We start from the raw sequence: 144,179 nt of genomic DNA, 5'->3' as shown, positions 1-144,179 counted from the left end.
CAATATATTACACCATGTTTGTGGCCCCTCAGTTTCTGGAGTTGGCTGTGCTGATCCCTGGCTTCCCATAACAACCATTGGGGGCCAAAGACAGCCAGTGTAGATAATAGCACCTTCTATTCCTAGCTGCTGCAGGGGCTCATAGGTGGCTGTGGCAGGCACCCCTTAGGGATGCTTTAATTAATGCCAGGGACCAGAAGAGGCATAGGGATACCCCAGCCAACCCACTTTTCCCTGGTTATGGCCCCTGTAGCAGCAGGGAATCCTGTAGTGGCCAGGTAAAGTGAATTTAAAGCTGCTGTTTGCTACCAGATCAATGAGAACCAAGCCTAATATTCTGATGCACTGAGCCTACTATAGTGCAATTTGCATGCTGAGGGGCCAAAGGAAGGTATAAATTACATTCAATTAAATGCACTTAAACTCATTTTGATTTGCCTTTGATTCATCATCTAGACTTTCTGCTTCCCATAGGGATAATATCATAATTCTTGCCTACCTTACAGGAGTGTTGTGAGAATTGACTAGTTTATGTTGTGACAAAGTTCCTGCTCTACCTTGGTGATTCTTGCGCTTATTGGCAGATTTGCTTGCCTTGGAGCTTCACGGCAGCCCTCAGCTTGGCCGTTTTTCTGAATTCACAGTCCAGGTTGACTCCTTCTGGGTCTGACCAGCAGTTGGAAGGATTTGGGGGGAAACCGGGCCCGCCCTCTACTCCAGGTTCCAGCCCAGGGCCCTGTGGAATGCAGCTGTCTAGAGTGCCTCCTGGAACAGCTGTGTGACGGCTACAACTCGCTGGGCTACTTCCCCATGGCCTCCTCCCAACACCTACTTTATCCTCACCATAGAACCTTCCTCCTGGTGTCTGATAATGCTTGTACACCTCAATCCTCCAACAGTCCACATTCTCACTCTCAGCTCCTAATGCCTCTTGCTCCCAGCTCCTCACACACATACCACAAACTGAAGTGAGCTCCGTTTTAAAACCCAGCTGCCCTGATTAGCCTGACTTAATTGATTCTAGCAGCTTCTTGATTGGCTGCAGGTGTTCTAATCAGCCTGTCTTAATTGTCTCCAGAAGGTTCCTGATTGTTCTGGAACCGCCCCTGTTAGGAAACGGAACGTCTTTTGCTTGCTCCTCAGCTATTTGCTTTCTGTTCTTTCCTAAAGCCCCCTGGCCCGGATTTTTCTTACTTTTTGCACCTGCCTTAGTCCCCCCCCCGACAGGGCCAGATGCTTTTTTGTTTTTTCTTTTCATTTTTTGTGGTTTTTTTCCGTCTACGTCCTTCGCCAGCCACCCCCCCCACGCCTGCTTTCGGGCGCAGCTATTTGCCTCAGCTGAGCCCCCGGAGGAGGGGGGGGAAGATTGCCGATTTTGCTGTCCGGAGGGGGGAGTGGAAACCCCCAGACCCAGCCGTTTCGCCAGCAGCTCGGACCTTATAGCATTCTTAACATACCGGAGGACTTGGAACACAGCCAACACGGCCGGAGACAGAGATTTCATCGGACAGAAGAAATAATATAAATCATCGTGACGGAGGCCGTAAGACTGAGTAACTTTCTGAATTATACTCTCGTGGGGGGGAGTTTGACTGTGATTACTTGCGTTTGTGGCGACACAGGGGGTGTGGCGTGGAGACCCCCACCCCCGATTCATCGGTGCCCCTACCCCCCCATCGTTATTACAACTGTCACGGCCCCCCCGCAGTCTGTCCCTGCTGGCAATCTGCCATCTCCCTTCGGATCCAGCTGTTTGCTTTGAACTTTGCCTTCCGGACCGGACCTAACAACCGACCAACCGAGACTCTTTGGACAAACGTGTGTGGGTCTGCACCCCCCCCCCCGGATTGCTTATCCTACAATTTGCCCCTTTTACTGGACCCCGATTTTGTTCCCTCCTTCCTCCCAGCCCCCCTCCCTCGGCATTTTTTCCCTTCCCGTCCGCAGCCAGCGGAGGGAGGGGCTATTCTGCCTTCTCCCCTCCCCCCTTCTCCTTCCGGTGTCTCCCTGTCTCTCCCTGCTCACAATGGCGGGGAACGAGAGGGGCGAGACTGCTTTATTAAAATTAGTTGTCCCTTCCCCACCACCACCCCTGCCCAACCCCCAAGGTCCCCCCCCTACTACTATTGTTAAGGTACTTGCCACCCCCCCTGCTGGGGCACCGGTAGCAGGAGGCACCAGGGTGATTGCTGCTGCTGCTGCTGCACCCACCACCCCCCCAGATTCTAGGAAACCCCCCCCAGTTCGCAAGAAGGGCCAGGGCGGGTGGAAGGGAAAGGGCCCCGCTAAAACCACTGAGCCCTCCATGGCGGGAGCTGCCCCCACCGCTGCGGCCTCGTCATCAACCGTGGCGCCCCTCCCAGCGTTTCCCTCCACCAGCTCTGCGATTGTCCCTCCCCCGGCCCCCAGGACGTATGCCCGGGCGGCAGCGGGCTCCCCGCTGCCTGCCGCCTCGTCATCTCGCCCCCCCCCCTGCCTCCGCCACCATCACCAGCGGCCGAGGCCCTTTCCCCGCCTTGACCAGGAAGCACGGCGTCCGTTGCCTCCTGATGCCCGCCTCGCCCCACGTGGAGACATACGTGCAGGCATTGGCGAAGGTGGTAGGACCCACGGCTATTGTGGCGGCCTCCAAGATGTATGGGAAGGTCGTTTTCTTCTTAGCCTCGGAGGATGCCGCCCAGGAGGCGGTGGAGAGGGGCCTGACGGTAGGGGGGGTGTTTGTCCCCCTAGAACCGTTAGAAGACCTGGGCGTTCGCCTCGTCCTTACCTCCGTTCCTCCCTTCTTACCCAATGCTGCCCTGTTACCCGCTCTTTCCACCCTGGGGAAACTTGTTTCTGTCATCAGCCCTCTCCCGTTGGGCTGCAAGGACCCCACCCTCCGTCACATTTTTTCGTTCCGCCAGCAAGTGCAGCTTCTACCACCGGCAGGGGCGCGTGACAGAGAGGCGCTTGAGGGGTCCTTTCTAGTCCCCTATGAGGGAGCCCGCTATCGGGTCTTTTATTCTACCGGAGAGGCCCGGTGCTACCTCTGCCGCTCAGCGGGGCATGTCCGCAGAGACTGCCCTTTGGCTCGGGGGGGAGGGGCACCCGAAACCCCCGAGACCCGGCAGGACATCGGCCCCATTGCTGCCGACGCCCCTGGCTGCCCAGTACCTGAAACCAACCCTCCTCCTACTCGACCCATCGCTGCTCCCGTCCGGGCCCAAGAGATATCTTCCCTACAATGCCCGGGCGAGCAAGGGGTTTCCACCCTTGCTAGTACCAACCCAATAGAGCCCATGGAGGAGGGTGTGGCAAGGATATTATCGGGTATAAGAGAGGGCCCTCCCCAAGGAGAAGCCCCCGCCCCTTATGTTGCCCCACCGCTACCTCCCCGAACCCCTAAACCATCGCCTCCGCCCCCCGACACGACCCCTGCTAACCAACCCCCAGATGATGCTATGGAGGGCTGGACCCTAGTCCAGGGGAAGCGAGGCAAGCGGAAGGCTCGAGCTCTGCTGCATCCACCCGACGCGGAAGCCCACCGGAAGACCAGGAAAGGAGGCACTGCTATCGAGCCTCCCGCCACGGCCGCGAGCGAGATCCATCCGCCGGTGTCGGGAGGGGAAGACGGACTGGCATTGGAGAGCAGAATCCCCCCTCCACGGGAAACCCTCCCCTCCGAGACTTCTGAGGACACCCCTTCTGCCTGGATGCTACCCGAACCCCCCGCAGACCCCGAGGCGGCCGTTGAGGCGGGCCCTAGAGGAGAGGCCCCCGGGGTGGCAGGAGTTGGCCTCTCCTCCGTGTATGCGGAGATTGAGGCCCTAGATTTGACCCCGGTCACCCAGGGAGGGTATGATTTGCTGCCGGCTGGCCTCGAGCTGGGCAGCCTTACCCCAGCCTCCCTTTCCCCATGCTCCCTCCCCCTTTTTGCCTTTCCGGGTGAGCACCCTGCAGAAGGCGGTCCACCACCTGATGCCGTGACCGCTAAAACCACCATGGAGCCAGCACCTAGCATTCTTGGGAGCCCCTCCCCTTCCCCCTTAACCCTTGACTCTGCTCAGGAGGCACTTTCCTTTAGCTGCTCGCCTCCTGCACCCCAGAGCCTTACCCCTGCCCCTGCCCCCACCCCTGCCCCTGCCCAAGGTCCCTCCTCCTGCAATGTTAATGCCGCCCCTGGGGTTATTTCCTTTCCGCCTTTTGCAGACTCCCCCCAGGGAGCAGTCTTTGCACTTTCTAGTCGCGACCCGTTAGGAGTGGCAATTTTTCCCCTGCCATCCCCCTCCACCCCAAGGCGTGAAGTGAATTTAATAACCCCAGCCTGTCAGACGCCCCGTCGGTGGTCCGCACCCTGTCTACCTGCCTTAGCGGACCACGAGGCTGTATTAAGAGGCCCATCAGGGAATACCTTGGGAATTGTAACCCCACCCCCCCATGAGCTGCGGCATGCGCTACGGAAGTTCCTAGAGCACTCCCGTGGCGCCCGCGATAGGGCACAGCTGGCTCTTCGGCTATGGGGGGACTTTGATCAACTCCTCCAGGCCACAAAGGCCCTTATAAAGGAGGGCAGGGGGCAAGGAAAGCGCGGTGCTGCGGCCTACGAGCGAGCCCGCAGCTTCCGCAGCGATCTACTCACCTACGGGATGGGTCATGGGTTGCTGTGCAACCCGCCGGGGGCCCTGAACCCCCCCGCCAATACGAGACCCCCACCCCCCCAGCCCTCCGTATGACGCCTCTTATTATTGCGACCCTGAATACCAGGGGCTGTAGGATGGCTCTCCGCAGGTCCCAGGTGCTCTCTTACCTTCGGGAGGGGAGGTACTCTGTAGTTTTCCTGCAGGAGACCCATACAGACCCGGCCGCCGAGGACAGGTGGCGGCTGGAGTGGGGGGACGGGGTATACTTTAGCCACTTTGCGACCTGGCAGGCTGGAGTGGCAACCCTATTCTCCCCCAACCTACGGCCTGAGGTGCTAGGGGTCAATGAGGCCGTGCCGGGCCACGTGCTGCACCTTCGAGTCCGTATGGAGGGGCTCGTGGTTAATTTTGTTAACATCTATGCCCCGCAAATGAGCTCCAGGCGGCCACAATTTTATCAGCAGGTGTCCGACTTTCTCGGCACCCTGGATTCGCACGAGTGCCTGGTCCTGGGAGGGGACTTTAACACCACCCTCGAGGAACGGGACCGCTCAGGGGCCGAACCGAGTCCAGCCGCTGCGAATATTCTCCAAGGGATAGTTGACCATCATTCCCTAGTGGACATCTGGCGTGACCATCACCCAGATGACACCTCCACGTTTACCTTCGTCCGGGTGGAGGCCCATTGGTCACACCACTCTCGGTTGGACCGTATTTACTTATCCCGTTTCCATCTTTCACAGGCCCACTCCTCCGCCATTCGGCCGGCCCCATTCTCCGATCATCATTTAGTCGCTGTAACGGTTTCCCTCCGTGCAGAGAGACCGGGGCCGGCCTATTGGCACTTTAATAACAGCCTGTTGGAGGACGAGAGCTTTGTGATGTCCTTCCGGGAGTTTTGGTTGGCCTGGCGAGAGCAGTGGCGTGCCTTTCCCTCGGTGCGGCGATGGTGGGATCTCGGGAAGGTGCGCGCCAAGCTCTTCTGCCGTGACTACACTCGGGGCACCAGCCGACGGCGAAATGCGGCGATAGAGCAGCTGGAACGGGAGGTCTTAGAGATGGAGAGGCACCTGGCCGCCGATCCCGAGGACCCGTCCCTCTGCGGAGCGTGCCGGGAGAAGCGGGAGGAGCTCCGGGCCCTTGAGGACCACCGGGCCCGAGGTGCCTTCGTTCGATCCCGCATCCGCCTCCTTCGGGAGATGGACCGCGGCTCCCGCTTCTTCTATGCCCTGGAGAAAACGAGGGGGGCCAAGAAACACGTCACCTGCCTTCTTGCGGAAGACGGCACCCCCCTCACGGGTCCGGAGGAGATGTGTGGGAGGGCCCGTGACTTCTACACAAGCCTTTTCTCCCCGGACCCGACCGATCCTGACGCTTGCGAGGTGTTCTGGGAGGAACTCCCCACGGTCAGCGTGGGCGACCGAGACCGACTAGAGCTGCCTCTCACCCTGGCCGAGTTCTCGGAAGCCCTCCGTCGCATGCCCACCAATAAATCTCCGGGCATGGACGGGCTGACCGTGGAGTTTTACCGCGCGTTCTGGGACATTCTCGGCCCAGACCTAGTCACCGTCTGGGCTGAGTCCTTGCAGAGCGGGGTCCTCCCTCTGTCATGCAGGCGAGCGGTGCTCGCTTTGCTGCCGAAGAAGGGGGACCTCCGCGATTTACGAAATTGGCGTCCCGTCTCACTCCTTAGCACGGATTACAAAATCGTAGCGAAAGCAATCTCGCTGCGGCTAGGGTCCGTGATGGCGGACGTGGTCCACCCAGACCAGACCTATACTGTCCCGGGTCGCAGCATTTTTGACAACCTCTTTCTCGTCCGAGACCTTTTGAAACTCGGGCGGAGAGATGGTCTATCGTTCGCCCTCCTGTCTCTTGATCAGGAGAAGGCGTTTGATAGAGTAGACCATGGGTACCTCCTGAGCACTCTGCAGGCGTTTGGATTTGGACCTCAGTTTGTGAGTTTTCTCCGGGTGCTGTGTGCCTCCGCGGAGTGTTTGGTTAGGCTCAACTGGACCCTGACTGAACCGGTCAGCTTCGGGCGAGGAGTGCGGCAGGGGTGCCCCCTCTCGGGCCAGTTGTATGCTCTGGCGATCGAGCCTTTCCTCTGTCTCCTCCGCAGGAGGATGACAGGGTTGGTGCTGCGGGAGCCGGAGCTGCGGCTGGTCCTGTCGGCGTACGCCGATGACGTACTTCTCGTGGTCCAGGACCCGGGCGACTTGGCGCGAGTGGAGGCATGCCAAGCCATCTATTCGGCAGCCTCCTCCGCCCGAGTCAACTGGGTCAAGAGCTCTGGCTTGGCGGTGGGGGACTGGCGGCAGGTGAGCTCCCTCCCACCCGCACTTCAGACCATCCGGTGGAGTGCGGGTCCACTGCTCTATCTCGGCGTTTACCTTTCCGCCACGCATCCTTCCCCGCCGGAGAACTGGCAAAATTTAGGGGGCGGGGTGATAGAGCGGATCTGGAGATGGACGAGGCTTCTTCGATGTCTCTCCCTCCGAGGGAGAGCACTGGTGCTTAACCAACTAGTCCTGTCCACGCTCTGGTACCGGCTCAACACCCTGGCCCCGGCCCCGGGTTTCCTGACCCATCTCCGGAGATTGATTCTAGAGTTCTTTTGGTCAGGAATGCACTGGGCCCCTGTTGGAGTTCTTCATCTACCCCTGAAGGAAGGAGGGCAGGGCCTGAAGTGTCTGTACACTCAGGTCCGCGTCTTCCGCCTCCAGGCCCTGCAGAGGCTCTTTTATAGTGCAAGTAGTTCGGCGTGGAGCATACTGGCGCACGCCTTCCTGCGCCATTTCCAAGGGTTTCGATATGACCGGCAGCTCTTTTATCTTTCTCCGAGGGGTTTTCCGCGAGACCTCTCCGGGCTGCCGGTCTTCTACCAGGACCTCCTCCGGACCTGGAAATTGTTTCTAACAACCAGGTCCGTGGCGGCCACCGTGGGGGCAGATCTCCTCACGGAGTCCCTGCTACACAACCCCCAGCTCCGTGTGCAGGTGGCGGAGTCCCGCTCGGTGCGCCATAGGTTGGTTCTGGCGGAAGTCACGAGGGTCGGAGACCTCCTGAACTACGGCCGGAGAGACTGGCTGGATCCCCTGATGCTCGCTCGGCGCATGGGGCTCTCCAGCCTTCGTACCCCCCGGCGCGTGCTTCAGGAGGTGAAGGCCGCCTTGACCCCCGCTGCTCGGGCTTATGTTAGCCGAGCCTTGTGCGAGGGCGCACCCCGCCCATCCCTTACCCCGGGCCCGCCGGACCTTTCCATCGGGCCCCCACCCCGTAGATCCCAACAAACCCCTCACCCTTTCACTGCAAGCCGGCTGCACGAACTGCAGCCGGTTAGCTTTCAAATTGCTCCACGGAAATACTTATATACACTTACGCTTCACACCCTTCACGCCCACACCCTGGTGTCCCGCCCCGATACAAAGTGGCGGGATCTCCTGCCACCTTTGGAGGGTGAGCAACCTCGGTGGGCCAGCCTGTATTCCACCCTGGTCCCAAGGCCCGTCGGGGACATCAGTTGGCGGCTCCTTCACGGAGCTGTGAGCACGGGCGTGTTTTTGACACGGTTTACCCCCATTCCGGACACTTGTCCTTTTTGTAATGTGAGGGAAACCCTGGCGCTCGTGTATTTAGAGTGTGCCAGATTGCAGCCCCTTTTTCGGCTCCTCACAAATATTTTATTACGCTTCTGGCTTCATTTTTCCCCCCACCTTTTTATCTATACACTTCCCATTCGTGGCCCCACAAAGTCGCGGGATCTTCTGGTCAACCTCCTCCTAGCTTTGGCTAAAACAGCCATTTATAAAACCAGAGAGAGGAGGTTGGCCCATGAAGCGTCCTGCGATTGTGGGGCCGTTTTTCGATCCTCAGTACACTCACGTATCCGGGCGGAGTTCCTCTGGGCGGCGTCCACCGACTCCCTTGAAGCCTTCGAGGAGCGGTGGGCGCTGTCTGGGGTTCTCTGCTCGGTGACCCCGTCCGGTTCCCTCCGCCTGACCCTTTGACTGAGGGGCAGAGCGAGAGACGCCAGCCCCAGCCGTTGCCGCTGTGGATACCATCATTCCTGTCATCTAGGAGGGGTCTTATAATACATGGGTGTCTACCCCCCCCTCCCTAACCTGCCCACCCCGCAGCCGTGCCCATCTTACCGGGCACTCTCAGGAGGGGGAGGATCGGTGACACTGGGCGTGGCACTGGGTAACTCGAGGGGGTGGAAGACCACGAGTGTCGAGGAAGCCCCCCCGCTCTAGGCCACCAGGTAACTCAGGAGGGTGGAAGACCACGAGTGTCGAGGAAGCCCCCCCGCTCTGGGCCCAGGCTAGCCTGAACACTTCTCCCTCCTGAAAGCTGCTGTGTTATACCTTCTGATTGCGTTGTTTTGTTGCATAGTTGTTTTGTTTCCTTTGGTAATTCTGTAAGCGTTACCAATAAATTTTCTTTCTGTTTCAAATAAAAAAAAAAAAAAAAAAAAAACCGCCCCTGTTGGGAAACGGGACGGCCCTCACTTGCTCCTCAGCTATTTGCTTTCTATTCTTTCCTAAAGCCCCCTGGCCCGGATTTTTCTTACTTTTTGCACCTGCCTTAGTTCCCCCCCGACCGGGCCAGACGCTTTTTTGTTTTTTCTTTTCATTTTTTGTGTTTTTTTTCCATCTATGTCCTTCGCCAGCCATCCCCCCCCCCCCCCACGCCTGCTTTCGGGTGCAGCTATTTGCCTCAGCTGAAACCCCCGGAGGAGGGGGAGAAGATTGCCGACCCACTATCCGGAGGGGGGAGTGGAAGCCCCCAGACCCAGCCGTTTTGCTGGCAGCTCGGAATTTACTTCTTATCTCTGCAACATTCTCAGCATGCCGGAAGCCTTGGTACAAAGCCAGCAGAGCTGGAGAAGAAGAAGATAGCAGACAGAAGAAATCACCCAGGGAAGCTACAAATCATCGTGGAGGGGGCCGTAAGACTGAGTAATTTTTTGAATTATACTCTCGTGGGGGGGAGTTTGACTGTGGCTTAATTGCGTTTGTGGCGGCACAGGGGGTGTGGCACGGAGTTGCCCCCCGATCCATCGGTGCCCCCCCCAACATTATTACAACTGTCATGGCCCCCCCGCCATCCGTCCCTGCTGGCAACCTGCCATCTGCCTCGGATCCAGCTGTTTGCTTTGAACTTTGCCTTTCGGACCGGACATAACAGCCGACCAAACAAAACTCTTTGGACAAACGTGCGTGGGTCCACCCCCCCCCACCCCCCAGACTGTTTATCCCACAGCTTGCCCCTATCACCGGACCCCGATTCCTGTTTTCCCCCCTTTCCAGTCCAACCCATTTGGTACCCCCCCGCCGCCTGCAGCCCAGCAGGGAGGAGCGGTTAATCTGCTTCCCCCTCCCTCCTCCTCCTTCCGGTGTCTCCCCGTCTCTCCCTGCTCACAATGGCGGGGAATGAGAGGGGCGAGGCCCCTCTACCAATATCAGTTGTTCCTCCCCAACCTCCCCCCCACCCAACCCCCGAGCCTTCCCCACCACCACCACTGTCAAAACACCTGCCACCGCCCCCACTGGGGCACCGGCAGCAGGAGGCACCGGGGCAATTACTGCCACTGCTATGTCCACCGCCCCCCCAGATTCTAGGAACCCCCCCCCAGCTGGCCGAAAAGGCCAGGGCGGGAAGAAAGGAAAGGGCCCCGCTAAAACCACTAGGCCCTCCAATGCAGGGGCTGCCCCCACCGCTGTGGCCTCGTCATCGACTGTGACATCCCCCCCTGCTGGTCCCTCCACCAGCTCTGCGAACGTCCCTCCCCCGGCTCCCAGGACGTATGCCCGGGCAGTGGCAGGCTCCCCCCGCCTGCCGCCTCGTCATCTTGCCCACTCACTGCCTCCGCTACCATCACCAGCGGCCGGGGCCCCTTCCCCACCTTGACCAGGAGGCACAGTGTCCGTTGCCTCCTGGTGCCCGCCTCGCCCCACGTGGAGACATATGTGCAGGCGCTGGTAAGGTGGTAGGACCCACGGCTATTGTGGCGGCCTCCAAAATGTATGGCAAAGTCGTTTTTTTCTTAGCTTCGGTGGCTGCCGCCCAGGAGGCGGTGGAGAGGAGCCTGGCGGTGGGGGGGGTGTTTGTCCCTCTAGAGCCGCTAGAAGACCTGGGCATTCGCCTCGTCCTCACCTCCATTCCTCCCTTTTTACCCACTGTTACCTGCTCTCTCCACCCTGGGGAAACTTGTCTCTGTCATCAGCCCTCTCCCGTTGGGCTGCAAGGACCCCACCCTCCGTCACGTCCTTTCGTTCTGCCGGCAAGTGCAGCTTCTACCGCCGGCGGCGGCGCGTGACGGAGAGGCAATCGAGGGGTCCTTCTTAGTCCCCTACCAAGGAGCCCGCTATCGGGTCTTTTACTCCACCGGAGAGGCCCGGTGCTACCTCTGCCGCTCAGCGGGGCATGTCCGCAGAGACTGCCCTTTGGCCCGGGGGGAGGGGCACCCGAGACCCCCGAGACCTGGCAGGACATCGGCCCTGTCGTTGCCGACGCCCCTAGCCGCCCGGCACCTGAAACCAACCCCCCTCCTACTCGATCCACCGCTGCTCCCGTCCGGGCCCAAGAAACACCTCCCCTACAACGCCCAGGCGAGCAAGGGAGTCCCACCCTTGCTATTACCAATCTGGTAGAGCCTATGGAGGAGGGTGTGGCCAACATATTACCGGGTATAGGAGAGGGCCCGCCCCAAGGAGAACCCCCCGCCCCTCATGCTGCCTCACCGTCACCCCCCTGAACCCCTGAACCATCACCTCCGCCCCCCGACACGACCCCTGCCAACCAACCCACCAACGACACTATGGAGGGCTGGACCCTAGTCCAGGGGAAGCGAGGCAAGCGGAAGGCTCGAGCTCTGCTGCACCCATCCGATGCGGAAGACCAGGAAGGGAAGCACTGATATCGAGCCTTCCACTATGGCCACGAGTGAGATCCATCCGCTGGTGTTGGGAGGGGAAGACAGACTGGCATTGGAGGGCAGAATCCCCCCTCCATGAGAGACCCTCCCCTCCGAGACCCCTGAGGAAGCTCCTTCTGCCCGGATACCACCCAAACCCCCCGTGAACCCCGAGGCGACCGTTGAGGTGGGCCCTAGAGGAGAGGCCCCCGGGGTAGCAGAAGTTGGCCTCTCCTCCATGTATGCGGAGATTGAGGCCCTAGATTTGACCCCGGTCACCCAGGGAGAGGATGATCTACTGCCGGCTGGCCTCGATCTGGGTAACCTCACCCCAGCCCGCCTTTCCCCATGCTCCCTCCCCCTAATTACGTTCCCGGGCGAGCGCCCCGCAGAAGGTGGTCCACCACCTGATGCCATGGCCGCCAAGCCACCACGGAACCAGCGCCTAGCGTCACTGGGAGCCCCCTCCCTTACCCCTTAACCCTCGACTCTGCTCAGGAGGCACCTTCTTTTAGCTGCTCGCCTCATGAAGTCCAGAGCCTTACCTCTGCCCCTGCCCCCACCCCTGTCCCTGCCCAATTCACCTCCTCCTGCAATGCTAATGCCACCCCTGGGGTTATTTCTTTCCTGCCTTTTGCAGATTCCCCTCAGGGAGCACTTTCTAGTCGCAACCCATTAGGAGTTGCACTTTTTTCCCTGCCATCCTCTTCCACTCCAAGGCGTGAAATGGATTTAATAACCCCAGCCTGTCAGATGCCCCGTCGGTGGTCCGCACCCTGTCTACCCGCCTTAGCGGACCACGAGGCTGCATTAAGAGCCCCACTAGGGAATACCCCGGAAATTGCAACCCCACCCCCCCATGAGCTGCGGCATGCACGATGGAAGTTCCTAGAACACACCCATGGCGCCCGCAATAGGGTACAGCTGGCTCTTCAGCTATGGGGGGACTTTGATCAAATTCTCCAGGCCACAAGGGCCCTTATACAGGAGGGAGAGGGCAAGGAAAGCGTGGTGCTGCGGCCTATGAGCGGGCCCGTGGCTTCTGAAAAGATCTACTCATCCACGGGATGGGTCACGGGTTGCTGCGCAACCCGCCGGGGGCCACGAACACCCCCACCAATAAGAACCACCCACCCCCCCCAGCCCTCCGCATGACGCCTCTCATTATTGCAACCCTGAACACCAGGGGCTGTAGGATGGCTCTCCCCAGGTCCCAGGTGCTCTCTTACCTTCGGGAAGGGGGGTACTCTGTAGCTTTCCTGCAGGAGACCCATATGGACCCGACCGTCAAGGCCAGGTGGCGGCTGGAGTGGGGGGACGGGGTATACTTTAACCACTTCACGACTTGGCAAGCTGGAGTGGTGAACCTGTTCTCCCCCACCCTACAGCCGGAGTTGCTAGGGGTCACTGAGGCCATGCCGGGCCACCTGCTGCACCTTTGAGTCCGTATGGAGGGGCTCGTGGTTAACCTTGTTAACATCTATGCCCCGCAAACGAGCCCAAAGCGGCCACAATTCTATCAGCGGGTGTCCAACTTTCTCGGCACCCTAGATTCGCACAAGTGCCTGGTCCTGGGAGGGGACTTTAATACCACCCTCGAGGAACGGGACCGCTCAGGGGCCGAGCCGAGCCCAGCCGCCGCGAACATTCTTCGGGGAATAGTCGAACGTCATTCCCTAGTGGACGTCTGGCGTGACCATCACCCAGATGACACTTCCACATTCACCTTTGTCCGGGTGGAGGCCCTTCGGTCACACCACTCTCAGTTGGACCGTATTTACTTATCCCGTTTCCATCTTTCACAGGCCCACTCCTCCGCCATTCGGCCGGCCCCATTCTCCGACCATCATTTAGTCACCATAACGGTCTCCCTCCGTGCAGAGAGACCGGGGCCGGCCTATTGGCACTTTAACAACAGCCTGTTGAAGGACGAGAGCTTCGTGACGTCCTTCCGGGAGTTTTGGCTGGCCTGGCGAGAGCAGTGGCGTGCCTTTCCCTCGGTGCGGCGATGGTGGGATCTCGGGACGGTGCGTACCAAGCTCTTCTGCCGTGACTACACTCGGGGCACCAGCCCACGGAGAAATGCGGCGATAGAGCAGTTGGAACAGGAGGTCTTAGAGATGGAGAGGCGCCTGGCCACCAACCCCGAGGACCCGTCCCTCTGCGGAGCGTGCCGGGAGAAGCGGGAGGAGCTACGGGCCCTCGATGACCACCGGGCCCGAGGTGCCTTCGTTCGGTCCCGCATCCGCCTCCTTCGGGAGATGGACCGCAGCTCCTGCTTCTTCTATGCCCTGGAGAAAATGAGGGGGGCCAAGAAACACGTCACCTGCCTTCTTGCGGAAGACGGCACCCCCCTCACGGATCTGGAGGAGATGTGTGGGAGGGCCCGTGACTTCTACACAAGCCTTTTCTCCCCGGACCCGACCGATCCTGGCGCTTGCGGGGTGCTCTGGGAGGAACTCCCCACGGTCAGCGTGGGCGACCGAGACCGACTAGAGCTGCCTCTCACCCTGGCCGAGTTCTCGGAAGCCCTCCGTCGCATGCCCACCAATAAATCTCCGGGCATGGACGGGCTGACCGTGGAGTTTTACCGCGCGTTCTGGGACATCGTCGGCCCAGACCTAGTCACTGTCTGGGCTGAGTCCTTGCAGAGCGGGGTTCTTCCTCTGTCATGCAGGCGAGCGGTGCTCGCCTTGTTGCCGAAGAAGGGGGACCTCCGCAATTTACGAAACTGGCATCCCGTCTCACTCCTTAGCACGGATTACAAAATCGTAGCAAAAGCAATCTTGCTGCGGCTAGGGTCTGTGATGGCGGATGTGATCCACCCAGACCGGATCTATACTGTCCCGGGTTGCAGCATTTTTGACAACCTCTTTCTAGTCCAAGACCTTTTGGAACTCGGGCGGAGAGATGGTCTGTCGTTCGCCCTCCTGTCTCTTGATCAGGAGAAGGCGTTCGACACAGTAGACCATGGGTACCTCCTGAGCACTCTGCAGGCGTTTGGATTCGGACCTCAGTTTGTGAGTTTTCTCCGGGTGCTGTATGCCTCCGCGGAGTGTTTGGTTAGGCTCAACTGGACCCTGACTGAACCGGTCAGCTTCGGGCGAGGAGTGCGGCAGGGGTGCCCCCTCTCGGGCCAGTTGTACGCTCTGGCGATCGAGCCTTTCCTCTGTCTCCTCCGCAGAAGGATGACAGGGTTGGTGCTGCGGGAGCCGGAGTTGCGGCTGGTCCTGTCGGCGTACGCCAATGACGTACTCCTCGTGGTCCAGGACCCGGGCGACTTGGCGCGAGTGGAGGCATGCCAGGCCATCTATTCGGCAGCCTCCTCCGCCCGAGTCAACTGTGTCAAGAGCTCTGGCTTGGCGGTGGGGGACTGGCGGCAGGTAAGCTCCCTCCCACCCGTGCTTCAGACCATCCGGTGGAGTGCGGGTCCACTGCTCTATCTCGGCGTTTACCTTTCCGCCATGCATCCTTCCCCGCCGGAGAACTGGCAAAATTTAGAGGGCGGGGTGATAGAGCGGATCCGGAAATGGACGAGGCTACTCTGATGTCTCTCCCTCCGAGGGAGAGCACTGGTGCTTAACCAACTAGTTCTGTCCACGCTCTGGTACCGGCTCAACACCCTGGCCCCAGCCCCGGGTTTCCTGACCAACCTCCGGAGATTGATTCTAGAGTTCTTTTGGTCGGAAATGCACTGGGTCCCTGTTGGAGTTCTTCATTTACCCCTGAAGGAAGGAGGGCAGGGCCTGAAGTGTCTGTACACTCAGGTCCGCGTTTTCCGCCTCCAGGCCCTGCAGAGGCTCTTTTATAGTGCAAGTAGTTCGGCATGGAGCATACTGGCGCACGCCTTCCTGCGCCGTTTCCAAGGGCTCCGATACGAGTGGCAGCTCTTTTATCTTTGTCCGAGAGGTTTTCCGCGAGACCTCTCCGGGGCTGCCGGTCTTCTACCAGGACCTCCTCCGGACCTGAAAACTGTTTCTAACGACCAGGTCCGTGGCGGCCACCGTGGGAGCAGATCTCCTCACGAAGCCCCTGCTACACAATCCCCAACTCCATGTGCAGGTGGCGGAGTCCCGTTCGGTGCGCCAGAGGTTGGTCCTGGTGGAAGTCACGAGGGTCGGAGACCTCCTGGACTACGACCGGAGAGACTGGCTGGATCCCCTGACGCTCGCTCGGCGCATGGGGCTCTCCAGGCCTCGTACCCCCCCGGCGCATACTTCAGGAGGTGAAGACCGCCTTGACCCCCGCTGCTCGGGCCTATGTCAACCGAGCCTTGCGCGAGGGCGCACCCCGCCCATCCTCTACCCCAGGCCCGCCGGACGTTTCCATTGGGCCCCTACCGTGCCGATCCCAACAAACCCCTCACCCTTTCACTGCAAGCCGGCTGCATGAACTGCAGCCGGTCAGTTTTCAAATCGCACCTCGGAATTATTTATACACACTCACGCTTCACACCCTTCACGCCCACATCCTGGTGTCCCGCCCCGATACAAAGTGGCGGGACCTCCTGCCACTCTTGGAGGGTGAGCAACCTCGGTGGGCCAGCCTGTATTCCACCTTGGTCCCGAGGCCCATCGGGGACATCAGTTGGCGGCTCCTTCACGGAGCTGTGAGCACGGGCGTGTTTCTGACACGGTTTACCCCCATCCCGGATAATTGCCCTTTTTGTAATGTGAGGGAAACCCTGGCGCATGTATATTTAGAGTGTGCCAGATTGCAGCCCCTTTTCCAGCTCCTCATAAATATTCTTTTGCTCTTTTGACTTCATTTTTCCCCTCACCTTTTTATCTATACACTCCCCATTCATGACCCCACAAAATCGCGAGACCTCCTGGTTAACCTCTCCTAGCCTTGGCTAAAACAACCATTTATAAAACCAGAGAGGGGAAGTTGGCCCATGAAGTGTCCTGCGATTGTAGGGCCTTTTTCTGATCCTCAGTACATTCATGTATCCGGGCGTAGTTCCTCTGGGCGGCATCCACCGACTCCCTTGACGCCTTTGAGGAGCGGTGGGCGCTGTCAGGGGTTCTCTGCTCCGTGACCCCGTCCGATTCCCTCCGTCTGACCCTTTGATTGAGAGGAAGAGCGAGAGACACCAGCCCTAGCCGTTGCTGCTGTGGATACCATCATTACTGTCATCTAGGAGGGGTCCTATAATACCGCCCACCCCGCAGCCATGCCCATCTTGCCGGGCACTCTCAGGAGAGGGATAATCGGTGACACTGGGTGCGGCACTAGGTAACTCGAGGGGGTGGAAGACCACGAGTGTCAAGGAAGCCCCCCCGCTCTAGGCCACCAGGTAACTCAGGAGGGTGGAAGACCACGAGTGTCAAGGAAGCCCCCCAGCTCTGGGCCCAGGCTAGCCTGAACACTTCTCCCTCCTGAAAGCTGCTGTGTTATACCTTCTGTTTGCGTTGTTTTGTTGCACAGTTTGTTTTGTTTCCTTTGGTAATTCTTTGTAAGTGTTACAAATAAACTTTTTTTCTGTTTCAAAAAAAAAAAAAACCCTTCCCTGTTACCTTACCCAGGGAAAACGGACCTACTTAGCCTGCTCTCCTGCTGCTGCCCTCTGGTCTTGGCTTTCCTTGCTTTTTGCCCCTGCTTTCAGCTTCCCCCCCGACCGGGCCAGATGCTCTCCCCCCTTTTTTTTCTTTTTGTTGTTTTTTTTCTTTCTCTGCTGTTGCTAGAGTGCTGGCCAGCTGCCAGCTGGCTGTTAGCCCCCCTCCGCCCGCCCTTGGACGCTGCTGCCGCTCCAGCTGAAACCCCACCCCCTGAGAGAGGAGGGGCCTGCCGGCCCTGCTCCCTGGAGCGGGGTGGGAGTGGAAGGACCCAGCCCTCAGATCCAGCTGCTTGCCGTTTGTTTGTGGACCCATATTTGGCCGAGAGGACTTTTATCATCTGCTCCGGCATCCCTGGAATGTTGCAGTTGCAAAAAAGAAAGCCTGGAACAAAGGAGGAAAAAGCTGTCTACCAGAGGAACACTGCCTGGGGAATCTACAAATCGCCGTAGAGTGGGCCTAAGACTGAGTAACTTTGGAACTGTGCTCTCATGTGGGGGGAGGCCTTGACTGTGTCTTAACTGTGTTTGTAGGGACACAGGGGGTGTGGCACGGAGCTGCCCCCTGATCCATCTGTGTCCTCCCAACCCCCACACTATGATCTTCACCCCCACCACTCCACCATCTTTGCTGGCTGTCTAACATCTGCCTCTGGACTCAGCTGCTCACCCTGATTCCACCGCGTGGGCCAGAAGCACCAGCCAACCAAACAGGACTCTCTGGACAAGCGTACAGTGGTTCATGTACCCCCGCCCCCTGAATTGTCCACCCCACAATTTGTCCCTTTCTACCTGACCCCAACTCCTGTTAATCACCTGCCACCGCCCCCGCTGGGGCATCGGCAATGGAGGACACCGGGGTGACCTCCGCCACTGCCATGCCCATCGCCTCCCCAGACTCTAGGGAAGCCCCCCCCCCGAGCCGGCAGGAAAGGCCAGGGCAAGAAGAAGGGGAAGGGCCCCGCTAAAACCACCAGGCCCTCTATGGCAGGGGCCACCCCCCACCGACCATGGCGTCCTTCCCCCCTGCCCCCTCCACCAGCTCTGCGGGTGTCCCTCCCTCAGCCCCCAGGACGTACGCCTGGGTGGCAGCAGCCCCCCCACCTGCCACCTCGTCATCTCTCCCGCCCATCACCTCCGCCACCATCAATAGCGGCCAGGGCCCCTTTCCCACCATGACAAGGAAGCACGGTGTCCGATGCCTCCTGGTGTCCGCCTTGCCCCATGTGAAGACCTATGTGCGGGCGTTGGCAAGGATGGTGGGGCCCTCGGCCATTGTGGCGGCCTCCAAAATGTACGGGAAGGTCATCTTCTTCTTAGCATCGGAGGCTGCTCCCCAGGAAGCGGTGGAGAGGGGCCTGGTGGTTGAGGGGGTGTTTGTCCCCCTAGAGCCGCTGGAGGACCTGGGCGTCCGCCTGGTCCTGACCTCTGTCCCTCCTTTTCTCCCCTGCTACCTGCCCTTTCCACCCTGGGGAAACCTGTTTCTGTTATCAGCCCTCTCCTGTTGGGCTGCAAGGACCCCACCCTCCATCACATCTTTTCTATCCACCGGCAAGTGCAAATTTTACTGCCGTTGGTGGCATGTGACGGAGTGGCGCTCGAAGGGTCCTTCCTAGTCCCCCTCCAGGGGGTCCGTTACCGGGTGTACTTCTCCACGGGGGAAGCCCAGTGCTACCTCTGCCGGGCGTCGGGGCATGTCCGGAGGGACTGCCCCTTAGCCCAGCAAGGAGTGGCACCTGGGATCCCCGAGACCCGGCAAGACATTGGCCCCATCATTGCCGATGCCCCTGGCCGCCCGTTACCCGAACCCACCCCCCCCTCCTCTTCGGACCACCGCTACTCCCGCTCAGGCCCAAAGGGCACCTCCCCTACAATGCCCAGACGAGCTGGAGAGCCCTGCCCCCACTGCTGACAATCTGGCGTGGCCTATGGAGGAGGGTGTGACAGAGATACCACCAGGCATGGGAGAGAGCCTGCCCCAGGGAGAATCCTCCCTCCCTTATGCTACCCCACCATTCCTCCCCAAGTCCCTGAACCATCGCCTTTACCCCCTGACATGACCCTTGCTAACCAGCCCCCAGATGATGCCATGGAGGGCTGGGCCCTAGTCCAGGGGAAGCAAGGCAAGTGGAAGGCTTGAGCTCCGCCTCATCTACCGAGGCGGAGGCCCCCCGGAAGATCAGGAAGGGGGGCACCGATGCCGAGCCTTCCGCTTTGCCCACAAGTGCGTCCCACCCACCGGTGTCAGCCGGGAAAGACATGGCAGCACTGGAAGGTAGTGTCTCCCCTCCAAGACCCTCAAGGAAGCCCCTTCTGTCCTGACGCTACCCGAAACCCCCATAAACCCCGAGGCAACCGTCGTGGCGGGTGCTGGCGGGGAGAACCCCAGGGCGGTGGAAAATGTCCTCTCCTCCATGTTTGAGGAGATCGAGGCCTTAGATCTGACCCCAGTCGCCCAGGGGGAGGACGACCTTTTGCCAGCAAATCTCGATCTGGGTGACCTCACTCCACTCCTCTTTTCCCCATGCTCCCACCCCTTAACTGCTGCTTCCGCTCCCACCTCCAAGGAGCCCCTGGACTCCTCCACCGACCCGGCCGCTGATGGCACCCCACTGACGACCACCGAGCCTGCTCAGGTGATAGCCGACGCCACGCGGCCGGGACATGAGTCGCCAGGGGCACCCCCCGTTGTTGCAGAGCAATCAACTTCCTTCCCAGGTGGGGGCCCTACAGAAGATAATCCACCTCCTGATGCTGTGGCCGCTAACTCCACCATACAGCCTACGCCCGGTATCACTGAGAGCTCCCTCCCAAGCCCCTTAACCCTCGAGCTTGATCAGGAGGTGCCACCATCCAGCTGCTTGCCTCCCGAAACCCAGAACCTCGCCTCTGCCCCTGCCCCTACCCCTATCCAATTTAACTCCTGCAATGTCATTGCCCCCCCGCAGGGCTGTTTCCTTCGCATTCCCAACTGATGACCCCCAGGGAGCGGCCTTTGTGTTCTCCTGCCCGACCCATTAGGAGCTGCTATTTTCCCTCCACCGCCCCGTATCGCCCCAGAGCTTGAGGCGGGCCTAGAAGCTCCAGCCCATCAGACACCTCATCGGGGGTCGGCACCCCGTCGGAGGTCCGCACCCTGCTTGTCCGTTTTAGTGGACCACAGGGCTGCACCAAGGGCCCCGCCAGGGAACAACTGGGAAACCATAACCCCACCCCCCCATGAGATGCAAGGAGAGCTGCGGAAGTTTTTAGAGGATGTCCGTGGCTCCCGCAACAAGGTACAACTTGCTCTCCAGCGATGGGGGGGACTTTTCTCAAATACTCCGGGCCACAAGGGCCCTCATGGGGGAAGGTAAAGGGATGGGGAAGCAGGATGCCGTGGCCTACTGGCGGGTCCGCGTCTTCCGTGAACAATTACTCACCTACGGGATGGGTCATGGACTGTTGCACGGCCCACTGGGAGATGCGAGCATCCCTGCCAGTGAGGATCCCCCCTGGCCCTCCCCATGACACCTCTCACCATCGCAACGTTGAACACCTGGGGTTGTAGGATGGCTCTCCGCAGGTTCCAGGTGCTCTCCTACCTTTGGGAGAGAGGGTACTCTGTGGTTTTCCTGCAGGAGACCCATACGGATCCGACTGCCGAAGACAGTTGGTGGCTGGAGTGGGGGGACAGGGTCTACTTTAGCCATGCCACGGTTCGACAAGCTGGAGTGGCGACCCTGTTCTCCCCCGACCTACGGCCCGAGGTGCTAGGGGTCGCCGAGGCCGTACCGGGTCACCTGCTGCATCTCCGGGTCCATATGGAGGGTCTCGTGGTTAACCTCGTTAATGTCTATGCCCCAACATCGGGCCCAGAGCAGCTGCAATTCTACCAGCAGGCATCCACCTTCCTCGGCACGATTCTCAAGAGTGCCTGGTCCTGGGAGGAGATTTTAATACCACCCTCGAGAAGCAGGACAGCTCAGGGACCAAGCAGAGCCCGGCCGCCGCGGACACCCTCCGGGAGATAGTTGAACATCACTCCCTAGTGGACATCTGGCGCGACCACCACCCGGATGACACTTCCACGTTCACCTTTGTCCGGGTGGAGGTCCATCAGTCGAGCCACTCCCGGTTGGACCGCACTTATTTATCACGCTTCCATCTCTCACGAGCCCAGTCCTCCAGCATTCGGCTGGCCCCATTTTCTGACCATCACCTAGCCACTGTGACAGCCTCCCTCTGTGCAGAGAGGCCGGGGCCGGCCTATTGGAATTTTAATAACAGCCTGTTGGAGGATGAGGGCTTTGTGACGTCCTTCCGGAAATTCTGGCTGGCCTGGCAAGCGCAGCAGCATGCCTTTCCCTTGGCACGGCGATGGTGGGACCTGGGGAAGGTGCGCGTCTGGCTTTTCTGCCGTGACTACACCTGGGGCACCAGCCAACAGAGAAATGTGGCGATAGAGCAGTTGGAACGGGAGTTCTTAGAGCTGGAGGGGCATCTGGCTGCCAGCCCCGAGGACCCGCTCCTCTGCGGAGTGTGCCGGAGAAGCAGGAGGAGCTCCGGGCCCTTGAGGACCATCAGGCCCAGGGCACCTTTGTTCGATCCCGCATCTGCCTCCTTCGGGAGATGGATCGCGGCTCCCGCTTCTATGCCCTGGAGAAAATGAGGGGGGCCAAGAAACACGTCACCTGCCTCCTGGCAGAAGACGACACCCCCCTCACGGAACCGGTGGAGATGTGCAGGAGGGCCCGAGCCTTCTACGCAAGTCTTTTCTCCCCAGATCCAACCAACCCTGGCGCTTGCAGAGTGCTCTGGGAGGAGCTCCCTACAGTCAGTGCGAGCGACCGAGACTGGCTAGAGTTGCCTCTCACTCTGGCCGAGTTCTCGGAAGCCCTTCGTCGTTTGCCCACTAATAAATCTCCAGGCACGGACGGGCTGACCGTGGAGTTCTACCGCGTGTTTTGGGACGTCCTCGGCCCAGACCTAGTCACCGTCTTGGCCGAGTCTTTGCAGAGCGGGGTCCTCCCTCTTTCATGCAGGCGAGTCATGCTCACCTTATTGCCGAAGAAGGGGGACCGCCACGATTTACGAAATTGGCGTCCCGTCTCGCTCCTCAGCACGGACTACAAAATCGTAGCGAAATCAATCTCGCTGTGGCTAGGGTCTGTGCTGGTGGACGTTATCCACCCAGACCAGACCTACACCGTCCCGGACCACAGTATCTATTTCTGGTTCAGGACCTTTTGGAACTCGGGCGTAGCGACGGTCTGTCGTTCGCCCTCCTGTCCCTAGATCAGGAGAAGGCATTCAATAGGGTGGACCACGGGTACCTCCTAAACACTCTGCGAGCGTTTGGCTTTGGACCCCAATTTGTGGTTTTTTTCTGGGTGCTGTACGCCTCCGCAGAGTGTCTGGTTAAGCTCAACTGGACCCTGACCGAACCGGTCAACTTCGGGCGAGGAGTACAGCAGGGGTGCCCCCTCTTGGGCCAGCTGTATGCTCTGGCGATCGAGCCCTTCCTCTGCCTCTGCTGCAGGATCCGGAACCGCGGCTGGTCCTGTCGGCGTACGCTGATGACGTGCTCCTCGTGGTCGAGGACTCGGGCAACTTGGCGCTGGTGGAGGCTTGCCAGGCCATCTATTCGGCAGCCTCCTCTGCCCGGGTCAACTGGGTCAAGAGCTCTGGCTTGGCGGTAGGAGACTGGCGGCAGGCAAGCTCCCTCCCACCCGCGCTTCAGACCATCCGGTGGAGTGCAGGTCCGCTGCTCTACCTTGGCGTTTACCTTTCTGCCATGCATCCCTCTCCGCCAGAGAACTGGGAAAATTTAGAGGGCGGGGTGATAGAGCGGCTCTGGAAATGGACAGGACTACTCCGATGTCTCTCCCTTCATGGGAGAGCACTAGTGCTTAATCAACTAGTCCTGTCCAAGCTCTGTTACCAGCTCAACACCCTGGTCCCAGCCCCGGGTTTCCTGACCAACCTCCGGACATCTATTCTGGGGTTCTTTTGGTCAGGAATGCACTGGGCCCCTGTAGGGGTTCTTCATCTACCCCTGAAGGAAGGAGGACAGGGCCTGAAGTGTCTGCACACTCAGGACTGCGTCTTCTGCCTCCAGGCCCTACAGAGGCTCCTTTATGGTGCAGGCAGTTCGGTGTGAAGCATACTGGCATACGCCATCCTGCACCGCATCCGAGGGCTCCGATATGACCGGCAGCTCTTTTATCTCTGTCCGGGAGGTCTTCCACGAGACCTCTCCAGGCTGCCGGTCTTCTACCAGGACCTCCTCCGGACTTGGAAACGGTTTTTAATGACCAGGTCCGTGACAGCCACCGAGGGGGCAGATCTCCTCGCAGAGCCCCTGCTACACAACCCCCAGCTCCGTGTGCAGGTGGCGGAGTCCCGCTCAGTGCACGAGAGCTTGATCCTGGCAGAAGTCACGAGAGTCGGAGACCTCCTGGACTACGACCGGGGAGACTGGCTGGATCCCCTGATGCTCGTCCGGCGCATGGAGCTCTCCAGCCCTCATACCTCCCGGCGCGTACTTCAGGAGGCGAAGGCCGCTTTGCCGCCCGCTGCTAGAGCTTACCTCAATCAGGTCCTGCTCGAGGGCACGTCCCGCCCACCCTCTACCCCAGGCCCGCCGGACCTTTTTAATTGGACCCCTGCCCCGTAGACCCAATTGACCCACTCACTCCTTTACGGCGAGCCAGCTGCATGAACTGCAGCTGGTATGATTCCAAACCACGCCAAGGAAACATCTATACATGCTCGTGCTCCACACCCGTCACGCCCTCACCCTAGTGTCCCACCCCGACACAAAGTGGCGAGACCTGCTGCCACCTTTGGAGGGTGAGCAGCCCCGGTGGGCCAGCCTATATTCCACCTTGGTTCCGAGGCCCGGCGGGGACATCAGTTGGCGGCTCCTTCACGGAGCTGTGAGCACAGGCACGTACTTGGCGCAGTTCAACCCCATCCCAGATACTTGTCCCTTTTGCGGTGTGAGGGAAACCCTGGTGCACGTATATTTGGAGTGCGCCAGGCTGCAGCCCCTGTTCCGGCTCCTCACAAATCTCCTATTACGTTTTTGGTTGCATTTTCCCCCTCACCTTTATTTATGCACTCCCCATCCGTGGCCTCGCAAAGTCGCGGGATCTCCTAGTTAACCTCCTCCTGGCCCTGGTTAAAACGGCCATCTATAAAACCAGAGAGAGGAGGTTGGCCGATGGAGTTTCCTGTGACTATGGGGCCGTTTTCCGATCCTCGGTCCATTCACGTATCAAGGCGGAGTTCCTCTGGGCGGCGTCCACCGACTCCCTTGATGCTTTTCAGGAGCAGTGGGCGCTGTCCAAGGCTCTCTGCTCGGTGTCGCCGTCCAGCTCCCTTTGTTTTGACCCTTTGATTGGGGGAGAGAGTAAGGGATCCCAGCCCCAGCCATTGCTGCTGTGGACACCACCACCTTTCACATGTGGGTGCACGTGCACCCCCCCCCGGGTTGTCCACCCCACAGCCTGCCTCTTTTGTTGGGTGCTTTCAGAGGAGGGAATTGTTGGTGACACTCGAGCGTGGCGCCAGGTAACTTGAAGGGGTGGCAGACCTTGAGAGTCGATGAAGTCCCCTCGCTCTGGACCACCAGGTAACTCGGAAGGGTGGAAGACCATGAGAGTCAAGGAAGCCCCCTGCTCTGGGCCCAGGCAAGCTTGAACACTTCCCTCCCCTGAAGCTAATGAGAAAACAATTGAGATTGGTTGCTGTGTTACACATTGCATATGCTGTTTTGTTTTGTAAGTGTGTTATGCAAATAAAAAAACACCTTTTTTTTTGCTTCAAAAAAAAATTACTCTCCTATAGCCATCTGGCCCGACCCTATCACAATGTTTATAGAGCACTTTAATGTTACAGTATCTAAGTGCTTAGTATTAAAGACACCTGCCAGGCTTCCTTCCCCACTCTGAACTCTAGGGTAGAGATGGAGGGACCCGCGTGAAAGACCCCCTAAGCTTATTCTTACCAGCTTAGGTTAAAAACTTGTAAAGGTACAAACTTTGCCTTGGCCTTGAACAGTATGCTGCTACCACCAAGTGTTTTAAACAAAGAACAGGGAAAGAGACCACTCGGAGACGTCTTTCCCCAAAATATCCCCCCAAGCCCTATACCCCCTTTCCTGGGGAAGGCTTGATAATAATCCTCACCAATTTGTACAGGTGAACACAGACCCAAACCCTTGGATCTTAAGAACAATGAAAAAGCAATCAGGTTCTTAAAAGAAGAATTTTAATTGAAGAAAAAGTAAAAGAATCACCTCTGTAAAATCAGGATGGAAAATATTTTACAGGGTATTCAGATTTAAAACACAGAGGATCCCCCTCTGGGCAAAACCTTAAAGTTACAGAAAACAGGAATAAACCTCCCTCTTAACACAGGGAAAATTCACATAAAACAAAAGATAAACTAATCCGCCTTGCCTGGTTTACCTATACTGGTTGCAATATTGGAGACTTGGATTAGGATGGGTTGGCGAAGATGGATTTCTGTCTAGCCTCTCTCAGTCCCAAGAGAGAACAAACACATAAACAAAGAACACAAACAAAAGCCTTCCCCTGCCCTCCCAAGACTTGAAAGTATCTTGTTCCCTTATTGGTCCTTTGGGTCAGGTGCCAGCCAGGTTAGCTGAGCTTCTTAACCCTTTACAGGTGAAAGGATTTTGCCTCTGGCCAGGAGGGATTTTATAGCACCATATGCAGAAAGGTGGTTACCCTTCCCTTTATATTTATGACAACACCTATGTGCATTACCACCTATCACAGTTGCAGGGTCCATCACTTCTCTTTGAGTGGAGACCCTTGTCGCCCTCATGACCAGGAGTTTTTAAGGTTGAACAGTTTCTTGCCTTATGCTGTGAGATTTTCAGCAAGCCAGACAGCCTAAAATAGGCCAACATCAGCCTCTCTCCAAAGGCTATGAACAGTGTAATTGACTACAATTACAAGTTACCACACAGATCTTTCTAAGCAAGCACACTTAACCTAAAAACATTCTGAAAACAATAAAAGAATGTACACACATGTTAATAAGCTTACCAGAGATCACCCCAACTCCAACCTTGGACTCTGGTAAGTGTCAGTCCTTCAAAACCCACAGCTGGGTTTTCTCCATGGTTACAAGTTCATCACTATCTGAGATTCAAAACCAGTCCCCACACTGGGCAGTTCAGCTTTGGCCTTTGATCTCAGCCTCTGGGAACAGATAATCAGCAGACAATGACCCTCTCCTCAGGGTCTAGCTTCAAAAGGCTGGGTTTTTGCAAAACTGGAGATAGGGAATTTACATTAGCCTCTCCTGGAGATAATCCCCAGGAAATCCACTTCACATTTATTGCTCCAAAAATCCATTCTTGCCTGGCACATTTTCAATATAGTCCTTTGAACTCCCAGGCCTCACATCACATCTCCCCACCCCCAGAGAGGCCACATGTAATCCCAGCCCACAAAAATATATAAACTTTGCATTTAATACAATGCACCCCAAAGATACTTAAACTTAATTCCGTAGGCTCTACCAAGGATGTGTAGGAAATTGCTATATCTGTCACGCTTCCCAGTAGCTTTGAAAGTCTTTTCAGTGTGCTCAGGTTCTCACAATCACCTGATTTTTCCCTCATCATCATTTTCATCATTCTCTAACTAAAAAACCTAGATAAGTTAGGATTTGAATCTAGATTTAGATCAAACTTGTGTGTCTCAGACCCTTATAATAACAATGAGAATTGCATTTTCCAGATTCCTCCAACTCTGACCCCTGAACGAGGCCTAGTTAGAACGTACAGCTCCGTGGCTGAACAGCCTACTCAACCTGCTCCACCCAGCCGAGGGAGGCTAGTTTGGAAACATGGAAAGCTATTTTAATAAATCCACATGAAAATGGAAACTTCCAGAGACAATGAGAGAACAGAAATAAATATACTTTATTTGAAACATTAGACATGCACGGTTTATATAATCCAAGTTTTCAGGGTTGTATAGTTCATAGTGCTGCAGTAAAACTTGTGCTATACTGATTGATAGGAACAGTAAAGTTTCATAAGTGAGCACGGTCTAGTGATCTGAACACTGTATTAGGAACCTTAAACTTCTGAGTTCTTCTGCTGTGGCCTTGGACAAGTAATTTAGGAATAAATTACACCTCCTATGGTTCAATTGTGCAAGAGAAGCACCACATTTTGGATACCAGTATAATCTAGTTTTCAGTTTGGGGCAGTACAGAGGGTCAGCTCTGTAGTGATCTAAGTGGCACTAGTGACTCTAGAAGGGCATTTTTAGGTGGCATAAGTGTACAAGCCCATGGCCATGCATGCCCTTGCATCTGGTATATTGGAAGCCTATCACTTTAAAGAAAGGCTTCACTAAGGGGACCACTGGATAACTGTTGTACATACAGTATTTTGCAAAGCACCTGACACAGAAGAGCCGTAACTGAGCAATTAGTCAAGCTGTGTTTCCCCATCTCTACAATGGGGAAAATGATATTTACCAACCTGAGAGGAGAGCTGTGAGGATTAACTCTGAAATGTTCATAAAGCACTATGAGCTGCTAAGTATTTGTCCAGTTTTTACAAGGAAAGGAAGTTTTAAAATACTAATGGGCAGCATTGCAGTGAATAGTTATGAGTTGAATAGCATGAAAGACAGAAAACAGAAAACTAATCTTTCTCAATGACAGTCTGAAGTATTACAAAGCAGAGGGGAACTACACTGTAATTGGTTTCAAAGTGTGAAATTCATATACAGGTTTCAGAGTAACAGCCGTGTTAGTGTGTATTCGCAAAAAGAAAAGGAGTACTATTGGCACCTTAGAGACTAACCAATTTATTTGAGCATAAGCTTTCGTGAGCTACAGCTCATTTCATCGGATGCATACGGTGGAAAATACAACAGATGTTTTTATACACACAAACCATGAAAAAATGGGTGTTTATCACTACGAAAGGTTTTCTCTCCCCCCACCCCACTCTCCTGCTGGTAATAGCTTATCTAAAGTGATCACTCTCCTTACAATGTGTATGATAATCAAGGTGGGCCATTTCCAGCGCAAATCCAGGTTGAAACTGTGATTCTCAAGCAGCAGAGGGCACCATTCATCCAGAAATGAATTTTAGGAGCCAGAACATTATGTAGATGTCTAACTACAATATAGATAGCAACACCTTGTTAAAGATCAACAGAATTGTAGCTAATACAAGCTATTTTCTTCCACAACTATTAAAAGAGAGGGTAACAGGTATAAAAGCCAATGGAACACAGGAGTGCTCTGGCGGTACAGGTTATGAGTTATGGCAAATATAATTTTAAAAAGCAATGAGATATTTTTGAACCCTCAGACTATCAAAGCAACAGAAAGAAAACAAATGTATGTTTCAATATATAATGGTTTAAGGGAAAAATTCTTATTGTCTCCGATAATCATATGCCTTATTTAGTTCTCAGAATCATCCTATCATTCAAGCTGACATTTGATCTCAAAATAAGATTTAAGGATTTGTGGTGGCTCAGGAAGCTTTGAAAAACAAACAGTCCTAATACAAAGTACTAAATTCCCAAAGGATTAAAGGCGAATGGTCAAAGACTGACATGCGTGATGCTGGCAAACCAGGTGCCAGCTCATGTAGGGCCCGTAGGCTTCAACTGAACACAAACAAATACATAGCTGGGGCCAGTCTGGCTCACCTGCATCTTAGTATTGTTAAAATAGGTATAAAATGTATTCAGTGTCTAGACTTATGGAATGCTTGTAAACTGCTGCATGTATTAATTTCACTTACAAGATTTGTACCCCAATTGGCCTGTACATACCAGGGCTGGTTTGCAGCTTACCAGGTTTCACTGGGACTACAACTACATGTTTTCACTCCGTTGGTAGCTCACCTTTTCCCCATATACTGTTGTTCAGTTTTAGCAGTATTTTCAGACTCTCTTTATCTAGGTGTTTTAGCATTTTGTTACATATGTCATCCTTGATTGGTGCAGAGTTTTCGGTTTTAGATATAGCTTTTTGAAGCTTCCTCATACAGAATTTTTAATTTAATATTGTATCCTCATCTTCCTCCCACCTCTTCCAGGTCTCATGATTCCCTCTAATGATTTTTTCTTCCTCATGAGGATTTCTATGCTCTGATTTTCACCATTACTAATGTCATGGAATATTTCTGCTAGGGCTTCTGCTTTTTCTTCAATGGATTAATAACTCTAATGGCCTTCTACAATGAGGCCTGGTATAGAATTGCTCTTCCTCTGTATTCGATTAATCGTCCTGAACTACCTATATACTGCCCATGTTTTAGTATCTTTATTTTTTCACAAGACTTTCTCCAGCTTTCTTTTTTCCTTTTTAATAGCCCTTTGCATAACTGACTTGTTTATTTTATATTTCATTAAGTCCTCACTATTAATTATATTTTTTGGTTTCTTATATGTGTTGTTCCTTTCCATAATTGCTTTTTTACACTCCTCATTCCACCATAGTACATGGTTTCTACCTTTAGGGTAACTTGATATCTTAGGTATAGTTAACTCTGCTATCATCATGACTCCCTTAGTCATATTGCTACTAAATTCCTCAGTGTCACCACTTATACATTATTCATTCATATTTTATTACCTTTGTTTCTAAATAGTTCCCAGTTTGCTTTTGTTATTTTCCAAGTAGGGGGCCTTCTGCCTTCCTTAACATTGCTTTTACCTTGATATACTATAAGTACAAGGAAGTGATCACTTCCCATTCCCTCCTCTTTATGGACTTCCTAGCTGCATTTGCTCGCTATACTACTTGACACAATTCCCAGGTCTTGACAGGAAAGATTTCCATCAGCTGCATTAAACCTAGTGGGTGTATAGTCATTCAGTATTACAAAATTGTTTTCATGAGTTAATTGTTCTAGATACTTGCTTTTCTTTTATAACTTTTTTTCACTTCCCCACAATATCTTATGGCCATTTAAGGAATGGAGTTAGGGATGAAGACCTTGTTATAAGGGCACTGGACTGTTTATTTGTGGGACTTTGATATGCTGGAAGAGGAGAAACTTTTAAGTGACCTGGCTGGAGGGCAAAGTCACAAGTAGAGAGGCCACCACAGAGCCAGAGCTGCTATTCGGGGGAAAGGAAGCACCAGTTGACTAATGGGCTGCTATGCCAAACTCAGTCACAAGCAGTGTACCTGTGGTGAGTCTACTCATAGTTACATGAACAGGAGTTTTCTCATCTATTATTTAATTCCTGATTCACCAATTTTATTTAAAACCATATAGGTCACAGAACTAGATAATACACTGTAGTGCATAATCCTGCACCAGCAGGGTGATGACCTGACAGATCTTTTCCATATTTCAATTTCTATGATAACAAAATATAATCAGGTTTCTGAGTAGCAGCCGTGTTCGTCTCTATCCACAAAAAGAACAGGAGTACTTGTGGCACCTTAGAGACTAACAAATTTAGGAGAGCATAAGCTTTCGTGGGCTAAAACCCACTTCATCCGATGCATGTAGTGGAAAATACAGTAGTACGACTTTATATGCACAGAGAACATGAAACAATGAGTGTTACCATACACACTGTAACCAGAGTGATCAGTTAAGGTGAGCTATTACCAGCAGGAGAGAGGAAAAGAAAACCTTTTGTGTGATAATCAACACGTTATAATATAATATATGATATAATCAGTGTTAGAAAAGAAGTGATCAGGTGCTGCAGAATATCAGATCTGGTCATGAACTTTTTACTCCCTACAACTTAAATACACTGACTAGCAAAAGTTGTCTATTCATTTACTTATAAATACCAATGACAGACATTTCAACTGACAAACGTTCAAGCTGTCAAATTGCAATGATAAAGCTATGTAAGAAACTGCTTTTTTGTTAAGCACAATTCAATCTATACCAACTACTTAGACACAGCTTGTCATAAATAGAAGGCTACTGGTGTTACAGCATAGTGACTAATGGCCGATTTTGTATTCTGTTTGACTGCACAACTTTATCTAGATATGTTCTTGGCAGTCCATATGACAGTGAAAACACCAAGTACTTCACATAGTCTAATTGTGTGAGACACACAGATGCACAGTTTTGTGATGTGATAAATGGAAGAGGCAACAAAAAATGCTAAGTCTCATAGCCATACAACACACTAACAGCATAATAGTATTCACTCATTCTACATTCAAAGTGCTCTCCCATGCCTCCCAGCACTGAAGAAGGCACTGTGGCCGCCGCTTTTCTATGTCCTGGCCCTTTTGGCACTCATCCAGGTTATGATCCTATATCTGGATATTTTCTCTTCACTCTGTATTCAAGACTCTGTCTCCTGACACCCCACCAAGTCACTCCAGTCTATCCCCTTCCTCATTCACTCACCCTCATATTTCTGCACTTACATCTGTGGTTAGCAAAAAAGGCCAGAGGCCACTGATGAAGTGACACTGCTCCTATCTTCTACCTCTTTCTGAAAAGTGTTATGCGGCTTGCTGGCAAATGACTTTAAAAGGAGCATATAATACAGACACTTTTTCCTGCTCCTCAGCACCAGCAGGAGATTCTTATGATGATGTCAGGGATTCACAGCTTTTCTTATGCTGATAGTCCACAGCTCTCCCTTCATTGCCCCTTGCTGTTTTTCTCAGCCCTTTCCTACAAAGGCCAATCATAGGAGGAAGAGCAGACTTTGAAGACTTGCCTCCTGAACTTTGCCCCTTGGGGCACCTCATGAGAGCTGTTGGACTTTATTTCCACTGGTCACACAAGACATTTTCAAAAGGTTCTACTGGTGAACTGTGAATTTCTCCCACATGATGATTCTGAAAACTTTGGCCTAAGTGACTCTGCCAAGGTAGCACAAAAAGTCTGTAGCAGAGCCAGGAACTGAACCCACAGCTCTTAAAATCCCACTCAAGTGTCTTAATCTCGAGACCAACCTTCCTCTCCTTTTCACTCCTCTCTAGAATTACTGCAGGGTACAGAATCTCATTTAACTAGCTGTTGTGTGTCTAATGCCTAAATTTCAGACTGCCTGAATTTTGGACAGAATGCTTCCACAAGGCAAGAGATCAATATTGGTACCTATGGTGGTGTGAAGGTGAGAGTCAGCCTTGTTATAAAATAGATTGGATAGGCAGTGTGGGCAGGGTTGCTGGAACAGAGAGTGTCAGAGGCTATGGCTCTCTTACTTTTTACCAGCCAAAAGGGCGAGCAACGGGGCTCCGGAGAGGAGCGAGGCAAGGGGGTGGGGTTCTGGGGGGAAGAGGTGGCGCAGAAGTAGGGCCTCAGGGGGAAAGAGCAGTGTGAGGGCAGGGGCTTGGGTAGAAGAGGCGACGTGAGGGCAAGCCCTGAGAGGAAGGAGCAGCACGAGGGTGGGGGCTCTTGGAGAAGGAGCAGTGTGAGGGTGGGGACTCACTGAGAATGGGCAGCGGGAAGGCAGGGACTCAGGGAGAAGGGGTGGTGCAGGGGCTGTGCCTTGGGGGCGGGGTAGCATGGCATGGAGAGGGGTGGAGCCATGGTTTGAGCACCTGTGGCCCCCCCACTTTTAGGGTGCTTCTGCCACTCCTGAGTGTGGGGCTAAATTGTACAGGACTTTGAAAGTTTGCAGAGGACTTTGAAAGTAAGACACTTGTGTTGGAAGTGGGGAACTAGTGAAAGGACTTAAATAGGCCGTGATATAGTCAGAAGAATAGGCCATGAAGATGACTTTAGAAGCCAGTGGAGCCTGCAGCCCTATGCACATTCCGCATGGTGTATGAAATAGGCAGGTCCAGATTAAAGTATAGGCAACCTAGGCCTACACCTAACGTCTGGTTCAGGAAGGACTTTGGGTGAGCATTGTTCTACAAGACATGAAAATATCTCATTAAGTAAGTCTAGGTTCTAGTATATGTGTTATGGTTTTATTTTATATGTAATCATTTGTTTCCAATATTTCTACTTGTCATTACTTGAATCTCTATAATTTGTTAAATAAATGTTCACTTGTTTTTACTATAAACACATCTAAGTGCTGTGTGTCCAGTGGACCAGTGATCTGAGGTGTAACCGGTAAGGTGGATTGTACTGCTTCTCTGGAAGCAGTGAATTTGTGAATATTGTGTGTGTGTGTGAGGATCTGGACACTCCAGGAAGACACTTGGAGGTCTCAGGGGTTGAAGTGTGCCTATCTCTAACCTGTAGAGAGAGAGAAAGATGGGCCTATGTAGGCCTACAGGGCAGTGCTTGTGTTGCCCATGGCTGATGAAGTTGGAGAGCTGACCCATAGCAGGCAGAGACAAGGCTGCCTCACATAAAGGGCGGTAGTAGTAAGGTGTCTCAGAACTCTATGCACACCTGGGAAGCATCACAGAGTGCCATCAACTTTTTCCATTTATTATTACCTGTGTGAGGAAGTGTTCCTCATTTCATTTCACAACAACATTCAGTTGTTACTTTCCTGCAGAGCAGAATCCTGACTCCATGGAATAATTTTTCAATACATGCAAGAAGAATTTGGTACACAGTGCCTCTTATGAGCTATGGGTCTTACTTATTAACTTGATACTCAATTCTATGTGCATTTGCACACCCAATTTTATGTAATAAATAAATTGCCACAATTATATCTATATATGCAAATGGCCAGTTACGTGTCTAGCCAGAAAACTGAATCCACAAATACTCAGTTTGGTAATTGCACACAAATTAGGTGTACAATCGTGCACACATTTTTGTATAGGAAACTGTGTGCAAGCCATTTATAAAATCTGGCCCACAGAACCTGGTTTTCAAAAGGTATTTAGGTGCCTTAAGACACAGACAGCCAACTAATTGGATTTTTGTAAGTGTGTAAGCAGGTTAGTTGCCTAATTCCTATTGAAACAAATGGGATTTTCACATTTAACCTGCTTATTGTGATTTTCCACATTGCCTGTGCCCCTAGTGACAATTAATGGAGATTCTCTCTTAGCTCATAAGGCCTGCATTTTAAAAAAACAAAGGCCCTGGGTCCTAAACTGCTGTTGCTAAGACTGCTGCTGTATGTCTTCAATTTAACTGTTGACCATGATATCTACATCTAGATTGATATACCACTAATTTCTAAAATATGGACTGCATACTCTGTTTTATGTTATTCTCTATTTTTATATTTATACTACTGTTAGCTATCGCTCCTGCAAATAGATGCATGGAACAGTCAGTAGCAATTAACAAGTCAGTAACTGTTTCAATTATTAAGTAAGTTTCAATTATTTAAAATTTCAAAGTAGCCAACATATCATGTCAAACCGGTAGCTGACCTCAAACTCTCTTAGCAATATCCAATAGTAATTTAAATGCTCTTTTTCTTTCAATAGAGCCAAATTTAGTCCTAGCATAAACTGGTTCCCGCTCACTTCATAGCTGAATTGGACCCATTATTTCTGCACTAGAATCCAAGACTTCACATCTGCATAGTACCTTTTCTATGTAGCTTGAGAGCTTAATTTTTGTTGAAAGGGCAAACACTTTCAAAATGGCTGTGGATGACTTTCTGTACAACAAGCAAGCTGACATCATACCATTGGACAAGGAACATTAGCCAGTATGCCTGCTTATGTCTCAAGAGAATCCCAGAGTTTAATCCCACATCTCCAGTTTGCCAGATTCATATATTTTTTTAAAATACAATTGCTTCTCAGCGTCACTAAATTATTTCACTTTTTTTTTCTGATCAGAATTCCAGAGTAGATCTACACCAATATATCTACATCAACTTTCTACTGCTCTTAAATATGTATTTATGGAGTAGTGGCTAAAGGAAAAGTAGCAGGGGAAGAAATTTTGCCAGCTTTGGCATAGTATGTTCTGGGAAGTGAGGAAATAGTCTGTTTCTTCCTTTGAACCAACTGTACAGCACTTCTTTACTCCAATGGAAATATGTGGGTGTCATCCAAAAACTTATTTCCTACAACTGAAATCAGCATGCAGATGTGCACACTAAATAAAAGAACTGACATCACTGTGAAATGCAGTCACTTCACTTCATGGCCAATTAAAAATTTACACCAGTAGGCTGTTTCCTTTGCAGGGGCCTTAACCTCTTCCAGGGGTAGCTCAGACAAACCAAAGGAAAATGAAGAAAATAAATGTATCTGTTTAAAGGCCAAAGTAAAAGTTACTATTCAATAAAATGGCCCTTGTTTATGACACCCAAAGTAGAAAAGTTCCAGCAAAAAAGAGAGATGGTCAGGCTACAGTCCATGTTTATGTCATTTTTCTTTTTCCCCTCAGTAAAGGCCTTTTGCAGACTTCTCCTGCACCATATTTATAAACTGTTTATATTCAGGCAAACAAATATTTGGTCTATGTTTAGAGCACAATGCTGTGGCAAAGTTTCTGAAACAAATATTTTTCAGATTTTGAAGGATGTTTTGGAGACCCACACCCTTAAAGTCTTCTAATTGCTCCCTCTGCAAAACGCAAATACTTTTTATTTATTAAATATCCATTTTAGTGCCTTACAAAGGTAGAAAAGGTCTGAACATATGAGTGCTGTCATGCTAAATCTGCCTTGGTTATAAATCCCAGATAGTGACTGTCTTCTTGGTTTTAGAGTATGAGTGGAGTATCAGGAACCACACCTAACTAAAGAAATGACTCACAACTTAGCTGCGACAGGTTTATAACATTTCTTCTGCCCTGGAAAAGACACGCATTGCATTTAGAATCTAGGTAGGGCTGGGCAAACCCAAAAATGTTTGGAATTTTTCTGAAGTTTTAATTAGGCTCCACAGAATGAAGGAGCTGTAGTTGGGTGGATATGTAACTGTGACATGTAGCAAAGTATCACAGAATAGAAATCTTATTACAATAATTATTACAATTATGACTAATTCACTAATATGTCTCTTTTGTCTTCTAAGAGAATTGTGAAATCAAGCACATTTATACTTCAGTCATGGAAGCATCACAGGGATGAGTAATTCCCTTCAAACTAAAGACTATCCCCTTCTATGGCATCTTGATTATGAAATGTCATAGACAGATGTTCCTTATATATCAACTGTGTGTTAAAATTACTTCACAGAAGTTCTCACTATTGTAGGTCTTAAAATGGCATAATGGAGAATCCCCTCCAATATGGTGCATTACAGATGGAGAGGTGTTCCTCCCTCACCCCCAAATACAAAGAAAAGTTTTCTGTACAAATCAGAACTTTAAATTCAGGGGATCTGAATTCTACAACATTATAAGACATAATAAAATAGAAAAAATATGAGTTTCTATTAAGTTAATTAATATTTCATCTCTGCTTTAAGTGGAAAGGTAATATTGGGTGTGTCCATCTGCGGCAGCAAATCTCAGATTCTGGGTCAACTGACTCAGGCTCACACTATGGGGCTAAAAATAACAGTGTAGACATTCCTGCTGGGGCTGGAGTCCGGGCTCTGACACCAATTACGCTTGCCTGGTATCAGAGCTCGGGCTCCAGCCTGAGCAGGAATATCTACATTGTTATTTTTATCCCCATAGCGTGAGCCTGGCCAGCCCAAGGCCGTTCTGAGACTCTCTGGAGCAGGTACTTTTTGTTCTGTTTTGAAGTGTAAACATACCCCCGTGATTCACCTGGGTACTCTTGCTTGCTATTTCCACTGAATAAAAAAAAAAAAAAAAATGTGTAGCACGTTTACATAGCAACTGACTCAGCAACTGGCTGAGTATTGCCCCTGCAGCATGCAGGCAGGGAAAAGCAAAGAACCAATTGTGGAAAATGAAATAACTTTCAAGTGAACTGAGGGAAATTTAATTTGATTCTAGAGTTGACATGAGATATATGTCTGAAATTCTAGTGGTGATGCAAGCAGTATGCCTCATATGACTGGATCTGTGCCTGTCCTGGCTGATGAAATTGGGTCATTTATTAGAAGACATGTCAGAGCAAATAGCTGGCAAACCTCAAAAAAGGTGCGGTCAACCCTCTGCTAAAGAAAACAACTTTGGATACCAATATCCTTCACACCTGTCTTCCAGGGTCAAACTTCACTTACCTAGGAAAGAGTTAAGAAGATGTCAGGACAAACTCTTTCAACAAGTCATATCCAGAAGTTTCATGGACATCATTATGAGGAAAATAGCCTTATGTGAGTGAGGACTAATATATAAACTTCAATTTTCTTTATAATGTATAAACTAGTTATTTTTAGTTTAAGTGGAACTTCTAGTAACAGGATCTCAGACAGCTCTGTCAACTTTGCAAAAAGGTGAACCTTTATCTGGTGAAGCTACAAACTGTTGCCCCAGTTGTCAGTAAAAAGCTCAGAATACGTTAGGAAATTAAGAGAGAATGAAATATTGACAAGTGTGAGGTATTGTACTCAAATAGTTCTCATTAGGTCATTAATCACATCCAGAATATGTAGGACACTTGAGGAACTTGGCACCATCTGCACACACCTATTGAACTCTGAGAAGATGTGTGTGGGGCAAACGGGAGCCTGAAATCATGTCTATGAAGTCATCTACCATTAAATCCCATGCTTTTTACACTTTTTGGAAGTACTGTACATCTGGTTTGCAGTACGGTGATGGATACTGTCAAAGAACTGCCAGTAAAATGAGAGGATTTTCCAAACTGACAAATTCAAGCTTGCCCATCATTAACACTGATTCAAAAACATTACTGGGATGAGATCTGTGATCCCTTGACTTGCTCAGATCTCCAGGAAGGTGCCATGAGAATGGAGCAAGTAAGAATTGCAACCTTTAAGTACCAGGTAAATATAGAAGAGGGTATGATCCTCCTGGGCCACCCCAATATCAAGGAAAGCCAATATCTCTGCTTTCCCGAGGCAAGTTCAAAGGAAACAGGATGCCAAGATTCCACAGGCCATGCCAGCCTGACCAGCCAAGCGCCCAGAGAAAGCCAGCCAGCATGACATACCAAACACATCACCATGTCCCCTGAACTCCAGTCCTGACTTTGATGCTCCAAAGACTATGAAAGCTAGAGAATTCTTTCTCTAAGTAACCTTTTTTCTTTTTGTATTTTGTGATCATGGGGATTTGTGATCACTGTATTCCTGATTTTCCCTCTAACACTTTTTAAGATGTGAAGGTGTGTGCATAAAGTAATAGCAAGTGTGTATCCAAGTCCTAAGCAAGTTCTACCTCAAATCACCTTGTGCTGCCCTGGATTGTAAAAGCATTCCTGCATTTACCACTGTGCCCAAAAGGGAAGATTAAGAGTTGCTGACTACTCTATTACAGTGGGTAAGGTAGGAAAGTCTTTCAATATATGGCAACCTAGATATGGCTTCAAAGGGATGAAAAGTAAATTATTCCTCCTTAAGTTTCCAGGGTTAGTATTTGAAACCTAAGGAGGCAAACTTCAAGATCTGATGCTTGACTGTGTTCATCTAATGATCTGATTGTGATTCCATTCCATATCATTGTTAATTTATAGACTTATTGATTCAATTCCTATTGTAACTTTGATTTGATAACTGTGTGTTTAATTCCTGCTTAGTTTAGTAAGAAGGTACAGTAATTAGTCTTTTGCTGAAAGTTTAATTTTAAGTTTCTTTAATGTATAATAAAATCCATAAAAAAGCATATAGAACTGTTTTGTTTTCTTTTTTTCCCACAATTACAACAAGGGTCATGAATCCTGAAGGCAAAGGTAATTTAAATGAGACATTTGCGAGCTATAGTTCTTCCCTTAAATTAATACCTACGTACGGCATATAATCCAATTAGACTTCAGATAGGACCTGGTACTAATTTGGGTGGTCAAGAATCTCCCTAGGATATTGGAGAGAGGAAAAATGCACTGCCTGACACTTCAGTGGCCTTTGATATTGCTGGTCACAGGATGTTGCTCAAATCATGGCAGGACTTGGCCTGGGTGAACAGAACCTGCACCTGCTCATTCTGTTCTGAGTGATCCTTCACAATGGTTTGGGGCAACCGCTCTCAGCTGTGCAGGACCTGGGCTCAATCCTAACATCTTTTCAGTTCAACATCAATATGAAGTCCCTCTAGGAGATCATCCAAAAGGGCTGCGGTGTCCTCAGTATGCTTATGATACCCAGTTTTATATCTCCCTTTTATTCACTCCAGGCTGGCACATCATCCGATGTCTGCCAGTAACTGGAATCTGAATGAAAACCAACTAGCTGAAGCTCAGTCTGGACAAGACAAGTGTGATGGTCAACAGCAGGAAGAAGGGGAAAGTCCTTAACCACTCTATCAACTGGGGGCAGCTGCCTGACCATTAGTAAAGTGAGCCTATATCTCAGGGTCTTATTAGTGTAAGGAAGACTTGTCTGTGCCTGCTGTGGCTCAGCTCCCTGATTCCATCTGCCACAGGCAACACACTCACTCTCCTCTAAGCCTACACAGACCCACACTCTCTCTCCAGGTTAGTGGTAAGCACACACCAATCCCTGTGCTCTCTTAGCATCGCCCTGTAGTGCCTAGCCTGTCCAAAGGACACTCACAGAACTCATACATTCGCTGCTTCCAAAGGAAAAGTATACCACAGCTTACCAGTCATACCTCAGATCACCACTCCACTTAACATATAGCAGGTAAATAGGTTTATAATGAAAACAAGTAAAAGTTTATTTAACAAAGTATAGATTCAAGTAGCAGAAACAAGTAGTTACATATAAAATAAAAATCATCTCATACATTATAGAACCTAGAGTTAATTAGATACTTAAATTAGACACTTAATTCGATACTTTAATATCTAACAGAGCAGCGCTCACCAAAATCCTTCTAACATTTTACAGCCACGCTTGGCTGTGACCCTCCAATCACGAGACAAGTCACACTGTCAGCTTTCCTCCTCAGTTCATCCTGGGATATATCCCAACAATCCACTGTCTTTATGGGATCCCTTCTTGCTGTGTATTTCCTCCTATAAATTTCTTCTCTTGCAGATTTCACAATCTCTTAATTAACATTTGGCTCAATATGTGAATAGGTATCCGTTGTGAGACAAACAATGTCCAATACACACATCACACATGAAGAGACAGAGAGAAAAGTGGCTGTTACCTCTTGCTTGAAAGAACCTGTACAAGATGCGTCACTTCCTGGTTACTTGCCTTAAGAACAAAATTCTCTGTCCAGACACACACCTCCTTAAATACGGTATTATCCATCCATACATTTCACAATGATTATGCTGACCAAGGGGCTACTGGCTCTTGGTAGAGATCTCACATGCCACCTTAGTGAATTCTTATGAACACATCTGACCCAAAGGATCTCTCTGCTAGCTGGCATCAAGACCTTAATGGATCATACCATCCTCTTGCCCCCCTTTTTTTTGCATCATGCCAACTGCTCACCAGTTCTCAGTCCAGTGCTGGGGTAGAGAGAGGCAGCTACTAAAAGCACTTTTTTTTGCATTACAATGAGTACAGATGCTGAATGCTAGGTCTGTGTCTCTCTGGACACTGCTAAGCAACCTATGGCATCAAACCCTAACGCTTCTCTCATCTGGTAATTAATACTATATTGTTTTATATATGAAAAAAATTCCACTGGCATATTGGTAAAAATAACTTCACAGCCATGAGGAAGTGAGCAGAGTGCAATATTTCACAGATGTAAGCAAAACCCAGCAACCTTTGCAGCATTTTAAACAGGTTTATAGCATACAAATGAATACAAGTATGATGATTAAGTTATTTCTTATCAGTATTTATTATTATTATTCATTTGTATTATGGCGCTTAGGAGCCTCAGTCATGAACCAGGACAAAATTGTGCTAGGTGCTGTACAAACACAGAAGACGACAGTCCCTGCCCCAAAGAGCTTACAATCTAAATATCTGATCATGCCCTCTCACTTTCCACCATACCACTCTTCAGAATTGTCTTGAAATCAAGCTGTAAGTTGAGAAAGTTTACATAACAACAGGAAAATAGTCCAAGTTAGTGTAACATTCTAACAAAGTAAATAAATAAATAGGTCACGCAGACCAATTCTGTGCATATGTATTCATGGATGCTGGAACAATTTTTATAGTGGGGGTACTGAGAGCCATTGAACCAAACTGTAAACCCTGTATATAATGGAAACCACTTCTAGCCAGGGGATGCAACAGCACTCCTGGCACCCTTAGCTCCAGCACCTATGTATGTATTTAATAAAAACATTTTTCTACTAAAATTGTGTGAAATTTTTCAAATATATAAAAGCCATAATTGGAATACTGAATGTGTCTACACACATCCTCAGGGCCCTAAGTTTTGGACTTGTGGTTCCCATGCTGCTGCCAGAACATGCTTACTTGTGTAAATATTCATATCTTCTCAACTGAAACCTAGAGACTCATATGCTATTATACAATATGTGTAAAGCAGCTAGCTTACTCCATAGATATACTGACACACAAAAATGCTATGTTGCAAGTTATTGTTACATATGTAACATATTAACATATAACCACAAAAGGTAAGGCATCTAACAGTACATGTCTTTTCCTGTCTCACCCAGAGAGACACAGCTCACCATTAGAACCACCACACTACAACACAGACAAAACATCAAAACCTAGACCAATAAGCATATCAGGCTTCCCGCATCCCCTGTTCCAAACTTCCCACCACCATGAACCAACCAGAGTTCTCCTAAACTTTCTGCCCTACTATCTGTTCTGCACATTTCTGGAAAAGTCACATTCACATATATCCTCCATTGGGTACCTGTGGCACATAAAGATTGTTCTTTTTCATTGTATATTTAATCAAACAAACCAATCTACAGGAAAACTAGATAAATGAGACCACAGGAGAAGCAATAAATAAAATGTGGTCTGTGACCCACATGTGTACGTCCTACTCCTAAGAAGTATTCATTGGTTTTATACTAGTTTAAAAACATGTTATTCCTATTAATATGAATTGGCATCACATTAGTACATTTGTCCCACATTTATAATGTCAATATAACTTTGTCAGAATTAAATGGCAATTTGGGCCTCTAGAAGATACATCTGTGGCCCACATCCTGCAGGATGATATGCCTGGGTGGACTCCTCTGCTCATGTGGAGCCCACAGTAGCACCTGCATGGATTAGTTTTCAAGATTGGGGTTCATATTATTACTTCATGTTGTATCATTCCAGGATGAAGTTTTAAAAAAAGAACATTTTAAAATAGGAAATCCAATTGGCATTAATGAATAACATGCAACTTCAGTGGTATGCTGCATTTAATTAATTAAGGCCTAAAGGATTTTTATGGGATTCTAGTATACACTGACATCATTTTCCTTTTTAAAATGAAAGATTCAGGGCATTTTTCCATGAAAGTACCATTTGTGTATAAAGTTGTATAAATTAAACACGTTGGGTGGCTCATACTATAGATTAGTTGTGCAAGGCATTAGCTAGAAAAAAATTAAAAGTTATTACTGCACTTTTCATATACCCCGGTTTTGAACGGACATAGAAACTAAAACTTTTCTAAGAGTGGTCTCTCTAAAATAGATCATGGTTGATGTACACTGGCAGGGCAGCAGACAGAAGTTTGCAGATGCCATTGTCTATAATGTCCCTGCACATAAATAAACAAAGGACTTCAAAAATACATTTTGTGAGTATTAAATTTATCAAGAGGAAAAAAATCACCTGGGAAGAAAGGTGGACAGAATACTGTTGTTTTGTCCAATCTGTTCTTAAAAACTTCCAATTCTGGGAATATGTACTGCTCACATTTCTTACTTGGAACAGGGTTCTCTTTCACATACAACTGTCAGAGATAGTCTAGGTTTACTTGGTCCTGCCACAGAACAGGGGGCTGGACTTGATGACTTCTCGAGGTCCCTTTAACTCCTACATTTCTATAATACTATTTAGTACCATACCAGAATGGCATGGTTTAAGAAGGAATGATAAATTAACTCTGAATTCTCCTTGTTATTTTGTATTTAAATCAGATCCTTAAACCTATAAAGACATACAGCTGTTTAAAGAAATACGTCAATGGTATTAGCTCAGAGAGAGTGCAGGATTCCGAACAGAGGACTAAAGAAAGAGGAACAAAAAAGGGATGCCTACCATTAATGGGGGATTTAAAAGCAAAAATATGTCCCACATACTAAATGGAACTCTGTTTAAAAATACACTCAGAAGCCAGATATCTTCCTGATAGTGTTACACCTTTTTGTGGCCTTTGATACTGTTGATTATGGTGTTGCTGAAATGACTGCATAAACTGGCATGGGGAATGGAAACACCAGAGATCTACTCTCTCTGTCCTGATTGATCTCACAGGATGATGCTGAGCAACTGCTCTCAGCTGTACAACCACCAGGGCTCAGTCTTGTCAATGCTGGCTCTGAATGCCCAGATGTGTGGAAATGATGTCTGCCTAACCTTCCCAGTTCCAATCCTTTTGCCTCTCACCTGATACCAACTTGGTGTCTCCATCACCTCTGAATTTGGCCTTAATTTCAGTTTATCCAACATGAGCTGCACCGACCAGCCAAACTGAAATAGAAACAAGGTTAGCTGGTGTTGTGTTTATACACAACAATAGTGACACCCTTTCACCCCACCAGCTCCTCTCTCACTGCCTTGTACCATAGATGACTCGTGTCTCCCCATACTGGCGGGGATGGGTGGGGGGAGAGGGTGGCAGACCCACATCCTAAAGGGGAAGACCATGTGTCTCCTCTGTCCAGCAATCCCACCCCTGCCATTCACCCAACCAGAGTTACCACCAGAGTGGGCTCTGTCCATCTCCTGCTGTGTGTTCCCCCACCCCCACCAGGCCGCTCTCCCTGCGTTTCTCATGCGGCTCAAGCTGGCCACTCCAGGTCGCTGATCTGTGCAGCAGCTGCCTGAGAGAGCCTGGCTGGGGCGGCAGCGGGCCACTCCCCACCCAGGCCCGGCTGCTGGGGACAGGAGCCGAGCAAGCCAGAAGCATGCCTCTCTCCCCAGCAGCCGGGCCCAGGCAGGGAGTAGCCCAGCCAGGCTCTCAGGCAGCTGCTACACTGCAGTGACCTAGAGTGGCTGGCGTGAGAAGCTGCTGGTCCCACCCCTTCCAGTCCCTGCTCGGACCTGGCTGCCAGGGACAGGGGCCACGCTTGCTGGGGGGCAGGCACAGCGGAAGGACAGAATCCCTCTGCCCTGGCAGGCCAATCTAGGGGGACACTGAACCCCACATGCTCCCCTACGTGTCACCTCTGCCTTGTACCACCTCTCTGCCTCTTTGGTCTCAGCCTGAAGGAAGTGTTTTCCCCCGGCCTGGCATTAGCAGTGCTTAATTGGTAATGAAAGAGGTACTGGGGCTCAAGCAGCATCTTTACTTTCGTAACTGACACAGTAAGACCAGAGGTGCCCGGGGTCAGGCCTGTCGGGGCTCAGAACAAGCACAAATTAAGCAGTGGATGATAGCCTAGCTGCCACCCACTCCAGCCGACTAGAGGCCACCAGCCTGTCCCCCTCCCGTTTCAGGATCCCCCAGTCCCAGCTAACCGGGTTTCTATTTGGCCGACTACTACAGCCCAAGCTGGATAAACTGCCCCTCCTCAAGCAGTGTCCCTGGGTGCACCCACCTCAACCAGCCCCAGGCCAGCCTATGTCGTCTAGGTCCCACCACGCCCCCGTCAGAGCCTCCTCCCCCATGTACCCCCCCGCATCATCACTGCTCGGGCCCGGCTCCGCCCGCTTCCTTCGCCGCCTGGCGCTCCCCGCTCCCCCGCCCGGAGGGAGGCAGACGGATGACGTCACCGGATCAGGCCGACCGGCAATGGGCGCCATTTTGAAACCCCAAAACCTCCAGCGGCTGCAGCTGTGTGCGGCGGCGGCGGCTCTGACCCGGTCCCGGCCGGCGCCTCCCCGTCGTGGGCCCCGCAGCCCCCCGCCCCACACACACTGCGCGACATGGCAGGTGAGAGAGACGCACGCCGCGCCGCGGCCGTCAGCTGGGGAGGCCTGGGCCTGGCCTAGGGTAGGGGCCGGGTGGAGGGCGCTCTGCCTTCCGAGCAGGGGCGGGCAGCGAGTCAGGCCTGGGCGGGCAGCGCGGATCCGGGCATGGGAGACCGAGCTGGCTCGGCGGGGCCAGAGGGCTGGCCGGGTTCGGGGTCGAGCCGGACCGCGTGTGGGCCTCGGGTAGAGGGGCAGGGCCGAGCCGGTGCTGGGTGGGGGTTGAGCCGGGCTGGGTACTGAGGAGCCTGGCCAGGGCTGGGTAGGGGGAGCTGGGGCCGGGTTAGGGGTCAGCTCGGCCTCCTGGGGGTTAGGTGCCCGGGGCCGAGTTGGGGTTGCCCGCGCCGCTCGCCCTCACCGCGCTCTGTCTCCGCAGGGGTGGCAGGAGGTGGCGGAGGAGGAGGTGGTAACGACTTCCAGTGGTGCTTCTCCCAGGTGAAGGGGGCTATCGACGAGGACGTGGCGGAAGGTAAGACGGGGGACCTGGCGCTGCGGCCCGCGGTCGAGCAGGAATCACCGTGTCAGAGGGGTCCCCAGTCGGGGGTGTCAGTGTCTCCCAGTCCCGCGCTCCGTTTAATCCACCCCGGCCTCCGCCTTAGACCCAGACACCAACACCTATTTTTGTCCAACGCGTCGCGCCTAACGACTCGTGCGGGGAGTCGGTGCTGGTGCTGCAATTCTCCTGCCCCAGTGTGAATCCCGGAGGATGGGGTGTGTGTAGGGGGGTGGTGCGATGACTAAGCTAGTGCCTGTGTTTTTCAGAACGGCTTGCTCTCACAAGATAGCATAACAGAGAAGGTGGCTTCCTCCTCTTCTTCATTTATAATCACTAGGGAGATGGGAGATTGACAGTGGTAAATTTTTTTTAAAAAGAAAGGTAGTCAGACATGTCAAGTTTATGCCTTATGCGGAGAGGAAGGCTCCTTCATTAGGGATACATGTCAAAAGCAGTGTTTAGAATTTCCCTGTGGCAATGAAGGATTTATTCATACCTGCTGACATTTGAAAGCTATAAATAAGGACATTTGGGTAGGAAATAAGTACCTTTTTAAGCACAATTGAAATATGTTAGACTTGTAGAGTATTTTGGAATAAGAATAGTAAAATGATAAATATATTTTGCTTTAACAAGTCCATCCCTTCTAAATAATCAAGATTGACGTGTATAGTGTTGCTATATGAGTTTCAATGAGTTACAGTCTCTGTTTTTAAAAGATCTCCCATATTCAGATTGTCCCAGTTTGAGTTTCATGCTTGTAAAGAGGATGTCATATGGCTGCATACATCTGCCTCATGTATTTGAGTTTCTACTACATGAACTTAAAAAAATAAATAAATAAAACACACATACTTTAGCTACTTATGTGGATTGTTCTGGAATTACTTTTGAATGTATTTTTCCAGAGCGTAGTTAATTTTATCCATATTATTTTCCACTGCAAAAATATTATGAGTATGTTTTAGTTTTGTTTTGGGCAACACCATTTTGTCCAAATACCTGGCATGGGAAGACACTCAATTTATTGGAGCAGATAATATTCAGACTAGAGATGGGTGTATGTATCAGCTGTTTATTTCTATACTTGTAACACCCTGCAAAGTTGTGAATTTATGCAAATTAATTATATTAATAGGTTTTCAGGAATTCCTGAAACACTGTCTTTGTTTCTTTAAACCACTTGTCAGTGAAAAAGCTTAAAGAGCCACCGCTGCTTATATTTTAAGAAACAATCCAGTTTGGGCAAAATATTTACTATGATAAAATTACCTTTCAGTCACTGTTGATTACCAGGATATTTGTATATAATCAGAAGCTCTCTCCTTTCTAAATAGCCAGTAAGTTTTACTACCTCATGCAGTGATTTTGTAACATCAGAATTCAATGTGCGAGAAATGTATATTATCAAAGAGCCAATGCACATCATTACAGGATGTATTGGCAAGTTAGAAAGACTTAAGCTCCATCCCTTGGCATAGTCAGTGATAGGAAAAACTGTATAGCTATAATTTATAAAACTCTTAACAATGTACTTTCCAACTATGGGCCTGATTTTAAGTACCTATTAAATCAACAGGAGTTCTGCCTAAGTGAAACAGAAGCACCTGTTGTGGCCTCATTCACTTTAGCATCATAAACTACATTTAATCTGGCAGCGATCTTGGCTCAAGGTGGCAGAAAGTCCACCCAAAAATGGCCTCTAGTATTGCAAGGCTCACATAACTGCTGGCCAGTGCAAATTGAAAGTAGACAGTACTTCCATCAGAAGGGGGACAGCCAGGGTTACTAGGTAATGTGCTGATTCAGCTTATTTCTAAGCAACCTCCACCAACAGATCTCCTATTTAACACATGAGCATACTAAAATTGCCCTTCTGTTGTGGATCCCCCAGAGGATGATGGTGGTGTTTCCTACCCTATAAGATGAGTGAATCCCCCTTGTGTGCAGTGGGCCTCTTTGTTGGCATGGGGAGTGAGGTCCGTGCTCGACTTAATCTCATTCCTTCAAGTGTGCACTGAGCCCAATATTTTTAAAAGTTTACCAGTGTGGTGGTGTGGCTCTTAGCATTCCTCTTCAGTCTTTTGTCTGAGATTTCAAGTGTAATCCATTTGTTCATAAAATTTGAGTAAACTAAAGGCATTAGCTGGATCTTTTATTTCTAAGTAAAAAGAAAAGGAGTACTTGTGGCACCTTAGAGACTAACCAATTTATTTGAGCATAAGCTTTCGTGAGCTACAGCTCACTTCAGCTTATGCTCAAATAAATTGGTTAGTCTCTAAGGTGCCACAAGTACTCCTTTTCTTTTTGCGAATACAGACTAACACGGCTGTTACTCTGAAACCTGTCATTATTCCTAAGTGTTTTTGAAGAGTGTCTTAAATAATTTTTATATGAAAAGCATGGACTTCAGATGAGGGGCGTTTCATTAGCTCTATATCAAAGTACATTTTAAAAATAATTTTTTATTTTTTAGCTTTGTTTTTTCCCCTATTATAAATCAAAATCTTGTAGTCTCATTTGCTCATAATACTGCTTAATGCTTTACCTTATGCTTAACTTTACACCTGTAAGTAGTCCCATTGATATGAAAGCGCATGTGTTTTACAGGATTGAGACCTTATTTATAATTTGCTACACTTGAAATACTGTTAGCCTTTGGCATTTGTTAGGGTTCTTTCTCTCACTGTTTGTCTTTAAACAGGAATATTTATAATCACATAAAAAAATAACTGGTCTCCCAGTCCTTCATTGGGCTCTGCTAGTGTGCATCAGTTTGTTCTTGTAGCATTCACTGAAGTCTGAGAGTCTGCACCAGTAGTGAGCATTGCAGTATTTGACCCTAGGTGTTGGGGTTGGGCCTTGATTACTGAACTGTCATCTAATCTCAGTCTTTTTTATCAAGCTGTCCATATAAACTAACTTGATGGGGCACTATCAGCTTACAATGTAGTCATGATAGTATAGACCAGTGGTCCCCAAACTTTTTGTCACACCTCCCTGGGAGCTGAGAGCAGGTGCCAGGTCTGTGAGCGGAGTTGAGGGGTGCTCCCTTCCTGCCCCCCTTGGGGGCTGGCCTGGGCCCTGCCGCACCCTCTCCGAAAGTTCCTCTGCGCCCTGCCCCAACCCCCAGGAGGGCATGCTCCACAGTTTGCGAACCACTGGTATAGACTATACTAACTGCAAATCTCCTGTCACTTTTTGTGGTCTTATAAATAAATTTTTTTTAATTGTCTTTATCTTTTGCTCTGTGGAAAAAGAGATGTAAGTGGGGGAACTGACTCTACAAAGAAATCTGCAAATGACAACACACAAAGTGCTGTCCAATCCATAAAATACACAAATGGAGAGTTTTTTCTATAAATTTATTAAGTACCTCATGTTTAGTTAAGTGTGCTTTCAGTTTTAAAGTTAGAGGTATTTCTTTAATGTACAAGATCATGTTCAGCATCTGTTTCTGGTATGATGCTGTTTTAATTAAAATACTGTTCTGAGTAGTGTGAGATTGTGTGCTGATACAGGTAAGTTCTACCTGAAATATACATTTTCAAAACTTCTTTTCACCTCTTTGATTACTATAGAAAACAGAAGTTTGCTTTCTTTCTGATGCTATCCCTGTGCTGAAACAGCTTTTATAAATTTATAGTTAATCATTTTTGCTGAGATTGATACAGAATTGTTTTTTTATATGTATATCTTTAAACAAATGGAAGTGCACTCTTTCGGGATATCCGTGATGGCTCCAAACTGGTGACATAAAATGATGATAGATGTTAGATTTATTGGATATAGAAGGATGTAGTTTTCAAAGTAGGAGAGTCTGAGAACTGCTAAAGAATGATATTGAGGAAAGAAATTTGATAATATCAAACAAGTGTTTCAGTTACTAAGTGTAACAAAGATAGACTTCTTAAAAGGTGGATTGCTTAAATCTCAATTGTAGTTTCCTTATTTCAGGGAAATATTTTGCCTAAAGCCTCCGTGTTGATAACCCCAGATTTCACAGATTTCACGGGCAAGGATAGCTCTGGGATTGCCTAACTTTGTTTAAAGTAACTTTCTAAATGTAGGCTTCAGTTTTGATGCTTTGTGAGCACCAATTAGATCTGTGATTGATCTTACTACTTTCTCTAATTTGTCCTATCTGATCAATAGAAGATAGCTGTTTTTCAGCAGACTTACTACTAAATTAATTCTTTAAAACAAACCACAAAGCAACAAAAGTGGTCTAATCACAGTAATTTCCCTTCAAATAAATTTGTCCAGTACTCTTGGAAGTGTCTTATCACGTTGTGTATATCAGCATACTGATATGCTTGGATCCTTGAGGTCAAAAGGTATAACCATATTCCTTAGAGCTTGTCTACACTACAAAATTAAGTGACTTTAAGTTGGCATACAACCACCACAATAATTAAAGCGGCGGTTCATGTCCACACTTGCTCCTTCTGTGGGTGGTGCTCTTCCACCTACTGAAGTGGGGCATTGTGGGACACTGACAGCTGGAGCCTGGCAGCCCTGGAGGGTTGGCAGGGGGCTCAGAGTTGCCTCCCCTGTACACAGCTGTCAGGCAGATGCTGGCCTCACAGTTGTGAGCCAGGAGGGGGCTCAATTTCACAGCAGGGAGCCTACCAGCAATTAAATTAACATTCTTGTCAGTTTCATGGCTGCTATTAGTTCACATTTGGGCTCTGGCTATCCCCTTACAGCCTGAGCTGGAGACAAAATGAGAAGAAATAATAGCCGTGAAACTGACAAGACTGTCAATTTCACTGCTGGTGTGCTCTGTGCTGTGAAATTGAGCTCTGGCGACTTGGTCAGCTCTGGGGCTCCCACTGTGGGCCCTGCTTGGAGGGTTGTCCTCCTGCCACCTCCTGGTGAGGGATTTGGCGGAAAAGGAAAGTCTAACCCTGGCCAGGCTCTCCTTCCCACTCAGTCCCTCCCCAGGAGGCGACAGCAAGGCTCTGGGATGTCAGTGCCAGGCGGGGGAAGGCTGTGAGCCCACACCCAGCTGTCAGCACTGGTATGCATACGGGCGAGGGTTCACAGTGGGAGCCAACAACTAATGTAAGTAATGCACTGTGTACACAGAAACTGCATCGCTCTAACTACACGACATAAGCACTATGCCTCCTGGTGGAGTTACTATGTTGCTATAGTGGGCCACTTACTTCAGCGGAAGCACCATTGTAGTGTAGACACTGACATAATTAGGTCGACATAAGGCAATTTATGTTGACCTAACTCTGTAGTGTAGACCAAACATTAGTCACTCTCAAATCTGGTTGGTGGAGTACTATGGATAACTTTAAAATCTATCTGGCCATCACTACAGACTTTTTTCCTGTTTTAATTTCAGGAGTAACAAGTCAGGGAACTGCCTAAACATTGGAAGGAACCTAAGACCCTTATCAGACTGTCATCTTGAGGGTTTTTTAGGCTTTCCAAGGTTAACAACAATGTCAAAATGTGTTTCTCTTTAAAGCATTGTGTGTTAAAGATGCTGTCTTCTGTAATCAAGTATTAACTATATATATTTTGCTATTTATATCTGAAGTGCTTTCTAACAGTGTGACTACTTCACAAAACAAGTGCTACTTTTAAGAATTTATGTAGCTTGAATTTCTATCGTATTTTTAGCTTTATTTGGACTTCGGTGTATCTTGATCTGTCTTTGAAATAAAAGGATGAGTTTAGGCCCCAGTCCTGCAGATGTCTGCATGTTTGTGTCGCACGTTCTAGCAAGTGTCCCATTTTGGCTACCTATTTGGATAGCCCTGAGGGGAATCCAACCCCCTGTCTGCTGGATCCCTGGAGTGTTTAAAGCTCCTGCAGGCTGAGTGGAGTCCAGCCACTGCCCTAATCTTGGGGTCCCTGGGCAAACTTTCAGGGTGAAGACTTTCTGTGTGGCATGTACTCTCTCTTTTCCCTCATGCCCCCTGAATTTTGGAACCCAGTGTCTAGCCACCTAGCCCCTCTGGGCGCAGCACTGACCCTGCAGACTCCCCGCTACTTAAACACATTCCACTCCCAGAATTCCACCCGAAAGTGTGAAGTTTTTGGTTTACAATTTAACTCTGTGGCATGCACTAGTTGTGAAGCATATACCCACACATACACACTCTGTATAGCATTACATTTTTATGCTTTCTTACCTTGAATCATGTCAAGCACAGGAGAGTACAAAATAAACATCCTAAATGTAGTGTTCCTCAGTAGCTCACCCTTCCCTTGGGAGTACTCGGGGTCATCTGTGTTCTGTCAGGACAGGCAGGTGCAGTCCTCTGCTGCTTTACCAAACCTCTCCCTTGAGCAGTCTCTCTCATCTTAATCTGATCAAAATGGCTCTGCTTCCCTCTGTTCCCCTTGTGAATTCATGTATTGGGGCCGCTGGCTTCTTTTGTTCTGCTCCAGGTAACTTACCATTACATTCCAAAGCTGTTGTTGCCCCTCCTCACTTGCCCATAGACAAGAGGAGGAAGTGCCCAGCTAGAGCAAACACATTGTCCTAAGGTGTCATACTTTTTGAATACACCATCCTTCAGTGCCCATCACTCAGTTGTCTCTGGCGGGGCAGAGACAACTGACACAACCTGCTAACTCACGATGGATCCACATACATATAGGCTTTCTGTGCCACTGAAATTTCATGATGCAATTTCATATCATCATCCACAGTTCAGAACTGGTTCAGACAGAAGCCCCAGCTCGTCACAGTAGGTGCTCACCCATTGAAATTGATGGAGTTCCACATGTATGAAGCTGCGGCTGTGCTTTAGGTACAGACTCATTCTTAGAAGCAATGTCACATTGATACTGTTTTGTCAGACTTAAAATCTCTTGAATGTGTATGTCCACATATTGTGGTGATAGTCCTATAATAACTGCATTTATGTGCTCCTTCACTCTCTGCTCACTAATCCATTTCCACCAGGTCTATTGTGAACATTCCAAACAGTAACCACTTCTTTTTTAAAAAAAGCTGGCCGGAGAAGTTTCATTCCCTTTCTGTCCCAAAATGTGTAATGTCCCCAAAATACACTGTCCTGAGGAGCAAGGCAGTTAACATTAAATCCTATAACTTGTCTTTTTAAAATCTGAAAAAAACAACAAGGAATCTGGTGGCACCTTAAAGACTAACAGTTTAATTTGGGCATAAGCTTTCGTGGGTAAAACACCACATACATCTGAAGAAGTGGTGTTTTACCCAAGCAAGCTTATGCCCAAATAAAACTGTTAGTCTTTAAGGTGCCACCAGATTCCTTGTTGTTTTTGTGGATACAGACTAACACGGCTACCCCCGATACTTTTAAAATTTGAGTATCTTGTAACCTAATAAGGCTAGAAACAGGATTTTGAGCCATTGGAAAAGGAAGAGCCCCACCTCAATAGTGGACATGTGGAGCATGTTCTTCTCACTGCTAAGATAGGAGACCTTAAAATCAGGTTGTCATATTCTAACAATTGAAGGACTCTATACAATTTTTGTAGTCTCTGAGATTATGAACATTCTGTATGTGTCTTTACCAAGTTACAAACTCGATTTTAAATTTGCAGCCCTTTGTCTTCTGTAGTCATTTTGCCTCCGTGTTGGACCAAAATTTTTTTCCAGCTTATGGTAAGGAAGAAGCAACCCAGCATGTAGTGGGTTGATGAATCTGGGGACTCTGCTTGTGTAACTTCCAGGGAAAGTGAGCTCACAAGAGGCTTTGCACTTAGGATTTTCATTGTTTTTCTAAATGATCTGTAATTTCTGTAATTGTTTTATCTGTTAAGTAAAAGAGCAGTGGTGACTTCTGAGGTTATGTCTACATTACATACCTTTTGGCATCACAGCCATGCCACTAAAATGCACGCAGTGTTGCTGCTGTATGTCAGCAGGAGAGAGCTCTCCCGCCGACAAAAAACTTCCATCCCCAACGAGCAGCAGTAGCTTTGTCGGCAGGAGAGCTCTCCAGTCGACAAAGCGCTGTTTACACCCGCGTTTTTTGTCGGTAAAACTTCTGTTGTTTGGGGGGGGATTTTTTTTCACACCCCCCCCAGAACGACAAAAGTTTTACTGATGAAAGTCCAGTGTAGACAAAACCTAAGTAAAGTGTCTGTGTGTGTTATATGCAACAACTTCTGCACTGCTTCAGGAGAGAGTTACACTGGCAGCCAGAAGACATTCTCACCTTTTGATAGAGCTCCGGGGGAGGGAGGGGGGGTGAGTTTAAGCAACAGGGAATCTGAGAATAGGGCTAGGCAGCTGGTGGGTTCCAACTCTCATAGGGGAAGGGGGCACTAGACAGAGGATCTGCACCCCAAAGATGTGCTTAAGGACCCAAGGATGGGGCCATTGGTTGGCCTCTGAGTCTCAGTAAACTTAAAACAGATGACAACTCAGCAACTGGGTCCATTTCAGCAGTTCTATAATGTGTGAACACTGAAAGCTACTGCCCTCTGTCTCCCAACTGAGCTCCTGTAAAGCAAAAATACTTGGTTATTACCTTGAAAAAGAGACTGGCAGAGAGGTAGGTCTTGTAAAGACCACAGGTCACGGGGACTTGTTTATATCATAAAATCTGACCATTTATACCAGTACAGTGTAATTACCAAGTGGACATTCTCACTCCAGAATAAAATTGCCTTCAGTGTAGCTTATGCTGCTTGGGAAGGGTTTAAGTTAAAGTGGGAAAAAAAGCCACTTTTCTACTGGAATAATTGTGTCCACATGGGGACATTACATTAGTATAAATATATTTGTGTAATTAGAAGAACCTTCTTGTGTCAACAAGCTGCTTGTGTTAACCTCTGTGCCAGCTGGATTTTGTAATAATTGTGTGTTAATTCAAACAACTTTGCCAGTAGTACAGTTGAAATAACTTCCGAATAATTTAAATGAATTAAATGCTCTTTTAGTAAATCTAGATTATTGACATAGTTCTAGGGGTTAGAAAACATGTCCAGAGAATACCATAACCGAGTTCCTTTTGAAAATCTTGGCTTGCCTCCTGTGTATTTACCTTCTCCTGCTTCTTACCCCCTTGTGTGTTTCTGTCCCTTGTGTGTCTTTGCTTCTGTGGCAGTGGTCCCGAAACTGTGAGGCACACACCTCCCAGGGTGTCACAGAGGAACGTTTGGGGAGGGGCATGGGCCAGCCCCCACAAGGAGACAGGGATGGAGCACCATGAGGCTCAGGTCATCCCCCACAGGGGGACAGGGATGGAGCACCATCAGGCCCCAGCTGTGGCCTTGCCCCCAGCCAGGGCCCGCACCGCAGCCTGGTCACAGCTCTGCTTCAAACCCCGATAGCAACGCCCCTCCCAGCTCAGCCTCGGCCTCTGGCTGCGGCTCCACTCCTGTCCCCTGACGCCCCTAGCTGTGGCCCAGCCTCATCCCCTTTTCCGCTGCCCGCCAGCCCACCCTTGGGAGCTGTGGCCCCGCTCCCGACAGGGAGGTATGACCATGAAAAGTTTGGGGATTGCTGTTCTGTGGGTTAGTGGCTCACTATGGAGAGGGTGACTGTGAAGGTATTTCCCTTCTCATGGCTGAACTCCAGCAACTGCTGTTTCCCCCTTCCTGTGTTGGTGTTCACGTCCTCAGCCCTTTCCCCCTCTCTTTTTTTCTTGTAACTAACAAATCTAGGAAAGCAGGTGTATTTTAACGTGTTAAAATCCTAATGAAGTTGGACAGGATTGGATCCCAAAACAATCCAAAACTCATTAATTTTGCTTAACTAAAACTTTTTTCTCTACATACTGCTAGCACAAAAGTTTTCAAAAAGATCTAACTGTATGCAAACTTGAAGGGACAGTAGCAGGTGGGTTTTGAGATACAAGAAGACAAATATTAGACAATCAAATTCAAATCAGAATACATTTTAAATGACTTGTCATTCCAAACGATTTTGCTTTTTTTGCATACTTTACAGAAACGTTCTCCTATGCCTTTACAGTAAATACGGCAGTCTTCAGGCCAAAACAATTATGCAGACCAAAGCAAACAGGCAAAAATATGACTTTAATAATGGAAGTTGTTTGTGACCTTAACTATGGAGAAACTATTCTCCCTCTACGGTATCTTAAGTTATACATGTAGTTAGGAGACCACCCACATTGTGAAAATCCTTGTTGTTGTGACGAATTAGGGCATCTCAATATTGAGAGTACCTACACTGAATTTCAACACTCTTCTGCACACATTAACAGAAGTGTTTTGAGCAAGACTTCCATTTACTGCCTTACAAAAAGGTGGTCATTTTAAATGCCCTAACGTCAGATCAAAAAGGATGGGTCCCATCTATAGAGATTGAGTGTCGTAAATTCCAGGATGATAAAGTGGCCCTAGGAATGGCTGACAACTTTGAAGCTGTCATGTGTCCCATGACTTCTTAGTTTCCTTCCTCCATAGACCATCATGTTAAAAGGAGCAAAGCTGCACAGTAGATTTTCAGAGAGCAGTTAAGTTATATCAACAGAACTACTTCCAGGAAGAAGGTATTCCTTCAGATCCATTCTGTCACAGTAAGCCCAGGTCTAAGTCAGCGTATCTTAGGTCAACTTACCTGGCCGTGAGGACGGCGGCGAGTTGACCGCTGCTGCTCCTCCGTCGACTTCCGCCTCTCGCAAGCTGGAGTTCCGGTGTTGACGGGGAGTGCGATTGGGGATTGATTTATTGCGTCTAGACATCACCCGATTCGGCAGATAGTGAGGGCCTGCCCTAAGAAAGCAACAAATCATTGCCTGATTAATAACAGTGCATTATAGAACCATATAAATCCAAAAGACCTGCTCTCTTGCCTAATTTACAAGTGTACCTGCTGAGGCCTATGACCGCTTCCTGGGCAGAGTGAGTCTCAGTCACCCTCAGGGAAACATGCAGGGCAGCAAGTTGGACAAGCCCTCAGAAATGTTTCCAAGTAATACATAATTAATCTCATAGCTCTCTCTGGGTTTGCCACTCCTAAGAGTAGTGCTTCATGGTATAATAGGCCCAGGAATCTATTTTTTCTCTTCGGGAAGGACTGGGCGATGATATTATGATGTTGATGCTACTTGTTCTTTCCTCACTTTTCTGGAAATTTCGGTACTGGTTACTTCCTTCTTGACAAGGATTGCCTGATATATTCCAGTAGTAGAGAAAATTGGTGGTCCTGCAACTAGTAGAAGAAAAGTATTCTTATGTGACCAATTAAATGTAATTAAAAATACATCAAGTTTAGTGTGGTGACTTTAAAAAACAAAACCCCTACAATTCTGGTTGCTTTTTTTAAAAAAGTGGCTTGCAAGGGGGAGAGGATGGATGTTCTAAAACATTGTTAGAATGACAGGCTAGAGAAGCAGAAGTTAAGTGACCTTTTCCAAACTGGAAGTTGCAGTGGTGGCTCTACTGTGCTCTGTGTAGTTCCCTCAGCTCCTTGGCAACATCAGAACAGAAGAGTAATCTTGTGTACTCTTCTGTACCCCATTTGACTTCCTTCTCCAAAACTTACTTTCCTGTATGTACTGTCAGCAATTTATTATGTTTATCCCAGTGCCCCACCCCCCACCCAAAAGTCATTCTAGTGGCTGCACCTCCCACATGGCCTCATTAGTTTTCCAGTAGTGACAAAATAAATGATTGCTCCACAGGAAAAGCCCATACTTTCAGTCTCTAGCAGCCAACCCAAATGGCTACTGTAGTTGCAAGATGATTCAAATATCCGTTTGACCTTGTTTACCTCTGCCACCTTTGAACTTTGTCACTAACTCCACTTCTTTTGTTACCTTATCCTATTACACCATGTCTAGATATCTACTCTCCGTATCAAACATGTCTTTAATACACCCAGCATGTTTTTTTGGGGTTCTGTATGAAATCCAGACTGCATAGTTCAGTGGACAGAGCACTGGACTGGGAGTCAGCAGAGAAGTGGGTTCTAATGCTGGCTCTGCCACCAACCTGCTGTGTGAGCTTGCCTAATTTACTTCACCGCTTTGTACCTCTGTTTCCCTGCACCCTTTGTTTTGCTTATTACAATGTTAGTGTTTGGGACAGGGACTGTATCTTATTTGTACAGTGCCTGACATAATGGGAACCCAATCTGTGTTGCTGTAATGCAAATAGTAAATAATAGATCTATTTTAAGCAAGTGACATCAGCCACTCATAGGCATTAAACAAAATCAGTCTCTGTGAAAAACACACACAATGATTGTCTCCCAATTTCTGCTTTTTGTTGTTTTTTGAGAGAATGAGTCAATGAGTACTTTGGTAGGTAGAACTGAAGGATAGAATAGATGTTAGGCATTTTCCTAAAAATGTTTTTTTCCTTTGATTTATAGGTTATCAGTAATAGCTTAAGAGAAGGATTAATTTCAGTTTCTTTTCAGAGGCAGTTTACCAGTTTCCACTATTAAAAATGGTCTTGCTTGTTGTATAGCGTTCAGATATTATGGTAGCAGTGTGCTTATTTGTACAGCGATAATAGTCTGTAACTTAAAGGCTGGACATTTAAATTTGAAATAAATTCTTGAAAATATCCTAAATCTATAGATTTGTATGCATCAAATTTGGATTGCCTCCACTACTTTCTTAAATCACTTGCTCATTCATTCTGCTTTTTCACATTTTTTCAATTTCTCATTGTATATGTGATGTACACACCTATTTCATATATCTGTATCTGTATGATGGGGTGATAATATTTGTATCTGTTTGTGTCAGCTTCAAGGAGCTCAGGATTGTCAAAACTATTTTTGAATTAGATCATTCTGTTCAGTGCCATTAAAAACTTTTACGCCATACCATCCAGTATTCAGAATATTCTATATGTATTGCAGAAAATTTATTTTAGGAAATGTGTCTTAGAACTTTAAAAAATAGTTTCAGGTTATGAGAGAGGCAAAGTATTGTCATGGATCAGAAACTGACTGAGATAGGAAATAGAGTTGGGGGGAATGGACACTTTTTATTATGGAAAGGTTTCAACAGGGTGCCATAACATTATATGGTAAGACTAATGTTTAATTTATTAAAATTATCTAGAAAAGGAGATGATCAGTGAGATTGCAAACTTGCAGATGACACAATTATCTAGTCAAGGCTGGAGAAGACTTTAAGGAACCTCAGAGGGCCCTTAATCAAGTTAATTGAAGGGGCAACACAATGGCAGATGAAATTCAGGATTGATAAAATGTAGCGTCATGTGCACAGCAGAGAGTACTTTGAACTACTAATACACTTTATTGGGTTCTAAACTAGCAGTAAACTCAGGAAAAAGATCTAGGCATCCTTTTGGACAACTCAGTGAAGGCCTGTGCTTGACTGTTTAGCAGAGGGGTTTTTTTAATTATTTTTTTTGCTTTAAAAAAAAAAAAAGGCAATTTGATAGTGTATAAGGAATGAATGGAAATTAATACTGAAAATACTGTAGTGCCATTGTATGGCAATGGTATGCCTTTATCCGGAATAATGTGTTTTGTTCTGGTCACTCCATTTCAAAACTGATGTTACAGAATTAGAGGGGAGGTTCAGAGGCTGATAATAAAAATATTTATAAGTATAGGTGAACTCATAAGTGATTAAAAAGATTGGAATTCTTTATGTTGAAAGGAGACAAATTTCAGGGGACATACCATATATACTCGATCATAAGTCGGTTTGTTTATAAACCGACCCCCCCAAGATGGATAAGTGAAAATGGAAAATTTTTATGACGCATTCATAAGCAGACCCTGTAATTCAGGGGTCAGCAAACTTTGGCTCCTGGGCCATCAGGATAAGCCACTGGCGGGCCAAGATGGTTTGTTTACCTCGAGCGTCTGCCGGCACGGAGGTAAACCTAACTAGACGAAGTGTCCTGGCGTGGCAGCTGCTTACCCTGATGGGATGGGAAAGCAACTGGTGGGGAAATTTTTTGGGAAGGAGAAGCCGGGGATCAGGGGAGTAACACCTGTGACCACCCCCCACATGATCCCACCCCTAGCCCGGGACCCCAACACTGTCCCCATCCCATCCCTTCCCACCTTATCTGCGGAGGTCCAGGGGAGGATGTCTCTGACCTGGCTGGAGCTGCTCCAGCAGGCTGGGCAGTGCGGCCGCAGCCTGCTCCAGCGGGCCAGACCAGGCGGCACGGCTGCAGCGTGCTCTGGAGGGCAGGGCTGAGTGGCAGGGCTGCAGCCTGGCAGCCCCAGAGCTGCAGCTGCTTCGGAGGCTGGAGGGAGAGCAGCATGGCCAGAAGCGGAGAGACTCTGACCCCGCCTCTTCTCTTCTGGCTCTGCTGGTTGTGCTGCCTCTCCTTGCTCCCTCTGTTGGGGGAAGGGGCTGTGTCCCACCTCTCCCCTCTATACCCGTTCATAAGCCGACCCCCTTCTCTGATGCTTCCCTTTTTTACTAAAAAAATTCAGCCTATGAATGAGTATATACGGTAAATACAAAATAATGGTATAGAGAAAATTGGGAGAAGTGTCTGTGTATTTGTCTCATCAGAGCAAGGGGCTATTCAAAAGAATTAAAGGTGGCAAATTCAAAACTGATAAGGAATATTTTTTTCATACAATGCCCAATTAGGCTGCGAAATTCATTGCCCCAGAATATCACTAAGGCCAGAAACTTAGCAATACTGAAAACAAGATTAGATATTTATTTGGGTAGCAAAAATATTCAGAATTGTTGCAATAAATGCAAAAATAAAAAAATTGAGAGGATATAAAGCTCATATTTTAGGTTGTAACCCTCAATTGTTGGAGATTAGCTTAGAAGGAAACCTGTCCTCTGGGGAAGTTTTCTCATACCTGTTTCCTTCCTGGGGGTCCCAGGGCTTGAGGTCCAGTCTGAGCCCAAACATCTACACTGCAATTTTATAGCCCCACAGCCTGAGTCCCGCAAGCCCAAGTCAATTGACACAGGCCAGCTGCGGGTATTTCCAGCATAGACATACCCTTGTGGGCTTCGCTTGTTACCTAGTTCTATTCAGCAACTGTTGCCACTCAGCAAATGTACAGCAATAAGATATAAAAATAAGATATACATGCCCAAAAGTATTGGTTTTAGTTTTGGATAGTAATGCTGTAAGTTAGATAGGATTGTTTTGCTGTCATATTATCGAAGTGGAATAGTTATCTTCCTCTGTATTGTGTTCAGTTTCTAGGTCTTTAAACTATTTGGCTCAGTTTACACATTATAATGCTACTTTGTCTCTATTTTATGTTTACAGCTGATATTATTTCAACAGTTGAATTTAATTACTCTGGAGATCTTCTTGCGACAGGAGACAAGGGTGGCAGAGTGGTTATATTTCAAAGGGAACAAGAGGTCAGTGACTTCAAAAACAATGAAGTGTGCCTACTGAAGCTGCTCTTGAGTTTTTCATTTATTAACATGCATGATATTGCTACAGCTTTTGATATCACCAACTTTAAATGTTCTCATGTTGTTTTCTAGTCCATGATATTTCTTTAGAAAATTTGAAATTGTTCCGATCTCTTTATTGAACTCAATGATGTATCTGAAGCAATGGCCATTCCAAGTATTTCTGTTGAGCCTGTACAATCACAATAATTCTGCAGATTGCCATGGGCCCTGCTGTTTAACTTAAAGCTCAGGGTCAGGGTGACAAAAAATTGTAGTCTTTTAGAAATATTTTAACTGTCTTCAGAAAGAAGGCATGGACAGCTCAGCTGCTAGGAGGAAAACAGAGGGTGCTTGAAAATTGAAGCATCAGCAGCTTGCTGTGTTCTAGGAGCAGCTGACTCAAAGATAGCAGAGGCAGCAGCTTCCCAATCAACCCCAAAAATATGTGGCAACCTGGCAGGGAAGAGCATAGAGAAGGCCTTCTTCAACAACTGTTTAGCAGATAATGTCATTGAGATGGTAGGCACCAGTTAAAATTTTCCTGCGTTACTCAGAATGGGCTGGCGTGTGTATATATACACTTCATATTTGCATATTGTTTGTACCATAATCTTCACAATAGAAGGGGGAAAAAACACAGAAAAATTCTGTATCCTCAATCTGGATAAATACAGATGGTTAAATTTAAAATGTGCATAATCCAGTTTATTACAACACACAAATAGTGTACATTGGGATACTACACTATAAGCTCATGGTATGTAAAGAACATAGATTTACTGTCTGAGCCTTACACAGCCAAATACTTGGATTACCATCGCTTTGCCATATCTGTAAAAGAAATCTTTATATGGTTGTTGCTACCAAGTGGAATGTTCACTTTCTTTCAACATTTTTCTGCCTCCAAAGAGCATTTTTATACCTTGCTTTGAAAGCCTGAGGAAAATCCTGTCTCTGAGCCCTCAAGTATGCTTACATTTATATCTACGTTATAGAGTTAAACATAAAAACTACATTAAAAGAATGTTCAATTCGCAAAGTCAAGCACTCAGAAGTTATGAATTACCGGAATTAAGGTGTCCCATGCAGCCTTAACTTGTACCCCTCGTGTGTATGCATTTTGACAGTCTTTAATTCAAATTTACATACTATTTTTACAGAGCCCTGCTTCATTAAGTGTATAGATGGGTAGTGCTCAGTTAATGGGTAGTCAGTATTTCATTTTAGCCTCATTGTTCAATATATGGACCTATGCCTTATTTACTGGATACAATTCAAACCCTGCTCTGCATACAGAATTATTAATTTCCTCATGGGCTTGTCTGTGGCACTCATCATTGTAGCATCTGAATTCTTCACAAACATTAATCTTCACAACACCGCAGTGAGGTTGGGTGGGGGTATTCCTGTTTTACAGATGAGGAACTGAGGCACAGGGAGATTAAGGTAAAGCCACTAATTTAGGTCATAATTTGAGGTGCTCATGGCCTGATTTATTTTTATTTTATTTTGTAGAGAATTTAGCATTTTATAACACTTTTTTTTATATGTTCAGAGCACAGCTCTCATTGATTTCCATTGCAGTTGAGAGTGCCAGTGTTTCTTCAGTTCAGACCCCTGGCACTCAGAAAATGAGGAACACATAATTAGTGGCAACCTCTGAAAAGTTTGGTTTAAGTGATTTGCCCAGCATCACACAGGAATTCTGTGGCAGAGGCGGGGGATAAAATCCAGATCTTCAGAGTAGCTTTCAGCCTTGTAAATTGTGAGACCATCTTTTCTCTTCCTGCAATGTCCTTCCTTATTCACTGTGCAGCTTCCAGCTTCTGCAGCAATTGAGGCAAGGTCCAACACACAGCAGCCTCATTCCCTTAGTATCATCCATTCTATGAATTGAATGAGGCAGGGATCATATGGAAAAAAATAGTATATGATCATTTGTTTGTAATATTGTAGTTGTGTTGGTCCTAGAATGTTAGAGACAAGGTAATATCTTTTGTTGGACCAACTTCTCTTGGTGAAAGAGCCTAACTTTCCAGAGCTCTTCTTTAGTTCTGGGAAAGGTGACCAGAGTGTCACAGCTAGATACAAGATGGAACAGATTATTTAGCGTACATTGTTAACACACATTTCAAGAGACCATTCAAGGTGAAATGCTACAACTGCACTGCTGTAGCACTTGAGTGTTGATGCTTCCTACGGTGACAGGAGGAGTTCTCCCCAGGCTCATCTTTTGAAGGTGTTGTGCAGGTTTCATTTGAGGACAAAGACTGAGAGGTCTGATATGGCATGAACTCACATAGACAACTAAGACAAAAGCACCATATAACCGGTAGGCGAACACTTTTCACAAAACAGTCACTGCATATCTGACCTCTCAGTCCTCATCCTCAAGGGAAACCTGCACAACACCTTCAAAAGGCTAGCCTTGGAGCTTGAATTCATAACTTTACTAGACAAAACTAAAAATCACAAATTTAATAAAAACACTGGATTTATGATTTATTACAACAATCTGTAACCCACTTTTACCTCCCTTTTTTGTTTTATGACTTCAGAGGTTAACTGACCACCTTGAATGGTCTCTTACAATATGTGTTAACTACTTAGGCTGAACAATCTGTTCCACTTTTTATTTAGCTGCAACAATCTGAGTACCTTTCCCAGACCTGAAGAAGAGCTCTGTGTGGTTCAAAAGGTTGTCTTTTACCAACAGAAGTTGGTCCAATAAAAGATATTGCTCACCATGTCTCTCTAGTAAATGATCATGTAGTTTAAGACAGGATTATAATGCATATACACAAGGGAGATAAATATTTCTGGGGTCATCGAACTTTTGAGTTCTTGACTTAGCAACCTTAGTGTTGGTTTAACGTGACTATTTGTGTGTAATTTGCATTTCTTAACAACCTAGGGAAACCAAAAAGAAATTCCATCAAGTGGAGCCATATTGACTTCTCACATGTTCCAACCTTTTTGATGAACCATGTGAGAGCATAGGGGATTGGTCACATTTAAAGCTGACTGGGTGGTATTCACACTAGGTCCTCAGAGGCTGTGCAACCCACAAAGAAATTGTCAATATATGTATGTCAACTTTTTTTTTCTTGCATCAGTTATGGGACCATTTTTGGTCCCTCTCAAGTGTGTCCTTTAGGTAATAGGCTTGGATTCCTTCATCTCTCTCAGTGGTGGAAACCTGTGTTCCAACCACTATGGGACTGGATCTCTGGGTGGCAGCCCCATTTCCCAACTATTATTACATGATAAGCCAAACTGCATCCAGCACCTGTAAGCTCTTTTTCTCTGAGGGCCCATGACTAGTATCTGATTAAAGTGACTCAAAAACTGTTTCTCGGAACAAAGCATTATTTATTTACCCAAATGTATAGAGAACGCCGAGAAAAGAGGTAAAACAATAAAACACTTGGTAAAATGCTTGGTTCTTAGATAAACTTTATTCTTTCCTTGCAACTTTCTCAAATTCCGTGGGTTTCAGCTGTGCACACACTTGATGGCTACTAGCCATCTGTTGGAGTCCAAAAAAAGCTTTAGTGTTCTTGCATTTTTATTAGAGAGGTCTGTCTACTAACAAAAATTGAAAAAACACAAAACTTGAACATTTGATACTTTTGTGGTTTAATTCAACTTCAGGATGCTGGTACATGTTTGAGAATATTAGCCACTAGTTTTATCAGCTTGGATGTTTTAACATTGACAGAAGTTGCTGCTTTTCTAGAGAAAACAGGCTTGTAAATGTTGAATTTTAGACGTTGCATGTTGCTGGAACCTACCCTTGGTGGCCAGCTGGGAGGATGGAGCAAGTACAGGCCTCTTTTTTTTTTCAGGCCAGAAGCCACTGCAGCAGCAAACAGACCCACAAGTTATGGCAACTGCGTTTACTTCAGTTTTTGAAGATGGTGGCCTATCTGGTTCCTTTCCTTTGGAACACCTCCTCAGGAGTCCCTTGGGGAATCAGAATTGAGTACTCCTCTTCTGAAGTCATGAGCATTGTCCAATGGGGTTCAGTTTAGGTCATCTTTACCAAACAAAGAACCTCCTCATTGCTGTAATTTCAGGTCAGAAAATCCACAGATAGAAAAATGTTTAGATAGTCAGCAGGTCCAAAGCTATTTTGAGACATTTGAAGTCTTGGGTCAGTCCACACACATTATTTCAACTATCCTATGAAAGTCCCAACTCGATGATGATGATTTTAAAAAATACAAAGCTATGAAAAGTTGGAATTGAAATAACAGGAAAACACAAACAAGGCATTCACTGAGCCATGCACAGAGAAGAACAGTTTGAGTTTTATAGACAGATATTCATAACATCCCCTTTTATTTTTTGGTTCTTTTTGCATAGCTTTTTTTTTTTCTTTTACACTGAAAATTTGGGTTGAAGGTTAGACTTTAATTCAGTCAGAGCAAAAAGTCTTTTTCCTTCTAAAATCACACTTTTGGGGTAATTTTTTTATATATATATATATAGGCTTATCTGCTTCACAGACTTTTAGACCCCCAATGGCAGAGGTCTATACTGGGGATATGTCTACACTGGCAGAGTTACAGTGCTGGCAGTTACAGCGCTGCTCAAAGAGCACTGAAGGGAAACTGCTTGTGTGTGCACGCTGTCAGCTGCCCGCACAATAGCATGTTCACACTTGTGGAACTTGCAGCAGTATTCGGAGTGGTGCACTCTGGGCAGCTATCCCACAAAGCATCTCTTTTCTCTTCTGTCGCTAAGAGTTGTGGGAAGGCGGAGGGGATTGCAGGGCATCCTGGGTGCTGTCCCAATGCCCTGTGAGGCATTGCTTCACATCCCAGAAATCCCTGTGCTTCCATCTGCATTTGGCACCATCTTGTAACGGTTTGTGTACTGGGTGGTGGGATCACATTGTCATTCACGTCTGGGATGATGAGCAGTGTCTGCAGAACTTTTGGATGAAGAAAGCCATATTCACAGGACTGTGGTGAGCTCGCCCCAGCCCTGCAGCGCAAAAACACAAGAATGAGAGCTGCCCTGCCATTAGAGAAGCGTGTGACGATTGCACCGTAGAAGCTGGCTACTCCAGACTGCTACCGATTGGTAGCTAACCAGTTCGGAGTGGGAAAGTTGACCGCTGGACTCGTGTTGACGAAGTGTGCAGGGCCATTCATCACATCGTGCTCCAAAAGACCATGACTCTTGGCAACGTGCGTAACATTGTGGATGGCTTTGCACAAATGGGCTTCCCTAGCTGTGAGGGACAATAGATGGCATGCATATTCCAATTCTGGCACCAGACCGCCTAGCCGCCAAGCACAATAATCGGAAAGGGTATTTCTCAATGGTTCTCCAGGTGCTTGTGGATCACCGTGGGCGTTTCACAGACATCAACGAAGGCTGGTCTGGAAAGGTGCATGACACACGCATCTTTTGGAACACTGGCCTGTTCAGGAAGCTGCAAGCAGGGACTTTCCTCCCGGACCAGAAGATCACCGTAGGGGAAGTCAAAATGCCCATTGTGATCCAGGGAGACTCTGCCTACCCCTTAATGGTGTGGCTTATGAAGCCATACATGGGGCACCTTGATAGCAGCAAGGAGTTATTTGCAATAGGCTGAGCAAGTGCAGAATGACTGTTGAAGGTGCTTTTGGCCTTTTAATGGTCCGTTGGCGCTGCCTATGTGGGAGGCTGGACCTGGCTGATGACAATATTCCTATGCTTATAGCTGCATACTGTACGCTCCATAATATTTGTGAAGGGAAGGGCGAAAGCTTCACTCAGGGCTGGACTGCTGAGGCTGAGCGCCTGGAGGCTGAATTTGAATAGTCGGAGACCAGGGCTATTAGAGGGGTTCAGCACAGGGCCATAAGGATACCTTGAGGCAGCAATTTGAAGCTGAAAGCCACTAATATTTGTTGCTGTGCTCAGAAGTGCAGTGCTCTTAATGCTAGGAGGTGATTGTGATTGGTGCAGATAATGTATTATGAAGGTTTAAGAAAATTGCCTGCTGCTTTTCAGGGCTATGTTTGCTTTCAATTAATAGACTAAAGATTGCTTTCAAACCAACACAATTCTTTTATTAAAAATCAACAACTGGAAGAGAGAGAGAAACAAACACATCAGCACTGAGGGGGAGGGGAGGGTCCCAGGAGGAGGTGGGGTCCTGGGGCAGTTAGATTTGTGTATGTCCAGGTATTATATCCAACCTTCTCCTTTAGAGTACAGTGCAGTGAGTACTGTACTTCAGCAGGGCTAAACTGCAGAGGGACGGTTGTTGAGTGCAGTGCGTACTGGGAGTAAACAGTGCTGGACTGTGATGGGGGAGGAGTGGAATGCAGCGGGTACTGACTGGAGCCAGGAGGTTGATAAGAGTGTGTTGGTGGTGTCTGGGGGAGCGCATGGGAAAGAGTTTTGCAGCAGTGGCTGCAAGAGAGGCGGTGTGCGGAGCTGCTTGGTCTGCAGTGCTAGTAGCACCTGGAGCGTGTCCACTTGTACTCCATAACATTTAACAGCCACTCTGTGGCTTCGTTCTGGTGCGCCATGTGCTCCTTTCGGTCCCTCCTCTTGCTGTCCCGCCACTTCTTCAATTCCTGTTTTTTGACCGCCCTGGCCCTTATGCGGCTCTCCTATATGCAGCAGTGATCCCCCCACCCGACCCCCCAGTGACAGTAGAGTGGTGCAGGAAAGTTGCCCTTACTGGGGCAAGAAACAAGCAGCTCCGCCGAAGAACTTGCGGCAGCGGGTTGCCCGGTATCTTCATGAGAGTTTCCTGGAGATCTCTGAGGCAGATGCTTCTGAAGTGAGGGAGTCAATCAACACCCTCTTCCTCTGCTCAGACTAGGCATGTTGTGGTACACGCATCACAGAGACACAAGCCTGCTTTCTACAACCCTCCTGCCCCCAACAACTCACTTCAGTGATTCCCAAAATCAAAGCCACTTATCAGGGGCCTCATCTTCTGTTTGCGCTTCACCAAGATCCGACAGCTGTGACTGGCTAGCCTCCTCCAGGGTAGAGAGGAGCTCCTGGTTGCAAACATCTCTGGTTTCCAAGTCATCGTTCTGCCTCTGGGTCCCCTTTCCCTGCCACATCATCGTCCAAGATTTCTTCCTCCTGGCTCGGTCCACTCTCAACTGGCATGCGAGCCCCCAAAGAATCCACAGTGGACTTTGCAGTGGAGGTGGAGTCACCACCGAGTATCCCATTCAGCTCTTTGTAGAACTGGCAGCTCATAGGCTTGGCACCAGAGCGATGGTTTGCCTCCTACACCTTGTGGTAGGCGTTGCACAGCTCCTTCACTTTGACCCTTCACTGCAGTGTTTCCCAGTCATGGCCCCTTTCTGTCATGCATTGTGAAATCTGTCCAGAGGTATCATAATTCCTATGGCTGGAGCACAGCTGGGACTCGACAGCCTCCTCTCCCCAAATTCTGATGAGATCCAGCCACTCAGCACTGCTCCAAGCGGGGGATTGCCTGGTGCGTGGAGCAGGCATGGTCACCTGGGAAGATGCACTGAGACCACTGCACATGTCACTGAGCAAACAGGAAGGGGACTTTCAAAATTCCCACAGAATTCACGGGGTGGGGATGACTGGTCACCTGAGGGAAGGGCAGTAGAGTTCAAACCGATGACCAGAGAGGCAAGAACAGGCATTGTGGGACACGTTCCAGAGGCCAATTGTAGCTCTGTAATCAACCAGGGTGTCTACACTGGCACTGTGGCACTGTATCCCCAATGCAGAAAGCTGTATACCTCATGTCGGGGTGGTGTGTGTGGTATTTTTTTTGTTTGGTTTTTGTTTTTGTTTTTTTACAGCGCTGCAACTGCACAGTTTCTGCATACTAAGTGGCTTGGCAGTGTGTACACCTCAGGAGTTACAATGCAGAAAGCTGCTTTACTACACAGAAACTTGCCAGCGTAGACAGGGTCTTGAGCTAACAGTTACTGCTAGCAGTAGAGACTTGCCATCTTCTGTATGGATCAGCCACTAGAGGGAGATGAGGTACATATTTTGATAGAAGAATTTGATAAAAGAATGTAGAGATTCAGGAATCCTGGGTTTTGTTCCAAATTCTGAGTGTAGCATACTCAGTGACTACAAACTGTTCTGCCCTTGGTCCTGTCAATCTGAACTTGTTCCAGTCCTACTCTTGCCTTCCCACTTCCTCCCCTTGGCTCCTTGTCCCAGTCCCTGTCTCCCCACCATGGCTCCTTATCCCTTTGCATTGTAGTTATGCTGCTATTTCTTTCTCAGAATTTTCTGAGCACCAGCAGTGGAAATATTGAGAAGACAGGAGACGGTATTCCTGCTTTTAATTCTGGTGCCTGGCACAACAGCAGTCCCTGGCTGCTGGGACAGGCAACTGCAGGGAAGTCCTGCTTACCCCCCGGGCTAGAGCAGCTGTTCTCAAACTGTGGGTCGGGACTCCATTTTATTGGGGTCACCAAGTCTGGCTTAGACTTGCTGAGGCCCAGAGCTAAAGCTGAAAGCCTGAGCTCTACCACCTGGGGCCAAACCTGGGTGGCGGGGCTTAGATTACAGGTGCCCTCCCTGGGGCTGAAGCCCTTGGGTTTCAGTCTTGTCTCCCCTTCCCTCCACCCCCCCACACGGTACTGGGGCTTTGTCTGGGGGAGGCGGTGGAGGAGGCTCGTGTGGGCTCAGACTTCGGTCCCCCCCTCCTGGGGTCGTGTAGTAATATTTGTTGTCAGAAGGGAGTCGCAGTGTGATGACAGTTAGTGTTGGTCAGCCTTAACTATACGCTTCACTACCTGTTCCACATGATAACTGTTAATGTACTATGGTAGGCACAGAGCTAACTCTGATATTCGCAGGATGCATCTTCCTGTTCCTTCCTCAGTGACTATTCACAGTAATCTTTTCTAAAAAATATTTAGAATTATGTACAATTAAGGGTAACATAATACACAACTTTTTTTAATCTAGATAATTCCCAAACAAGGAATTACCTGAGGCCTCACCAGCCTATTCCATATTGTGGCTGTATTTCATGATGGTTATAGTTAACATAGGGAAGCACCTGAACAAGAGCCTGCTAATAAGAGTGGGGAATGAATGTCATAGTGGCCTCAAACAGAGTGGAAGCCAAGTTGACATCTTGAATTATGCAGTGTCCTCGCCTTCCATTGAAATGAATGGAAGTTTAGGATGCTCAGCACATTGCAGGATTGGACCATCTTTACTTGATTGTTGGGGGTTTGCCACATATTGGTAAGGGGAGATGACAATTTGCAGGACACTTTTAATGCAAATCTGCATTAATGTCGATTTGCAGAGCAATTTTAGAAATTACATGTTGACTGTCCCAAATAACAAGAAGAAACATTTGTATAATATTAATCTACTGTAAAACTTCTGTTTCTCTGCAGATCTCTAAGTCAAGACCAGCTGCAGATCTCCTGCTCCATCGCTATTTGGTGCACCACATGCTCTCTGTTGCTGACATACCAGCCACAGAACCGTACTGTGGACTGGAGCTGCCCAATAGTGGTAAGAGTCCACTATCTTCCAATATGCGCAGTTTTGTAGAGTTTGTAATGTTATAACATTGGTATATTAAAAAAAATACATTTTAAAAACTTTACAAAACCACACATCTTGTGAGAAATGGGGTCTTTCCATAACCATATACGACATGTCTAATGTGCAGTGAAATTCTGTGGCTAGAACATTGCCAGCAGAGGGCATACTGGTGCATCAAACATAGCAGGATCAGACTGGATTTTGCAATTTCTAAAACTAAGCAAAAATGGACATTTTAAATTAAACTTACAATTTGTATTGTAAAAGACCAGTTATACAGAATATCATTCTAATGGATCTTGACCAGTTCATCAAGACTTTGCCCAGTAGCATTTCCCAATTCCTCGTTCACATTTATTTTGTCATTAATAGTTGGCTGATTTTATCTGTTCTTAAAGTGTATATAAAGTGTTGTCATTTTCTAGGTACATAAAGAACTTCTATTTCATTAATAAAAATGTTCTGCTTCCTTTCAGAATAAAAGCCGTCCGCATTCTCGGGGAGAATATAATGTTTACAGTACCTTTCAGAGTCATGAACCTGAGTTTGACTACTTGAAGAGTCTAGAAATTGAGGAAAAAATTAATAAAATTAGGTGGTTACCACAACAGAATGCTGCTCATTTCCTGCTGTCTACAAATGGTAAGGACATTTCATTGTGTACTTTTATTTTGTAAAACAGCAAGATCTTTTGATACTCTAGTTGAATTTCATAGTCTTATCCTGGATCCATTTGTTCATTACTTTCATACAACAGAATAGTATCCTTTTTTCATAGTTTTAATTCCTTGCAAGACATGTTCAGTTTGATACCATGTGTTTAGAATAGTGAAGTAACTATGCATTAGCTGTTTTAGGGGAATATGGGAAGATATACCTACCAACCCACAGAATGTGTCCTTGGATGTAATATGCAAGCTGACATAATAGCCAGCAGTACTTTCCCTGCCTGATGTTCTGCTTGCATGACTGAAGGCTATGTAAGAAGCTCTGTTTGCTCTCTGCTTCTGTCATGCACAAATGTGTTTCAAAAGGTAGGATTTAGCCCCATATCCTTAGCATAGCTTGAGAAAAGTAGGCTTTAAGCTTTCTTTGTGTTTCTCTGATCCTGGCCCTGTCCAGTGGCAGGGCCGTTCCTCAATGACAGAGCAACCTGATGTTAGTGATGCAACATTATTTCTGGTGGTTCCCACAATGTGGTATGTTTCCCAAACATCAGAGCCTGGTGCCTGCTTGGAATAGCTTTCAAACTAAAAGGAACAGCTGTATTGACAGGAATATGTTTGTTTATATTTCCATTACATACATGACCATGGTATGTTGATACCATACATACAATTAAGAGTCTCACTTAAATAAATCTGAAATATAGCCCTATCTCTCCTCTCTGCCTTATTAAATTGGGGAAAATCTTAATGGTTATCTTCTAATATATGTTGTTAATAGTAAATACTTACATTATGGTTTCCACTAAAATACTCCATTCTGGATTGTAGTACCATTGTGGTGGGTACTGTAGTACTGCTGTTTCACCATAATGCACTATTAATAGGGAAGGGCTTTTTTGTAGGTTATTACTCCTACGCTATGTCCTGAAAATGCCGGTTGGCAAGTCTAAAGAGATCGTATGAACTTGAACTGAAACTATTGTTGGGGTTTTTTTTGTTTTGTTTTGTTTTAAACTGGTTTGAAGTATTACATCTGACCCGGAATCTGTCTGCCAATTTTTGTTGTTTTACAATCACTTTTTTCTAGTTGTAACTGTTTGTCTCCCCTATTGCTGTGTGAAAGATGAACACAGATGGAAACTACACAAGAAAGCAGTGAAACTGAGTACAAAAGTGATATCAAATGCTGAAAACAAATGACATCAAAATTATTTCCCTCTTACCTTTCAACTAGTGTAACCTTATTGTTTGTAATTAATAGATTTAAAAAATGGAGCAAGTGTGATTAAGTTTCATATGGAATACTGCAGTATACAATTGCATTGGTGTTCTTTATCGTAAAATAACTTACAAAGTGAGTGTGAAAGAACTTGGTATCTTTGGTTGGGCTGGGTCTTGTATGCCTCTGGAAGCCTACACTTTATTGTACATCTGACTGTTACACAGTTATTATTTGCTGATGGTATACTTGCCACTGTATAAGATTTTAAAGGAAGGCCCCTGCCCAGTTTGTAATCCAAATAAACCCCCTTACTCAGAGGCCTTGAAGGTACTAGTTTATAGGTTTAAAAAAAAGTGATAGCTTTTCTGATTAGCATTTGGGGTTTGAGAATAAGGCTCATTCTTCCTTGTCTCCCATGCAGAATTCACTTTTTTCCAGAACGCTAGCAAACAATTTCCCTCAGATATCTGTCAGTTCTACAGATACAGCAGTTTGCTTATTCTAAATTGAATTAGACAATTTATAGAATGGAAAGAAAACTTAAAAAGGTTTCAGATGATATATCTGTTACCTGGATTCTATGAAAAGGACTTGCAGTCTATCTGTAAATTTTAAGTTACGAAATAACTGGATAGTTTACCTTGTTCCTTGCATGGTAGAAATTTCTTGGCATTCTAACAGCCAAAGCTGCTTTTTTGTCTGTCCTGTTGACGTTACAGTCCCTTTGGCAATTTTTCAACCTAGCTCCTTAGAGAATGTTTCTGTCGCCTTATCCAGCATTTGACTGGAATCATCTACGTTTTATGGAAGTGTCAGCTCATCAACACTGAGTGAAAGAACGTTGAATTTCTGAATGGACAGTCCCCTCCTGTTTGTAAAGTTAAAAATAATTGGTTTTCTTTCTTGACATGGACTTAGATTTAAACAGTCTACTTTCTCCACTAAATCACTTTTCTGTGTTATACCTCTGTCCACAAATAAATTATTTAGTCTTCTAATCCGGTGTGTTCTCAACTTTTCTGTAATCTGACCTCATTGCAACAGAAATAAATTTTGGATTCTTTCCCATAATTTCAGGACTCCCCGCCCTGTAAAGGAAGGGCAGAGGGGAGGGTGATCATGACCTACAGGATGAAAACCCATACCCTATTACCTTTCACAAGGTTTGTCCATTATCTCATGATCACCTGTTAAACAGAACACCAGGGACATCAGCTGTGAAACAACAGAACAAATCCCTGTACATTTCAACATTGTATATCAGTCTCCTTTTTGTTTATGAAAATAGTGCATATAACAGCTTCTGAAAGAAAGGTTTATTCAAATGGGTATGTCACACTTTTCATAGAATTTTAAAATATAAAGGAAGTCTCACTCCTCAGGAGGTCACTGGTTCAACTGCAAATCTTTGTCAGCTTGATGGGGAATAACAGAAACAAATTACTAAATGCAAATACGTTGTGCATGCTACCCAAACCTTTTACTGTATATTCATATGTGTATACTTATTTCTTAAGGAGGAGAAACTTTTTTTCAAACATCCCTCCTTAAGTCAGAGGAGTAGATTTTTTCCTAACAGCAAATAAAAATAGCAGACTTCTTCAAAATCACATTCTTCCTCTAAAGGAGAGTGGATGATTCATGCTTCTCTGCTGTTTCCTTGTCTTAGCAGATAGAGGCTAGACTTCTGCTTAGATTTTTACCTTGACTTTTTTTTCCCCCAACCATGTTTTTACCTCAGGATTAGTTAGGATAGAGTCAGGGGCTTTGAATGTTTTTCCTTACACTCAGTGTTTTGCGGAGTCAGTCTCCTTCAGGTGCAGTGTGTTCCTTCTCCTTTAGTTGATGGAGATGATTTTGTGAGAAATGCCCCCTCCATTTATGATATGTCAACAGATATAAGTATACCCAGTACTTATGGCTTCATAGTTTCACTGATCCTACATTTCTCCTCTTCCCTCTCAAAAGTCAGAACCACAACTTAGCCCAGAAGCCCATTAGTACCTTGGTTCTGCTGTAAGCATGGAAGGGATAGAATAATCATATGCCTTCTTGGAGAAAAACTTTTAACATGGAAATTTGTGGGACCGAGTCAGTCAAGACGCACTTGCATTAATACTCCTTGCTGGTGGTCCTCAGAATATTTTTGTCACAGCTTTCAATCTATCATATATTGAAAAACTCAGCCTCATTCTTGGACAACTTATTTCACATAGATGACCTGCTAGTCTCCAGAAGCCTAGGGTTTAATTCTTTGTCTGAACCAGCAGACCAAGATGCTCCTGACCTTCACAAGGCGGTTCGCCCTGTGTAGTGCTCCTCCTTAAATCTTCTTACACAGCCTCACTTATGGGTTCAAGGTAACATTCCTTTCTAACTTTGTCCCTGGAGACTGATTCTTCCATCTTTCTGCAGTGGAAAAAAGAGCTTTTCTGTCTTAATAGTTCAATATCCTTATGTGCACAAGGATCATGGGGATTGGTGACCCTGAAGGAGAATAAGATTCATAGATATTTAGGTCAGAAGGGACCATTATGATCATCTAGTCTGACCTCCTGCACAATGCAGGCCACAGAATTTCACCCACCACTCCTAAAAAAGACCTCACACCTATATCTGTGCTATTGAAGTCCTCAAATTGTAGTTTGAAGACCTCAAGGAGCAGAGAATCCTCCAGCAAGTGACCCGTGCCCCATGCTACAGAGGAAGGCGAAAAACCTCCAGGGCCTTCCAATCTGCCCTGGAGGAAAATTCCTTCCCGACCCCAAATATGGCGATCAGCTAAACCCTGAGCATATGGGCAAGATTCATCAGCCAGATACTACAGAAAATTCTTTCCCGGGTAACTTGGATCTTACCCCATCTAAAAACCCATCACAGGCCATTGGGCCTATTTACCATGAATATTTAATTACCAAAACCATGTTATCCCATCATACCATCTCCTCCATAAACTTATCGAGTTTAATCTTAAAGCAAGATAGATCTTTTGCCCCCACTACTTCCCTCGGAAGGCTATTCCAAAACTTCACTCCTCTGATGGTTAGAAACCTTCGTCTAATTTCTAATCTAAATTTCCTAGTGGCCAGTTTATATCCATTTGTTCTTGTGTCCACATTGGTACTGAGTTTAAATAATTCCTCTCCCTCTCTGGTATTTATCCCTCTGATATATTTATAGAGAGCAATCATATCTCCCCTCAACCTTCTTTTAGTTAGGCTAAACAAGCCAAGCTCCCTGAGTCTCCTTTCATAAGACAAGTTTTCCATTCCTCGGATCATCCTAGTAGCCCTTCTCTGTACCTGTTCCAGTTTGAATTCATCCTTCTTAAACATGGGAGACCAAAACTGCACACAGTATTCCAGGTGAGGTCTCACCAGTGCCTTATATAACGGTACTAAAACCTCCTTATCTCTACTGGAAATACCTCTCCTGATGCATCCCAAGACGACATTAGCTTTTTTCACAGCCATATCACATTGGCAGCTCATAGTCATCCTATGATCAACCAATACTCCAAGGTCCTTTTCCTCCTCCGTTACTTCTAGTTGATGCGTCCCTAGCTTATAACTAAAATTCTTGTTGTTAATCCCTAAATGCATGACCTTACACTTCTCACTATTAAATTTCATCCTATTCCTATTACTCCAGTTTACAAGGTCATCCAGATCCTCCTGTAGGGTATCCCTGTCCTTCTCTAAATTAGCAATACCTCCCAGCTTTGTATCATCTGCAAACTTTATTAGCGCACACCCACTTTTTGTGCCCAGGTCAGTAATAAAAAGATTAAATAAGATTGGTCCCAAAACTGATCCTTGAGGAACTCCACTGGTAACCTCCCTCCAACTTGACAGTTCACCTTTCAGTAGGACCCGTTGTAGTCTCCCCTTTAACCAATTCCCTATCCACCTTTCAATTTTCCTATTGATGCCCATCTTATCCAATTTAACTAATAATTCCCCATGTGGCACCGTATCAAACGCCTTACTAAAATCTAAGTAAATTAGATCCACTGCGTTTCCTTTATCTAAAAAATCTGTTACTCTCTCAAAGAAGGAGATCAGGTTGGTTTGGCACGATCTACCTTTTGTAAAACCATGTTGTATTTTGTCCCATTTACCATTGACTTCAATGTCCTTAACTACCTTCTCCTTCAAAATTTTTTCCAAGACCTTGCATACTACAGATGTCAAACTAACAGGCCTATAATTACTTGGATCACTTTTTTTCCCTTTCTTAAAAATAGGAACTATGTTAGCAATTCTCCAATCATACGGTACAACCCCTGAGTTTACAGATTCATTAAAAATTTTTGCTAATGGGCTTGCAATTTCTTGTGCCAATTCTTTTAATATTCTTGGATGAAGATTGTCTGGGCCCCCCGATTTAGTCCCATTAAGGTGTTTGAGTTTCGCTTCTACCTCAGATATGGTGATGTCTACCTCCATATCCTCATTCCCATTTATCATGCTACCATTATCCCTAAGATCCTCTTTAGTCTTATTAAAGACTGAGGCAAAGTATTTGTTTAGATATTGGGCCATGCCTAGATTATCCTTGACCTCCACTCCATCCTCAGTTTTTAGCGGTCCCACTTCTTCTTTCTTTGTTTTCTTCCTATTTATATGACTATAGAACCTTTTACTATTGGTTTTAATTCCCTTTGCAAGGTCCAACTCTACTTGACTTTTAGCCTGTCTCACTTTATCCCTACATATTCTGACCTCAATAAGGTAGCTTTCCTTACTGATCCCTCCCTTCTTCCACTCCCTATATGCTTTCTGCTTTTTCTTAATTACCTCTCTAAGATGCTTGCTCATCCAGCTTGGTCTACAACTCCTGCCTATGAATTTTTTCCCCTTTCTTGGGATGCAGGCTTCCGATAGCTTCTGCAGCTTTAATTTAAAATAATCCCAGGCCTCCTCTACCTTTAAACCCATAAATTCTTCAGTCCAATCCACTTCCCTAACTAATTTCCTTAGATTCTTTCACAGGTAGATTTTCCAACGGAATATAAGTTGAACCATATTGAAAAAGCAGGTGAGCTGAAAGCTAAATTCAAAAGACTATTCTCTGGCTCCAGAAGGTGGAAGGAGAGGCCTAATTTTGCTTGCTGTAAGAAGATCTCGTGGTTTGGGGGGGTGTGAGGAGGGAAAGAGGCTGCTGCCTTCGGGGATGCTTATCTGGGAAATTGAGTGCATATGAAAAATTATAGTAATTTTGGAACTATGGCATGGCTTTTTCCCCCCTTGAATAATAAATCCAACATGGCTTTTATAGTCCTTAGATTGGAATCCAATATTTCAGGGAATGGCTGAGAAAGCTGTTTCCTGGAAATTCAAAGTTGAAGTTAAAAGAAATCCAAGCATGTTAAAGAAATAAAAATGTACTGGTAGAGCACCCAGAAAACCTTAACTCTATACTATAGTGACACCATAAGGGAAAAAATATGAAAAATCTAATGTCTCTTTGGACTTAATCTAATCCAGGATATCAAATACTAAAATGCCTTTATATGATTATTTTATGCTGGTGCTACAGAGCAGAATTAAGGTGTTAAGTTCTTAACTATGCATTTCCATACAGTAACATATTTGAATTTCTTTTCATTTCAGTTTTAATTCCAAACTTCCTCAGTTTATCTTGCTTGTTTGGGGCATAATAAGAATTAAGAACATCCCTGCAAATCTCTGCATTACTGTATTCTCAACTTTAACACCATTTAAAATTTATATTTTGTCTGGAAATTGTATATAACTAGTTAAAATAGGCAACTTTAATGACAATTCTGAATGGTTTCATAAGCAATTCAAACAACGTAAAATACTTTTAGTATGTAGTGTTTGTGTTTAATCATTTTATACTATGGTAGCACTCAAAGGCCACAATCGGAATTGAGGCCTCTTTGTAATAGGCACAGAGGAAACCCAGATGAAGAAACAATCCCTGCCCGGGAGAGTTTATAATCTGGCATATAACTTTATAATAATTTATTGAATCATCTTTAATTTTGTAATTTCAATTTCAAGAATGTGAATTTTTGTTTTTAGATAAAACTATTAAATTATGGAAAATAAGTGAAAGGGATAAAAGAGCTGAAGGTTATAACTTGAAAGATGAAGATGGACGACTTCGGGATCCATTTAGAATCACAGCACTAAGAGTATGTGTTTTGGTTTTTCCTTTGGCTCTCGTTAAATCTGCTTTTTTGAATGTACAACTTTACCTTTGTACATTTTAAAAAGAGGTATTATTCATTTATAAAGTTGTCTTGTATTGCAGTTTGTATTATGTGGAGTCAAAACTGTATTGGGTATTTCAGGATAATACAGAATTAAATTAAATATATTACTGAAGTTTCATTAATTCATGGGTCCATAAAACACTGCCTAGATGCTTTGGGAAGATTAAAGACCAGAGTGCTTCCGACGCAAATATTTTGTTATGAGCTTCTTAGTGACATCTTGGAACATCTTAATGCTGTTGTAAATATAAATAGGGTTTTTAAAGTCTATTTAAAATTAAGTTAATAAAATTTTTCATTAGGTGTATCCTTTCATTCGTCTAAATAATATATAGAAGACAGTAAAATTATTAAGATAGAAGAATATTTTTGAATGAACTTTTTTTTAACATAAGACTCTTGCACTACCTAGGTTCAAAGATAGTGTATCACTTCTACTTATCTCCCTGAATAGCCTGTTGTGTTAATGACCCATCTCGCAACATGTGTGTGGATCATAAATTTGCACTTAACACAGGGTGGTTATCTTTGACATGGGTGGAAAATTAAATTTAAAGAATATTTTTCAGTAACGTTCAGCTCACTTTTTAATTAAACTGTTTGGCCATCTTGGCCATGTAGGTCTAAATTTAATGGTTTCAAGGATGCATTACAAGAGACATTTGATCTTGTATTTGATTGAGTGGAGCTTGTACTGAAATTGAAAAGGCTCAAAAGTTTTTTGTTTTTTTTTTTCCTAATGGTTTTGATTTACTGCTTGTGGATTTAATGTGTTTAGTATTCAGATAAATGTTATTGATAACATTTTCTTCTATTGCACCATCATAAACTAAAGAACTGGATCCATTCCTAATCCTGATTTGCCCTTTTTAAAATATGAAGCCATTGCAGAAGACTATGGATTGAATGCTGTGTCAAGACAAAACAGAATACAGTAGAACCTCAGAGTTATGAACACCTCGGGAATGGAAGTTGTTTGTAACTCTGAACAAAACATTATGAAAACATTCAAAAGTTTGCAGCTGAGCATTGACTTAGTACAACTTTGAAACTTTACTATGCAGAAGAAAAGTGCTTCTTTTAACCATCTTAATTTCAGTGAAACAAGCACAGAGACAGTTTCCTTACCTTACAATTTTTTTTTAAGCTTTTCCTTTATTTTTTTAGTAGTTTGTTTAACACAGTACTGTGCTGTATTTGTGCTTTTTGTCTCTGCTGCTGCCTGATTGCGTACTTCTGGTTCTAAATGAGGTGTGTGGTTGACTGGTCAGTGTTTGTAATTCTGTGTGTTCTTAAATCTGAGGTTCTACTATACTTACAGTGCAGAAACGAGAAGCCTTTCTACTTTTGGTTATGTGTGTTTATATTAGTATAAACTAAACTGAGGGTATAAAAACACAGTATTATTAAAGCCAGTCACAACCCAATCAAATTGCAATAATAGGTCAAGTCACTTTTCCAGAGCAAGATTGTATGTGTAGGTAAAATTTTTCTTAGTGTCCTATAGCTATAAATAGTAAAAACTACTTGCATGGCACAGTTACTAGGAAGCTTTGTGGTTCAGGGTTTAGTTTCACCAGTAACTTATTAATAACATATGTTCCTTTTATTTGAGATTTGGTAATATTTACACTTGTATGTTTTTCATAATCAATCACCCAGGAATGATTCAGGTGGTTTCTTAATATGTTCGCCTGATGCTATTTCATTTTCACATTCTAGTCTCAAAAGTTACTTTTAGATTTCATTGTGTGAATTTTACTTCACCCTTTCTTGTGCATTTTAGAAATCTGCTTCACCCACATAAAACCTAAATAACTAGATGCAGGGAATGTATCGTTGTCAAACAGCAGGTACTCCAGAATTGCAGGTGTAGCCACTCCTTGACCCTTGGGGTGTTAGGCCTACTGGATTCATATAAAGACATCCCCATTCCTTCAATACTGATCTATGAAACTGGCACAGAGGGCCTTTCCACTGGACATGAAGAGTGGAAGCGCTCTGTGTGGCTCATGTGCCCACTGTTCTTCTGTGCATCCTTGCAGCCAGGAGTTAAAGGAGAATTTCACACTTAATTGCATTAATTGTAATTTAGATTTTGCTTAACCTTTCCTTAATTACACTAATTCTAGTGTTCCTGGATTTTGATTGTTCTTTTATTATAAAACTCATGTACCCTAAAATAATAATTTTAGTCCACCTCATCCTAGCACTCTATTTCATCCATTATATTTTTTTTCTTACATTTTAACCTTAAATGTTAAAATGTGACTAATCATTAGTGGCAAGAAGAGGAATGTTTTTTATAATAAACAAGGTATGTGGCAACTCCAGAAACCTCTTGTATCTAAGCTTTTTAAAAAAAAAATTGTTTCTATTCTCTTGGTGTGTTAAAAATAATTTATCAATAGTTCAGTAAAAAGAGCATCAGATTGTGTTATGAGGACATGGTTAAGTTGATTTCATTTGTAAATTAACTAATTTTCTTTTAAAAGTCCATATTCTTGTTGTTCATCCTTCAAATAGTTTTTTCATTCCATTTTAAAATGTTGTTTTAAGGGTTTTTCAGCTCCCTTGTTGATGTTTAGAAGGGATTAACTGACAAAGGAGAAACAGTCAGTGCACCAAGTGCTATCAGATGCTCAAAGTAAACAGGCTTAGATCTCTTTTGTTTAGCTAATTTTTGTTATAGATCTTACAAGTAACTGCAGAAGATATGTTTTCAGGTATATGAGAGTTTCAAATTGAGTATCTCGAAATTGTTCAGTATAAATGTACTTCTCTCGATGGGGAGGTATGGGAGAGTCTTACATATTTGAAATGCAAAAAATGGCAACCTGGGATCTGGTTTGTGAGTGCTAATATGGAAAATCAGAGTAGGGTGGGCAACTGTTTTGTTAGATTTTTTTTGCCCAGTGGATTTGAAAAGTGCCCCAGAACTAAGTGAACTGTGTTCCTGTACAGAGAGAAAATGAGATTTCTGTAGTCTACATTGCTATTTTACATAATAGGAAATATGACTATGTATACCATAGTTGAATGAATTCATCTTTAATGTAAACTTTTGAATCACAAATTACTAGCTCTTTTTTATCTTTACAGTGAACTTTTCCCCACATATAAACACTGACTTTTCTTGTATCTTCTCTTCCCCTTTGCAGGTGCCAATATTGAAACCCATGGACCTAATGGTAGAAGCAAGTCCCCGAAGGATATTTGCAAATGCGCACACGTATCACATAAACTCTATTTCAGTAAATAGTGATCATGAAACATACCTTTCTGCAGATGACCTAAGAATTAACCTATGGCATTTAGAAATCACAGATAGAAGTTTTAGTATCCTTTTCCTGTATGAATTCTATGATTACATATAAATTTCTGTTTTGACTATTAATAGAAACACTTTCATTGTTATATCTGCAGTTTTACTAAACACAAGTTCCCTAAATACTTCCATTTAACTCTAGTCATATAATTAAACACTAGTTCAAATGCACTAATTCACAGTGAAACATGTTTTTGAAATGAAAAGCTGCACGTAGGAAGATATGTAGAGTTTAATTTTGCAGAGCAGAAAGTGAAGACGAGGTGAAATTCTGGGACCATATATCTTAAATGTGGGGGTCAGTCTTCCATTAAATGATCTTATTGATAATATATGTAAAATAATTCCATTTCGCTAGAGAGTTCTATCTCCTGTTGTATTCAAAGTGTCAGCTATGTAGTCTGATGTTAATCTTGAAATAAAGTAAAGACTTAGAATTTTGCATAGCAAGTATGGATATGCCTTACAGACAATACTGAAAGTGACCCTTTTGCTTTGGCTCACGGCTGCCTATTTCAGGCCAAAATGGTCCAAGAGATATTTTGGCAAGTAACGTAGGTGTCTTCAATAAAAGCAAAGGTGAGAGAAATATAAAATAGCCATTAAGTTGTTTCAGGGCATAAGAGGAACGAAGGCCATTCAGTGTTCTGTTTGTAAGATCCTGCAAAAAATTTCCACACAAATATTTTTAGTTTTTAGGGTACAGATTCTAGGACGAGCCCAGGATTATTTTTATGCTACTCCTGTCCTTTTACAATCAGTAAATGTCCACAAAGCAGAAGGGAGGAACTTACCTTATGCTTCTAAAAATATACTACAACCATAATTAACCATTTTTTGGAAATTGTATTTTAGAAATAATAAAAATGGGAAATGCTATTTGTTGCCTTTACCAACCAACTTTCAGACATTGTAGATATTAAGCCCGCTAACATGGAGGAACTAACAGAAGTGATTACTGCTGCAGAGTTTCACCCACATCATTGTAATGTGTTTGTCTACAGTAGTAGCAAAGGAACTATACGACTCTGTGATATGCGTTCTTCAGCCCTCTGTGATAGACATTCAAAATGTAAGTAATTTAGACTATATCTTCTTGCTTTATAGACTTTTGTCATATACAACAAGAGACCGTGTAGGTGTTCTACCTATATAAACAAACATTAAAATGTCAAATTCTGCTTATTGGTAAAGAACTTACAAAGGTAAGGAGTCATAGTTTTGTAGAATGGAACATTTTAATTGTCTTGTTCTAGGCCATCAGCAAGCAGAAGTGTAGCATGAGACAATTGACGATGTGACTCAAGTGCTTTTGGCACCAGTGAGACCTGTCTTCTGTCCAGACTCAGTCTTGGTGCTTCTCAAAGGTATCTGCTTAACAAGTGCCAGTTAAGGGCAGTTTATTGACATCTACCTTTGTGCATTAGGAACTGGGCTGAGGCTGCCAGAACCCATTTCATTTGTGACCATTTACACCTATCGGAATGAATTTTATTCATAATGATCTGTGCTGGATTTGAAGCCAGTTCCCAGAGGTGAAAGGCCAGTGTTTTTGAAGCACTGAGCCACACAGCCTCATATAGGTGAGGAAAGCTTTTATATTTCCACCATAAGGAATAGGGCCCATCTTTACACACAGCCTGTTGTTTCTTGGTTGTATTACAGTAGTAATGGTTTTATATATCACTATTTCCTGGGGTTTACCTAAATTGCATTGATATTTCTAGGTAAACTCATATTCTGAAGCAAAGATGAGGGGTTTTTGATTGGGGAAGAGAAATATTTAAACATTGTGGCAAGTATGGTATGGCGCATTTCCTTTTTAGTCAACTTAGCTTATATAATTGGAAATGTCAATGGCCAATCTAACTTGTCATATTTTTGTTAGTTTCCTTTACTCTGTAAAACGTACGGTAGTCTGTGATGTTTTCATAAAAGGTTTGTAAGAAAGAACTTTGCTATTATTCCCTTGGTGTTGAATGGTTCATCTTGTCATTGATTTGAAGAATTAAGAGTAAATGACTTTCAACCTAACCAAGAAGCACGGTTCAAGAAAACAGACAAAAATCCTCATTGAATTTCAGTGTAAATACAAACTTGCTCTTTCAGTAGATTTTGTGTGTGGTGCAATTTATATTCACTTATAAATAAACCCTACAGCACCACTAAAAGATGTGGGATCTGTAAAAGAAATGTACACTGGAGATGCTGACTTCTCTTACTGTTTCACATTTAAAAATTTTTTAGTTTTACATTATGATAAAGTTATAGAATAATCAGTAGTCCTAGAGGGAACACAGTGACTTTTGAATTTAACTTCATATACTGGGTTTTTTTTTGTTAGTTTCTGCCTCTTAATGTTCATTCCAAAACTCCAGGAATTGCAGCTTCTTCATATGCCCTAATGGGAGAACCCATTGGAGCTTAGCAGCTAGTGGTTCTAGCTATGAGAACTTAGTGCCTTTTTAAAGAAAGATCACCTTTTTAAAAAAAAAAAAAAAAAAAAAGCTAAGCAGGGCTATAATCTCTTTTTCTTTTCTTTTCTTTTTTTAAATGGAGGATTTAGTATTCAGGTCCATGATTTTAAAATATGTAAATACTGAATAGCATTGCCATTTGTAACATTTTGAGTATTGGATTCAGTTTTACTTTACATCTTAATTTACAGTTTTTGAAGAGCCTGAAGATCCCAGCAGCAGATCATTCTTTTCAGAAATTATTTCCTCAATATCTGATGTAAAATTCAGTCACAGTGGTCGATACATGATGACAAGAGACTACCTTTCAGTTAAAGTGTGGGATCTCAATATGGAAAACAGGCCTGTAGAGACATATCAGGTAAAGTGTTCATATTTTTTAATTTTAAAAAAAAAAAGCATCTTTTTCTTTTTTTAGATCTGTCTAATACTTCCTTAAATGTTTTAAGGTTCATGAATATCTTCGAAGCAAGCTTTGTTCTCTCTATGAAAATGACTGCATCTTTGACAAGTTTGAGTGCTGCTGGAATGGTTCTGATAGGTAAGGTTAATTTCAGAAATTTAGTCCCCAATCCTGAGAACACTTAACTTATGTTAAGTATGTGAACAGTCCTTTTGAAGTCAATTTGCAAGATTAAGGTCTGAAAATATTTACCTTTTGCATCCTCAAAAAGATGGCAAAGGCAATGTAAACTTTCTCTCAATTAACCCTATTTTAGTTTAAATTATTGCTGCAGTTGCGTACAACTAGCTTTTTTGGATATTGACTTTAAAACTATCCTGAAACAATTTTTTCATATTTTTTTTAAATAAGACACATACAGAACTGGTTTTCATTATTTTGAAAGATCAGTTTTTGTTTAATTTTATTTCCAACCTTTCTGTTGGGCTTTGTCCTTAAATTTGTTGTCAGAGGTAAACAATACATATAGAAACAGAGGTAGCTGTATAATGCAGTTTTATGTCTTCTAGCTTTTGTTTTGTTATATGATCCATGGAAACATTAAAAATTTCTGGATAAAAAGTGATATACAAGAGTGTGGTGGTTTGGAACTGCGCTGTGATAACTTATTGATATTGTATGTTGGCCTGTTTATTGGGTATTTACTGTATGAATATACTGCTATATTAGCTCAATAGGGGTATGTCTGAAATACAGGCAGGAAGGAGAAGAATGGCTCGAGAGCTACCTATCAGCAAACACTGGAGAGTTGTTAAGGGACAATGCCAGCACTGCTAGCTTGATTCTTTCTCAGTCTCCAAACATCCTACAAAACTGGTTTTGGCCAGGACCCACCAAAGAACAAGAGAACCATAGCAGGGTATAAATAGGAACATGCTCTCCTGGGGAGGTAGAACCTGCAAGGAACCAGATTAAAATAAGACTCTGACATAATGGCTCACTCCAAGTTTCTGGGGAAACTAGACCTGCCTATGTCCCCATCATGGGATGATAGGACTCTGAAATAAGATAGACATGCATATAGACTTATTTATTTTAAAATCCTTTTGTCCCCTAAGGCTTTGTTTCTGCAGCAAAATAAACAATGTTTTTGTTTTAAGAAGGCTGTTCGGTCAATATAGACCTCTGGTCACAGATTCCTGAAGGGAAGAACCTGATACGCAAACACAGGAAGATCTGCAGGGCAGAAATGTTTGATAGGGTACTGTAGCACAGGTCCCAGTCAAGGAGAGGGAGCATTGCAAAATTCCACCCTGGGATAGGTATAAGAATGAGCCTAACACCTGAAGGAGTGCACTAGGAGAGATCAGAAAGGGGACATAGGTGCAGCTACATCTGTAACCATGACAAAGAACTTATTAGGGTCATTGCAAAAATCTCACTTGGAATATTAGCAGTCCTACCCTGCTCGTATCAAGTTCCAGAAAGGAGTTGTCAATCTGTTTACATTTCTGCTAATACAAGAGTTAAATATCTTTCAACAAAGTTGATCATTTTCTGAAATTTTCAGGCGAAAGGTTACCTGCATTACCTTTTTGATTTCTCAAAGTCAAAAGAACTATCATAGGTTTAGACTGTTATAAACAAATCTGTTCTATAATTAAGGCTCTGATGTCGTTCTTGTTACACAATTTATGTGGTGCTGTTTGCACCCCAGAGAAGTTCTCTCCCTCTCTGGTATAATCCAATCAGTATAGTATTCCTTGTATTTTGATATTAAAGTCAACTCGTTTTACACTGTTCTCAATTATTGAATTTTTACTGTGATGTAGATATTTGTATTAACTTTTATAATTTGTTCTCATCAGGGGAAGGTAGAGATAACTGGTATCTGGGAAGTGGCTTTGGGCTCCAGGAAGCAGTTTTGAAATACACATCCAAGTGTCTGCAGTGCAGGAGAGCTGCCCTGCATTTCTGGTACTGCTAGCTGGAATTGGGTGGTTGCTCAAGGACTACCTTTCCCCCTGGCTGCTTCCAGTGTTGTAGGATGAAGAGGGGGTAGGGAAGGGATAATACTACAGTAGGAGTAGGAGCAGTTCTGTCAGCTGTGACAGGGAGGGTGCTGCTACTTCACCAGCCATTTTTTCTTGTGCTGGTCCAGAGGGCTAGAGCAGGGAAAGGTCATGAGTGATTTGTCTGTGTCTGTAAGAGAAGAGACAGTGAGGGGAGAGGATATGTAGGATAGCAACGGGGTGGGGAGAGAGCTGGAGAGGAGGCAGTGGTGAATGTGATGTATGAAATAAATGATGTGGGAAAATGGATCAAAGGAGTGGCAATGAGGAAGGACATAAAGTAAGAGAAAAGAATATAGTGCAAGGTTCTAGTTTTAAATTTGAGCCCTGGCAGTCATTCATTCTGTGCACAGAAGAAATAAATGAGGTACACTGCAGTGGAATAATATATTATGGTCTTTAGTAATCCAAGTAAAATATTTCCTTTTCTTCTGGTTTTAAACAGTGCTATTATGACTGGCTCCTACAACAATTTCTTTAGGATGTTTGACCGTAACACACGACGGGATATTACATTAGAAGCATCAAGAGAAAGTAGCAAACCTCGTGCCATCTTAAAGCCACGCAAAGTGTGTACAGGTGGTAAGAGAAAGAAAGATGAGATAAGTGTTGACAGTCTGGACTTCAACAAGAAGATCCTTCATACAGCATGGCACCCCACAGAGAACATCATTGCTGTAGCTGCCACCAATAACTTGTATATATTCCAGGACAAAATTAACTAAAGATGGCTTATTTGAGGACAAAGTCGTCTTCTTGCATAGTTAAGCTCAGTTGTTTCTGTAAAAAAGAAGGCCTTGTTGTCCTACCAGTAAAGAACATTGATGCACTTACTTCCCTTTATAGATAAAGGAGAGAAGCTTGCCTGGTTTTGAGTTCATGGTGTAGTTCTGCCTTCAGTGAGGGGGATGTGAGTTGCAATTTTCAACAAGAAAAAGCCCACTAGAAGCAGAATTGATGGACAGTGCTCAATAAAGGCCAATACTCAAATGTATTTATTTAAGTCTGAGCCTTCCTTTCCAGTTTATAGACCAAAAATTTAACACCCAAGAAGAAAACTTGTCATAAAAATATAATTTCTGTCTCTGCGCTCTTTCTCTGCTGTAATATTTGGGCCTTTCAAAACATTTATTGTGCTTTATGCCTGTAAACATTCCTTCTCTGGCCTTTTATCTAGGCTTAGGTGTTTTTATCTCTGAGCACTTAGGTAGGTCTTGAGTTGGGTTTGTAGGCAGGTTTCCATGTATATTTACTCACCATCTGTATCTATAACCACACCTTCTGGTGTAAACCACTTAATAAAAATAACAAACTATAAAAAGTGTTTTTAAATCTGAAAGTATGTATTCAGTCTTTTTATTTTTTTATCGCATGTATTGAGGTTGTGAAAAATAATTCTGATGGGAAGATTTGAAAAGTTTGTCCCAGAACATTTTTGACAGGCAGGTATGAACAGATTTGTGTAGTATGAAATATTTCGTACTACTCTAAAATTAGTTTCCACAAAACTGTCATTAGTTGAAATTGTGTTGGTTGCCTGTAAAATTACATCATACTTTATGCAAAAAGTAGGAGATTGAAAAGGTTGGTATAAAGTTATCTAGAGCCATACTAGAAAGAGACCCCCTTCAACAGAAGGAAAAAAATATCTTAAAACATTCAACAAAATTGCTGCTTTAACAATTAAAAATACGATTTAACAGATGCCTCTCAAATGTTCGACATAAACACATACCTTATGTGCATTATTTTTTTTTTTAACCTGGTTAGTACCTCTTGTTTTGGAAAAAAATATACTTTATTTTAAATATTAAAATTTGGCATAATATGTATATTGAATTTCACATTGCAGTTAAAAAAATTAACTTATTATGCCAAACAGCAGCACAACATAACAAATTTTAACATATTGTAACCCATGTTGAGACCATGAGATAAGGTTATATGGAGGCTACATACAGATGTGAAATGCATTTGTGGTAATGTCTGTTCCTGTTGACAACAGAAGGTTAAAGAATAATTCTTGGTACTCTCTTTCAAAAGGGCCTGCAACTCATCCCTCAGTTTTTCACCCAAAACAGGTGTGGGTGTAAAATTGTACCTGAAATAATTGCAGGCACATTTTAATAGCATCAAATTACCTAGATATGTAAAGGCTATAAAATGTGCCTGCAAAATCAGAGGTGTCTTCTGAAAATCAGATCCTTTGAGCCTCCGTGATGAAATAGAGAAGTGTGGTTTACACTCCATTTTTAATAAAATGAAGGTGTATTATGATTACTCAACCAGATATGGATATGCAAGAAAAAAATGTCTCTGTTCCTTCCCTCTCAATTAACGTCCATAGTGCCACTCTTGTTCACAATAAGCTAGTAAATACAGCTAACTTTTTGGGGTTCTATGAATAAAGTTTAAATAAAAATCTTATACTGTATATTGGTTGTGACACTATTTGCAAATCTTGAAATGTGGAACTAGGTCATTTAAACATTAGATTTGACCTTGTTCTTAAAATACATAATAGAGCTAATACAATGGGATTGTATATACTTGTTCAATTATTTTGACCAAAAAGTTTAATAAATTTTAAATGTTTACCTGAACGTGCTCTTTGTATTTTGACAACTTTTTCCTTATTTTTGCTTCTGAAATTTTAGCTGAGTTCTGCCAACATAATTCATTGTAGACTTCCATGTTAAATTGGTATGCTTCTTAGGAAAGGGAAATGACCAAGTATGTTTAGCAAAAGCCTATAGAATCTCCTGCAAACACTTCTTATGCACTTCACTTGGTTCACTTGAGTAGTCCCATTAATTTTCCACTGAGCAAATTTAAATATGTGTAAGGGCTTGTCTACACTTAAAACGCTACAGTAGTGCTTCAGTGTAGACATTATGTATGGCTGACATGAGGGGTTCACCTGTCAGTGTAGGCAATCCACCTCCCCAAGAGACAGTAGCCAGGTTGACGGAAAAATTCTTCCATTGATCTAGTGCTGTTTACACAGGGACTTATGTCGGCTTGACGCCCTTGACCAATGTAGTTAAACCAAACTCATTTTCTAGTATTGATCGGGACTGTGTGTTCGTAAGGTCAGATCCTTAATTCAGAAGGACATATCACCATACTAGATGACTGTAAATATAGTTGGGCTGCCTATTATAGAGCCATTGTGGTTGCGTCCAGCAAACCCCAAACCATGAGTAGGATTAAGAGAAAACCAAAGGGTTCTGTAAGAGAGATTATATAAACGAATTTAAATTTCTTTGGTTAAACAGCTGGTGGTTCATGAAAAGCTTTCAATGCATCTTACTTGGAAACAATTTTTCTTGTCTTTTTGTTTTGGTGGGTGGGATTCTTCCACTCCAGTTTTCAAATATTTGCACAAAAATAAAAATTGAGATTAATAAAATCAATTGTTTGGTATCTGAAATCAGTTTGGAACACCACATTATTCTTTTCAAGTTAGTCTTGATCCTGACCCAGGATGAAAACTTCCATTGGCAGTGGTGGGAGCGAGATTTCCATTGTCTGTTTTCTAGGTAGATTGTTATACTGCACCCAACACCATGGTATCTTAAGTACTTAAGGAGACAGGATTATAGTATGATTTCAAGTGGGAGGTATAAACAGGAGAAATATTGTTAGTGTTAGATATTTGTAGTACTGGATGGATTAGCATATTTATCAGTAAAAGCTAATAAATGTTGATTTCACTGTGTACACCCAAACTGATTTTAAAAAAAAAAATTGATGATGATAGAAATTTACAGATAGGTAAAGTAAGAAAAACGCTCCTTGATAACTTATTAGCTTTAAATCAAACTATTTACTCAGTGTGTATTGACATCTGATGTTGACAATTTTAACTTTTTGAATTTCAATATGTACTGTCATAAATGGTTGGACTCCCGCAAAAAAAATTTCCCACAATTGTGAAAATTTAAATGGATAAATTGAAAAAATGCTTACAAATATATCAATATAATCAGTCAATTTTTTTAAAAATTGAATTCTTCAAGCCTATATGTGTTGTCTACAAATATTGCAAGAGAAATTAAGTTCCAAGTTCTCATCTTGGCAGGTAAAAATGTTCAGTTTAGGAAATAAGGATCCTTATTTTATGCAAACATTTCTGAGAGGGAGGATAAATCTGTAGGAGCGAGTAATTTTCAGTTGTGAGGAAATGAAAAGTGTAACTGTCCTGAATCTTTGTATCAGAATTTACAGTTGTCAGAATTTCCCTTTTTGATCTATCCTTTGATACTCTTCTTTCCCATAAAATGTATTGATGTTTAAATGCAACAAGCATATCCAAGAAGATCCTCCCTTTAGAACATTTTAAGATTTGTATGCTGTAATCAGTTGTATAAAACTCCTTTTGATAAGGGAAGGCAATGTTGTCTAGTGGCTAGAGCACTAGACTGGGATTCGGGAGACCTAGGTTCTATTCCTGCCTCAGCCTGCTGAGTGACCTTGACAAATCATTTCACCCTCTGTGCCTGTTTCCCCAGCTGTAAAACAGGGATAAAGTGCTTTTGAGAGCTATAGATGAAATGGAAAATTTCTTACTGATAATTTTCTTTCAGCTAGCAGCGTCTTCTACAGTTCTGGACATCTGGGGTTACTCTGCTCTCTTTGCAGCTCGCAGAGGCAGATCAATATGGTGCCACACGGTCTGGCTACACCTCAACTCATCTGGCAGCAAGCAGGAGCAATTTCCAAGCTGTAAAGCTTGCATAACTGCTGGTTTTATACAATGTTACTATGCATAAAAATGTCAAGAAACGTTTTTCATGGAAGCTTTTAATATTCTGAACTGGATGTTCATTGACATTGATACATCCATAATCATAACCTGTACACTTGTGTATATACATATGTAGAAAATTGTGATTGTAAACTGGTGCAACTTCATCACCTCAGAACAATGAAGTAGTCAGGGAGGGAGGAGTCAGGCAGGAAGGGGAGCACTTAGTGTTGTACAACCCACAAAAGAAGACAAATGAGGTGCCTTTACGGTTAATGGGAAAACACTTAGAACTCCCTACTGCCCAATGTAACCACGAGTGTCCATGCCAGGAGGGGGGGAAAGGTTCTTTTGTTTTTCTGTTTGTTTTTTTTTAAAAAAGCCTTTTTAAAGGAGACTTAAAATTGAAGTCTTCATCCAGAAACTGAGGGACAGCCTCTGCTATGAAACTGTTCAGCGGGAATAGGTAACTTAGATTCACTTTTCTAATATGTCAGATATAGAAGTGTAAAGTCTGAAATAGCATCTTTGTTATTTTCTGTAACTTTTATGTGTTTGCTTTACCTTATTATTTCATCTTTGAATCTCTGATTTTTTTTTCTGTTTGCTCTTTTTATTTTTACCCAAAACAGGTCTCTCGTTTGTGGAGTGTGTGCACCAAAGTGAATTATAATGGGGAGGCTGTTTTCACACGTTCAGGGGTGATGAACCAGAGGGAAAAGTCTGAGAGGCTGGTAGCTAAGAACTCTGGATAGATAGAGTTGGGGAGACCTGTGACTGAAAGGGCTGTTGGGATCACCTCGCAAAGTAACTAGGCTGGTGAAAGCCAAGGTGAAATCTTTGCTTGTGGGCTGGCTACTGGTGTCAGGATTCTGAGCCATGGCAGTACAGCATTAAGGCACCCGAGTTACAGGGACAGAACCCCTTACTGGTCTGAGTGATCCCCAAAACCTCACACTAGGGTCTGCATCTTTTGTGAAGCATTTGGGGCTCTGCATTTTTATGATTTGCAAACAGGTGGGAGGGAGGCCAAACATCTGAACAATGAGATCAAAAATCTCCTGATTCAAGTTCAACTTGGAGTTGTTGCCTCTCCGTCTGCTGAGCCACTCTGCCTTTTGATTCAGGTCCTCTTCGATGTGGATCGCTCTGAGGGAAAGGAGGAACTGCTCTGCCCACCTCATTATTTCTATTGCTCCCCTGTGTAGTGTTCTCCTTGTTCTCCGACTTGGTGGTTTGTCTTATTGAAACAGGATGTAGTTTCTCCTTAGGATGGGCGGGAATCTTTGCTGTGCTATCTTGACCAGTCCCAGCTCCAAGAGGTTTATGCTGTGGCTCCACAGAACTTGGGCTCTTAAGGTTCCCCCAGTGAGCTTCCCAGCCCTCCAGGCTGGTATTGATTGCAGGGACTAAAGGATCTGGAAGGCAGATGGGCATGCCTTTGTGGTCATTGTCATGGGCAGACCACCACTGTAAGGAGCTGAACACCTGTATTCAAACCTATACTTATTTTTCATGTGTTCTGTGCAGTGATCCCACACCTTTCATATAATGGCTTGAAGACTTCTGATATTTGATTGTGCCCAGGGAGTGATGCATGGAGTCCAGCCAGTTGGAGGCATAATGCTATGGCAGGCCTTGTGTGGCTCTGAAGCAAGAAACTTTCTGTATTGAACAGGAGAGATTTTCTTGGCATTGATGATGAAGCTGTGCTCCTGGAGAAGGTTCAATATCGAAGATGTGGCCCTTTGCACTGCTGACTGCAATGGTGCTCTGATCATGATATCATTCCAGAAAGTGTACACATGAGTTCCCTGCATCCTGAGTCTGGGGAAGTTTTAACCTAAGCTGGTAAAAATAAGCTTCAGGGTTTTTTTCGTGCAGGTCCCCACATCTGTACCCTAGAGTTCAGAGTGGGGAAGGAACCTTGACAGGCCTCCATCTTTCTATCCATGGATTTCTTAGGGGGAAAACTCCTCCTTTGTTATCAGCAATAGTCTTTGGTTCTTGGATATTGTATAGCCTGAGATTGCTCTTGTTAACATACTTCCCATTATCAGTCTTGTTCTATTTATCCCGAATCACTTCCTCGAAGGAGGAGTGAAGGGGTATGGCAGCCTCGGGAGGATTTTGAGAGGAGAAATTTACTCTGAGGTTTACTCACAGAAGCCTGCTCAGGTTTGGGAGCCAGACAGCTTACCTTACTCACAGAAGGAGTAGTCGTCAGAGGACTCCTGTCAGCCTGCAGCCCGCTCAAGACAACTGCCTCAGAATCTTTTGTGCTTTTTCTTTTCCTTTTTGGCCTTTTAGATTTTTATTGCTTTAGGAATGTAGAAATTGTGCTGCAATTTTGGTGAGTTCTTTTGTGGCTTGTCTTCCTTACAGCCTGCAGCCTGCTCAAGACAACTGCATCAGAATCTTCCCACTGGGTCCCATTCCCTCTGGGAGGGGGGGAACTCCATTTTCAGAGCCCTCCTGGTTGGCTGATTTGAAGCCCTGCTTCTCCCAGGGTGCCATGGACCTACTTTGACTTGTGTCCCCATAAGCCTCCCCTCTTTGTTATGCAGGGGTCCCCTGGAAGTTGCCCTCTGAGTTCATTGATCAGGGTTCTCCTTGCTTTTGGAGCTTCTCTCTACTCTGCACTGGTGTTTCTGGTCCTTTCTTCTACTCTTGGAGTTGTGGCTGCCTGTCCAACTCGCAGACCCAGGATCTAGCTCAGTTTGGGACAGAAGGCTTGGGTGGAGCTGGGAAAAACTTGCCATTTGCAAAGCCCTAAAAAGGTGGAAAAGTTAAATTAGGAGGAATGGTGGCAGCAAAAAACTGCCACTGTGTGCAGCTGCAGTGCTAGAGAAACAGGTAGCAAATAGGAGCAGAGGGGACGTGGCTGGACTGTGTAGCGCCGAAATGTTGACCTGACTCAGTGAGTTACAGAGAGGAGAGATTTCAGAGTAGCAGCTGTGTTAGTCTGTATCCTCAAAAAGAAAAGGAGTACTTGTGGCACCATAGAGACTAACCAATTTATTTGAGCATAAGCTTTCGTGAACTACAAGCTTATGCTCAAATAAATTTGTTAGTCTCTAAGGTGCCACAAGTCAGTGCTTAAATTTTCAAGTGATTTTGTAGGCTCAAATTGAGGGCCTGATTTTCAGAAGGCTGCTGTTCAGCCCTGAATGAAAAGCAGCTCCCTTGAAGGGGTCTCAAGTCAGTTACCTAAAAATTGAGACAACTAAAATCTTTAGACCCTTTAAAAAAAGATAGGCCATAGTGTTCAGTTTGAGTGTGGTTGGAAGTAGAAAAAAAACAGAAGAGTTGGGCTTAGTCTCAACCATTTCTAATCACTACATGGAGAGTTGGTAGATAAGTTAATGGTGAAAAAATCAATGGAAAACTATGGAGCCGAGCACCAGAGTAAGCTGGAGAATTAAAATCAATGTATTTGCTTTTGTATCTTTCTCCCGTAAATCTAAGTAATACATATAGCAGAGAGCGCTTCACTTGTTTGAAGATGCAGAGAGTATGATTCTTTGAAAAATAAAGGTCATCATGCTCATTCAGTGTGCATTTTAAACTTCTAAAAATAGGTACATTTTCAGATAGGTGATTTTGAGTAAAGAGTTGTATCTTAGACTAATTGGTAGTACTGGTACATTCTATTGCTAGGGCAGACAGAGTGGAGAGAGAGACTAATCACATTTTTATAGAACTTGCAAAGTGTGAAATTACAATATGCTGAAGTCATCTAGGAATCCTTTAAGCTAGATTGATAACATATAGTATGAACAGAGGATGAAGATGCTCGTGCTAAAAAGTATATTTCATGGTATTGACTGTGGAATTCTCAAATATTTAATTCCATGGATTAATTTAAATAACATATTTAAATACAAATTATACATGATGCAATTATGTGGCGTTTCTGTGCTTCTCCATGAAGATATCCATAATTCAAACTGTATGAGATGTGCCTAACTTTTTTTCTGCTAGACCGTGTCATTTCTTGACTTCCTCTTAGCATTTTCTATAAAAGTGAAAAGTTAAAATGTCAATTTTCTGTTGCCTAGCTTCTCTCTCCATCCATCACTAATAAGGAATACCTCCCACCTGTGGAATTTGGATGTGGTCCAGCATTGCTGGATGCTCCAGGACTCAGTTCAGGTCACCAGATTTTCTGTGTCAAGCAGTTCAGTTTTTCCAGACTGTTTTTATTTTATAACTTAAATTAATATTCCATGAAAATGAATAAAAAAATATCTCATCTGACAACTTCTCTCCCTCTCCTGAGGTTAGGAATTACCAGAATATTGATGCTCTAACTATCTGGCTTCTCTGGTACAGCACCTATTGAGTGGGCTCCCTTTGCCTTCCACCACTGCAGAAAGGAAGCTCTAGAAGCATTGAGCTAAGTCCAAGAGGTGCTATAGACAGCTTTTCAGGAGCATCAGAAGCCGAGCTGTGTCCTGTTGCCACAAGCCATCCACCCTCACTTTGCCAAGGCCTGGGCTTGAGATAGCAAGCAATGCCCTGCTGCCACAAGCTGCTGACCCTCACTCTGCTGGGGAATGGGGCTTTGAGTTGGACAGGTGTTTAGGCCTCAATTCCACCTGAAGCTGACTTCCATGGGAGAGTTAACCAAGAACCAGAGGGTTCCCATGGAGAGGGGAATCCTTCACAGCTGGCTCATGGGTAAGTCTTGCAAATGCAAACAAACCCCCTTCCAAAGGCCATAGTTCATATTGTTAATGAGCACATGCTGTAAAAATTGGTTTAAACCCCTTCTTTGTCTTCTCCCTTGAGAGACTCTTTGCTGGGGCATTTCTCTTCACAGAGGCTATCAGTGTTCAGAGACAGTCTCACTACCTTTCCCTCACCCTGCAGCATGTCTGGGCCTGCAGAGAAGCCTGCCACTTCTGTGAAGCTCTGCCACAGGCTGCAGTGTAATGAGATTTATGCTGGTCTGGTTTTCAGCCTGTGGCCCTCTCACTTTGCCAGGAAAAGGGGCTCTGAGTCTGACCAGTAGAAAGGAGAGTCTCTCTTTGCCCTTCTCCCTCTTCACTGGATGGCTCCACACTTAAGCATTAGTAGCACTTCATGCAGTCTGTGACCAGACGGTCACAGACTCACACGGCTGCACCATCACTTACAGGGAGGTAAGTGAAAAATCCCTTTCTCCTTTCAGCAATCCTGTTTTTAATGGGTAAGGCCCAGAGAGGTGTCCCCTACAGTAGCGAGGATCTGGGGGAGCAGACAGGCATCCTTCCAGGCTCCTGGGGCCATCACGCAGGCTATTCCTCACAGTCAAGATATTTGTACCATACCCCTTCTTGGCTGAGTGGGTCCCCAGACCAGGATGAGCAGTGTGCTATCTCCCACCTGTAAACAGCAACCCAATGTGGGTAAAGCAGTTGCCTCACCAGTGAAAGAGACAAGTCACAACTTCAGCAGAGGACTTCTTTCCAAAAGACCCTATAGAAAATAGATCAAGGATACACTACACAGAAATTTTGAGACTCAACTGTAGCCATTCAAACCAAAAACTTGTCCTGTACTTGATAAGGAAAACCAGCTAGGTGACAAGCAAGTGGGCTTATTAACTAGAGCTATGATTTTTGCCTGGAATGAGAAATCTCTGGGTTCTGTTTGGGTCAGATCCTGGGTATGACTTGTGATGATTTATTGCTCCTAACTTAGTGTACTATAAGTTATATTGTAAGGTAAGTAACCATTTTTTTTTGTTTATTTTTTAAGTCCCAGGATGTAATGAGTTCTGTACCCATAATATATACACTAGCTGTCCACTAGTTATACTTGTGTATTTGTAGTGTATTCTGAGCTCTCTAGGCTTGTATAAATGAACTGGTAGTTGAAGCAGGAAATCCATGTAGGAACTGCATGTACAAAAAGCAATTAATAATTTGACCACAAGATAGAGCTAGTCTAGTACTTTATACAGTAATATATATATACACCATATAATATTATATTGTTAAATGTTCAATATAGTAATAATAGTGCTAGATTAATACTGCTGTGATAATATGGTTACATTTATCCATCAATTTTTTGCCTTTTTTTCAACCATGTGAAAAGGTCAGAGGGTTATAATTTTTTTTTCTGTGTCTAGTGAATCTTTAGTTGGTCAAGTTGATCCTCATTTTTCATTAATGCAGCATATATCAGGTGCAATATGAATGACCTCACTACAACCTCTGATCTTCTGCCAACTAAGGATTTTATCCAGCAGAAATTTTGTGGCTGTAGTGCAGACTTCAGAAGGCTCTTTGTGCGGCTGGCAAACTTAACTCTCTGATTCGACTACAAATTTAGAGTCTGGAGTGAGCCTGAAATCTTGGTCCTACAATCACTTGTCTAATAGAAGTTGCCTGTAAGATGTTTTTTTAAAATGACCTCCAAGGTCACTTTTTGTAAAATGAGTAATGTTTTTTCTTTGGAATACTTTTCATGATGTGTATAGCATGTCAGAACAGTGAACACAAGTTTATTGAGTGAGGATCCTGGAACTGGGGGAAAATTGAAGTAGTAACATCTCTCATTTGATACTTAAAGTAATAAGTAATTTAAGGATCTCCAATGATTTTGACCTATCCTGCCCCCTACAAACCTCTTACCAGTCCCTATGCACCTATCCTGCCCACCCTCTACACATCCCCTACCAGCCCTCACACGCCCTTATGCACCTATCCTGCCCATCCCTACACACCCCCTACCTGCCCTCACACGCTCCTGTGCACCTATCCTGCATGCCCCTACACACCCCCTACATTATCACGGTTTTTACTCCTTGCCAAAGATGGTTGAATTGCTTGCCTGGTCTCCTGGATTAGCTACAAATAAAAGTGTATTTAAGTTTAATTATGCGGTTTGGCCCTTTTTTTCTGTTGGCTTATTAGTTAGGTATATTTGGACCTCTTCTCTGTGGTGAAACTTTATTTTAATGAACCCACTAGTCTTGGCACATAGAGAGTACAACTTTCTTTTAATATTAATTGGGGATGCAAATTATTTATATCCTACTCTTCTGCTGGCACAGGATTGTTCCCACAGAGTGTATTCTCATGCCTTGCTCAATGTAGTTTGACAAGCTGCAAGCCATGGCATTTCCATGACTTTTCTTTGAGAAAAATATTCTACATTGTACTAGATCTCACCAAAGTTAGGCCCCAACTCTGAAAAATGCTCCATGTGGTTGGACTCGCGTTGAGGTAAATGGGGCTCTGAGCTGAGGCAGAAAGGTGTTGAGTACCTGCAACTCCCATGGGAATCAGTCACCTTTCTTTGTATGCCAGAAGCAGTAGTGCTAGAACAGGAGCCATGCTGGCGTTTGAGTTTTCCCAGTGAGTTGTATTACCCACGCACAGCACTGTTGGGATGCATCAAGTTTATCTGAGAAATGGAATTGGAAAGCTACATGCTGCCTTTGAATCACTTGTTCTTTCTGAAAGTATCAGAATGGACTGCCTGACTACTATTCTGTATTGCTCTTCAGGGATTGAACCTGACCTTTCGAGGTGACTTGAAGAGGGAGAAGATGAGTTTATATACTTTGTATTTTTTTTAAATTAAAAAGTTCTGCTTTATTTTTGACTTAGGGCTTGTCTGCACACAAGCTAGAACCAAAATGACAATTGGTTTTAATTCATGCCTTTAGTTGTTTCAGTTCAGTTTGCATGCAGAGAGAGACTTGTTTTGCTGGACCTTTTCACAGAGGATGGTGGCACTGATCTAGATTGAGAGCATGCTCAGCCTTTCACTGAAAGAGAAGTGTTGAACCTTTGACAAATGTGCTTTCCTTGCAACTGTCTGTTAGCCATGGCACTGTACATTTATTGAACTCAAATGCTTAAGTTCAGTGATGTTGGGAATAGCTGATATTAGGTATACAAAATCAAAAAGCTCCCAGTGTTGATTTGGAACCATCGAGTTTTGCAGATAGCTGGCCAATGTAATTAGGAGATCTTACTGTTACCTCTTACTTGCAGTGTTTGGCAACGCACATTTGTAGCATCATGCTTCAGTTTAGGCCCCAGTCCTGCAAGGAGCTCTGTAAAGATCGGACCCTTGTATCTGCTAGGAGCCCCCACCACAATCAGTGAAGCTCTGATGCACCCAGCAGGAGCTCCACTCTACATCAGGGCCCAACACTGTAAGCCTTTACAGAGCCTAGCACAACAGGGTCCTGATCCTGATAGGGAGCATACTGGGCTAGTGCAAAACAGTAATATATGATACGCATGAATATATCTGACACCTTTCACAACCACTAAGAAAACATATGTAATTTACATTGCAGGTACCAAGTGAAATTTGCTTGAAAAGTGATTTTATTTCGACTGATGAAAAAGCTATTGTTTGTTAACTTATTATTTGTCACCTATGTATAAGGACTCAGTTAGGAGCAAAGATATTAATCCTTTCATAAGGGATGATCTAAATGAGAGGTATTTTGCAACTCAAATTATTTTGAGAATTTTATACTGGAAATGGAACAATAGAAAAGAAAATGGTGGTGCAGTAAATGTAGCTGAATAGGTTTTAGAGTCTTGTAGGATGCAAACAGCATTGTGGCACAGATTCTGATGCAGCCTTAAAGCTTTACAGCTTGTACTCAACAGGGTGACACACTTGGGCTATAAAGGTTTTAAACCACACTTAATCAACTCTTAAGTCAGTGTCCACAGAACTACATACCCCAGCATCCTTCCCAAAAGCAGGGAACCCCACTAGTAACTCTGTTTCCCTGGGTTAGATTTCTTTACTTCTGTTAATATAAGAAAATGAAGCAAAACATATTTCCTTCCTTTTATTAATGGTTAGTATTTTTCTTACAAGTCATGTCACAATCTACTCTGGTAATGTTTAACTGAATATTACTTCAATGATACCAGGAAGTCTCTCTCAAATGCATTTCACAGCTTCTGTTAAACTTCTTTAAAATATCGCTAATTATACCAGGATATATTTAAAAACAAGGAACTTCCAATGCAACAAGAAATATCAATCTAACACAATGGAAAAAGGGCAGTTCTACAAGCTTGTTACATAAAAATGTGATACACATGCACACACACTGATTTTAGGGGGAAAAAGCCAACCCTGCAGGTTTGAAGAATATAAACTTATTTGATATTTACTACTAATAATTAAAACAAACCCTACTGGTGCTCACTTCTGTTCTTAAAAATTACAAAAAAATAATTGCTGTTAAGTCTTTACACTAAAATGTATTTATTTTTCTTGTACACTTGATCTGACAGCCACTCAAACATCTAGATAATGGTCTATAATATTTGTCGGGGGGGGGAGAGGAGATGTTGAATAAAAACCAACAGTAAACTTTGGCTCCTAATCATGGAGTGAACTCTGCATGGGTGCAGGCATCAGCCCACACAAAGCTCATCTGGGGCTATAATGAGTGAAACTGTGTAAGGAGTTTTAGGCTTCAAACAAAATCTATTTTCAAATGCTTTACAATTTGATGGGAAAGATTATTCAGAAAATAAAGAAATCCTAGAAATCCACAGTTGAAACCTTAAGAAAAATATAAAAAAACAAAAAACAGGTCTTGATCCTACATGTACTTAAATTCATACACATGTAGAGTCTCACTGATCCCCAAAGGACTACTCATGTGTAAAGATAAACATGTGTAACTGTCTGCAAGATCAGGGGCTAGGTGATGAGTGCCACTTCGTGCCTTTGCAGCAGCAAACTATCCCTATAACTGTGATGACATTTTTGGTGATGGGGCATAAATATAGTGAGGTAGCACAGGTGCCCACTGTATACAGTCATGGAGCTGTTGTAAACAGCTATGTTAATTTCAGTTCCATTCCAAGAACAAAAGATAAAAGTCTATGTTTGATTTTCTCCTTATCATTTGGCAATACTCAAAGTAAATTTATTTTTAAACAATGATGTTATCACAAACAAAGCAAAGTCAAATCTGTATGTGCAGATCCTGTGTGTGTGTGTGTATAATGAAAGACCATGCCTTTCAATTATTTCCACTTGGGAATTTCTTTTAATCAGTTAGTAGTTCAGAGTTACTCATATCTAAGGATGAATCATGAAATCATTTTAAGTAAACCTTTCTTTGCTATTTGTGATAACACAGATGAATTAGGTATGAAAAAAATAAACCCAGTGAAATGGTCCAAAAGAGAGCACTTGCCTTTTAAACAGCTTTCAGAAATTGGTTTGAAATATTTTTTAAAAAGGGGAAACAACTGTGAATCCACAAGTTTTTATTAAAAAATACATAAGACCTATGAATTTGGCACACAAAAAAATCAATCTCCTTTTTCCTTATTACAGTAAGATTAAATTCCTGAATCAAAATGAGTTCCATTAGTATACCTAAATAAGCAAGTATGCTATTCCTTAACATTTATAAGGGAAATAAGTAGGCCAATTTAGGATGGAAATGCACTTTTTCTGTCATCAAATCAAAAAATACTTTGTTTTAAAGCCATATTTTGCAAGAATATAGAACAAGAGGAATTTTAAATGACAAACAATAAAGAGCACTGCAAAAGGAAATAATTTGTTCGGCACTGTGGCCCAAATTTTAATTGAGGCTCTTGTAGACCAAATTCTGAGCTGCTGTAAATTAACATAGTTCCACTGAAGCTACACTGTATGTACCAGCTGAGCATCTAGAGAGTGTCTTAACATTTGGTGTCTCCCCTATGCAGAAGAGCTAATCAAAACCTTAAGAAAATGAGTCACCTCAAATCAAGTCACAGGATTCTCTAACAGCATATATAAGGCCACATCTTAATAATGACAATATTCACTTTTTCAGAAATATAAAGAAATAATGGTTTAGATGAATTCCTAGCTGCATCACAACAGTACAAGAAAGCTAAGAGTTTGTTTATTAACACTGAGGGTTTTTTAAATTTTCAATTATATTTCACTACCAAGCATTATAGCAGATATTAATCTGAAACATGCTTTATAAATTGATCTAAAACATTATACATGATAGCTTGGCTTCAGTATTTCTTGTCCCCCATCTACTACTAACTTAGGAACATGTTTACAGAACAAACAGCAAGGTCCTGTAGCTATCACAAGCTCAGAAGTACTCGCCATTCACCATTTGTGTTCCCAGATGGATATTCTCACTGCTTTGAGCCTGACCAAATTTTATTCTTCCTTTAAAAGGTGCTGGTTGTAGTTGTGGTTGTCAGACGTCTTCCGATATAAATCCTTGGGGAAGAGAATACATGTGAATATGCATTTCATTTTAAAAAGAATGTACAGCATGTAAGGAATGCTTTTTCCCTATTCAGATTACTAGAATGTAATTTATAGAAGCAGTCGCAGTACCTGCTATTGTTAAGATTGCAAAAGAGTTTGTTATAAACACCAGCTTTTGGTTGCTTATGATTGATTCTGTGTACTCTTGACCCATAATTGACACCAGATTAAGAGGCAAAATAATGTGCTCAGTGTAAGATGAGCTTTGTTACACCCACTCAGTTATTTGACTTAGTGTTTTCATCAATCACTTTTTATTATTTGTTTGTTCATTATTTTTTACCTCAATATGATTTCACTCTTATTCTGTGTTCTTTCCTGTATTTGTTTCCTTTTCTCAAATGAAAGAAATGACCACTATGAAAATTAACCATTGTGACCACATTTAAACATAGCACTTCATGAAAGTGTTACAGGTTGCGATCTTCTGCTACTATATCCGTAAGTGAGCTAGAATGTTGCAAGGTCAGAGAAATTCTGGAGAGTCAATTAATGAAATACATATAATATTATAGTATTCTTGTTCGTACTTCAAAGGAAAACTTCACTATGTTTCTATACATTTTGAACAGTCAGATACAGGTTTTTTTTATTTCTATTTAATCAACTTTGTAGACTTATTTTAAGTGAGTTTAAACATATATTTAAGATTTGGGGGAAAGTAAAGGTTGGATTGTTTAAAACCACTTATTTTATTAGATGGTTGGGGTCTAGGATTTGTATATTAAGTTAGCTAATCTGTGCCCTCACACACCTAGAAGTGTGTACCTTTCAGATATTTCTCCTTTATCTGCAGTCTGACCCTAACTAATTGGATTGGGTGTGTGAACAGAGAGGAAATAAGGGACACTCCATCAGGGAAGGCATACTGAAAACAAGCCAATGCGATAATTGTAAACAGCACTGGCAAGTTATTAAGCCTGATTCTTATTTTATGTTCAACAGTTTTACAATAGTCGAACCCTTTGGATCTAGTGCTGATTTATGCTGGTATGAGATCACAACAAGTCACGCTGCCCTGTGGAATGAGCAAGCTTCACCTTGTTTGTTTATAACAGTGGCTCTGCAACATATGGCAAACCTTCGCCTGCCCCCTGGAACTTCTAGAGGCCTCTTCAGAGGTCTAGCATCTACACAGGTGGGAGGGCAGAGACTGAGCAGATAAGGGAGGAAGGAAGACTGTGGCTGGTGTGGGAAGCAGATCATTCCCCTTTAACCTCAGAGAGACCATTGAGAATTCTATGTCCTTTCCACAAAGCTCACTCCCTCTAGGGTTGTGGGAAGTCCCTAGTAAACCTCCATGGGGCCTTGATGTGGATGGGCCTGGCCTCCCACAGATTCCCTAACATCTGTGGGGATACCTGGATATCTTCTGGGTTTAGGGATAGGCTCTGAAGCACCCTCTACAGGTAGGGAAACCCCAGCCCTGAGTGGATGGAGTTAAGGGATTGATCTCTTCCCCCAGTCCCTTTCCTACAGGTCCGTATGATCTGGCACAATGCTAATTTGAAAAAGACCCCTCTCGTTGTTTTTATAGATGCTCGCACGTTTCTGAAACATGCGGAATAAAACCCACTGGCTTTTTTCCCTTTCAAATCCACCCATCACAACAGAACTGAATACTATGTCTGTATAATTCCTAACTTCAGCTTTTGACAGTTCTCTAGGTAAATCCTCAACTACTGAGAAAAGCATTGAGGAAAACTGACCCATACAGCAATGCCACAAGCAACAGGTAGGACACTTGCAAAACATAAGATGACTGGTCAGGTCTGGCCATGCTTTGCTTTGCTTTTGTGATACAATAGCTTCAAAGTAGTGGATACTAGTTAGTGAATAACTGGTCAGTGTGTCAAAATAGTTGTACCATTTAAATTGTAGGCATATGCAGAACTACAGGTTGGAATGACACTATTCAGATAACAGATAGGAGAAAGCTACAGTAGAAAGACTTTATTTAAAAAAAAATAAAAAAAGAAGAACTTACCCTAGCCCTATGGCAAGCAAATGAGAGAGAAGCAGAGATGGAAGGAAAACCTTTAAAAATTCTGCTGAGAATATGCCCCCTTTCTTCATCATGCTTGTGTTTCTCATGCTGAGAGAGGCAGTACGCTTAGGGTGTTTAAAGAGAAATTCCCTAGTTTAGGAGAGGAAAACAAATTATCATGTTAGCAAATGTACATTTACCACCCATAAAAATAAAAGCCCCAGCAGAAGGACTGCAGGATGCTGAGGACACTCACTTTGGTGGGATGTTCTCAGGCCTACTGGACCAATCCCATATCCAGTCTGAATTTTTCTGCAAGAGCCTTTCTATTTCTTTTCTTCTTTCAAGAAAATCTTCTTCAGACTAAAACAAAGAGTCTTCATCAAACAGTGCACTGGATGGTTATGACTACACAAATCACTACCACCACCATCCTTATAGAAACTGGATTCACTTACAGAACTTGGACTCTCTCTGGCTTTGCCCACCGTAAGGCCATTTTGGGTTGTACTGCTACAATGCAGCCCTCTCATCTGTCCCCCATGCTAATTCTCAAGTTCACTTGCGGCGTCCATATGTTCCTGCAACCCAGTATTCAATGCCTTCCCTCTATGCATTTTTTTATTTTATTTTTTTTAAATTTCAGCCAAAATGGTTCAATCACTTCCAACAGGGCTAGGGAAAAAATGTGTTTAACCCATGACAAATCATGTGAAAAGCTCTTCTGTCCCCATGCTGTGGCACAGGATGTGAAATTTGGCAAAGGGTGGCCTTTGTGTCAGGGATGTGGCTTTGCCATCCCTGTAAAAATAGGCACTGAGGAACAGAGACTGGGACTGAGATGGGGAGCCAGGGATGGGGAAGAGAGAGGACTTCAACAGAGAGGGACTGGCTGGAGGGGGATGGTTTGGAAGGTGTCAGACTTGGGCGGTAGAAGGGTCCATGAGCACCAGAGTACACTCCCCTCCAGAGCCTGGAATGGAACCCAAGATTCTTAGTCTCACCACTCCAAGGCTGTCAGCAAATAACTGAAACCCCAGGCAAAATCTCTCCTCCTCCTCCTCTGGTGATACTCCATATAGAGGATGACAACCTGCTATCAGTTACTCCCTTAGCTCAATTGGGAGAAGTCTGCGTGCTGAATCTAAAGGTTCCAAGCCTGCTGATGACCCATGTGGGTTTCAATATGATGCCACATAATGAAAGGCTTGTGTTTTCAGTTCACTTTTTAAAAATCTAAGAAACCACACACACACCACTATATAAAAAAACACCACCACATTATTAAGGTTACAAAGTCAAGCACTCAAAAGCTAGGAAAAGCTTTCCTCAGAAACTTAAACTTAGAAATTGCCTCTGAAATCTTAATTTCGTCCCCTTGTGCACATGTATTATGATAGTCTTTTAATTACATGATCCCATACTAATTTTTCCATAGGATCCACACTTCATTCAGTGCATAGGGTGTACTTTCTTTGCAGATTAATCAGGGTTGAATAGAAAAGGTGGCTATTGTCTGTAGGACCCTGCCTCAGATGTTGCAGAAGTTGGAAGGTGTGTAGTAAATGAGGCAGGGGACTGCAGGAAAAAGAAAGGATGGTTTCGTGATTAGGGTAGTTGAATGGTGTCCTGGGGAACTGGATTCTATTGCTGCATCTGCTTCAGAATGCCTATATGTTGTTGGGCAAATCACCTTAAACCAAACTTCTCCCACATGGTCACTAATTGTTTGAAATAGTTTTAAGATGCAGTTTAAGTTTCTGAGCATGATTATACAATACAGGGTTGACTGTGATAGCGGGTGACTGGACTTGATGACCCAGGAGGTCCCTGCCAGTCCTATATCCCTGTTCCTTGTTTTCTCAGTGCCTGACTTGAGACCCTTGCATCTGATTTGCAGAAGTTGTGAGCGTTCACAGCTGCAACTGAAGTCAATGGGAGCTGTGCTTTAAACATGTAACGAATTATGTAATGCTAAATTCTTGAAAAAATAAGGTACTAGGCATCTCAAACTGAACACCAAAATTTGTGGATACTTTTGACCTTACTCTCTTTGTGCCTCAATTTCCCATCTGTGAAATGGGGATACCACACCCTCACTTCAAAGGGGTGTTGTGAAAATAAATTCATTAATGTTTGTGAAGAGTTCAGATACTACAGTGGTGAGCACTATGGAAAAGCCCATGAGGAAATTAATTCTGTCTTCAGAGAAGCATTTGAATAATGTACAGTAAATAAGGCCTGGGGCTACACATTGAACAATGAGGAGAAAACAAAATATTGAATGGCTGCTCATTAAGTGTACACTGAATGAGGCAGGGGTCCTGGTGGTGAAAAAAGAGTATGTGACCATGTAAGTTAAGACTATGATAATGTGTGTGTACACAGGGAAACAAATTAAGGTCATACAGAACATTAATTCTGGCATATAATAACTTTTGAGTGTTCGAGTTTGCAATCTTATAATTTTCTTTTTAATGAAGGTTTTCTTTTGTGTATAATATGTATCAACAGTTCACTCATGATTCTCTCTCTCTAGGTGCAAAAGTGTGTGTGTGTGTATATATATATATATATATATATATAGGGAGGGAGTGGGAGCAAGAGTGTGAGAATGAATGAAAATATTTCCTTCTCAGTGATGTGTGTGTGTGTGTATTTAGCTCACGAAAGCTTATGCTCAAATAAATTTGTTAGTCTATAAGGTGCCACAAGTCCTCCTTTTCTTACTCAGGATGAAGCTCTCGCTGCATCCAGACACGTGATTATTTGGGTTAAAGCATGCTCTGGACAGGCAGCTCATCCTTTTCTGAGGTTCTTTTGTACATTTAACTGAATTACTTATAAAACTTTATCTACAAAAGAGTTTTTAGATGAAAAATTTAAAGATTAATAGCAAGTTTCTAATAAGGGGGTTGTGTGGACCTGTGATTCTAGCCTTGTTTCAGCAATGTGACAATACACAGTATGTAAAATGTGACTCTTTGCTTCCAGTAGATATCCTTTTTTAATCCTGATTTACCAGCTGCATTGGTTGCCAACAGTCTTCACAAGTATTTAAAAAGTAATGCATAAAAATATTTTAATATATTTAACACACAAAATATTAAGGGTAAATTATCAAAGTAACATGTTGAAATATACTTGCTCAATCCCAGTTATTAAAGTGAATAGGGATCATATGGCTAAATCCCAGTTCATTGCTTTTTAAAATTTACCTATAAGGCTATAATTTCTAACAGACAAAAGGAAGGTTCTGTTATGCCTGAAGTTACTCCTTTTAAATTCATGATGTGCTCTTGCAGCACATTATTATTTAAAAATAAAACCAACAAACATAACAAGAATGGCTGTACTGGGTCAGACCAAAAGGTCCACCTAGCCCAGTATCCTGGCTTCCGACAGTGGCCAATGCCAGGTGCCCCAGAGGGAATGAAGAGAACAGCTAATCATCAAGTCATCCATCCCTGTCATCCATTCACAGCTTCTGGAAAACAGAGGCTAGGGATACTACCTCTGCCCATCCTGCCTAATAGCCATTGATGGACCTACCCTCCATGAATTTATCTAGCTTTTTTAAACCCTGTTATAGTTTGTGCCTTCACAACATCTTCTGGGAAAGAGTTCCACAGGGTGACTGTGTGTTGTGTGAAGAAATACTTCCTTTTGCTTGTTTTAAACCTGCTGCCTATTTATTTTCATTTGATGACCCCTAGTTCTTGCATTATGAGAAGGAGTAAATAACACTTCCTTATTTACTTTCTCAGCACCAGTCATGATTTTATAGATCTCTATCATATCCCCCCATGGTTGTCTCTTTTCCAAGCTGAAATGTCCCAGTCTTATAATTCTCTCCTCATATGGAAGCTGTTCCATATCCCTAATCATTTTTGTTACCCTTTTCTGAACCTTTTCCAATTCCAATATATCTTTTTTGAGATGGGGCAACCACATCTACACGTAGTATTCAAGATATAGGCATACCATGGATTTATATAGAGGCAATACGATATTTTCTGTCGTCTTATCTATCCCTTTTTTAATGATTCCCAACAAACACCTGCTGGTGTAAGCCTGAGCAATACAAAGGGGTTACAGTCATGTCAGGAGGAGGAAATTTCGGCCTTGCAGATCTATATGACATAAGTGAATATCAATAATATTTGTATATCTACAGACCCTATTATTGTAATATCTGAGTACCTCACAATCTTTAATGGGTTTTATTCTCCTAAGACCCCTGTGAGATAGGGCAGTATTACCTGTTTTACAGATGGGCAGTTGAGACCATGAGTAGATTGTATGACCTTAGGCAAGATCACACATGGTGCAGGTGGCTGTGCTGGGAATCAAACCCAGGTCTCCTGAGTCCCCATCCTGTAGAGTATTTACTGAACCATCCTTCCTAATCTGTAAATTCAGACTATGAACATTTTGACCTATATGTATGGGATTTTTAAAGAGGCCTAAGAGAGTCAGGCACTAAACTGCCATTGAAATACAAATGAGCACCTGACTCCCTTGGGGCCCTTTGAAAGTCCCAGCTCATATGTTTTCAAAAAGAGTGACTATGCAACTCAGTGGCTTAGAACTGTCCATACAATGGGGCCTGAGCCTGCAAAGACTTAGGATGTGTCTACACTGCAATAAAACACCTGCAGCTGGCCCGGGTCACCTGGCTCAGATTGCAGAGCTATAAAATTGCAGCTCTGATGGTTGGGCTCAGGCTGGAGTTCGGGCTCTGGAACCCAGGAGCCTGAGTTAGTCGATACTGGCCAGCTGTTGGTATTTTATGCGTAGGCATACCCTTAAACAACTGAGTATCTTGACTCCAGAGGGAAATCCCTTTTACTTTCAGGATTAAAGTTACTCAGTGGTTTAATCTTTGTAGGATCAATCTCATCTTTTCTATGTAAGTTTCCTTAGACTGGTCTTGGAACTGTGATAGTCAAACAGGTTCTCAAAGGAGGGGTGACTTAGCTTTTACCTGAGAGCTATTCTTTTCTCCACTGCTGTGAGTCTCCACTTCAGAAGCTCTGTTATTGTCCTGAGGTGTCTGGGAACGAGGAGGGCTTTGTAAACAGAAGCAAAAGGAGGGAAAAGTCTCATTAAATTCTTCATGCTGATATTCTCTATATGTGGAACTAAAAGTTAGCAAACAAACTTTGTTGGCACAGCTGAAGTTTCTTCTACTGGACAGTTACAGCATGGGCAGCAAGGGCACAGGCTTCTCCACTGATGTGCTTAAATACTGACCTAATGGAACTACCTCTAGGGTTGCAGCATAACCCATCCTCCATGCTCATTTGACTACATCTGCCAAGAAGGAAGTCAGTTTAATGCATGGTATAACTTTTTGCAGATGTGGACATCTGTCTACAGGGTTACTGGACTTATCCCCACGACTTAGTTCATAAATATCACTGAAGAACAGCGGATAGATGACAATGGCTTTTCGCCTGTAGTCAGACCAGCCACTTAGAAATGGGAGCTCCCACATCCCCTTGCCCATTCCATAAGTCTTCTAGTTCCTTGAATCAAATTAAACTTTATAGTGAGGATCCTCCACTGGTTTAAATTGTCACAGTCCCAATGAAATCTGTCAATTTACGAGAGCTGCCCCATATGGAAATTTGCTTTTAAATGCTGCTATTAGAAAGCTCCATGGTCCGTAAATTAGATTTAAGCTAAAATATCATTTTAGCAATTACCTAAGGTCACAAGCACACATTGTTTTTATCATTCCTTTTTTACCATTACTTTTCCATAAAGCTAATAAAGTAACACCTTACACCCTGAGAATGGCACTGGCATTGTTTCCACACAGACTGATCGTACAGTCTCTTAGGATGGCAGCCACCATGTGCAAACCCAGGTTGTGAAAGCATCAGATTTTCTTTTATTATCGCAGGAATGTTGCCAGTGATTTAGCAGTGTATCTGTGCAAAGTGCAGCTGATGCTCATACACTTTCCCTACGAAGTCCCAGCATGTCAAAAACTTTGGGAAGACCCCTTTACATTGTGTGATTAAATTTTCCATGGCTCTTTCCCTTACAGTTTCTTTATGGTTTCAGGATGGGCTACTTCAAAATGTGTTCCTATTTTTACTTACTATAAAAAACAATTTGTTGTAAATTTTTATACAGATATAAATGTGTTTATATAAACACATCTCTCGCGCACACACACCCACACACCAAGAAAATTGCACTATAATGAGCATTTCTGTGTTTGTAATAATGTATTTATAGCTACCTATCGCAGCGGGAGCTTTCTCTTGAACTGCTTCTTCCGGATTCATGCTGCGCATCTAGGAGTATTTTCTCCATGTCACCATTGTAAATAGAAATAGAGTCTGGTACTTGCTCGTGGCTTGTTGGCTGCACGGGGTTACCATTGCCATTACTGCTGAAGTGCAGTTCCACCCAGGACCCTGCTTGGCATAATTAAAAACAAAACAGGAAAAAGTCACAAAGACAAATATTGAAAGTTGCAAAACAGACCAACACCCAGGTTAGGTCTGATAACCTCACTCCTGCTTTCTACAATGTGACTACACCTGGTACACATGGGTTATTGCTGGTTAACAGTAAAACTCTATTCTAACATGCCTTTCAAAGAGGTAAAGTTGTAACCCTTTCAATTACTTCCAAAATAGTTGTCTGAAGACATTTTTCCCCAGAGTAAATATATTGGTACTGTTCATACTGTTTGTTCTTTTTATGCCACTTTCTTGTCCGTTAAGGACCCAATCTAAAGCTCATTAAAGTCAACAGAAGTCTCTGAATTGAGTTTAATGGGCTTTAGATCAGGCCCCCCCTCAGACATTTGTGTAATATGGTTTGTTTTATAGCAACTGCACACTTGTGGACAAGTGGCTCTGTGTAAAAGGAGCTAGAATGTCAGACCTCCCACCAAGGACTTTTCAGTGTGATGTAAAATGTATCAGAAAATACTGGCTCAACGCCATAGTATTCCAGCTTATGAACTGGGGAAGAATGGCTACCATAATACTTAGATGCTTTTCTTAGAAAGATAATACGTCATGCAGTTCTGGTTCACAGGAAAAATATGAAAGTACAAAGTGTCTGTATGCATACTCCGTTACAGAAGCTTTCATTTTAATTTGGTGGGATAATCCACTGTATGCATCTTCACAGCTCAATGCAGTTGACAGATACGGATTCTACTCTCAAGGACTGACTTCCTCTGCCAATGTTTTCACTGTTAATTTATTCAATGTAGTAGGATCATTGCTCCATAAAAACAGTGCTTGTTGTTTACCTTCTTCATTAAGCACATTTTAAAGTATCACTCTTGGGCAATATAGGATGTCTGGCAATTGCTAGATCAGCTATTTGCTACCTACAATAAATGTAAGATCAGTTGACAGTGACATGTTTATTTGTCTTATCAAAATGTATTCAGTAACAACTAACTTCCATGTTAAAAGCACCACCCATATTTCAAAGGACCTGGAGTTGGTTCTTCATTTATAAAATCAAATAAGTGAATAACATTTAAATAATTACATATATACACACAAATCAATGGAGCTTATTTATATAAAATGTTGATGTACACAAAGCTTTACAATAGTAAATACCACAATATAGTGTCCGTACCCTGAACAGTTTATAATCTAAGGCAGAGGTTCTCCAACTGTAGTCCGTGAGCTCCATTCAGGTGGTCCGTGGATAGTTCCCTTTAAGGTGCGCGCCTGGGCAGCTGCACATGAGAAAATGAAGGGCCACCCACCTAATTTGGTGTCTGAACCTTGCAGAAGACACACACGTAAGGTGAGGTGGTGGCCTTCGGGGGAATAGGGGGTAGGTGGGAGGGGGCAGTGGGGTGAGAAGAGGGGGGCGGGCGAAATTTGGGATGTGCCGCTGCCAGAGAAAGAGGCGACTTTCACCAGTTCCGGGGCTGTGGCTGCCGGGGAGAGATGGCCCTCCTTCCCAGCCTCAGCTCTGTGGCTGCTGTGGCAGGGGAGAGAGGGCACCTCCATCACCTTAGAAAGGTAAGACTACTGATATTAAAATATGAGTTGTGTGCTTTTATTTGTAGAACAAAAAAGTTAATTAAGTTTTTTTTATATAGCGCTTTTATCCAAAGTGCTTTACAATAGTTAGCTAACGGTACAAACAATATTTGGAAAGATCATTAAGTGGTCCGCTGAGACCCTTGGCAATTTTCAAGTGGTCCGTGCAACCAAAAAAAAAAAAAAAAGCTTGAGAACCATTGATCTAAAGGCATTCCAGACACAGTACAATTAGGTAAAAGATGACAGTATTTGCATTTTGGTGAAGATAATAGGTGGGACTTTTTTAATGAGAGCAAGTGGAAAGGGGAGGGTACTGGCATGTATTAACTGGAGGGACCATTCTTACAAGAAATTTAAAAGAAGCCAATAAATCAGGACCAGGAAAAGGAACAGTTAGGTGAGAGGCTTGAGCAGAGCGTAGGGAGCATGACATACACAAAGAAATGAAATCAAAATAAATAAAGCAGTGGCTTTAATAGAACGCAGAAGGAATGGAGCCAATACAGAGATCTGTGAAGTGTGAAATGTAATCTGAGCGACAGGACAGAGAGGATCTTGCTGGCTGTGTTCTGAGTGGACAAAATGTTCAAGAGATAACAGGAATCCAATCAAGCCATTTTGTGTTGTGAAAAGAAAAGGAGTACTTGTGGCACCTTGGAGACTAATCAATTTATTTGAGCATAAGCTTTCGTGAGCTACAGCTCACTTCGTCGGATGCATACTGCGGAAAGTGTAGAAGATCTTTTTATAAACACACAAAGAATGAAAAAATACCTCCTCCCACCCCACTCTCCTGCTGGTAATAGCTTATCTAAAGTGATCACTCTCCTTACAATGTGTATGATAATCAAGTTGGGCCATTTCCAGCACAAATCCAGGTTTTCTCACCCCCACCCCACCCCCCACCACCATACACACACAAACCCACTCTCCTGCTGGTAATAGCTTATCTAAAGTGATTTGCTCAACCTGGGATATTCTGTCTACTACCCAAGATCCATAAACCTGGAAATCCTGGGCGCCCTATCATCTCAGGCATTGGCACCCTGACAGCAGGATTGTCTGGCTATGTAGACTCTCTCCTTAGGCCCTACGCTACCAGCACTCCCAGCTACTTTCAAGACACCACTGACTTCCTGAGGAAACTATAATCCATCGGTGATCTTCCTGATAACACCATCCTGGCCACTATGGATGTAGAAGCCCTCTACACCAACATTCCACACAAAGATGGACTTCAAGCCGTCAAGAACACTATCCCCGATAACGTCACGGCTAACCTGGTGGCTGAACTTTGTGACTTTGTCCTTACCCATAACTATTTTATATTTGGGGACAACGTATACCTTCAGATCAGCGGCACTGCTATGGGTACCCGGATGGCCCCATAGCATGCCAACATTTTTATGGCTGACTTAGAACAACGCTTCCTCAGCTCTCATCCCCTAACGCCCCTACTCTACTTGTGCTATATTGATGACATCTTCATCATCTGGACTTATGGAAAAGAAGCCCTTGAGGAATTCCACCATGATTTCAACAATTTCCATCCCACCATCAACCTCAGCCTGGTCCAGTCCACACAAGAGATCCACTTCCTGGACACTACAGTGCTAATAAACGATGGTCACATAAACACCACCTTATACCGGAAACCTACTGACCGCTATTCCTACCTACATGCCTCCAGCTTTCACCCTGACCACACCACACGATCCATCGTCTACAGCCAAGCTCTGCGATACAACCGCATTTGCTCCAACCCCTCAGACAGAGACAAACACCTACAAGATTTCTGTCAAGCATTCTTACAACTACAATACCCACCTGCGGAAGTGAAGAAACAGATTGATAGAGCCAGAAGAGTTCCCAGAAGTCTCCTACTACAGGACAGGCCTAACAAAGAAAACAACAGAACGCCACTAGCCATCACCTTCAGCCCCCAACTAAAACCCCTCCAACGCATTATTAAGGATCTACAACCTATCCTGAAGGATGACCCAACATTCTCACAAATCTTGGGAGACAGGCCAGTCCTTGCCTACAGACAGCCCCCCCAACCTGAAGCAAATACTCACCAGCAACCACATACCACACAACAGAACCACTAACCCAGGAACCTATCCTTGCAACAAAGCCCGTTGCCAACTGTGCCCACATATCTATTCAGGGGACACCATCACAGGGCCTAATAACCTCAGCCACACTATCAGAGGCTCGTTCACCTGCACATCCACCAATGTGATATGCCATCATGTGCCAGCAATGCCCCTCTGCCATGTACATTGGTCAAACTGCACAGTCTCCACGTAAAAGAATAAATGGACACAAATCAGATGTCAAGAATTATAACATTCATAAACCAGTCAGAGAACACTTCAATCTCTCTGGTCACGCGATTACAGACATGAAAGTTGCGATATTACAACAAAAAAACTTCAAATCCAGACTCCAGCGAGAAACTGCTGAATTGGAATTCATTTGCAAATTGGAAACAATTAACTTAGGCTTGAATAGAGACTGGGAGTGGCTAAGTCATTATGCAAGGTAACCTATTTCCTCTTGTTTTTTCCTACCACCACCCACCCCAGACGTTCTTGTTAAACCCTGGATTTGTGCTGGAAATGGCCCACCTTGATTATCATACACATTGTAAGGAGAGTGGTCACTTTAGATAAGCTATTAGCAGCAGGAGAGTGGGGTGGGAGAAGGTATTTTTTCATGCTTTGTGTGTGTATAAAAAGATCTTCTACACTTTCCACAGTATGCATCCGATGAAGTGAGCTGTAGCTCACGAAAGCTTATGCTCAAATAAACTGGTTAGTCTCTAAGGTGCCACAAGTACTCCTTTTCTTTTTGCGAATACGGACTAACACGGCTGTTACTCTGAAACCTGTCATTTTGTGTTGTGGTTGACTAAATGGACAATTTAATAACCTTCCTCTAAAATTTGGAACTCCATATAATCCTTTGCATGCAAATATCTGGTGATAACAAAGTTGGGGAAAACTCTTTACTTAACTGCCATCTGTTGCCTTCCTACGTTTTCATCTGTCTGATTGTCTATATAAAAACCTTTCTTCGTCCTTCTGTTATGTTGTGGTGGAAATCCTGAACAGGCTCAGAAGAGTCATCAGTGTGGATGTTTAAGTAGATGTGGCCTGACTGTGGCCCTGGCTTTTGCACCTTCGGCAGTTTTGAGCCTACCATCTGGCTCCCATCCTGTCCTGCCTTGCTCCAAATGCCTCTTTCCAGCCCTCGCTCGCCTTTTGCTCTTCCATTTACTAGGTGTAGGATATGAAAGAAATTAAATTGAAACTATGCCTGTACTTACAGTTACAGGAAAAAAATTAGCTTGTCACTGGATGGTGCACTGGTGATATCACATAACTCAGCCAACTGTCATACAGTACAAACTATATATTTGCATACTGCAATCCGATTGGTGAAAGTACCGTAAGTCAACTTTTAAATAATAAGCCAAATATTTGATTTTTTGCTAGCATGCCAGAAACATATGAATCAAAAAACTCTTATCCAAACAACATCAGAAATATAAAGGTAGGATTTGTACATACATGCAGTGTACTGATTACTACCTTACATGCAGTCAGCTTTGTACCAAAATAATGTAACATGCTTTACTATTGTGAATCTGGACAGGATCTTTGCTTAGAATAATATTTGATTATTTAAATAACGTTTAAGTGCTTTGAATTTGAAAAATGTTATCCTAATGCTAGGTTAATGTCTGCACAAGTAACCTTATTTCTTTTAATCACAGTAAGTACTCAGCATTTTATCTCTGATTGCAAATGGCTACTCATTCTCCAAGTTCTAGCAATGTCAGAATACTTATTCAAATTAAAGACAAGATAAACAGTGATAAGTGCTCTCACGACTGATTTTAGACTTTAAAATATTTCTGTAGTCCTGCAATAATTAGAATGCACAATAATATCTGATTAGAATAAATGGTTATATTAGGCCATGTTAAACAAATGGAAATCACAAGTAATACTCTGTTTGCTATTCTAACACCTAAGGGCTGTTTTATTTCTTTAGCCTTTAAGGGCCCATCCACAATACAGACGCAAGTGTCAGGAGCCCCCAGTTGCACCTGAGTTAAATCACTGTTCCATCTTTTACTCTTTGAACAAGATCAAACTATGTTCTCATATGATGGAAGAGATCTGGACCTAATTTGTATGTGCTGTACAGAAAGAACCTCTGATAACTGCTAGTGCTGGTAATAGTGTTAAAATTGTCAAAATCCCAGCTTCAAACCCATTTTTAATGATCATTTCCTATTTATACAGTTCCACAGACGTTCAAAACTGCTTCACACAGCAAACTAAAGACAGTCCCTGATTTAACACACAATCCAGACATAACACAGCAGTATATGATAGAATATGGAGAGGACAAGAGTTATGACTTTAAAAGATCATGAGCTAAATACATGTTACATATACATTGTGTTCTTTTTTTATATTGGATATTCTGGTGATGGGGGCGATGGCTAGATTACTATAAATCAGCTGTTGCAATAGTGATTAGATACTGAAGGCTCATGTTTTTATAAAGAACAGGAACATAAACAGATAAGAGGGCGGAGGCTGGAAGGCAGGCTTGGGGAGTCATGGGGAGGGATCTGAAGGAAAAAATAAGGTTAACTTGTGCAGTGGACCAGACAAGATTATGCAAAAATAGGGACCAGCATGAGAAAAGGCCTGGATGGAGTAACTGATGGGATATCATTGGCTTTGTGAATATCTCTACCACAATACCGTACTTTCAAAATTAGTCACTGCCACAGAACATTTGCACAAAATTCTGATGTCTGAAATGACAAACTGTTCAGAGAGCAGGAAAAACTCAATTTGTACAGAGTAGAAGTCTCTCTCTGTATATCACAAATATATCAGCGAAAACCCCCTTTAAAACAACTGTCTTTCACATGCTTTAATGCTCAGCCACAGTCTTCCTCTTCACCTCCCCAACAAACTCCTTTGCATTTCCAACATATCATCCTATACAAGGAAGATGTACAATAACACTAGAGCACATTTGAACGCACAATCTCTTAACTCTGATTTTGGTTTGCAAATAACACACTCTGTACCTTACCAGGGAGCACATATTTCTTGAGAATCTATTCGTGGCGGTGGGGCTGTGTGATTGAGATTTGAGTGCTTTTTTAACGTGTTCCATTTTTCATGTTAGTCAGAATTTCTTTCATCTCTATTGTCACCTAGACATTGACCCAGCCTTGACTTCCCGGGTGGAGAAACAGCTCTCTCTCTCTCTGACTTCTCTGAGAATCTCCTGCCAGAACTGCTATAAAATTACAACTCAAGATACATAAAATGGAACATTATTTCCCAAGAAAACCTGATATTTCTATCCCAGGTGTAAGCATGGGTTTATCAGGCAAACTTGTCTTAGTGTCCCATTCCAGATGTGGCACCCATATAAATGTTTGTATATAGTGTTTAACATCATTAACTTTTCCAAACATACAGAGGATATGAGACATACCAGACAAAGTCCCTTTATGCAATATGTGTCCTATCTCCCTGTATCAGTGACAGAGAAATAAGACCATCTGAGTCTTTTTTTTTTTTTTTAAATCTTCCAAGGCCCTGAGAGTTATGAAACACCCTCTTGTGGTTTTGCTACGTGCGAAACTCCTAAACTGGTATATATACACTGGGTAATCAAGTAAACCAAATTGCTCTGTCTGTCACATTGGCACAAAGGGAAATCCTAGAGAACAGTGGGAATGTAAACTAGATTTTTTTCTTTATTTCCAAAACTCCTATATCTATCTATCTATAGGAAATACCCACTTTCTCCAATTTGAGGTGAATAAGGGAAATTCATTTCTCCTTTTCTGCAAACTGATTTCTTTATTTTTTTAAGTATGGCAAATACATGCCCTGATTTCACTTCCTTTTTTACGCTTAGTAAAATATGCATATCTATTATAATCCTAACTCACTTTGTTCCATTTCCATGGTGCCTAAGTATTTTGAAACAAATGTATATTCAGTCAAAGTATTATAGTTTGCTGCAAGGGGTGGAGATGTCAAACTAGAATAGATACATCTGAACTTTAAAAAGATGTTAAATGATAGCTCATCATTATTTACTTCCAGTAGAAAATCAGTGTCTTAGGGTATGGCTACACTAGGAAATTAGGTCGAATTTATAGAAGTTGGTTTTGTAGAAACCGTTTTTATACAGTTGATTGTGCGTGTTTTCCAAACAGACTCAAATCCACCATACCTGGCCCATGGATTCTCAGTCTAAGGAACATGAATTATATCAGGGAGCTTGTAAGAAGGTGTTTTTCTTTCTTAAACACCCAGCCATCCATGCAGCTATAACTGTACCTGCCATGTTACCATAACTGGATTGCTGCTAATGGCAACCTCACGGTGGGGGGGGGGAGGGGTGGTGTAACGAGATCCCTCACTGACTGTGTGGTTTTTAAATGGCTCACATTAACCCTGTATCTAGGCAAGATTCAATCAGCCCGCACACAATCACACACTCATTTGTGGAGTTAAGGACAGCCCTGTATATCCCCTGCGCATGCAGTACTGATCACCGTCCATTGGCCAGTGCTGACATTTTCCCCCATGCTTGTCAAGTTTCATGTTTACTGCATGATTGTGAAGGAGCGTAACAGCAGACCTAGACTTGGGAAGACGTCATATGCTATAAACAAAGGGAACCCGAGTCTCCAACAGCCCCCGTTCTGGCCAGCAAGTCCTTAGGCGACAGCAGGCTGATGGGGGCGCTTTCCCTAGCAAGGCCTGCAAATGAAGGGGCCCAGGCATTGCTGGGAAAGGGGGGGAAGGGCTGGCTCTTACCGTGCAAATTCTCCTCTTGTAGGCTGGGTCCCTCGCCCTGCGACATTGCCTCTAGTTTCTTCTAGGCAGGAGCGTTTCTATTTTCAGCCCGCCCTCGCTGCCTGCTCTCCCCGGACGCCGCTGGCGGGAGCAGCTGCTGCGGACTGTGGCCACGTACGCACCGCCGACTGACCAGCAGCTGACACAGTCTGTTATTGTTATTGCTGCTGCAGGTTCTGGGGTTTGTTTGTGATTATGACGTCTCGAGGGAACGGGCCACCCTGATTGGTTGTCATCACCTTCCTCCCCTTTTGCCCCTGTAACGCTGGCTGGTGCGCTGGCTGCCCGGCGAGCTCGGGAGCTGCTGGAAAGCAGCACAGAACCTGGGTGCCACCAGCAAGCAACAGCAGCTGCAGGTATCGATTGATTCGAGCAGTTACTGTCCTCGGGGTCCTAGTGGCGCCCCGTCTGTCATTGAAATGTGGGGGGACGCTGTTACTAAGCAGTTATGTAGCACCATCCTTTTTGCACATTACAGAGTTTTAAAGCCTCCCCCTCTCCCCCGCTGGCCTTGACTCCTGATTGGCTAAAAAAAAAAAATGGTAAACGACTTTGACTTTGAGTTTGACTTTGCATTGGACACTTAAGTGTAGCTGGCCTCATTTCAGATTGGATGGGAAATGGGGACGGTCAAAATGCTCAATTTCTAGCACACTAATGTGCATTGATTTATATGCATACATGCATGACCTCATGTTCTAGTACTAATATCTGGATCACTTATTCATTCCTCACTTGCTACGCGTCAGCTATGGTCCTGCTATTGTGGGGAACTTTCCTGGCTTATACACTACCCCGGTGAAGTGGGCTAGCGAAAGGATCTGAGTCCTCGCTACCATTTCCTTTACCCAGAGGCCTGCCTGACCTCGAGGGCTCCCATTCCACTCTCCTGTGTGGCAGAGTCCTCGTAACCCCAACAAGACTGGACCCAGGATTCCTGAGGGCTCGACCACCAACCTTGTTGTGGTCACCTAGGGCAGGGGCTAGGGTGTCCCCACTCTGGAGTGCTCTCTCCGTTCTGGACACTTCCCTGACCCACTGATCATTCCATACAGTTCAAAGCAAACACAATTTATTAACACTCAATTAAAAATAGATAAGGACAACATGGGAAAAGTTAAAGGAAAACACATATCCCCATGCCACAGAGCGGGGTTATTGTTAGGGGGCTTATTCCTTCACCCACTTACTTCCCTGGTCCTTCTCGCATGAACAGAGAGCAACAATACCCGAAGTCCAAAGGTGCAAACAATTCGATGTTTATTGGGGTGAACTTCCAGCAAGCATGATTCCAGTTTCCTTCCTTAGTATCCTCCTTCCCAGCTCTGACACCACAAAGCCTTACACCTGTGTCCCTGTTCCCATTCCTGCCCTTAGCCAAACATGATTCCAACTTCCTTACTCCCATTCCCTGTTCCCATTTCCCCCTTTAGCAAAACATGATTCCAATTTTCTTACCCCCATTCCCTGTTCCCATCTCCCCCTTTAGCAAAACATGATTCCAATTTTCTTACCCCCATTCCCTGTTCCCATCTCACACCCACACCCCCACCCCCACCCCCTCACTTCCTCATTGACTACAGATTATATAGTAAAACTTGAGTTCTGCTTAGCTATACCTTAACCAATCATTTTCCTGAAATTTAACTAACCAATCCTAACATATTGTAACATGATTATGTAACCAATTATATCCCACCACCTCAATTAGTTTACACCCAGCAAAATTAATTATACAGCAGACAGGAACAATCACAGAACCAGACAGAGATTATACAGACAAACAACAGCAAAGTGGGAACTATAATGACAAAACAATACAGAAGTGAGGATTTCACATCCCAGCTATTGATAAGTGAGTTCTTGCCAGACAGGATGCTATCAAACTAAGTTTCCTTTTACATTTTCTAGGCACTTCCCTTTCTCTGGAGGTGATAGGAATACAATCCTGTCCTGATAGTGCCTAACAGCCCAATAGCACCTTATTTCAATGTGACTAGTTTGGAATGTGAGGATGTGACCGTTCGCTTCCCAGCTTATGGCTGCCTCTGCTGCTTAGCCAAAGGCCTTAGCCTAAGAACAGGGCCTCAGACTGTCACAGTAAGAGAAGGCCCTTACACCAGCAGACAGTGATCTTGATTCTTTCTTTTATACCTCTATCACTAGCCAAGTGATAAGAATACACCTAAATTCTTAGAGTACAGGCCTTTGCGGACAGGCCTGAATATCTATATCCTAACAGTTATCACAACCAGCGTCTCTGGAATGTAAGGGAAGTTCAGTCTGTTCCTCACAAGTCCCAGGCCTCCTCTTCAGGCCCTGGCTGTGCTGCAGGGATGCTGTGGGTCGGACACTCGCTCTGACGGTGGCCACATGCCTTCAGGCTCTAGGTGGCAGGACTCTTCTTCCCAGCGTTGCCCCAGCCCCATCGGGTTACGGTTCCCTTCCAAGTCTGGCCTGCAAGGCCTCTTGGCTGGGGGCGTCTCCCTATGCTGGGTCCACTGCTCAGAGTCCCCCTCACTCTCCCTAGCTGCTCACCACACCTGGCTTCGGACGGCTTCAGCTCCAGCTCCATTCTGCCTTAGCACTGCTGCTCTGCCTCCAGCTCCCTGGGCTGCTTTTCTTGCCCCTCTGGCTTTGGTTGCTGCAGCTCCTCTCCCAGCACTGACCTGCTCCCTGGGCTGCTGCTCTGGCTGTTGTTGCTGTGACTTTGCTCTCCAGCTCAGCTCAGGCTCCTGCTCTCTCCTTAGCTCAGCCCCACTCTGTCTCAGGCAATTCCAGCTCACATGGAGAATGGGACTCCTTCTGACTCCCTGATTAGCCTGCCTGCCCTGTCAATCAGGCTGACCTGGAGCATTGACCTCTCCCCATTGTTCCTGGGGACTGTCAGTTTCAGTGTCCTGATTTCCCATCAACTCTTCTCCTTTCTTTTGGTACTGGGAGCTAGCCAATCAAAAACCCCACTGAGTTTTAGTAAGGGGCCAACTGTCCCCTTGCATATGCAACTTGTTACTGACCTGTGTGCCGAGAAGTATTACCTTTCCCTACTCTACTAATTGTAGTGGCCTTTAGCCACTGTGGGGCCTGGTTTACACTAAAACTTGGGTCAACCTAGCTATCTCATTCAGGGTTGTGAAAAATTTCACACCCTGTGTGACATAGATCAACTTAACCCACGTTGTGTACACACTGCTAGGTCAAAAGAAAAATTATTCTGTCAACCTAGCTATTTCTTCTCAAGGAGGTGGATTTATTACAGTGATGGGGAAAAAAAACCCTTCTGTTGCTACAAGAAATGTCTACGCTACAGTGCTACAGACATTTCTGATCAGAAGGGCACAGTCAAATCTCAGTTTGTTATTGTAAATTTCTTTTGAGCCATCTTTGGCAAATAAACAAAATTCTATATTAATTTTTTTAAACTTTCTCTTTCAACACTCTCTTGTTTTATTGGTGGCAAAAAGGGTTAATAATTATATGCAGTTACAGCACCCTGTGAGTACACATTTAATAAATACAATGTAATAAGAATTAGACCACTGCATATCTATGAAAACACTGGTGTGCTGCATTGAAAAATTAGAAACATAGGTACACCTCTGACTTCAAGGCCTCTCCATGCACTTTCCTGGTACCATCATCTGAAACTCTTTTCAGAAACTACGGGACCAGTTGAAAATAAAAATGATTTTAAAGTTAAGGGTCTGAACTGAAACTACTGCTCTTAACAAGCTCTTCTAATTTAACTTACATTTTAGCTATAAAATTGGTAAAAAGGTTAACCTTTTGCAAAAGTTCTATTGAATCTAATAGGGATTAAACCAATATTTTTCTTCTGAAATTATTCCAAAATCCTAAAAAGTGTGATAGGTTTTTTTCTTACCATCCTATCAAGTTCTATAGCAAGGATATATTTCATTATTCAAAAACCTATAGAAAGATTATCTTTTTCTCTTAAATTCCATATAATCTTTCACAGAGAAAATAGGAACTGTCTTGACTCATATTTTATCACTTTTATAAAGGGCCTTTTGTGTTGATGCAATATGAATTGAGTGGTTACAATACATTCCCTAATGACATAAGGAGCAATTCATGGTGTTCACTTGCTCACTTTTTAAAGAGACAACACCTTATTTTTTTTGAACACTTCAATTAGTAAATCATGGGATTATATCCCCTGCTATTCTATGCATGACATTAACAATAATGGCTTTATACAATTTCTGAATCAGGTAATTAGACTCCACCTTTTTAAATCATCCCTACAGTTTCAATCTAGTTTAAACGTGTCAAACATTTGAAGCTTCTCTCACTTTACTTCGTATGCTTTTCTGCAGGGTAATAGATCTCACTGTCAAGAAATTTCCCCTCAACCTTAACTTTACTTTCAACCCATTATTCTTACCCATTTACTATGCCAAGTAAATCCTCTCTGTCACCCAAAGACCTCTTGATGACAATTGGCAAATGGCACAGGGGTAGATAGGGGATTCTTGTACTCCTGGGTTCACTAAAAGAATGCCATGAAAGCCTGTGATACACTGGTCGTTATAACCATTGCAAGATTTATGTACAGAAAATATGTGAGGAGTTATGTATATATGTACAAAGGTCTGGTCTGGTCTGGTCTAACTGGAGTGCAAATGAATCCTCGGGCATCCTTCAGTTTGTGAAGACAAGCCACCTGCAGGCTTTATCTTATGAAAGGGGGATTTTAGCCAGCCTGGCTGAAACCCTAGGAAAAGGACTTGGGTAAGCTATGGGAGATGAGGGAATTTCATACGAGTTAAATTTAGGCTTTAGAAAGCATGTTATGATTTTTTTTAATATATTTTCCCAATATTCTGATTTACCATCATTTGAAACTCTCTATTCTTTGATGAGAAACTCCGAGGACTTGGGGGTTGGTGTGTGCCTATTGCTTACCTGTAGAGAGAAGATGAGAGCTGTGGAGGCCTAGAGGAGAGTGCTTGTGATGCCACAGGCCAGTGGAGTCAGAGAGCTAATCCACAACAGGCTAATCTCACATTGACCCATTGACTTCAAAAGGGCCAGGATTTCACCTTTACGTATTTAATTAATATACAGTGCTGGTTGGGAATTTTTTGACAAAATGTGTGATCAGAAAATGCCAATTTGTCAAAACCAAAACTTTTTGTGATAACATATCCGTTCTGGTCAAAGCGTGGGTGTGTGTCCTGGGCTATCCCTGTGGTTAGAACACTCGCCTGGTGAGTGACCCAGGTTCAAGTCACTCACCTGGCATGTGAGAGACACAGGGACTTGAGTGACTTGAACCTGGGCCCTCCACATCCCAGGTGAGTGCCCTAACCACTGGATTTCTCTCTTTGTGGTTTTTCGTTTGTTTGCAAAACTGTCAATATCCCTAAGTGGAAAGAGAACTGTTTGAAACCTTGGAAAAATTTCATGGGCCAGGAAAACTACTTCATGCTCGGTTTCAGAGTAACAGCTGTGTTAGTCTGTATTCGCAAAAAGAAAAGGAGTACTTGTGGCACCTTAGAGACTGACCAATTTATTTGAGCATAAGCTTTCGTGAGCTATGTTTTCCCCAGATGGTTTGCATTTTTCTGTTCAGCCTCATTTTGTTGTTTCTGATCCCTCTAAGAATGCTTCTATTTCTCTGTCTTCACTGGTGTTCCCAGCTTCTGATACTGAACAGACTGGAATGGGGCTTCCATTCCTCAAGGGAAAGATTAAATAATGGGAAGAATAAGAATACTCAGAACCAAAGTGGAGAAACATCTGCAGCATACATAGACTTTAGATCCTGATTTGGGCAGTGACTCACATAACCTACAGGACCATGTAGGCTATGGGGATTAGATGAGTTGTAGACTGAAAGAGTTAACTCTGACCAATCAGCTATTAGAATTCTTAATTGTATTTATATACGCACATTATTATTTCTTCATATATTTCTTAATGCTCTTTAGTGTAACCCTTTCAACTGAAGTAGCCAGTATTCTAACTAACCTCTGCCTTTTATCTCTTGTCCTATGCCTTTTATCTCTGCCAGGCTGGGGGTAAAGGTCGTTTTATGTGGCTCCTGATGTGTCATTCTTGGGGGAACCCACACAACGGTGACTATATTGCTCTGATACTAGAAGTATCTATCACACTTGCCTCCAGGATTTGTAGTGTGGTGTGGTTGCCATGGCTATCAAAAGGAACAAATCTCTGTGTATGACTGCTCAAATGGGCTCAAGATCCAGCCTAGCTTGGACAAAAGAGGGTGAGTTACCATATTTTGCTTGTGTCACCTGTGAGACACCTGTGCAAAGTACAAATTAGCAGAAGAAGCCAAAGATAAGAAATGTTGGAGGAAAATATTTCCTCATAATAATGACATTGTTTGTGATTTTAAAATGTTGCAAGATGGTGAAAGAATGAAAGAGCAAATAGATATACTTTAATGATTACACTAGATTCTGAAATTACATATTGCTCAAAAAGTCACTTTTAGATTTAGCCCAAGTAAAGTATTGTAATGACTAATTTGGTGACTTTAATTTTTGTAATGATGTTGGAGTGGGAAAAGATGTAATGTTCTCAGGGTGATATAGTCTAAGAAAATAGACTATCTCTGTACCTACTACAGCTGAATTAGAGCTGGTAGATGTGCAGAGAACAACACCCCAGTCAAAACAAACACTGTTTTCTCCCTACTGGATAAATCTCCATTCAATTTAGAAATGACTATGGGTACCTCACAGGAAACTTTGTAAAACAAAATAATCTGAAAAATAACCCCAAACTCTTGTCTGATCACTATCTGTTAATCTGTGTTAGTCAATTGACCTATATTCTCAAACCGCATGCCACTATCCCACAGGTACAGCTGTTTACTGATGCAATCAACTCCAATATTGATGCTTTCAAATGAGCCATTTGCACAGGAGATGTGACTCAGGGTGTGTGTTGAGGCCTTGAAGGCTTTCATAAGAGGCTTTTTAACTGGTTACTCAAACAACTGAAAAAAGGGGAAGGGGAAGGAAAACCCTTGACAGATTTAGGAGATCTAGAGGCTGAACTGTTTCACTGTTATTCCTTGGAAACAGAAGAAGCAATCTGCATGACTACAAGAGAATTGGACGGACTTTGTTAATGTTAAGAGCTAAATCAGACTGTTCATGTCTCAAAGGGATAATAGACATGGGGACAAAGCAAGCTTCCAATTAATATGAATCATAAATAAACTCCCTATTAGCTTGGCTCATATTAGCAAGCCTCATCAGACTGTAAACTATCTAATGCAAGGATTAGGTCCTTCTTTGGGTTTCTATGTGTCCCAGCACAATGAGACACCAGTCCTAATTTGGGACCTGTGAGCATTAGTGCAATATAAATTATTATTAATAACAATAGACTGCTCCTTCGTGAAATTAATAGACTGGATCCCAAGCCCATGGAATCTTTCCATCAACTTTAGGCTTTGGATCAGGCCCTAATACCTCACGCTCGTGACACACAGCAACAATGCTTTTTTCATAGATTGAAAGAATAACAAAGTATTTGTCACTATTACTCAGGTGCATACACTTTTGAATAAATATAGAATTAGGAAGCCATAAGTAAAACTTGCTTATGGGGCTATACTGTTTGGTCAGTAAGCAATTAGAGTAATTCACAGTGCAGCAATCTGTGATCTAACTGGTGTGTTTGCTTTGGAAACAAGGCACTGGGACCTGATAAATTTCCCATTGTTCCCCCTTGTATTTAAAAAAATTTGCAACCAAATGATCCCCTTTGCTGTTGGCAATGTACAGGGAATGTTTTGTTAAGAACAGACCACCACACATCATGAACGAGGCTATGATCTCAGTAATGGTTAAGCCAAATCAAGATCCACTACAGTTTTCATTTTATTGACCACTATCATTCCTAAATGATAAATTTAAGATAATTTTTAAACCATTAGCTAAAAGGAAAGAGTACCCTTATTTGGGATAAAATACAGAGATTAATCAGGCTTAGTGAAGTCACCTTCAGTGTCTTTGAATCTGAGAAGTTGGTGACCTATAAATAGTGGGCTCACTTAAAGTGGAAACCATCTTTGGCTACATTGACTGTGGGCTTCCTAAACAGAAACAGATGAGTTTTAGTAACAGTTTTAGAGAATGTATTTCCACATTATATCGTGAAACTTCAGCCTGATTAATACAATTTGGTGATGGCTGGTTGAGACCTTCTTGTTTTCTAAGGGGGTTGAAGAGGACACAACATTTCTATTCTTTTTTCTGAAAAATTTTGTACCTTGACTGGAGGGTAGCGATAATGGGAGCACTGGTGTACAGAAGGCACCAAGACCCACTGACATTTTTACTAGCATACTGTGTAAACCTGCATTGTACAGGTTTAGATCAAACAGTGGCCACACTAGTGTTAGCAAAACTGGAAAATCTTTCAGAAAAAAAGGCTCGGATAGACAGTCTAAGAGCCACAAGTGTGTTATCTACTATAATTAAAGCTGAACTGGAAGACCCTACTAATGATGCAATTCACTTAGCTTTTATAATCTGATGCAAGTTCTTTAAATTCTGCAAGGTAACGCAGGGCATAGCCTTTTTCCAGTCACTGGTCTATAACTCCATAGAAGGTACTGAGTGTTGCAAGTTTGCTGGGTATCTGTGAAGGGGAAACTCATATATTTTCTGAGAAGCCCACAGGTTGTTAGCATATCCCTAAATCACAGCTCTGGAGAGATATATTCTGCAATTTATGCACTATATAAGGCATTAACCAACCCCAGACCAGATTCATGTAAAGCAGAATAGCTCTATTGACATCAATGGAGCTATGCCACTTTACACCAGCTCAGGATCTGGCCTGTATTTAATCTGCAGAACTACCAGCTGTTGGTTGTGTGTCCTTCCAATGTTGTTTATCAATTTTGCCAGATGAACACTAGGGAAGCCCAAGTGAGAAGAAGATATAGGAATTAAATATTCCAATGATTAATTAGTAAATGTGCTGGGTGTGATCAGATCAGAAATAAATCTATAAACTCCTGGCACAGATTGGTGTGTCTACATTCTGTTAAATTTAACTAATCTGCTCATTTGAGGATTTGTCCCAGAGCATACCTAAATCCTCCATTGAGGCATAAAATAAATTATATCAGTGATATTGATGACAAATGTATATAGGTGTAAGATGTTGGCTATCTGGCATATCATTTGACATTGTTGGGCTGAGGAAATGATAGAATTCTTGGACATCTAGAATCTTCATCGGCTGCAAGCATACCTCTCAAGTGTCCTGCACTGTGCAGGACATCCTACATCTGGCTCCAATTTATAAAGTTGTCCCTCCATTCTACATTGCCATAGCAAAGTCCTGATTCGGCTGCCCCAGTGCAGGTCATCATGGCTGCAGAGTGAGCTCTGACCTGCGTGAATAGGGCCCTACCAAATTCATGGCCATGAAAAATGTGTCACGGACTGTGAAATCTGGTCTTTTATGTGCTTTTACCCTATACTATACACGTTTCATGGGGGGACCAGCGTTTCTCAAATTAGGGGTCCTGACCCCAAAGGGAGTTGCAGGGGGGTCGCAAGGTTATTTTAGGTGGGCCACAGTATTGTCACCCTTACTTCTGCGCTGCCTTCAGAGCTGGGTGGCTGGAGAGCAGTGGCGAGTGACTGGAGAGCAGCAGCTGTTGGCTGGGCACCCAGATCTGAAGGCGGCGCCCCGCCAGCAGCAGCGCAGAAGTAAGGGTGGCAATTCCATGCCATGCCACCCTTACTTCTGTGCTGCTGCCTTCAGAGCTGGGCGGCCGGAGAGCGGCGGCTGCTGACTGAGGGCCCAGCTCTGCAGGCAGCAGCGCAGAAATGAGGATAGCAGTACCGCAACTCCCCCCAAAATAACCTTGCACCTCCCCAACTCCTTTTTGGGTCAGGACCCCTAAAATTGCAACACACTGCAATTTCAGATTTAAATAGCTGAAATCATGAAATCTACAATTTTTAAAATCCTATGACCATGAAATTGACCAAAATGGACTCTGAATTTGGTAGGTCCTATGCATGAAGCAGTACCTGTTCTGAAGTGTGTTCCAGCACTGCGCCCTCAGGAAGCCTGCCAGAAAGGCCAGGAGCATCAAGGCCTATGGTAGGGTGCAGCTGCTGCTGCAATGGGAAGCGGGGCAGACTCCAGCTCCTCTAAACCTGCTCCCAAAGTTGGTCCAGATGCCCCTGTGGGCACCTCTCAAGGTACCCCTCCTGCCAGCCCCAGGGCTCCCCCACCTGCCATTCCCATTTCTGCCACGCTCAGAGGAACCTCATCCCATTCCTGCCATTTTCAGGTATCCTTCTGCCGTTCCCAGGGGACTCTCCCCCCACACAATCCCTGCCAGTCCCAGGGACCCGTGTTGCATCCTTGCCAGATGTATTCAGTAAAAAAAATTGATTTCCCTCATTTGGAGGGTCACTGCCCTCATTTCAGAGTCCGGGGGTTGACAGGTATGGCTGCAAGTCTGTGTTCTTAATGGTTTCCCTCAAGCTGAATAGAAGAAATATAACAACAGGTTGTGGTGTTTGGGGGTTTCTTGTTTTGTTTTTTCAATCACAGCTAAGAACTGTTTCATGCAGCACTAAAGATGTGAAATGGACTAAGAAGAACCACAGATCCCTGCCTTTTGTAAGGTTAGTTGCAGGCCAGCATGTGATTTGGCCTAATTCAAAATTAGGGAGAGCTTGTTCTAACTCTGCAGAATGGAGAGAGCCACTTGTGGATGGGATTCCTTGCTTTCCGACAAAATATACCTCCTGTTATTCATGTCACTGCCCACATTTGCTTGCTTGGTATTATTTACTACACTGTACTTCAAACTCTCTTTTGATCATATTGCTCATGTTAAGGTCTTAATGTTTTATGGAAGCCAATAACAATCCTTTAAAAAAAAAAAGATTATGCACAACTAGTGGGAAGGTTGTGCTTGAATTTCAAAAGATATTGCACATCTGAATGCAAAAACACAAGCTCTGGCCTTGAGACTAATCCACAGCAATCCTGCGATGAACTGCCATGGAAAGTCTTAAAATTGTCAGACAATGTTATCTCTTTCAAATATTGACAGAGGGTTTAATGCCATCAGTATAGAAAATGAGTGGTCTCCAAAGATAGATCGCTAATTAAAAAGGAGTGTTGCCATCTGACAGCAGCTAACTGGTTACTGCAGTGAATTAATCCAGTCAAGAAGAACAAATGAAGTATCTTCTGTGACAGAGGGGCTACATTTTGCTTCTTTTAAATAATCTGAGGATGCCGACTCTAATTCACTCTAGGTGAAAATCTTCATTTCTAATCTACAGCAAAGCCAAATTTTCACTGAAATGCTCTGCTGGGAGTAGAAGACCAATCTGTGGCCTTCCTTTTTGCTTAAAGCCCTTAGGCCCTGATCCTGCCCAGACAAAGCCCTGCACTGATGCAGAGCCCCAGTGAATGGGGCTCCTGGAAGGTACAAGATTAGGGCCTTACTAGTTGCTATATTGTATTCGGAGTACACCACAAAGATGACAGCACAAGTATTTATCTCAAGTATCAGATATTGGTTATTGCCAGAAACAGGCTGTTGAACTCAGTAAACCAGAATGATAAATTCAGGGTCAATCTTCAGTTGTGCTAAGTTTATCCTCTGAACCATCTTTTCACTTCCCCAATCCTGGGCCTGCAGCACGGACTAACATGGGGTGTTCTAGTGGAAGGTAAAGTTGCATCTTTAACTATGAAGAGGCTATTGTCCCTCCATAATATATCACGTCTGATGAGAATACCCAACAGGTAAGCTTAAAATGCAATTTAAATGAGCATTCATGTGAGAAAAACTCATTCACTTTAATGACACATTTCAGAGTAGCAGACGTGTTAGTCTGTATCCGCAAAAAGAAGAGGAGTACTTGTGGCACCTTAGAGACTAACAAATTTATTTGAGCATAAGCTTTCGTGGGCTACAGCCCACTTCATCAGATGCATAGAATGGAACATATAGAGAACATGAAAAGGTGGAAGTTGCCATACCAACTCTAAGAGGCTAATTAATTAAGATGAGCTATTATCAAGATGGCCCATTTCAGACAGTTGACAAGAAGGTGTGAAGATACTTAACATAGGGAAATAGAATCAATTTGTGTAATGACCCAGCTATTCCCAGTCTCTATTCAACCCCAAGTTAATGGCATCTAGTTTGCAAATTAATTCCAGTTCAGCAGTTTCTCGTTGGAGTCTGTTTTTGAAGCTTTTCTGTTGCAAAATTGCCACCTTTAAGTCTGTTACTGAGTGGCCAGAGAGGTTGAAGTGTTCTCCTGCTGGTTTTTGAATGTTATGATTCCTGATGTCAGATTTGTGTCCATTTATTCTTTTGCGTAGAGATTGTCCGGTTTGGCCAATGTACATGGCAGAGGGGCATTGCTGGTACATGATGGCATATATCACATTGGTAGATGTGCAGGCGCACGAGCCTCTGATAGTGTGGCTGATGTGATTAGGTCCTATGATGGTGTCACTTGAATAGATATGTGGACAGAGTTGGCATTGGGCTTTGTTGCAAGGATAGGTTCCTGGGTTAATGTTTTTGTTGTGTGGTGTGTGGTTTCTGGTGAGTATTTGCTTCAGGTTGGGGGGCTGTCTGTAAGTGAGGACTGGTCTGTCTCCCAAGACCTGTGAGAGTGAGGGGTTGTCTTTCAGGATAGGTTGTAGATCTTTGATGATGCGCTGGAGAGGTTTTAGTTGGGGGCGAAGGTGACGGCTAGTGCCGTTCTGTTATTTTCTTTGTTGGGCCTGTCCTGTAGTAGGTGACTTCTGGGTACTCTTCTGGCTCTGTCAATCACACATCTTGGGAGACACTCTGAAAAGCTTGCCATAGAAACCAAATTGTCCTCATTGTCTCCAGATCACAAGTGAGGCACAGAGGTGGTTAGTGATGTGGAGAAACCTGTACTGGAGCTGACATGTCAGTGGGTAAACAGAAGATGATAGTCTCCAGGTCTTATTAATCTAACTCCAGCACTAATTCATTTAAAAAAATAGAGGGGGAAAGCATTAAGTTAGTTTTCCAGTAGGGAAAATAGAATCAAAGATATGGACCCTGCAGATACCGTGGTGATAAGAGAAGCAAAAACTCCTAGATAGAACTAAATGGAAGCTTTTATAATTTAACTTTTTAAGAAACACTCTTATCATTATTATATATCCATGTGCTAGTCACAATAGTGATTCAGATATTTTCCTCCTAAGAACTGAATATGCACATAGCCCTGAACATGATAGTATTCTAAGGTTAATGTACTCTGTGCTTTACTGTATTAAGCCTATAGCTCTCCATTGCCCTCTGCTGTCCATTTAGTCTCATACTAGCATCTAGATGGGAAAAATATCCTCAGGAAATCTAAGACAAAACCCACAGCACTGATATGAAAAATATGTTTAAAAACATTCAAAAAAGCAGACGTGTTAGTCCTGCCTAGCTGCATATTATGTATTGAATCATAGAATCGTAGAATATCAGGGTTGGAAGGGACCCCAGAAGGTCATCTAGTCCAACCCTCTGCTCGAAGCAGGACCAATTCCCAGTTAAATCATCCCAGCCAGAGCTTTGTCAAGCCTGACCTTAAAAACCTCTAAGGAAGGAGATTCTACCACCTCCCTAGGTAACGCATTCCAGTGTTTCACCACCCTCTTAGTGAAAAAGTTTTTCCTAATATCCAATCTAAACCTCCCCCACTGCAACTTGAGACCATTACTCCTCGTTCTGTCATCTGCTACCATTGAGAACAGTTTAGAGCCATCCTCTTTGGAACCCCCTTTCAGGTAGTTGAAAGCAGCTATCAAATCCCCCCTCATTCTTCTCTTCTGCAGGCTAAACAATCCCAGCTCCCTCAGCCTCTCCTCATAACTCATGTGTTCCAGTCCCCTAATCATTTTTGTTGCCCTTCGCTGGACTCTCTCCAATTTATCCACATCCTTCTTGAAGTGTGGGGCCCAAAACTGGACACAGTACTCCAGATGAGGCCTCACCAATGTCGAATAGAGGGGAACGATCACGTCCCTCGATCTGCTCGCTGTGCCCCTACTTATACATCCCAAAATGCCATTGGCCTTCTTGGCAACAAGGGCACACTGCTGACTCATATCCAGCTTCTCGTCCACTGTCACCCCTAGGTCCTTTTCCGCAGAACTGCTGCCTAGCCATTCGGTCCCTAGTCTGTAGCTGTGCATTGGGTTCTTCCGTCCTAAGTGCAGGACCCTGCACTTATCCTTATTGAACCTCATCAGATTTCTTTTGGCCCAATCCTCCAATTTGTCTAGGTCCTTCTGTATCCTATCCCTCCCCTCCAGCGTATCTACCACTCCTCCCAGTTTAGTATCATCCGCAAATTTGCTGAGGGTGCAATCCACACCATCCTCCAGATCATTTATGAAGATGTTGAACAAAACCGGCCCCAGGACCGACCCCTGGGGCACTCCACTTGACACCGGCTGCCAACTAGACATGGAGCCATTGATCACTACCCGTTGAGCCTGACAATCTAGCCAGCTTTCTACCCACCTTATAGTGCATTGACATGACTCTGAATGAATGTGCAATGTTTCAAGAACCAAAGGCTAAATATGATAGCACGGAGGATGTGCTCTGACTAGTTCATTCGGCTGGGGGGGGAAAGAAGGTTAATTAATTAATGCTTTGTTTCACCTTTTCAGTCCCCATGCCTTTCTATGGGGGAGAAGACATTAGCTCTCATCTGTTTATTCACATCAACAGCCAAAACCTGCACTGTGCTCACCCTGCAGTCTTAATTCTGGGAACAAGCAATAATGTACTTCATGCTGTAGATGAATGTGGAAAAATCAGACTGAAATGGGCTCTGAAGCTTTTTAAAATCTGTCGTCTAATAAGAAAATCTGATAAATATTTGACACTTCAGAGCTAGTGAAACACCAAGCATATTCTGTATAAAACACAGCGCAGTCAGAATGTATTTCCTGTCTCGCTCGCACATATATCCCATTGTTTTAGAGCTGATTTCTTATGTTATCAGTGTTTCAGCCCCTACGGAAGGAGAGTTAGAAGAGGGAAATCTATCAAAGATTTCCTGATGGAACTCCTTTGTTATTCCAATGGAGGGGAAAGGAGGCAGGGTGTTGCCCTTACCTGGCAGAATAGGACATGGTGCATGCTTCATAATTTGGCAGCAGCTCTCAGGGGATCTAAGCAGAGGCCTTGTGCTCTGGTGCCAGTGAGGCTCTCCTTCCCCAGCTCCCTGGCAGCGTGGTGTCATTGGACACTTCTGTTGCTCTAGGGTGCTGGGTGGGGAAAGGTTTCTCAGCGCAAAAGATAATACATACCTATGCTCTGTTATCTTTTCCAGAGAATCTGTGTGGAGCTAGGAGGATGATCTGTGTCCTGCCTTGTGCTTCCCCGAGCTCACTCTGTCCCCTCCCTTAACCCAGATCTGTAGAAGGCCCTTCAAAGGAGAGGAGTGGGGAACAGTGCTACAGAAATGTCTGAATATCTGTTCCATTCACCTGTGAGCAAATCTGAGTGGGATGCTCCAGGCCAATACAATTACAGAGAATTGTCCAAACATGCCCAACCACTGTCACTCTCACACACTGCCTCTTGCCCCCTCCCTCTTTTCTACATAGACTCTTCCTTCTGTTTTATTCTACAGCAAAACTTTTTACTACATAGCTTTTATTTTACTTGCCCACGCTCTTAGATAAGATCAAGTGCAGTATCAGAGGGGGGGAGGGGGATATTTTCCATTTTTAAATTCTGTTATCATTCTGTCCATTGGTGCAAACGATACATTTAATGTTGATCTGAAATTCCTGTAGCTCACATGGTATGCTTAACTTTAAAATACAGTATAAAGAACTAAAATGTTAGACAAGGAAAGCAGAGGGAAATTACTCTGAAAAATCAAATTCTGAAAAAGGAAACTTAATCCTTTCAGCTGCAAACAGGGAATCGCTGGTGTAGCCATTATGCTAATTCTACATAAATTCCGGTTGAGACCAAACTACCTGGCAGCTATGGCTGTGTTATAGACTGTGACCTCTGATGCAGAGGGGTTTTATTTATAGAGGTTTATATACATTTTGAAATGAGACTGCATAGTCCACTGTCCCCTAATGTAGGGATTTAATTTATCCATTCTTTCTAGTTGCAGTATGAACAAAGTTTAATATTTATACATATACTTGAGAATTTCTCATAGTCTGTCTTGTTACTACATAGATCCATAAGAGAACAACAGGGATATGTGTACATGTTTAGTGGCTTAATATGCCTTCCTACAGGAAGTGATTTTACAACCTTATACTGTGACTGAAAATACCATTTGATCATTAATTTGAATTCAAACATAATTCAATCCTATGGTGAAAAAAAATCACAAATTGCCACAAATGGGATTTTCTGTCTAATAAACTTTGAAAGGTTAAAACTAAATGCCTCTTCCTGAGTAGTCTAAGTTGCCAAAGTGAGCGAAGACATTCAGGAAAGGTTATATTGTAATTTATCTGTCAAAATTTCCCTCACTTCGAAAGGTAATTTGTTTTGCAACCCATTGGCCAGATTCTGCTCTGACTTGTGCCCTATGTAACTTATTGATTTCAAATTGATGGGGCAAATTCACTACTGTAGTAACAGCAGGTGTAATTACTTTCGCAGATGCAGTGATGCCTAAAACGTGGCATGAATACTCAAGAGATATAGCAGAGATATTCAGTGATAGCACAAAGTGAGCGTCACCATTTCTGGGCTATGGGGATGGAAGAAAGCATGTCAGGCAGTGAAAACAGACATGTGTCCAACAGTAGGGCAAGTAATCACATGTGTGACTAAGGTGGGTGTAAACTGATGCAGCTTCCTTCTCCCATCTTCCACATGGTGTACAACTGACCTAAAATCCAGCAAGCAGCTGACAGCAGCAAGACAACTCACACCCAACAAGTTCTCTCTCCTTCCACTTGTGAGAAGTATTGTTACACCCCACAGCTCAGATTGCTCAACATCAGTAGGATAGAGTGGAGTGTGATGGGCTGCAGGCACTGGGGTTCAGAAACCACCACCGGTGGATATCAGTGGTGGTGGGTATTGGTAAAGAAGCTTAGTTAGTGACTGGATGGTGAACCCGTGTAAATGCAATCCATCAGCCTGTCCGAGGTAGGGAAGATGGTAAAATGGCAAGTTGCAAAATCCCTTGAACAGTGGTTCTCAACCAGGGGTATGTGTGGGTGCATCAACTCATCTAGATATTTGCCCAGATTTACAACAGGCTACATAAAAAGCACTAGTGGTGTCAGTACAAACTAAAATTTCATACAGACAATGACTTGTTTATACTGCTCTGTATACTATACACTGAAATGTAAGTACAATATTTATATTCCAGTTGATTTATTTTATAGTTATACGGTAAAAATGAGAACATACAGAATTTTTCAGTAATAGTGTGCTGTGACACTGTTGTACTTTTATGTCTGATTTTGTAAGTTTTTAAGTGAGGTGGAACTTGGGGGTATGCAAGACAAATCAGACTCTGGAAAGGGGTCTGAAAAGGCTGAGAGCCACTGCCCTAGGAAATAAGCAGCAATGGTTCCATTGTGTCACTATGGGTTCACTATGCAATGGGTCCATTTTGCCACTCTGCCAACCGACAGCTGTTTGCCATTGCTCTGCAATTAGGCAATGGCAAGTAGTAGCTCTGTGTAGCACCCACACAGACACACTGATATGTGCCACTGTGCCAGGCAGAGGGCCAGATATTTAGTTGGTGTAAAGAGATATATCTTCATTGTCTTCAGCCTAGTGTGCTGATTTACACCAGCTGAGGATCTGACTCATAAAATTGCTGCTTTTCCATTTGTAAAATCCACTTTCCTTTTACATCCTGTTCATCTCCTACTTGGGATGTGAAGGTGTAATTTACACATTTCTTTTTAACATGACCTAACAACTGAGTTCCAGAGTTGCATGGGAGGAGAGAGGAGAATCTAAATCAGGATATAGTCCTGAGTGGCAGAAGTCTTTGAAATGGGCACAATAGACGTTCTTTTGATGGCTGAACATTAATTCAGAAAATAGATTATAAAATGGCCTTTCTCAGTTGGTCTTAAGGCTGATTGAAATAAAAACATGTCAAATTAATTTTCACGTGTTCTAGGAAAGGTCACAGAACTGATATGTGAGAGATTGCTTGTCTCTGGAGCCTTTTGTTAGCAATTGGAAGTCTGCATTTATTTTAATGTAAATCTTCATGGTTAATGCCCACAAGATAATGACACAGAAGCACCCTGCTGTTATCTCTCCCAATTGTACATTTATATTGGACTAAATCATTTATAAGCCTATTGATCTGTTAACCTGTGATCCTGCGCCATGCTGTGATCCATTAAAACTTCTTTACTTGCATGTCAACACAAAAACCACCTGTTGGTTATTTCCATTTAAATCTGAGACACTGACCCACCTCCTTCAGTTAGACCAACTAGATAAAAGGTACAAAATTTCAAATATTTTAAAGCCACAATCTTTGTTTCAGATTCACTTTATCGTGTTTAGTTTAAAGCACATTTTTATTCTTTTTTTCTTACAGGAGCACCTAAGGATCTCTGATCAGAGCCCCATCATGCTGTGCACCGTACAAAGACTGTTCATAATCTAAGATTTAGATACAAAGGAATAGGTGAATAAATAAACCAAGGGGAGAGGGAGGGAGGACAAAGTTACAGCATAAACATGACCAAATACTCAACACAGTGGTCTTAGGAGTCACAACATGGCGGGGAGTGGGGAAAGCCTGGTCACTTTGAGTGGTCTCCGTTGGAATTGTGTAGCTCAGACACTGCACACTTGCTTAAAAGATGGTCCCTGAATGTTTCTGAAATCCTCCATTCTCCCTCTGTTTCATACACCACATAAGTTGTCTCCATTATTAAGCCTTTTTGTTGTTGTCAAACACTTACTGGCCTCTCTCAGTCAAATCAGTATAATTACTTCCATGGCTGTGCAATTCGCAGAACAGGGTTCACTCATTAACTGTCCAAGTGGTCATTGATTGTTGTTCCTTTGAGTTATTCATTGCTGAAAAGATCATGCATGACTCTTACACGTCTTATCGAGACAGTTGGGTTGCTCATAAGACATGTCGTAGACATGCACAGTCTACTGTGTGTCTCCTTTATATCTGCAAATTAAAAAACCAAAACAACACTGCCACAGTAGGGTTAATGGTCTGACTTTACACCTGCTCCGCAGAAATAAGGAAATGAAGGGGTCTGGTCTATACAAAAAAATTGTACTTGTGAAACTAAATTGGTTTCTAAATTGATTTAGTTATATTGGTGCAGCCCCCTTGGTTTAATAGTGGTTAATATTGATTTAGCTTAATTTGGTTTGCTACTGCTTTAAGTCAATATCCATAATTTACACCCTTGAAATCCCATTACACTGCCAGAACAGTGTACTAGGGTCTCGTTGTGAATGACAATCAGACCCTTAGAATTCAAATCATATTAAATAAATAAATAAATAACACATCTTGGCACCAGCCAGATGTGTGCCAAACACAAGGAAACCAATTCGCATATAGTTCTGTTTTGGTGATTTTGTTTTAGTCTCTTGTACTCCTGGAAGCCCCATGTTAAAATTTTGCTATCATGTTGGATGCACGAAGTCTCATGTATTTACCAGGAATGTACTCGGGGAGGATACCTCCAAGATCCACTTGCAGTTTCCACAAACACTCAATTGAGCAATGTGTGTCCATAGGGAACAGTCCTGAATATACTTGTTTGCCAAGTATATTGTTGGCTGTGATAGTGTTTTGAGTTAAAAGGAAAAACAAACAAACATATTCCTCAGTCCTTGACTCTTCCTCTTTGCATAGCACTCTGTGCTCTTGGTGTTTAATACAGACAGAGGAGGTAGGGGTTTTTGTGGGAACTCCCCATACAATAATGTAGCACAACCTTTCCTTCTCTCCTTTGCCTTTATTAGAACTGGTCAGAATATGTCCACGTTCTCCCCACCCCGATGGAAAATATTGATAAAAATAGAGAAATATTTTTATTGAAAATTTTCCACTGAAATTTTCAATTTTTTTTTTCAAGAACACCAGTGTTGCCAACTCTCATGATTTAATCACAAGTAATATAATTTTGGCCTCTGCTGGAGCCAGTTTTGTGACAGGGCAAGAAACTTTTGCATTCATGAGAGTTTCAGTCTTGCCTGGGGGAACCCCCCTTGATTGGCTGCCTTTCCTACTTCCCCATCTCCTGGGGAACAGCAGTCAATTAGATCTGCTGCAAGAGGCAGGTAGGAGCTTTTCTCCTTTCCCTACCTAAAAACTCCACTGGCACCTGGAGGGAGTGGGGGACAGGGAGCAGTGGATATCATTTTCACAAGAAGGAAGGAGGGAGCAGAGAGACCATGGTTGCACCCTCTTTTCTCCATCCCTGTAATGCCAGACCTGCAAAGGCAGAAAGGTGGTGAAGAACTCTGGAGCTGTCCCCTCTGTCTGGGAAGATGGTGAGGGGGTTGAGGACCACTTGAGCTGCCCCTCCTCTTAGGCGTGGAAAGGAGGAGAAGAGGACCCCACTGCAGCTGCCCCCAACACCTGGGAAAAGGAATGAAGGACCCCTAGACCTGCAGCAGAAGCAGAGGTACACTATCGGGAGTGGGACAAGGGGCAGATGGGGCGGGTCACAATTGATGTGGGAGTGGGTGGTGCATAAATAATTGTTGGGCTGGGGTCGGACAGCTATAGGGAAGAGATGGCATAGAATGGGTTTGCAAAGCAGCTGGAAGCTCTGCACCATCGGAGAACATTTTTTACAAAGCTGTCTCATTTGATTTTAGTTAGGTTTTCCAGTGAGAGCTCCAGTAGCAAGGCCCAAAATAAACTTACTGTATAGGTGTGGTAGAGTTAGCAACACAAACAGGGTGGGCAAGGGCAGTTCAATAGTCAAAACAGACCAAAAGACATGATATATAGTCTTTGTTTTTTATCTTATTTTGGGAAAGAGGGTCTGAATCATAGATTTTGAACTTTTGGGGTTGGCAATACTGGAAACCTAAATCCCAAAAACTTTCAGCTGAAAACTGTAAGTTTCCAAAAGTAAAATTGAAATGAAATACTTGGTTTTGTGTCTGGTTGACCTGGATTGGATGATTTTGGTTTGTCAAACCCCATTGAAATGTTTTGTTTTGGGTCACTTGGACATTAAAATGATGCCTGCATACACTGCTGTTGTTCTTCAAGGGAGTTATAGTTTGGGTGCTTCATGTCCCCTGTTCTCTCTATGGTCTGGGCTCCCTGGCTGGACGACATATCCCATGATGCATCATGGCCTCCTCTTTTACAGATCTGTTGTGGTATAAAATGGGAGTCATGTGGCTATGGTGTATCATGGGAGATATAGTCCAGGTTCACCCTAAGGGCTCAGAAACTGGAAGGCTAATAATAAAAATAACCCCAAATAGTCTCATGATTTTTAAGCCAAAATGATTTTGTGGGGCCTGACTTTGAATGTTTGGGGTTGCCAATACTGCAGACTGAAGAGTAGGCAACTGTCATAAATATAAAGGGAAGGGTAAACACCTTTAAATCCCTCCTGGCCAGAGGAAAAACCCTTTCACCTGTAAAGGGTTAAGAAGCTAAAGATAACCTCAATGGCACCTGACCAATGAGGAGACCAGATGCTTTCAAAGCTGGAGCGGGGGAGAAACAAAGGGTTCTCTTTGTCTCTGTGTTGTTTTTGCCAGGACCAGAGCAGGAATGCAGTTCAGAACTCCTGTAAAAAGTCAGTAAGCAATCTAGCTAGATATGCATTAGATTCTGTTTTGTTTAAATGGCTGATAAAAATAAGTTGTGCTGAATGGAATGTATATTCCTGTTTTTAGAGTAGCAGCCATGTTAGTCTCTATTCCATTCCTGTTTTTGTGTCTTTTTGTAACTTAAGGTTTTGCCTAGAGGGATTCTCTCTGTTTTGAATCTGATTACCCTGTAAGGTATTTACCATCCTGATTTTACAGAGGGGATTCTTTTACTTTTTCTTCAATTAAAATTCTTCTTTTAAGAACCTGATTGCTTTTTCATTGTTCTTAAGATCCAAGGGTTTGGGTCTGTGTTCACCTATGCAAATTGGTGAGGATTTTTATCAAGCCTTCCCCAGGAAAGGGAGTGTAGAGCTTGGGGGGATTTTGGAGGGAAAGACGTTTCCAAGTGGGCTCTTTCCCTGTTATATTTGTTAGACACTTGGTGGTGGCAGCAATAAAGTCCAGGGACAAAAGGTAAAATACTTTGTACCTTGGGGAAGTTTTAACCTAAGCTAGTAAAAATAAGCTTCGGGGGGTTTTCATGCAGGTCCCCACATCTGTACCCTAGAGTTCAGGGTGAGGAAGGAACCTTGACAGCAACTGTGGGGCAAAAGGGAGGGAAAACACAGGGGACATGAAAATTTAGGGGTAGATTGGAGATGTGACTGAGTAGCTATCCTGTCTAATTAGGCAGAAGGATACAGAAGACGAGAATGGCAGCTCCCCACACCCCAGGGGATAGTAGAGATCAAGGAGCATCTCCTTTGATCAGTGAACTGGGAAGCTTGCATTTGTGTGTATGTATTTAAGGTTGAATTCTGAGATGATCTAATATCAGTTGGAGGGGGCTTCTGGCTAAAAGTGAAACAGAATCAAAAGGTGGATAAAAACAATATGGTTTATTATATTTAAGCCAATCTCATGAGTTTTTAGATTCTGTCTCATGATTCTTGAATGTTTGTGGTTATCAGTTCTGTAACATCAACACTGAGTGTGGGCGTTTGCCTTTGTGTAAGTGTTATTTTTTGATTGCATCAATTTTTGGAGGTCTGGTGATGATAAGCTGGTGATTATCATCATTTATTCCTAAAACACCATAGGTGTGCATTGCACTGTACAGAAGAGCAAGGCAACATCTACTCTAATTAAGAGTAAATTGGTTTAAAGATAAGATAATTTACTTTAAAGGATACAATACCTTAAGAGCTCCAAAGCAATGACAGCCAGAAATCTCTACTCCTTTCCTTACTGGCAAGAAACTATATATTTCAAAATGCAGAAGAGAGCATATCTGAAATACAAATAAAGGAAAACTCCCTTAGGACTACATCCTATTAACTTGTTCTAGCCTCCAAGTGTTGTGATAGTGTTCCTGGAAGGATGTGCAAAAGAGTCTGTCTCTGGCAGAAGAAACCTGTAATAATAATAATAGACATTAACTGTTCCCACTTTTTTTTTTTGTTCTCAATATAGGATTTTTATCCCTGTTCCTAAAAGTATGTTGAGTTTAATACCCCTCTACTACACAGTGTCATATCACAGCAATATTCTCTTGGCCAAGGGGTCTAGATTTAACTCACCTTGGTGAGAGAGAAAGCTGCTCCTGGCTTGGCCACAGTAGTTCTGGCACAGTAATATGGGTTGCTCCTTCCTATGGGTTGGTTGTGCTACCTTTATAAGGGTCCAAGCCCTTACTGGACAAGAGACCAGGAAAGGTGTTTAAACCCAGGGACAGCAGAATGCTATCCACACAGTCACCAGTGTGGCTTTCTGTTCTTCATCAGGGCTATATAGTAAATTGTGAAATAGTATAGAGAGAAGGGGTTAAAGATCATAACTTTAAAAAAAAACCTATTTTTTGTCCAATATTTGAAAAATTTTGACCAGCTCTAGGGTTTATCAAAAACTTGGAAAAATACTATGGAAGTTTGATCAGCTTCCCTTTTCCCCAGTGAATGAAAATTTTAAAATTCAGCTCTAATAGTAAGATTTCTGGTATGCTTGCTAAAGCTGACACAGAACTGAAGGGTAGATTGTGAGCCTGGTCAACAACTAGAATAGCACGGTTGGAGTTCACTAAGTAACATTAATTGCCCAAATAATGTTTTTCAGTGCAGTTAGTCAGCTGACAAGCCTAGAGTAATGCTTTCTGAGTGATATAAACTTATGATGGCTTCTTGCTTTACACCAGTTTAAACAACTTCCCTCATGTACATGTCTGCATTTATCCCACTTTTTCCTATAGATCTTTCTACGGGTCATCAGGTGAGAAGTTAGTCTCAATATATTCCTCTTCTGACAGATAAAATGTCAAACTGTTTGGATTATATCTGAAAAGTTGGCAATATACCTCTAACTTCATGGAGGGGCTTGTCTCATGTCACCAAACCCTGCAGTCTCACCTCAGATTTCTGTATAAGCAATTTCCATTATGTTTTGCTCACTCACTTGTGATGTTCTGAGGTAGTTAAGGGTATTATCAAGACATATGTAAGAGGTGGAAAAATACTACCTGCATTTATGGTGACCCTAATCAAATCACTAATTGGTTCTTCAAACCCCCT

The 144,179-nt window shown here is 44.1% G+C and overlaps 2 protein-coding genes and 1 long non-coding RNA gene across 4 annotated transcripts; 1 reads left to right on the top strand and 2 right to left on the bottom strand.

Moving 5' to 3' along the window:
- Positions 1 to 44,824: 44,824 nt before the first annotated feature.
- On the top strand, positions 44,825 to 89,341 carry PPP2R2D (protein phosphatase 2 regulatory subunit Bdelta). 2 transcript variants are annotated; one of them, XM_073354023.1, is made up of 10 exons: positions 44,825 to 44,990; positions 45,402 to 45,494; positions 60,699 to 60,796; positions 70,846 to 71,011; positions 78,310 to 78,422; positions 81,665 to 81,842; positions 82,739 to 82,903; positions 84,500 to 84,669; positions 84,758 to 84,849; positions 87,229 to 89,341. In XM_073354023.1, the coding sequence occupies exons 1-10, from the start codon at positions 44,984 to 44,986 to the stop codon at positions 87,506 to 87,508; spliced, it is 1,362 nt and encodes a 453-aa protein (XP_073210124.1). In that variant the 5' UTR covers positions 44,825 to 44,983; the 3' UTR covers positions 87,509 to 89,341. The 2 variants fall into 2 exon arrangements, with proteins under 2 accessions (XP_073210124.1, XP_073210125.1); XM_073354024.1 differs by lacking the exons at positions 44,825 to 44,990; positions 45,402 to 45,494; positions 60,699 to 60,796; positions 78,310 to 78,422 and having other exon boundaries at positions 70,895 to 71,011.
- A 10,997-nt stretch (positions 89,342 to 100,338) lies between these two features.
- Positions 100,339 to 119,963, bottom strand: BNIP3 (BCL2 interacting protein 3). The gene is made up of 6 exons (XM_073354022.1): positions 119,730 to 119,963; positions 111,060 to 111,237; positions 109,791 to 109,875; positions 105,060 to 105,166; positions 104,804 to 104,953; positions 100,339 to 102,765 (listed from the first exon to the last, which is right to left on the bottom strand). The coding sequence occupies exons 1-6, from the start codon at positions 119,773 to 119,775 to the stop codon at positions 102,714 to 102,716; spliced, it is 618 nt and encodes a 205-aa protein (XP_073210123.1). The 5' UTR covers positions 119,776 to 119,963; the 3' UTR covers positions 100,339 to 102,713.
- On the bottom strand, positions 115,717 to 119,711 carry LOC140914932 (uncharacterized). Its single transcript, XR_012160037.1, has 2 exons — positions 117,979 to 119,711; positions 115,717 to 116,132 (listed from the first exon to the last, which is right to left on the bottom strand). It is a non-coding gene; the product is annotated as an uncharacterized lncRNA (long non-coding RNA).
- Positions 119,964 to 144,179: the final 24,216 nt, after the last annotated feature.

This window comes from Lepidochelys kempii, chromosome 7 (assembly GCF_965140265.1).
Source record: "Lepidochelys kempii isolate rLepKem1 chromosome 7, rLepKem1.hap2, whole genome shotgun sequence".
NCBI lineage: Eukaryota > Metazoa > Chordata > Testudines > Cheloniidae > Lepidochelys > Lepidochelys kempii.
The sequence above is the reverse complement of the archived record's forward strand: the minus strand, read 5'-3'. Positions and strand labels throughout refer to the sequence as shown.

Bases quoted from the DNA above. Each gene is read 5' to 3' on its own strand.
- PPP2R2D (XM_073354023.1), top strand. The intron at 81,843-82,738 runs GTATCCTTTTCC...ACCAACTTTCAG, and splicing joins AATCACAGATAGAAGTTTTA to ACATTGTAGATATTAAGCCC. The intron at 84,850-87,228 runs GTAAGGTTAATT...GGTTTTAAACAG, and splicing joins TGCTGGAATGGTTCTGATAG to TGCTATTATGACTGGCTCCT.
- BNIP3 (XM_073354022.1), bottom strand. From the start codon at position 119,775: ATGTCGCAGGGCGAGGGACCCAGCCTACAAGAGGAGAATTTGCACG. The intron at 104,954-105,059 runs GTGAGTGTCCTC...CTCCTAAACTAG, and splicing joins CCTGAGAACATCCCACCAAA to GGAATTTCTCTTTAAACACC. The intron at 102,766-104,803 runs GTAAGTTCTTCT...CTCTTCCCCAAG, and splicing joins TTGCTTGCCATAGGGCTAGG to GATTTATATCGGAAGACGTC.